This window comes from Lissotriton vulgaris, chromosome 7 (genome assembly GCF_964263255.1).
Source record: "Lissotriton vulgaris chromosome 7, aLisVul1.2, whole genome shotgun sequence".
Lineage (NCBI taxonomy): Eukaryota > Metazoa > Chordata > Amphibia > Caudata > Salamandridae > Lissotriton > Lissotriton vulgaris.
In genome coordinates, this window is record NC_141695.1 from 777,120,541 (window position 1) to 777,264,719 (window position 144,179).

Genomic DNA, 144,179 nt, shown 5'->3' on the forward strand with positions numbered 1-144,179 from the left:
CCAGTTGGATCGATGCAGCCTCTGAGGCAGTAGTGAGAGAGACAGGGCAGGAGCACATGAATGAGGCAGAAGGCCAGTTTGTGGCCCATCGGTACCCAGTGCTGGATCTAGAGGAGCTAATCCGCAGGAGGCGGGAAAGTGTGGAAGCACGGGTTAAAAGGATGACAAGTGACAAGGGCATAGAGATGGAGGGTATACAATAGGATTATGATGAAGATAGCATTGAGGAAGGGGAGATCATTGAGAATGTAGAGGGAGCTCGGGAAGGATGGGGGGCAGGGGCGGTAGTAACAATGTGCCTAGTATGTTACAGGTTTCCAAGAAAGGAGATGGTCTTCCGGCCAGGGACAGCGGGGTTTGACCCCCTGCATGACTGGTTATGTGGCTGGATCCGGTGTGGGTGCCAACGTTGATGCTAGGTAAGGGCGCTAAAGGGTGTGGTCTGCTAATATATCCCATGGTTAGGTTTTCAGAAGGGACTGATGCGCACAGAGGTGAAGCTGAGGGGGAGGTACATCGGCGGAAAGGTTTGTGTGGAAAGGATACAGGGGTGAGCACAGAAGTGCAGAAATTGGAAGGGGACAGAACAAAAGGTGGCTCAGCGGACGGTCGACAGGACAAAGGACTGGAGACAGCAACAGGCAAGGACGAGACACCAGTGGGGGGAAAGGACAGCAAAGGGACTCAAGGAGAAGGGGCAAAAGAGAGCCATGAGATACAAATCAAGACGCTGCCATACATGGGGGTGACAAAGCCACTAGGAGCCCATCTCATGCTGACATCTACAGGAAAGATTTGGAAAGGGGAGTACGTTGAAATGCTGAAGCTGCTACAGAGGGAGCTGAGGGTTAAAGAGGGTTCGAAAGAGGAATAGCTGGAATTGTTTAAGAGGCCTACAATGCTCATGATAATTGAGAATTGGAAAGCAGCTTTTTGGATATTTGAGAGCATTCATTGTGAAAAACAGATGGATGTGATCAGGAGGGCTTAGTTGACATTTGGGGGTTACGCTTGCTCTCACTACGATGAAAAGTTTAGGGCCAGACTGGCATGAGAGACAGAGGCAAAATGGGGGGAGATCGACGCAGACCTGTACCACTAAACGATGGGGGCAGTTAAGTTTGGGAAAACTATGGATATGGCCAGCGGACTTCCAATAGTCTACCGCCCCTTTCCGAGCTGCCCCACCCGAGGGGGGTGGGATGTACAGCAAAGAACTCTGGGGGCTTACAAGGGGCCTGCTTGGATTTCAATAAAGGATCCTGCACAGGAGAATACTGCAAATTAAGACACAAGTGCTCAAAGTGTGCAGGGCTAGAAACAGAAAGGGGGGGTTGTGCCCAAATTACCCTCATGTACATGAGCACATGACAGCCAAATGATGTATATAAATACAAAGAGGCACAGAGGGATCGATTCGGTGTTTATTTATAATCAAGGTTAAATTAAAAGCCTTGATATATCCAAAAATGAATTTTATAGAGTAATAAATACACAAATTATGGTCACATAATTAGCTGTATCAAACAACAGGGTGGAGCACAAAAACCAAGCAACAAATGTTTATATACAACAAAGGTACCTTCACTTGTACTCAATCTTTCCATATAATACAATATACAACATATACATCACATATATATATTTACACTCAAATTGCACAAAGAACACAGCCCTACAAAAGACAAAAAAACAAAAATTACACGAAAAAACACACTTGTATGTCTATGTGCGCATGCCTGAATTCCAATGCTACACTGCCAGGTAGTCCTATGTATCAGCGCCTAGGGCAACTAATTACCCCAACAAAATTATTTCAACTGGCGCTTATGCTACAGTATAGCACAAATTTAACAATTGGAACGGACTCCTCCACAGAATATCTGTCGACGCAGTCGCAGTCGCGTTTCAGCCACACGTATCTATGGGCTTCCTCAGGACAGAAGGGCCAAATTACAGAGATCCGACGAAATTATACGGTCCCTGTGCACCATGGTTGCAAGATCCAGGGTAGGAGTACACCCTTCGGGGGGTCCTCTGGGTAGGTGCTCACTTTAAATGCCCACTCGGTAGAAAAATACACCGCCGGGGAATGAATAGATTCTTCTCTCTCTGGCAGCTCAAGTCCGCACGGCTATATGAATTCGGGAAGCGTCGGGAACAAAGTTTACCGGCACAACGAGTGCAGCACCCATTGATACAGGATACAACCGGCAAGGGCAGCAGTTTATCCTAGGATTCCAGCACAATGGCTTATTTCATGGGCAACACAGACTAAAGATGGCAGGGGGGAGTAGAGTGAGGAGAACACAAGGGTCCATGGGAAAAGGCTTGTACATCAGTTAAACAAGAATGCTTAGACTGGAGGGCATGGCCAAGCGGCGAATCGTGAGGGCCGCTTGAATCGCTGGCTCCGTCCTTGCTGTCTCCCCCACGACAATCTGGTGCACATATCCGTGAAATTCGAACACTGGAGGGGGCGCGGAATCTCATCCGAGTGCTCCAGTGCTCGGCATTGACCCATCCCCGGAGTTCGGGATCCCGATAAATATGGGCCTTTGCATCCGCCTGGACAGGGGCCTGCCGTGATTGTTGAGGCCGAGACTGATGCGGGCGTGGGCGACCACGTCCTAACGCAAGATCAGGGACCCGCTCGGCCTCCTGACGGAGGCAGTTACCTCACCTGCACTTCTCAGCGGGTCCTCGCCTCACCCTGGGTGGTGCGACGCTCATCGCTGTGAGACAGAGTGGCCTAACGACCAGAACACCTGTGGGCCGATGCAGCGCTGATTGCTCCTCCGGCGAAGGATAGAGGAGGTAGGGAGGTACCGGGGGCTGACACCGGAACCAGAGAGTGGCGCTCTCTCCCCCCGCCCTCCCCCCTTCATATTTAGCGTGCCTCCGCCGGGCCCCTCCCCCCACATTCCACAGTGGGTGGGAGTTGAAATGTGGATCTTGCCCTCGAGACACAAGGACACTTCTGGGCTGGAATAACCCTGAAATGGCTGAACTAACCTAGATCCCATGGGCCCGTCTTGTGACGTCCCTAGTGGGTTCACGACTGCATGTCCTTGAAGCTTCTGATGTATTGCTGATAGAAACTGCTTTGGGCGGCATTGAGGAACACCACAGTCTTCTGGACCCAACCTGACAGCCCTGGAGACCCGAGCTTCACTAGTGACAAATTGCTATTGTCGCCGCACCACACATTGAGGAGGGGGATCTACTCCGCCGTGGCCTGCGTCAGCAACATGGCCAGCTCAGAAAAGGCCAAGACTTTGGGCGCAAAGGGCCACAAAGCGATCCAATCGAACAGGCTGGACCGGTAACGGTCCTTAAGGAAGCTCCCTCAGACCCACATCCGAGAACTAAATCCATGGGAGAGCCAGGAGGTGAGGGCCAAGATGTTACCCCAAGGGATGTCATGGAGGCAATCGCAGGAATTAGGACCTTCTTGGAACATAAAATGGACACTCTCTCGATGGACATGAGCCTCATCCGGGCAGGCCTCACCAAAGCCACTGAGAAGGTCAAACAAGTAGAAATCACCATGGCAAGCCTCGTGGAGGACGTTTTGAGCCTTCAAGACACTATGCAGGAACTCCAAACATTCCGTAAAGTCACTGAGCACAAATTGGATGATTCTCATGGGCGCCTTAGGAGAAACTACATTTGTATCCTTGGGGTCCCTGAAAGGGCGGAGGGGCAGTCGCCAGACCACTTTGTAGAAGAACTCATCCTGAAACACCTGCAGTCGAAAGGCCTCAGTAAATTCTTTCTGGTGGAAAGGGTGCACAGAGTCCCCAGGGGCTGTCCGAATCCGGGAGTCCCTCCGCGTCCTATGCTACAAGAGTGCTTAATTTCAGAGATAGAGATGCGATCCTTCAAAATGCCAGAATGAACTACCCCATTCGATACAAGAACGCTGAAATAAACTTTATTCTGGACTTCACGCAGATGGTACGATCATTCCTGATGGTCAAGAAGAAGCTCAGAGATCGAAGATTCAAGTATGCGATGCTTTTCCCTGCAAAATTGGGAGTGGAGGTGGGGGGACGTACCTGGTTCTTTGAACAGCCAGATGCGGCCTCAGAATGGCTGGACAACCAGACAGACCATGATCCTGAAAACAATAGCCGGGGAGACCATCCGGACCTCTGGAAATGGGACTGTGGGGGCTATGATCGTTTGAGGGATATGCCTTCGTCAATACTTGGCCCTCTGTTGTTTTGGGCACTCCTGTGGGATTGATGGCGGCTTGTCTTGAGCCAGGGTCTCCTTCTGCCGGCTGATCAACATGCTAGTAGGATATGACTCGCTTTGGTTTTACATAATTGGCATGGGGTGGGGGTCGGGGAGGGGTGATGAATTCCACTATTTTCTTCCTTGTGTTCTGTAATTGGGTAACAGGCACTCTGCAAGTTTAAATGAACAGTTCTACTCCCAGAGTGCAGGGCAGCAGGGTGGGGGGTAGTTGGGTTGGGAGGCCATTTCGGGCCACGGATCATTATTTGTTTAATGTTGTGGTTTGTTCATCGACAATACATGCTGACTTTGCTGTAGACGATATAGAGACTTATAGCGATATCAATGTGTGCGCAGTGGGACAAAAATGTTAAAATATTACGTTGGAATGTTAACGTGCTAGGGGACAAGATCAAACGAAGCGTAGTCCTCCAATACATTAGATGGCTTACACCTGATATTGACATGCTTCAAGAAACCCATTTGGTTGGAAATACTTGTAAGGCGATGCATAGGTGGGGCTACACAATGATCACGCATGCTGGCTTTTGCTAGTTCACAGGGTGTCGGTATTATGGTGAAGAAATCATTCCCTCTAACAGTAGATTCCTCATTGACTGATGATCTGGGTAGATACATTGGGGTCACGGGAACATGGGAGGGTCATACCATTACATTTATGTCAATCTACATTCCACCGGGTCTGCAGGCCACCACCTTTAAAGATATTTGGTTTGTTAATACATGGTGGGGATTTCAATTCTGTACTCTCAGGCACCCTAGATAGCCACCCCCCCCCCCCTGTGTGCTGGGGCTGTCGTCACGCTGGCTGCCTGACTTTCTGGAGGCCATGGGACTTGTTGATGGGTGGCGGGCTTACAACCCTGATAAAGTACAACACACCTTCCACTCCGGCACAAATACCCGTCCATAGCTCCATATAACGAAGATGACTGCCAAAATCCTGAGGGATATTTGCCTCCCCATGCTTTCGGTTAATGATCGTAACTTTCGTGATAGCGACTTGACCACAGAACAAATAGCGCTCGCAAACCGGTCCTTAGATTCCGGCAAGGCACTGGGTCCTAATGGCATTCCTACCGAACTTAACAAATTAAGACCTGACAAGCTGGCTCCATACTTGAACGCCATGTATGAGGATAGCCGATAGCAGGGTTTCTTACCAATAGACCAGAGGGTGGCGACAAATGATACTATTCACAAAGAAGGAAACCTCAGGACTGACTGTGTGTCGTACCGCCCTATCTCACTCCTTAAAGCATAACCCAAAATCCTTGCCAAACTATTAGCGAATCGACTTGTCAAAGTCATTGGGGGCCTAATTCACCCAGATCAATCTGGCTTTATGCCGCACAGAAAGACAGCACTTAGTATACGTAGGGCCCACAGTGTTTTGGGTAGAGCAGGCGGTAATAATCTCACTGGATGCCACCATGGCGTTCAACACTTTTGAGTGGTCCTACCTTTTCGCAGCGCTAGCAAAGATGGAATTCGGACCGGGTTTATACAATGGGTACGTCTCCTATATCAGAAACACATGGCACAAGTCGTAGTTAATAACAAAAAATCAGACCCCTTTCATCTCAGTCGAGGGACACGTCAAGGGTGCCCTCTCTCTCCTCTATTATTTGCTTTGGCCCAAGAACCCTTTGCAGCATGGATCCGGAAACAGCCTGTTATATGCCGTTTGCTGTGGTCCCCTGACTGGGAAGATCGCATTTCCCTTTACGCGGATGATATCTTGCTGTACCTTGCATGCCCCAAGAGATCCCTGGTCGCTGTCCTTGACATCCTAGCTATATTTGGCAGATACTCTGGATTTTGGGCCAATTGGCAGAAATCCCTCCTTTATGTCCTCAGGGGAGACCTCAACACGCCGTCGCGAGGCTGCCCAATACAAACTGCTGCAGATGGCTTTAAATATTTGGAGATCTATATCTCCCTGGATCGGACACTTCGTTATGACCGTAACCTTGTCCCTCCATTACAACGGCTGAAACGGGACATAATGACCTGGAAATCACTTCTTCTCTTGATGTTGGGCAAAGCAGCTCTTTTTAAAATGATGTCGCTACCCCTGTTTTTATATGCTTTTCAAAACTCATTAGATCCCGTTCCTATTTCGTACTTCAAAAAAATAGAAGAACTCCAGCGAGATCTTCTGTGGGACAGAAAACCGCAATTATTACACAAACTTACACTCAACTTTTGATGGGGGTATCAGCCTACCTGATATCAGAAAGTATTATTAGGCGGTGCACCTGGCATCCATTAATCACGGTATATATGGCCGACCTGATGACCCCGGCTACAACATGGATCGGTGGCTTCTCCCGGGGGAACATATAATCGGGTGCTCTATTCAAAACCAGGTAGATACCCATCTACCAGTCCAACTAAACATTCGGCGGCCGTATGGCATGCAGCCATCCGGTCTCTTGGATGGGGCTGAAACCCACCCTAGTAACTCTGTTGTGGGATTCCCAGATGCTGGGCGACCCCATGGAAATCTATAGGGTTTGCCAAGTGGGAACTTATTGGGATCTCGCATATTGGGGATCTATGGGATAAGGGCGAAGTGAAGTCGTTCAACACCCTTCAACACCAGTATGAAGTAGCGGAATCAGAATGATTCCACTACATACAGGCCCGCCATGCGATTCGATCACTTCTTCTGGATGGGTCTTATCCCCCCACCCCCCTCTCCACTGGGCGCCTCCCCCTGAGAACAGGATGCTAGATGGCCATTTACCCGAGAAAACCATATCCTTAATATAGGTGTCCTCCCCTAGAATAGTCGTGATCCCAGCATGCTTCAGACTGATACAGCTCAAAATCCTCCATAGAGTTTACGTCACTGGGCCTCAACTGTCATATATGGGAATATCCGGAGGGGGGGATTGTAGAGGGGGATGCAATCAACGAGGCACTTTTATCCACATAATTTGGGACTGTACACATATCCAATCCTACTGGAGAGACGTACACAACACACTCAGTGAAGTTCTAACCGTCACTCTCCGTCCGGCGGCTATATAGGTTCCTCCTAAACATCTGGGAGCCCACTGACCTGAATACTCATCAAACGCAATGGGTCACTCTTGGGCTTACTGTAGCCAAAAGAAATATACCACAGCTTTGGGGAGAAACACATGCTAATAGACTGGAAAAAAGACCTTGATTGGTGCATGCACAGGGAAAAGACGGTCTTCGTAGCTCGAGGGTGCCCCCGAATATGGTCCAAAATTTGGAATCCATGAAACTCCTGTTGGGGTAATATATGTAGCCCAACATTGATCACGATGATGCACCTACCCTGTAATGTCCAATGGAAAGTAATGTCTCATCTGTAAATACTGTTTGTCTCCATTGTTTACACACATGCCAAATCATATGTACTGTATATGTATGTCGATGTCTGTTAATAAAAATAATTATATATATAAAAAAGAATGCTTAGACTTAGACTGTTGGCTGGCACACTATCCCTGCCGGGAGGATGCCACATTACTGAGCTGTGGTTTTAAGGAAGAGTTAAGGCTGGGCTATGAGGGGCCGTGGTCCACCAGGTGAGTGGAAAACTTGAGAACTGTGAAATCACACAAGGCAACAGTGAAGGAAAAATTGTTTAAAGAAGTTGAGGAGGAGAGTATAGAGGTCCCATACACAAATTTGCCTGTCGAACACTTGATAATTTCATCAATTTGGGTGGTACCCAAGAAATAACCGGGACAATTTAGATTGATACAGTACCTCTCTTGGCCAGAAGGGTCTTTGGTTACTGATTTTATATCGGAAGACTTGACATCAGTTTCATATTCGTTAGCGGATGTAGCCATGGGATTGGTGGAGAAGGTAGGCAAGAGTGCTGATATGGCAAAAAGTGACAATGTCTGCCTTCCGGTTACTGCCATTACACCCTGATGATTTCCAGCGGGCTATTCCATCTCCTGTGCTTTTTTGAGCGTTCCAGCTCCTTCTTGCAATGGATTTTCTCATGGCAGACAGGCAAATAGACAGTGACACACTACCTTGATGACTTCTTCCTAATTGACCAACCCGGTTCGACGGACTGTCAAAAACAGCTGAAAAGTTTCAAAGAGATCATGGGGTTACTGGGGTGCCACTGGCACCACAGAAGACACAAGGTCCAAGTACTGTGTTGTTGTTTCTGGGCACTGAGTTGGACTCAGTGGCAATGGAGGCACACCTACAGATGGATAAAAGGTTATTTATGTTGATGGACGACATGCTGACCAGACGACAAGTGAAGGTCAGGAAGGTACAAGTGCTGCTAGGATATCTTAATTTTGCATGCAGAGAGGTACGCACAGGAAATACTTTTTGTAAGAGATTGAACAGGTCATTGGCTGGCCTTACACAGCCATATTACCACATGCGCTTCCCCGCAGGGACAAAGGAAGACTTACGCATGTGGCGCACATTGTTAGAGGATGTCAATGACATTCCAATGCTGAAACCCAAGGAGTGGGAATGGAATGTACGCATATACTCAGACGCGGCAGGAGCTAGTGGTTTTGGACTGTACTGGCAGTGCAGATGGTGCGCTGAAGAGTGGCCACGACATTGGAAGAACGGGGGCAGAAGCATTGCCTTTTTAGAGTTATTCCCCCTAGTGGTAGCGGTAAAAGTGTGGCCAAAGGATTTGACACACAAGAAGGTCATTTTCAAGGTGGACTGCATGGCAGTAGTACAAGTGGTTAATAAGCAATCTGCTAGCGATGCAAAGGTACTCAACTGATGAGAGTGTTTGTACTCAATTGTTTGAAACATGATATCTTGTTTCAAGCCAGACATGTGCCAGGGGTGGACAATGACATTGCGGATGCTTTATCTCGTTTACAGTGGTAGTGGTTGCATGGTCTGGCGACAATGTGATGCACAACTGCAAGACACCAGTGCCAGCGTGAATGTGGTCTGTAGGAGACAAAGAATGCTGCAATTGGTGGTAGGGTCGTTGGCTGTTTCCACTAGGAGGGTGTATAGGCATGCTTGGCTTGGGTTCATAGAGGGGCGGACATGTGGCAAGGGAAGACGATGTTGTACAGTTGATTTTGTTAATGATTGACAGAGGCCTGTTGAGAGTCACAATTACAGGCAATCTGGCAGGGATCGCTTTCATGGGGTAGCTGTGGTGAGGTTATGACCCCTCGGCAGGCGAGCTAGGCAGGCGTATTCAAGAATCCTGGGTTAGAGAGTTAGGACCTGAATTAGGAGGCTGGTGTCTAAAGCCTTGTTGTCCTGTTCGTTAAAGGTCATACCGAGGACTTGCAGGAATAGAGAGGAGACAACATTATTCTCTACCTTCATGTCATGGATGTATTTTGGTGCCTTTCGGGTTTCAGAGCTGGTGGGAAGGAAAGGCGTGCCAGATCTGCAATGGGGCGAAGTGGGCATGCAGGAGGGGTGGTTGTGGTGATGGTCAAACAATTGTAGGCAGAACAAACGGGAACAGGGAATTGGGTAGTGATGAGCACCCCATGTGAGATGGCGGCATGTCCTGTGCATTGGGAAGACATTAAGAGGGTTAGCTGTGCCAGGGTCTGGGTTTTTTTCTGCAGGGTTTCAGGCCAAGCAGTCACTGCTGCACAGCTGCTGTGGGTAATGCGGAGAGCGTTGTTGTTTTGGGGGAAGCTCCGGGTGAATATGTGACTCAGATAGGGGTAGCAACCGATGAAACAAAGCAGGATTGGGAGAAGGCAGGATCACGCGCTTGAGGTGTGGGACTTCTGATTGTTTTAAAATGTACATTAAGTTAGGGGAGATAGGGTACTGTGATGCCTAGTTTGCCATGTACTTATGCATTTGTCTTTTCAGGTGCAGTGGCTAGGCCAGCTACCGTGAAGCTGTCCATTTAGATAGTGGGTAATTCCTTTGTCAAATGGGCTGAATGTCATGAAATGCAAAAGGGAAAAGGTTTGAACCTTGGTTTGGACACTTCAATATTAAATGTTTCTTGGCATGGGAAGGGTGGCATGTGATGGCGCAAGCTGATTCCCCGTTTGAACAAGTAGAAGTAACATTTTCCCTGATGTTTTGATTTTGCATCTTGGGGTGGATAACCTTGTGGTTTGTAAAGGGCTAGTGTTACTGAAACAAATGAAAAGGGGCCTTTGAGAGATTAAGTAACAGGGGTCCGGATCTTTTATCATCTGGACAGGGTTCATTCCTAGGAGACATTGGAGGAAGGCTAAAAGACCTGCTGCAATTGACAAGGCCAGGAGGAAAATTAATAGGGATGTGAGAGTATTTTGTGAAAATGAGAATTTCTGAAGAGTTGAGCATCCTGAGCTGAAGTATGTGGCGGTTAATTTTTTCAGGTATGATGATGTACTCTTGTCAGGCTTCAGGATGGAGCTATATCTGATACAGATAAAGGATGTCCTAGATAGGTCCTTGAATAAAAGGAAGTATCTTAAAGCGTCCTAGATTTGGGGTCAGAAAAGTCATAGACAGGGGGGGACTTTTCTGAGTGGCGTTTGTTAGCTGTTTTTTTACATGATTACAAGTTAAGTTTATGGTTGGGAACAAGTTGATCCGGAAGCAGGCAATAAGGGGGAGTAAAATAGGAGATGCTTAGTTAAGTAGATATTTTGAGAAGTAGGTAAGAGGTTATAGGGTTACATTTCAACAGTTTATCACTGAGTAGAGGTTTTTAAATAATTGCAAGAAAAGGTAAATTAAGGAAACCTTAAGGGTGAGGAGAGGAGGCAAGGTAGGTGAATAAGTGTTTAGATAGATTTCGTTTTGTAAGGCAAAGGCCAAGGGTAATGTTGTGAGATGCATCTGTCTTCAATAAAGCAGCCTTTTTCACACATATTGAGCGTGTTTTTTGTGGTCTGTGCTACGCCCCCCTTGGCCCAAAGGGGCTTTGGGGGACAGCCGACCACTAGGGAGAATTGCACCCTGGGGATTTTTGAACCAGTGGTGCGGCCCAGAGCGCAATTGGGCTCGTGGGTGTTTTTTTGGCTGGGGGAGAGGGGATATTTAAGCTCGCATTATGTACACTGTGTCAACATTTTAGTAAGGTGACACAGCAGCCGGTCTGGGTGCAGGGGTTTTTCAGGCAGTTTTTCCCACCTGCCCTCCGTTTAGGAGGGTGGGGGGATCCCAAATATTCTGGCCATCTATTTATGGTGAGATGAGCATCTTTGTTGCGCACAGGTGTGCTGAAGGGGAAAGCATGCCATTGGTTATCGCTCGAAGCACGTTCAAGGTGTTGGGTAGCTAGTTTTTTTTACATGTTTGCAGGTTAAGATTATGGTTGGGAACAAGTTAATCCAGGAGCAGGCAATAAGGGAAGTTAAGATAGGAGATGCTTAGTTAGGTAGATGTTTTGAGAAGTAGGTAAGAGGTTACATGGTTAAAGTTCAACAGTTAATGACTGAGAAGTGGTTTTTAAATAGTTGCAAGGAAAGGGAAAATGAGGAAACCTTAGGGGAGGGAGTAGGAGGCATGGTAGGTGAATATACGTATAGTGAGGTTTAGTTTTGTTAGCAAAGGCCTAGGGAAATGTTTGTGAGGTGCACCTTTCTTCAATAAAGTGGCCTTTTTCACGCATATTTAGCGTGTTTTTTATATTCTGGTAATCTAAAGAGCCCCTCCTTTGTGCGATAACGAGTTCTCACTGTGGTAGTGAATTATGACGTACTGGGAAAGGAAGCACCTAGTAAGTCGCTACTAAGAGACCTATTCGTTCTGGCGGTAAAAGTTAAGGCTAAGCCCAGGACAGTCACACACCCACACTACCTTTCTCCCCAACCGTCATACCAGGTACCTGGTTGCCTTCCTCTGGTGCCTGCTCCAATCAACCCTTTGTGTCAGAAAGTGTGGCGTCTTTGTTTGAAGGACAGAGCACTGAGTGAAACATATGATAGACTGTGTGACGGCAGCATCTGGATATCATCTCGTAGATGACGGGTTCATGCAAACAGTAGATGTGGTCATATTGGAAATCAAGTTCCAGCTAGTGCTGAGTCAGCAGTGACCATAATGCACAATTAACGAGGCAGACCTCTCTTAAGTTTTAGCCTTGTCTTCAACATTTTCAGTGGTGTTGTTACTTTTTGATTCATGGACAGTAGAATGCTAAAATGGGTATTACTAAAACATTCCATAAGGACAACATATGATTAAGGTTCGCGGTTTTTGGTTCATACAGAATTTCTTTAGTTAAATACTGACAGAAAGCAATGTGTTTCCTGTCTGCATTAATTTTTTAAAATATATATTAATATACAGAAAATAAGGCTTCTTTGAAGTCATTTTCCATGCTGTCTTTTATAAGTTCTGGGCCAACAGCTAAGCAGATAGACGGCATGGGGATTTAACAAGCTGGACGAGATGTCTCTAAATTATGACATATGTCAATATATATCTGTAGTATGCTGCTAATATTTACCTGTGTGTGTATTTTCATGTTATTTGGTTACTTTACCTCTTAAACGCTGGGCTTCTATCAAGGAAACTATCTATATCTGAAAGGAAGTGGGTGAATGCAATTTTTAGAGCAGTAGTCTTTTGTACATCTCTGAATTTGTGGGCCCTCATACTGGGGCTCTCACAAGGGCGGTCTTTGACCTTGGTTTGATCCTTTCCTGGCACGGGCAATAAGCCCAGCCATACTAGTGGAGTAGCGTTTTTATAAGCACAAGTGGGGTAACGCTGGGTGGTATGGATTTTGTGGATTCCTGTGGATTCCAGAATTTCCATCACAGAAATGGAAGGAAAATGCATGATTTCAGGAAAGGTTTGAGGTTTGCAGACCATTGTGGGTAAGGAAACCTCATTGGATCCATGCCATGACACCACCGTGGAATCCCCTGATTGTCTAGTTTAAAAAAATGTCTCTGGTTTGTAGATTTGCATGTGTGGCATCACAGCACGGCATCAAATAATGCAGCTACCCCATATCTTTACCAACGTAGCGCTATAGGGTCCTTCATGTTGTGGTCTCTTGGTACATCGGTGGACATGTGGTAACTCAGGGTGGTAAGAAACCTGTACCTCACTGCAGAATCCAGATGTTTTCCTCACAGAAATGTGAAAGAAAACGGATGTTTTTAGTCAAAGTTTGACATTTTGCATGGTATTGTAGGTAAGACAATGTTGTGTGATCCATGCGAAGCATACCACCCTCGTCACCACAGACTGTCTATGCTTTAGAACTGGCTGAATCTGATAGGTTGTCCCAGGTGGAAACCTACTCAAGCCTAAAATGTGCAGCCATTCTCCATTGCAAGTGGGACAATATTGGGAGTTAGCCACACTCTCCTGGCCCATATGCAAAAACAACACCTACAAATATCAAATGTTCTCTTGCTTGCCATTGGGATGGGATTTGTTTACTCCATTATTTTATAGAAAATATATATTCCTGCCAAACAGTGGTGTTTCTGACCTACAGGGGCATACTTCCTTCCTGCCAGTCCCAGGGGGCTGTAGGGAAGAAAGGCTTGACATTTGGGGTGGGGGTTTGGCTAATGCCAGAGTGCAACACCTGCACCACTTTATTTTGGCCCAAAGCAAATTCCTGTTGTTGATAGGTAGACTTTCTAGGGGGAAGGGGGGGGGGGGACGATTTGGCACATTCTCCGCAGTTGGGACAAACCGCCTATCTGCCCTCACGGGGGAAGAAGGGTATTACTGCCCCTTCTGGGGCAGGAGTATGGCTCAATGCTTGGGTAGGCTGCACCCTCCTTTTTTGGTTATGGTGTCATTTTGAATTCAATGGTTTGTAGTGGGCTTTCTGCCCCCCCCCCCCCTCACAGGGGCAAACTGAAGGCAATCCCTCCTGTGTGGCCCTGCTGGGGGTGGGTAGATCAGAAAATCTGGCATTGGTTGCACCCTCATCTCACATGAGGGAAACCAGTTTTCCTGTCCCCCTCCTCCCAGTGGGCAAGACAGGGGGGTTGCCTTCCATTTGCCCCTGAGGGTGGCAAATACTCACTACACACCAGGGAATGCCAGGTAGCACCAAAACGAAGAAAGAGGAGGGTGCAGCATACCCTGGCATCAAGCCATACCCCTCCACAGAATAGTGATAGTGACTTTCTTCCCCCTTGGGGGCAGATAGGAGGTTTGTCCCAATTGGGGAGGTTGCCTCAAATTGACCTCCGGGGGTTGGGGTTGTAGAAAGTCCATCTGACACCAGGGATTTTTACTTTGGGGTAAAAGAAAGTAGAGTGAGTGTTGCAGTCTGGCACCGACCACACCTGGCCCCAACTAGGACAAACCAGAGTGCAACACCTGCACCACTTTCTTCTGGCCACATGCAAAACTCCTGGTCTCAGATAAACTTTCTTTCATCTCCGTGGGACGTATTTGGTGGACCTCCCCAATTGGTACAAACCTCCTACCTGCCCCTATAGGACAGAAATACACGTTTGCTCCTTCTGAGGTGAAATATGGCTTGTCGCTAGGATAGGCCTTCCCCTCTTTTTTTTTCGTTCCTTTTTAAAATTCGTGGTATCTAGTGGTTTTTCTGCCCCCCCAGAATTGGGGCAGATAGAGACTAATCACCTCCATCAGAAAGACTGATGTCACAGTTTTTGTGATGGGTGCATGGCCAAACCATGGTGAGCAGCCCCACCCCTACATTTTCTTTTATTTATGTTTTACCTCATGTCATTCTGCCCCCGCCCCGCCCACTGCCAGGAGGGGCAGAAAGACTGTTGCTGCTGGCCTTTTGGGGTTATTAACATGACAATAGCCATGGTGTGCAGCACCTACCCCTGTACACTGTTTTCCTCTAAACTTTGCCAGGTGTCTAATGGACTTTCTAAACCCCCACACTCCCACCCCGGTGGGGGCAGATTGGAGGTAATCACCCTCATTGGCCGTTGGGGGGCAGAAGGAGTGATGCTAAAGTGTTTGGAGTTGGGGTGTGACCATGCCCTTGGTGAGAAGTCCCCATGCCTAAATGTTCTTTGTTTTTCCCCCTGGTGTTGAGAGGACTTAGTGCCTCACTGAAGGGGCAGAGACACTGAAATAATTGGGGGTGATGGGGAAGCACAAGCCCTTCCCTAGGGGACCGCTCCTCCGTGTTCTTGGGGCCTAGTGGGTGCATTCCTGCTTGGGGATTGCCTTCCTGTGGTGATTCCCCAAGCAAGGAGCCACTGGGCAGAGATATCATTAGAAACAGGAGATTCCCCCATTTGCAACAATACCTCTCTCAAACCAATCAGTGCTGGGGGGGCTGAGATATGCCCCTAAGCACTGATATAGTGAAAGTAAAACAAGCCCATCGGCTTGTTTAACTTCCACTTTAGTATAATGACGTCAGCGTACCCTGAGTGCTGAACATCATTACTGCAAAGAAAACAAGCATTGGAAATGCAATAGGGCTCGCATTAGGAAAGTTTGAGCTATTGGTCTTATAAATGAATTTTTTTTGTATTTATGTGTTATTTTTTAAAATAGCTAAATTATTAGCTTTGTCATTTACAATGCCAATAGATATAACTTTCGCAAACACCTATAGCATTTGTAATGCAACATGTTTTGTATTTACGTGACTTAGATGTATTGATATTACAAATAACAATGGCTTTTAATTTTTAAAAATAATTAATACTTAAATAATTTATTTAATTTGTAATGGCAATAGCTTAAACTTTTGTAAATAATTTTGTGAAGATTATGTTAGTTTTTTATTGTGACGAAAATCCAAGAACAGAATTGAAATATTAACATCTTTTTGTGATTTGTAATAAAGCATGAAAGCTTGAAAACAGCTTGAAACATTGAAAGAACATATTTGAACCAGTGATGCTGTGGTTGCGCTGAGTGATGCTGTAGTTGCGCTGAGTGATGCTGTGGTTGCGCTGAGTGATGCTGTGGTTGCGCTGAGTGATGCTGTGGTTCCGCTGAGTGATGCTGTGGTTCCGCTGAGTGGTGTGTGCATCGGTGGAGCTTAGTCGGTGCATCGGTGGAGCTGTGTGGTGGGTGCATTGGTGGAGCTTAGTTGGAGCATTGGTGGAGCTGTGTGGTGGGTGCATCGGTGGAGCTGTGTGGTTGCTGCATCGGTGGAGCGGTGTGGTGGCTGCATCGGTGGAGCTGTCTGGTGGCTGAATCGGTGGAGCTGTCTGGTGGCTGCATCGGTGGAGCTGTGTGGTGGGTGCATCGGTGGAGCTGTGTGGTGGGTGCATCGGTGGAGCTGTGTGGTGGGTGCATCGGTGGAGCTGTGTGGTGGGTGCATCGGTGGAGCTGTGTGGTGGGTGCATCGGTGGAGCTGTGTGGTGGGTGCCTCGGTGGAGCTGTGTGGTGGGTGCCTCGGTGGAGCTGTGTGGTGGGTGCCTCGGTGGAGCTGTGTGGTGGGTGCCTCGGTGGAGCTGTGTGGTGACTACCTCGGTGGAGCTGTGTGGTGACTGCCTCGGTGGAGCTGTGTGGTGGGTGCCTCGGTGGAGCTGTATGGTGGGTGCCTCGGTGGAGCTGTGTGGTGGGTGCATCGGTGGAGCTGTGTGGTGGGTGCATCGGTGGAGCTGTGTGGTGGGTGCATTGGTGGAGCTTAGTTGGAGCATTGGTGGAGCTGTGTGGTGGGTGCATCGGTGGAGCTGTGTGGTGGCTGCATCGGTGGAGCTGTGTGGTGGCTGCATCGGTGGAGCTGTGTGGTGGCTGCATCGGTGGAGCTGTGTGGTGGCTGCATCGGTGGAGCTGTCTGGTGGCTGCATCGGTGGAGCTGTGTGGTGGGTGCATCGGTGGAGCTGTGTGGTGGGTGCATCGGTGGAGCTGTGTGGTGGGTGCATCGGTGGAGCTGTAGGTGGGTGCATCGGTGGAGCTGTGTGGTGGGTGCATCGGTGGAGCTGTGTGGTGGGTGCCTCGGTGGAGCTGTGTGGTGACTACCTCGGTAGAGCTGTGTGGTGGGTGCCTCGGTGGAGCTGTGTGGTGGGTGCCTCGGTGGAGCTGTGTGGTGGGTGCCTCGGTGGAGCTGTGTGGTGGGTGCCTCGGTGGAGCTGTGTGGTGGGTGCATCGGTGGAGCTGTGTGGTGGGTGCATCGGTGGAGCTGTGTGGTGGGTGCATCGGTGGAGCTGTGTGGTGGGTGCATCGGTGGAGCTGTGTGGTGGGTGCCTCGGTGGAGCTGTGTGGTGGGTGCCTCGTGGAGCTGTGTGGTGACAACCTCGGTGGAGCTGTGTGGTGACTGCCTCGGTGGAGCTGTGTGGTGACTGCCTTGGTGGAGCTGTGTGGTGGGTGCATCGGTGGAGCTGTGTGGTGGGTGCATCGGTGGAGCTGTGTGGTGGGTGCATCGGTGGAACTGTGTGGTGGGTGCATCGGTGGAGCTGTGTGGTGGGTGCATCGGTGGAGCTGTGTGGTGGGTGCCTCGGTGGAGCTGTGTGGTGGGTGCCTCGGTGGAGCTGTGTGGTGGGTGCCTCGGTGTAGCTGTGTGGTGACTACCTCGGTGGAGCTGTGTGGTGGGTGCCACGGTGGAGCTGTGTGGTGGGTGCCTCGGTGGAGCTGTGTGGTGGGTGCCTCGGTGGAGCTGTGTGGTGGGTGCCTCGGTGGAGCTGTGTGGTGGGTGCATCGGTGGAGCTGTGTGGTGGGTGCATCGGTGGAGCTGTGTGGTGGGTGCCTCGGTGGAGCTGTGTGGTGGGTGCCTCGGTGGAGCTGTGTGGTGGGTGCCTCGGTGGAGCTGTGTGGTGGGTGCCTCGGTGGAGCTGTGTGGTGGGTGCCTCGGTGGAGCTGTGTGGTGGGTGCCTCGGTGGAGCTGTATGGTGGGTGCCTCAGTGGAGCTGTGTGGTGGGTGCATCGGTGGAGCTGTGTCGGTGGAGCTGTGTGGTGGTTGCATCAGTGGAGGTGGGTGCATCGGTGGAGCTGTGTCGGTGGAGCTGTGTGGTGGGTGCATCAGTGGAGCTGGGTGGTGGGTGCATCAGTGGAGCTGTATGGTGGGTGCATCGGTGGAGCTGGGTGGTAGGGGAACGGTGAATGATGGGACAGTGTCAATGAGTAGGCCCTGTCAAGCTGTCGAGAGACAGAGAAGCGACGGCGACGATAGAGAGCAGAAGACAGGCAGGCAGACGCCCGCTGAGAGAAGAGAAAGAGGACAGACAATGAGACAGCCAGGCACGAAAAGCAGAGAGCAAACAGAGAGACAGTCCTGGAGAGGAGGGGGCACTTAGATAGACTGTCACTGAGAGAAGAGAAAGAGAACAGACAAAGTGACAGCCAGACATGAATAGCAGAAGGCAAACAGAGACAGTCCTGGAGGAGAGGAGAGGGCATTCAGACAGACGGTCACTGAGGAAGAGGACAGGCAGAGAGACAGCCAGATATGAGGAGCAGATGGCAGACAGAGAGAATGCCCTTGAAAGCAGAGGACACTCAGACAGACGGCCACTGAGAGGACAGAGCAGGGAAAGAGACAGCCAGATATGAACATCAGAGGACAGACAGATATTTGAGAGCAGAGGGCACTGGGACAGGTGGTCACTGAGTGGAGAGAAAGGAGACAAAGAGACAGCCATACATGAAGAGCAGAGGGCAAACAGAGACAGCCCTGGAGAGCAGAAGGCAGTCAGACAGACTGTTATGAGAGGCGAGGAAGGGGACAAACAAAGAGACAGGTAGACACGAGGAGCAGAGCGAAGATAGAGAGACAGTACTGGAGAGTAGAGGGCACTCAGACAGACGGGCAATGAGTGAGAGTACAGGCAGAGAAAGTCAGAGATGAAGAGCAGAAGTCAGAAAGAGAGATAGCCCTGGAGAGCACAGGGCACTCAAACAGACAGCCACGGAGAGGAAGAGGACAGACAGAGAGAGGCAGCCCTGGTGAGCATAGTGCACTCAGACAGACGGGCACAGAGATCAGACAGAGACACAGGCATAACGAGCAGAGGGCCGGCAGAGAGACAGACATGGAAAGCAGAGGAAAGTGGAAGAGTACACCCAGAGAGACACCAGACATGAAGACCAGAGTGCAGACAAAGACTTCTCTGGAGAGCCGAGGGGGGCAGGCAGCCTTGGAGTGCAGACCAAAGGGATGCAGATGGCCTTGACGCCGGCAGAAGAAAGACAGGCAGCCACTGAAGGCAGCGGACGTGCGGTCTGTACGAGCAGCAGACATGGGGGATCTCTGAGGGGAAGACAGCAGACAATCCCTCAAATGAGATGACTGGCTGGTAGCCGGTCAGGGTGAGCGCCGGACAGCTGCAAAGTCCTAGACAGCAGCAGACAGACTGGCAATCACAGACAGACAGTCCTTAGAATAAATACTCTTATCCACTGAAGCAATAATAAACCTACAAGGAAAGACCAAAGGTCAGCTTAACAGCAGACACAGTGAGAGAGCTTAAAACATACAGACAGAACTGGCAGACCAAAAGACAGACTGAAGCACACACACACACATATAAACAGATACTTACAACTACTAATCAGAACACACCATGAAGTACAGCCAGAGGAAGAGATAATTAGACACGTAAAGAAACAGTGACGGGAGAGATTGCTTTAGATAGGCACAACAGATGTTGAAAAAAATAAGTGATAGCAAAGCCTGAGATAAATATTGACACCAAAACGTGCTGAGAGAACTGAGGGACATCGGTATTAAAACGAGAAAGGCATTCAGGCAGGTACGCATTTAAAGCATACACTAACAAACCAAAGTAGATGCATGAAAGGAGACACGGCCGGCGGCCGTGAAACTGAAAGTACGGCCGGCCGGCTGTGAATAATTAGGGGATAAGCGCACGCTGAGAAGCTTGTGGGAGGGGTGCGAAGCTTGTGGGAGGGGGGCTGGGCTGCCTTTGATGTGATAATGCGAGGCAGGCAGGCAGGCGGCTGGTGGCATTGTGCACGCGCTTTTTAGGGCTTGCGCTTGCGCAATGACCTTAAAAAGCACATGCACTCTGTGGAATCGCCAGCGGAACTGTGCTTAGTTAAACGCTGTTTAAGCCTCTATAGAGCTTGCCAGCTGTGCGCATGTACACAGCAGGCGAGCCCTAAAAAACACTCTGTTTGCTTGGGAAGATTCTCGAGAAGCCAGAGTTAAAAATAAAATAAAGGACTTCCTTTGTATACATCCACAGTCTTGACCAGTGGCCGACAGATGAACTGGAAAGGGAACACTTGTGTCAACGCTGAAGAGGATAATTTGCTAAAACACGCAGGCATAAAAGTAGGAATACACATATATCAGTTAAATCAATGTGGAAATATAGTTTTTTACAACTTTATTCACAGAACACAAAATAAATATGGATATATACTGGTAAGATGGGCGAAACATAAATATGTATAAAAAGGGACTGAAATGTAAAAATAAAAAAAACAAGAGCCCTAATTATTACCCATTGAAAGCAATTCTACAGGGCTGGATAATGGTAGAGGTCACCTACACTCAGAATATTTGGATTACCCAAAGATATGTATACTATGGTCTTGTTGTCATTGTTTGCATTTGTCGGTAATAATACCTCCTAAGTGCCTAACTAAGGAATTACCAACAGAAGAAGGGGATGCTATTTGACTAATCGTAATCGACTTGCTCAGAACTTTGATGGGGCCGTACTGTCCCAATGCTAATGTGATACGCCCAGTGTGGTGAATTGTTGTTGATCACACATATTCCCCTCAATTTCATTGTTCAAATCTGGCTGATTTGTGTGTAATTTAAATATATAACGCTGTTCTTTACAATAACGCATCTGTCCTTGGTCTCACTCTCTCAACCATCCTCAATTTTAAACTATTCTTAGTGTGCCTTGCTTTTTGGAAAAAGCTTGGACATGCATTTTACATCACTGAGGAGCCAGAATATGTCCGCTGACCCCCTCCTTTTCGCCATGGTGATGGAGCCCCTGGCCGCCTGTCTTCAGGCCGAGTGGGAGGAGTGGGGAATTCCTATTGCCAATTCCATACATACAGTGTCACTATACGCTGATGATGTTCTCATATACGTTCGAGACATTGCAGCAGACCTTATCTCCATAACAAGTATCTTGCAGGACTTTGAGGAAGTGGCTGGACAACGAGTTAACTGGGCCAAGTCTACAGTTTAGCCCCTGGAACAGGCAATGCCTCAATGCCAGCTGCGGCTGGGTAATGTTAACCTTTCGTGGAGTCCTCAGGCAGTACGGTACCTGGGAATCCGACTGTATCACACGCCACAGTGTAGTGTAGTTCCTATATTCCCAATAGGCTCTGCGCATTGGAATAATATATCCTATAGATTTAACGTAGGACTTATGTCGCCTAGGTCTCTATCAAATATATCAGACTTAATTGTGAGTGCCAGCTAGCTCAGAGGTCACTAGAAACTTCCTCAAATAAACAAGAAGAGATTAGTTTCTGCCAACCGCTTAAACATGACAACTTTGTTTCCCCAAGATAAAACGTATCTTCAGAGTCGTGGAAACAATAGATAGATATTTCACTCAGTCATTCGTGCATGCTACGTTTCACCAGAGATACAGAGAAATAGTGAGACAGGCGTTTTCAATAAAAGTATTTATTGAACAGTCTTCTTTCTCATGCAGAAGAAATGAACAGCTACAATCATAATACTGGCTGTAAAATGTAATGCATACAGCAAGAAGAGTATTATAAAATAATACTGTTAAAGCGTGGTATGGTTTCTAAGCCATAAAATACATACATAAATAAATAAAGACTAAAAGCACTCAACTGGTGCTTCTAAAATACGCCTACCCCGATGTACCTAACCTAAGTCTAGTACGCCAAGGCTGACTGGTGTTAAGTAAAGGTGCTTGAGTGCCGTAAATCCGTTTTTTGTGGCGTCCCGGGAGCCACAAAAAACGGATTTACGGGACTCAAGCACCTTATCATAGGTGCTCCGTGGTTATTGCCACGAACACCGCACTACAATACAGAGTGGTATCGGACATGCCTCTACATTTGGCCCTTCCCGGAGAACAAGGTTTAGAGAAATATAGAAAACTTCCCCACGGGACCCACTAGACCTCCCGTGGAGTGATAATTCAGCTATACTCACCACCTGATCCTTTACTTAACACCAGTCAGCCTTGGCGTACTTGGAATATATCTATAGGATCGCAACTGGACTCATCTCATTCAGTGATGACACCGTCTCTACAGGTCACATGATTTTGACCCACAACTGGTAGCTGTTCTGTTTGACCCTCATATGCTTGTCCAATATTGATGACAGCACTGAATTATATATCATATTTTTTGCCCTGACGAAGTTCCTTAAAGGCAAATGGAACGAAACGCGTTGGCTGTGCCTATGTCTAATGAATACCACTAAATAAAGAAGAAGATATTTAACATATTACTGCCTTTTTTTACTCTAATTGTGTGCACCTTCCGTTTTCTGTTTGCATATTTCTGATTTATACACCTATTGGTAGCAGGTGTAGGAAGTAGTTTGCACCACCCTAAATTGAGAACTATAGGATCTAGAGTGCTAGACCTGGTCTGCTGCCTTGGTCTTTTGGAATTCTGTTGTTGATAATAGTGCATGTATTTCCGCAGAGGAACTTGCAAATCATACGTCTCTCTGGACGAGGTCAGTGGCACAGTTTTTTGTAAAAGAATGGCTTTCATTCTGCTTAAAGTATCAATCCGTATAGAAGAGATGTTCAGTGAAGACCATAGCAGCAACTCCCCTTCTGTCTTAGTTTTAGGAAACAATACTTGCATACAGCAAGTGCCCTGGCTGACACACTAACAAGATATGCTATTCCTGGCATCATTCCACAACAGCTGTGATCATTCAACATTATGTAGCTCCCATTGGATAGCTGCCTAAAAAGTGGATCTATCACTGCTGCCGGAGAACCCTGCAGGTGGCAGGATAAGTTGGTCGAAGATGTAAATTAATACCCTGACATAAAGTGTACCGCTCAGTGTGCTTTTGCAATTTTTACCACTAAGAAATACCTCCTTTTCCCCACTCCACCATTTTTGTGTGTATGGTAAATCCCAGGTCGACTTTATGTATTCTTTACCCAACCTTTCATACAGGCCTGCTGGTATGTGTTTTAAGCAATACTGAAACTGGAAAATCGTCACTGGCATCGTGATGGTGCCATGTATTATCCATTCCATGGCTGGTTTCTCAGAAAAGGTTAATGGTAATCTCTCCAGTTTTTCTATGCTCAGCACCGTATAGTCTGCTCCCCTTTGTGCCAAAGAGATTTGTTTATCTGTAAGGTTAAACCCAGTAAATAATAATAATAATAATAATAAAGGAATCTTGTCGTGCGCAAACTTAGCCCAATGGGCGTCAAGGCGCCTAATTCAAGAACCAGCTCATAACAAAAACCCTGCAGTTCAACCTATGTAGGCTCTTGAAAAGCACCACGTTTTTAAGGCCTTTTTGAACAGATCCAGGGAGGGTAGAGTTTTGATCTCCACAGGCACGATGTTCCAGAGCTGGGGGGCAGCGACAGAGAAGGCCCTGGCTCCCCATCTGGTGAGCTTGAAACGAGGGACAACAAGCTGGAAGAGTCCCGAAGAGCGGAGACACCTTGTGGGATGGTAGCGAGTAAGCAGGGAGCTGATGGCGCCTTTAGGTCCATCCTCGAGGGCTCTATAGGTCAGGCAGAGAATTTTAAAATAAATTCTGTGCTGGATAGGCAGCCAGTGGAGGTCTCTCCTCGCAGTAGTAGCAGAAGATGCCCTAGGAAGATCTAGGACGAAACGTGCAGCAGCATTCTGCACGATTTGCAACCGATGTATGAGGCCCTTGTTGGACTCCATGTAGAGAGAGTTGCAGTAATCTAACCTGGAACCAACAAGGGCGACTGCAATCTGCTTACGTGCTTGAAGGGACAGATAGCTGCGAATTCTATTGAGTGTTCTGATTACTCCCCAACAGGTTGCAACCGTCCGATTCACCTGAAGGGACATCGAGAGTGACGTATCAAACACCACACCCAAATTTCTGGCAGATTGAGAGGGGGTGGAGCAGGCTCCAAGAGAGGGAGGCCACCACTCACTTGACCAGACATCTTGGTCCTTCCCAAAGACCAGCACCTCAGTCTTGTCGCCATTTAGCTTCAGGGAGTTGATGACCATCCAGTCTGCAACATGTTGCATACAGGACCTGAAGCTAGAGGCAGATGTTATGACAGAGGACTGGGTGAATGACACCATAATCTGGGTGTCATCGGCGTGTGATACCACCTCCATCCCCTGCGATCTTACAAGCCTGGCGAGGGGGGCCACGTAGATGTTAAACAGGGTCGGACTTAATGCCGACCCCTGTGGCACCCCACATTGCAGAGACTTAGCTGGGGAGAGGTGGTTTCGGAGCATCACTCTCTGTTCCCTATCAAGGAGAAAGGAGTTGAGGAGGCTCAGGGCCGACCCAGTGACACCTGCCTCCCTAAGCCGAGATGTTGAGATGGCAGGAGACAAGGTGTTGAATGCGGTAAACAATGACGTGGTGTTGATTAGACGCCAAGGCACATAGCCTGAACGAAGATTTTGTAACGTCCAGCCTAGCAGCATTATAGAAAGCAATTGCGACTGTCGATGTTGTAACATGAGCAAGTCATGTTCCGTTATGTCTATGGCAGAGGATACGATGCTGTCCAAAGAATAAATTCTGGATGACAGAGTCGTTAACCCATTGTCAACTACAGAAAGAACTTTCTCTAAATTATTATGATCAATGTCTCATATTCGTTCTGCAGTTTCCATTTGCGTGACTTTCCATGCTTCATTATAAGCAGCATAAATACCGGCGTATATGAAACGTTTATGACGTGGTTTGCAAGGTCCTAGTAAGAAGTCTCTCAAATCAACGCCATCTTTAAGTAAAGTTAAGTGTTGTTTTATATCTGGTAGTGCCGATTTTTGTAGCCATTCAAGGCACAGTTTTCCTACACTGTATGTTGTGATTATCCCTGGATGATGTCTCTGGACATATCTTGGATCTGGCCTTGTTACTGTAAACCCTTGTGTCTTGTTCAGGAATCTATATTGACAGTTATTTGTGTCGGTGGGCCAGATTAACCATTTCTTCCAATCAGGATTAGTTCTGTTTTGTTGTAAAATATAGTTCACATCTACCTCCTCATCTGTAGTTCCATTACTATCAGGTGTGGGCTTAGGTATGGACGGTTTGTTTAAGTCTTTTATTTTAGCCAGGCCAAGTCAAGATGTCTGTTGAACAGTTTCATTTAAGAACATTATTTGTTCTGGGATGATGCAGGCTCTGAATAATGCTTCTAAACCTTGCACCAGCCAGTCTTTTGTGCCCCAGACAGTTTATGTCTCAATGTTGTCTTTCCAAAAGTCAAAACCTAATGTGGACAATTTAGCATAAAAGGCAGCAGTATATATTTGCTTAGTATTAGTCAACATACTTTTCATTCCTGTCTTATTTAAATTTTTAAAGTAAAATGTTTCTGGATTCGTGACATTAAAACCTGAGAAGTATGAAAATTGTTCATAAAATGTTTTGAGCTCCACTTTGGTGGTGTCTAACAATGTTCCCATTGATTATAAGCAAAAATATTTCTAGGGTTTGGAGATTTCTGCAAATAATGATCCCCATAATGATTAAAACAATACATTTGTTCATAATCTAATGAACTTTCTAAGTATTCATGTTTTGTAAATTTTGCTGACATTTCTTAGTCTGCCATCATGTTATACCAGTCTCAAAGTCCCAATCATCAGAAAATGTGCTGGGTGAAACAAAGTCACTCAAGGAAACCTTAAATTGGTGTAGAATCTTCAACAGCTCTACAGGACCATAAGTGTCATAATCAGTTCTGTCCCATGCTATACCTCAAGGTAGAGAAACGGCTGTGATGTTCACTGATGACAGGTCTCTTTGTTCACGATGAGATGATTTGTGTGGCTTCAGGAGCAAGTTGATGTTCTTACTTGCTGTGTCCATTTTACTATACTTTCCATCTATCAGCTTTCCCAAACTTAAAACAAGAATGAGCCATAGTAGGAGAAAAAGTACACCTAACACAATCCAAATTCAACCCATGGTGAAACCAGGTATGTGTTTGTAAGCTGGTGAAATAGCTCTGTTACTTGTTCCTTGAAAGTTTTATTTGCTGCTGTTGTTTCGGTCTCTGGGATCCTCAGAAATTGTATCTAAATTGATGAAATAGCCAGAGGCAGTTCTATCAATTGTTGGTATTGCATCCGGATTATTTGAAATCGCTGGAGCTGCTTGGTCCCTTGACATATTAATATTGTCAGATGCTACATCATTGTAGACGGGAGTTTCTTGACGAACTGTTATTTGGGTTTCAAGAGGCATAAGTTCCACGGCTTTGTTGCATAGCCCTTCTTTTCTTACTGCAGATTTTTCGAAGGTGATGAGTCTCTCAGTTTGAACCTCTTGAATAGTAGCAAGATTTGGTCGTCTGCTACACCTTTGGAGTCCACTGGGCCTACTACTTATTATCGGCCACATGATGTGGTTTTACCAGGCCGATGGACCCCAACCGGTTCTCCTTTCTTCCAGCAAGGGGCGGCAGTAACACTGTTCTTGATCCGTGGATTTCTAGCACAGGTACTGGTTTTCTGTAAGAAGGCCCAAATTCCTTCTTGTCCGCTATTTTTTCTCTGACCAGATCCCCAATCTTTGGAATCCAGACAGGTCTTGCTGGAACAGGTGGTTTTTCTTCAGTGGTCGTTGGCTTCTGTAACGTGTTGCTTAGACTTCTTCTTGTTTCATTTAATTCCTGTAAAACAGCCAAACGGTCTTTGATATCAAAGGGTTTTTGTTCTATCACTGAAGTATGACGATCGAGGTCTTCGATAATCATTCTAATACCAAAAAGGATTTCATATGGAGTGATTTCACCCAGAGAATTTCTTGGCAGATTGTTAAGACTACGTTGGACACTTATTATATGTTTGACCCACCCGTCACCCGAGCCTAAAACCCTTGCTGTTATAGATTGCTTTATGTCAAGTTTTTTTCTTTCTACAACCAAATTTCCCTCAAGATGGAACGGACTTGAGTACCGCAATGCAATGCCCAAGCTGGCCATGGCCTCCTTGTAAGCTCGAGAGCTAAACGCAGGACCCTGGTCAGAATGTAGCGTGCCGATTGCATATGTGCCGATAAAGACTCGCAAATCTTTTATAACAGTTCGGGCGTCAGCCGAGCGCTGAGGCCACATCCAAATGAATCTTGTGCAGGAATCCACTGTGACCATGATATATTTATAGTTACCATCCCTCTGTAAGGGACCACAGTGGTCCAGGTAAACACATGCTAATGGTTTATCAGAAATTAGAAGGGGCGTCTGCGCCAGGCGTTTCACTGTTGAAACTTTCATTTTCTGGCAGATTTCACATTCCAAAACATAGTTTGGGGTCTGTTTACTCATGCGCGGCCACCAGTATCGTTGTTTTAATAATGACACTGTGGCGTAAACACCTGCGTAGGCAGAGGCTAGTCCTTCATGTGCTGCTAAAATTAGTCCTAATCTGTGTTCCATGTTTGTAATTACTCTATCCCCCACTCCAGGGATTCGAGCAAAAGGAACATTATTTGCATCAGTTATATATAGGAGTACTTGAGTGGAAAGCCTTTCGGAAGTGTTTTACCACTTTCTTTTATTGAAGCAGTGACAGCTTGCATTATTTCACTGTCTATTTTTGCTTTTGAACGAGTGATTGCCGGTACGGAAGCCGTTTGTACAGCTGCCTTTGCGGCTTCATCAGCCAATTAATTCCATGCAACGTGAACGCCATCACGCTGATGACTCAGTGTATGGATCACGTGAGTCTTTTGTAGTTCTTCCTGTAATTGAACTACTTGTTCCCAAATCATTTTATGCTTGATTGTGCCACCTTTTGCATCTTTGAAACCGTTTTGAACCCAGTTCTGAAAGTATTCATTGTAAAATTGTACGCAGTAATACGAATCGCACACTATGAGTGTGGGAAATTCGGGATCGGCATTTTCAAGCGTCATCTTGAAAGCTTGTAGTTCAGCTCGCTGAGCTGTACAATCTCCTAGAGATTGAGTTTTTGTGACCATAGGTCGCAATTTACCATCGCGCCAGCGACCTTTAACAATCGCACACGCAGCACTATAAGCTTGTTTTCCCCCAATTGCGGGCTGTGCTGATCCGTCTGTATAAATTATACATCCGTAATGTTCTAGAGGCAGAATCTCAGTGGGCAGAGGACATTCCTGTTCATATTGCAGAAATTCTTGAGTTTTCAAGTAGGGGTCAAAAACGTATTCAATGTCTGTTGCAGCAAGAGAATTAACCCATTGTATCCATCTCAGATGTAAAGCTTTTGTATTAGGAATGTTTGCTTTTGTCACTGCCTCTAAGGCAGGGACAGGTGTAATGACTTTTATGCGTTTTCCCTGTGCAAGTGCTCTCTCTCTTGCTACTGTAGTTTGAACCGCTGTCAGATTTTTTTCTGTTGAAGTGAATTTCATTTCAGCTTGTGTGTACAAGTGTGATTTAAAAGCTATTGGTACCTTTTCACCTTCATTAAAGGTTAGGTATGTGAATCCGCATCTCCCTGGGATGATTCGGATCACAAGGTTGGGTACGTTTACGCATGTCTGTAAATGGGTTGTTGTTAACATGTCTGTTTGCACTGAACGCAAAATTTCTGTGTGTTTTTTAGTCCAATTAGTTGATTTGAAATCAGGTTAGATTAATTCATAGAGAGGTTTAACCCTTTCTGCGTAGTTTAGAATGTAAGTTCTTCAGAAATTCAGGAAACCTAGAATTGACTACGTTTTTCAGCTTTTTTGGAGGTTGGAGAAGTGCACATTTCTCTAAAAAGTTTGCTGCCAGGCTTTTGCCTTCACTTGAAAGTTTGTATCCTAAGAATAGGACGTTGAGGTGGGCAATTCTTGATTTTTTAAAGTTGAATTTGTACCCTTCAGATGCGGAACCAAGTATTATGGTGTTCACTCTGTTCAAGTGCCTGTCCAAGTCATCGTCTGTAAGATAGATGTCATCGACATAAGATAATGCCTCATCATCATACGTTTGTAGTAACTGTGTTACTCTGGCTGAAAATAACCGTGGACTATTCTTGAATCCCCGGGGGAGACGACAGAAGTGACGCTGTGTCCCCATAATTGAGTAAGCGGTCAAGTACCTGCTTTCTGGTGCAATGTTTTGACAGAAGAAATCATTAGAAATATCTAATGTAGTTTTATATTTGTGCGCACGATGTTATTCATCAGTCCTGCACTGTGTGAATTTTGTACTGCAAAGGTTTTACAACAAGAATTTAAATGTCTGTAGTCCAAAACTAGACAATATGTATTGTCTGGTTCGGAGACCGGAAACAAAGGGTTGTTCATGGACGAGGTGCATGTTTCAATTCCCCATGGTATTCAAGTTGATCTAAGATCTCCCTGACCTGTTGTTTAGCGTCTTACTTAACTGGATACTGCCTCTGAGCAGTAGATTGATTTTTTTAACTGGATCTTATGGTAAGGAGAGTCCCCATCCCATCCCACATGATTTTTATATAATGCTGGAGCCTGGGCTACAGCCCATTTTCTGGCATAGGAGTATTTTTTATGAATAGGAATATGATTTGAGAAGTCTGGCGTAATGATCTCTTCACCATGTGGGCATTCCCTGACAAATTCAGGTGGCCAGTCTTTTTCAGCCAGAAGGATGTCATAACCCTTAGATAGTTTTTCCCAAAAGAGTGCTCTTATTTTTCTAGTTATGTCCCCCACTATCCGGAGTGTTACTTCATATAACTTGTGGGGTACACTAACCCTGGTATCGGCAGTTTCAACTTGAATGTATTCATTCAAGTCCACTGTCTCCAGATGATCCTTCAGGATCTTGCGAGCTATGGTAACTTCTGCTGCGCTGTCCAGCAATGTCTGGGCCCACTCCCCGTTCTTGAGTTGTGTCCTCAAGATCCTCGGCATGTCTTTAGACCTGCTACCTTCTTTTTGGTGAATTGAGTTTTCTTATTTTTTGGAACGTGTTGATCGTCTTTGGACTTCACGCGTTCTTCCTTGTGTTCTGATCGTCCTCTTCTTTCCGATTTCTGTGAGGAAGTCTGAAAGGTACGAGAGGAACGTGTATCAGTATCTTGATATCTATCAGGTTTTTTCAAATTATCCCTGTTTCTGAGGTCATATCTATTTTCAGAGGGCTCCTTTTGAAGAGACCTACCTCTGGATTGAGAACGCTTCTATTTAGGAAGTGTCTGTCAAGTATTTTCCCACTTCTTTTTAGGAGTAGTAAGTGTGTTTTTAATAAAAACTTTTTCAGGATTTTTTGTTAGTTTGCTTTACTGGCTTCCCACCTAAACTATCTCTACCTAGTTCTTCCTAGGATTTTTCTATTATTCTGGCCAGTTTGTACGGTTGCTCAGTTACATCAAGTTCTTTTAGTTTTTGGCGAATTGCCACAGATGCTGCTTCACCTTTAACATTAGCTAATATTATAGCTGAGACCTGTTTGAAATCCTTCAGTAACTTCATACCGAGATTTAAAGCTGGCTCTGCCCGTATTCATTTTGAATCTGTTTCAGGACGTCTGGTATTACCGCCATGGACGGAACACCATGTGTTTTTGTGTAAATTGCAGCAAAGACTGTACCCCAAGTGTCACAGTCCTCCAGGTGTGGTGCGATCCCCATTGGTAAACAGATTGTTAGAATCCTGTGTTTCTCATGAGGTGTACTATCGGGAAATACTGCCTCAATTTGGGTAATTTAATTAGCTAACCAGAATGGAATTTGTTCCCTTTTAGTGGGTAATTTACCAATGACCGATTGTATAGTCTGAGGTGTAATTTTGTTTGTGTTCCCCTGATGAGGGGTGTGCTGTGGAATTCTTATAGCTGGTTAGACTGTTAAAGTCCGCACGACATATTGAACCAATTGTCTATGTTTTAGCTGAGCTAATAGTTCTTCACTTGACATTCTTTCAATGTCATGATGTGGTGTATAGCCGGCTAGTACCGGCCATGTTGCTCCTCGTCTCCCTAGTGGACCGAGCCTGGTAATGTGATATTGATGTTGCAGGGCGCCTTTAACCCAGAGCTGATGCTCTTGGTAAGTTAGTGGAATTTCGATATCCTTGAAAGGAGTGTATTCCGCTGGAGGTTCCTCTATCTTGTAGAAGTGGAATACATGTGTTCTTGGATTTGCTTCAGGGAAGATAATCCAGGATTTGTAATAGCTGAACTTCTTAATGTTGCCGTGTATAAACTCCATCTTGCTCTAAAAAACCTTTCTTGACCTTCCACAAAGTTGTCTCCTACGTGACCCCGTGTCGGTGCCCTGGGCCGGTTTCTGCTGCACCCACTCACTTGTTTCAGGAACCTGTATAGATGACAGAACAGGTCTGTCCCTAACCGGTCTGTCTCTGCCAACGGCCTAACACCTGGCCAGGTCACGAAACCCTCCTCACCCTCAAGGCATGAAAGCTGCCTCCAAACAGGAATATGTCCAGCGCACTCCTGAACTTCCACATTCCCCGGACTTTCCGTTGCCCCCAAAACCTGAAATTCTGCTCTACACACCTGAATTCCTGCATACCAGTGGACTTTGTCGTCCTCCTGCACCCGAGGGGAGGGTCTACATCCTATAAAAGATGCTGCATGCCAAGGACAAGTTGAACAGTCTTCTGACACCTACGCCATCAGTGGGTCTTGGAGACTCTTCCATCTCTAGAGATTATCTTTATGTTGTATTAAAATAAATATTTTGTTTCCTTGCTTCCAGAAGTGTGGTCTCCCTTTCTTTGGAATTACAGAATAGAATACCTCTGTATGACGATATTCGTGTGCCTCTATGACAAAAATTACCCTACCTCCTCTTGATGATAGGCCATTTTGTATATGCTTTATAGCGAAGGTTTTCCGTACGTTTTCTGGGATGATTATAGCATCCGCATCGGTTTCTTGGAAACCTATAAGGTTTAAACCCGGTTGGTTTGCATTTACTGCATCTCCACCGTTTTCTTCGTCACTAGTCGACATTTTGTTGACTGAAAGTTTGCAGAGCAAGTTTCAAGGAAACAAAGATAAGGTGCACAATATTTTGGAACACTGTATTCTTCAACGTTGAACAAACTAACAACTAATGCATAGGATTTTCGTAGTACTCAGTAATGGCGGATATTTTATCCTTTTCCCCACTCCAGACGTTTATTGGAGTATTTTACAGGAAAAAAGGGGTCTCTGTGAAAAGCACGACTGAGTTACTCTAGTATCTAGTGTTAAATTAGTGCCTTACCAAACGTTGTGCGCCATGTAATGTAGTTCCTATATTCCCAATAGGCTCTGCGCATTGGAATAATATATCCTATAGATTTGATGTAGGACTTATGTCTACTAGGTCTCTATTGAATATATTAGACTTAATTGTGAGTGCCAGCTAGCTCAGAGGTCACTAGAAACTTTCTCGAATAAAAAAGAAGGGATTAGATTCTGACAACCGCATAAACATGACAACTTTGTTTCACCAAGATAAAACGTATCTTCAGAGTCATGGAAACAATAGATAGATATTTCACTCAGTCATTCATGCATGCTTCGTTTAAACCAGAGCTACAGAGAAATAGTGAGACTGGCGTTTTCAATAAAAGTATTTATTGAACAGTCTTCTTTCTCATGCAGAAGAAATGAACTGCTACAATCGTAATACTGGCTGTAAAATATAATGCATACAGCACGAAGAGTATTATAAAATAATACTGTAAAAGCATGATATGTTTTCTAAGCCATAAAATACATACATAAATAAATAAAGACTAAAAGTACTCAACTGGTGCTTCTAAAATACGCCTACCCTGATGTACCTAATCTAAGTCTGGTACGAGGGAAGGAGTAAGTGGGGTGTAGCATAAGTTTAGTATTCTTTTGCCAAGAATCTATCCAAGATTTCTCTTAGGGTCTAATCAGCTCTGTACCTTGGTTTAGAATGAAGGAGGCCTGGTATCTCTCAGTCTCAGGACTCGATTTCCCAACACCCCGCAAGGGGAGCTTGGAAACACTGGAGCTGGATTTCTCAGCAAGAGAAAAGACAGCGTCTCTCTCAGTGCATCAGCTGGAGCGTCAGCTTCCTTCTGCACTTGCTGTAGCGAGCTGTGTCGGGCAAGTAGATAGTCGAACTGCTCCAAACCACTGTGTCTTTGGTAGGGCAAGTGTGGGCATATTCATACCTTGAAGGGTGCTGAGTTTGACGTAAAGGTGGACATAATAAGGTCATCAAAGAGTCGCAGTTCTTTGAAAACTCCATGAGTTCTTGGACAAATCAATATTCAAGCAAGGGGAAGTCCCTAACTGCTGAAGCCGAGTTTTCCAAGAAATCGTTGTGGCTTATCGGAACTAGTAGAAGTAACCATGCCTGTATTTGGTCTGCATGGGCTATGTCTAAATATGGTTATGATTTCTTTGCATATATAAGGACAAGGTGATTTATACCTATATAAGGGCATGAATCAGGAAAATTACACTAGGGTCCTAAAATGCTATACAACAACAGGACATCTAAGAAGGCAACTATCGAAGGCTGATGGCAGGCATTTAGTCATCCATACACTTCTGGAAGGGTCTTTCACTCGCATTCATGGGTAAGATAGCGATTGCTAAAATTATCCTAGTCCCAAGACTCCTATATCTCTTTTCTAACCTTCCAGTGGTTCCCCCTCCCTCGTTCTTCAGCAAGCTGGATGCCTTGCTGGGGACCCTTATCTGGGGCTCTGGTCGCAGGCGCAACGCCCTGGCAAAGTTGCAGTTGCCTCTCGACCAAGGAGGGCTAGCTGCACTATACTTTGAGGCTTACTTCCTGGCCGCCCAATTACAATGGGTGTCCCCCTGGACTGCGGGTCGGGCGCAACGAGAACTGACCACAGCAGCTGGACAAGTACAGCCTCCCGGCGTCCACCGCATGCTACTACCGGGAGCTGCCCCCCCCCAGACGAGGCCGCTCCAGCTGATGACAGCGTGCGCCTGTCTCGCGCGCATCTACAGAATGAATCATGTGGCGCCCCGGTATTCCCTCTCCTGCCGTTGGTAGGGCTACCCAAAGGTCGCACACACTACACGGACAGAATGCTGCACATATGGACAGAACACGCCCTGACAGAAGTTGGGGCACTCTATTTTGACGGACAACTGCAGATGTTTGAGACTTCGAGCTTCCAGGGGGACAATTCTTGCTGCATAGGCAGCTTCTAAATGACTGTCGTAAACATTGCCACATGTTAGAGGAAGAGCCCCCTACACACCCGGTCCTTCACGCGATCCTACAGATGGGCCCTGGGAGACACCTAGTTACCTGGATATACAAAGCTATAGGTTCCCTTCAGCAACCCTCACTTGCATCCCTCAGGGAAACAATGGGAAGACTACTTTCACAGGCCTTTACATGATAGGGAATGGGTCAAAGCACTAGCATACACCAAGTAGGTGTCCTGCAACTTATTTATTTTATTTCTGATTTTGTATAGCGCCTGGTTACACTGTCAGTGTGTCCCCGCGCTGTCAGAAGAGTCAGTTGCTCCAACAGTCAGAACAGGACGGGCTAATCTTTAGGAAAGAGGAATGTTTTCAGTTTCCTGCGAAAGATGAGCTCCGATGTTTCCACTCTTAAGCTCAGGGGGAGAGAGTTCCATTTGTGTGCCACCAGAGTACGAAAGGATCTGCCTCCCATTCTGGCTTTCTTGTGTCTGGGGACAAGAAGGCCTGCTCCTAATGAGCGGAGTTGACGGGTGGGCGTATAGGGGCATAACAGGTTCTGAAGGAAGGCCGGACCCTTGCCATGTATGATCCTGTGGCCAATACACAGGGCCTTAAAGTCGATCCTTTCGTTAATCGGGAGCCAGTGTAATGTTTGTAGGGATTTTTTAGAGGAGGCTCTTCTAGGCAGCCGGAGGACCAGGCGAGCTGCAGCATTCTGGATTGTCTGCAGTCGCCGCCGACTAGAGACGTTGGCACCTAGATACAGGGCATTTCCGTAGTCCAATCTTGACGTGACAAGAGCATGGACCAGGGTCTTCCTTGAGGATTCTGGGAGCAGAACGATGGTTTTGCGGAGTTTCCGTAGAATCGAAAAGCAAGCACCAGCTACTCGTCTGGTGTGGTAGTCGTAATCAAGCTTTGAGTCCACCCATACTCCAAGATTTTTCACCTGATCACTGGGGGTAGGGAGGGGCCCCAAGGTCTGCGGCCACCAGGCAGATGACCAGACTGAGGGGGGTTTTCCCACAATCAGCACCTCAGTCTTGTCGCCGTTAAGACGGAGGCAGTTCTTCGCCATCCATTCAGCCAACTCCTGGAGGCATGCTGAGAAGTTTGCAGCGGCTAGTTCAGAGGGTTGGGTCAGAGCGACCATCAGCTGGGTGTCGTCTGCGTATGTTACTACTTCCACCCCATAGCGTTCCGCAGTAATGGCCACGGGGGTGACATATAAATTAAAAAGTGTTGGACTGAGGCTTGATCCCTGCGGCACTCCTTGACCGAGGTCAAAGGTGTCGGATCGTGCTCCTCCTTGCTGCACCGAGAAGCTGCGGTTGGTAAGAAAAGATTCCAGCCATAGCCAGGCCATGCCTGTCACTCCTCCTTTCTTCAGACACTGTAGCAACGTATGATGTGCCACAGTGTCGAAGGCTGCGCTGAGGTCCAGGAGCACCAGTGCCGCCACATGCCCTGCGTCCACGTGCTTCCTCAGTGCCTCAGTCGAAAAAAGGAGGGCTGATTCTGTGGAATGGCGGGCTCGGAAGCCCGATTGGTTAGTATGCAGGAGGTCTCTGGACTCTATGTGTGCTGAGAGTTGTTGATTGACTAGTTTTTCTGCTAGTTTAGAAAAGAAGGGCAAAAGCGAAATGGGGCGAAGGTTACTAAGCTGGGACGCACTGATGTGGGGTTTTTTCTTAAGAGGTAGCACGACTGCCTTTTTCCACCCGTGGGGGACCTTGCCAGTGTTAAAAGAAGTAGACAATATATGGCCAACATAAGGTGCTAGAAGACTCATGGCGCTGGCCAGGAATTTGGCAGGGGCAGGATCGTGAGGGGAGCCTGATTTGATTCCTTTAGCCATGGCTATCAGGAGGTCCTCCGTCGGAACCTGGAATACTGTGAGGCAGTCTTCAATCTTTGCCTCCCAAATCGTTTCTTCCTGAGGAGGAAGACGGTTGGAGCCAGTTCTGGCATCATCAGGGAAACTGGTATAAATGTCGCGTACTTTTTTGTAAAAAAATTCCGCGATGGCATTGCAAGATTGTGCTGAGGTGTCAGCCTGCTCTGAAGAGGGGGGAGGTGTAGTGATCTCTTTATAGATCCTAAAGAGTTCCTTGGATGAGCAGTTAGCATTTTCTACTTATTTATTACTTATTTTTCAACTTATGCTTCAAAAACATACAATTACATATCCTGCATCGGGCACATCTTAATCCTGAAAAGCTCCAGACGTACTTCCCTGATGGCACCTTCGTATGCCCAAGATGTCAGGAGCCCGCTGCCTCCTTTTTAGGTCTCGCCTGAGCCAATGCGCTTGCGCATTGCTCTGGCGAGATTATAGTAAGCGGAAAAGAAAAGTCTACCAAAACGACTGCGGAACACATACAGTTCATGTGATCTATGCGCGTGCACACCATCGCCAGCCATATAACACACCACAATTTGTCTGTGCCTCGGCATCAAACTTCAAAGGAAGCCGCTTCCCCGCTCCCCCGACCCCCCCATCAGACTTCAAAGGAAAGCGCTCACGAACTTGCTGGCCTCGCTCTCGTGAGCCTTTATTTACTTGTTTTCATGGTCTGTTCTTCATCCATCTCTCTCCTTACCTCTGTTTCTTCCCCTCTCTCTCACTTTCAACCTTGTTGTTTCATATGGTTTGCCCTGGCTCTTCTCTTCCATACAGGCTCACTTCTGTTGCTCGCTGCTTTTGCTCCTATGAATTTTGGCCTATCTCCAACCTCCTCCCTCGCTTATCTTGGATCTCCGCCCCCTCCTCCTCTTTCCTCTCTCCCTTGCCTCTCCCGCGCTTACTGTTCCTGTCACCTATTCATTCATCTTCCTCATTAAATTTACCACCATCTCTTCATCTCGCAGACATACTTCCATTCTTGGCTAAGAAAATCATTGCAGTATTGATCTGTGCCTACTCGTCTCTCTTCATAACACATCCCATGCTTTGTTAATCAATGTTATATACATAATGAGTGTTTTGTTACAGGTATATTAAGAGGATACTTCACTCCGGGACACCACCACATCACTCGGGGACACGACCACATCACTCAGGGACACGACCACATCACTCAGGGACACTGCCAAATCACTCAGGGACACATCCACATCACTCTGGAACACCACCACATCACTGAGGGACACCACCACATCACTCAGGAACACCACCACATCACTCAGGGACACCACCACCTCAGGGGCAACACCACATCACTCAGGGGCACCACCACAACACTCGGGGACACCACCACATATCACTCAGGAACAGGACCACATCACCACATCACTCCGGGACACCGCCACATCGCTGAGGGGCACCACCACATCACTCAGGGACACCACCACATCACTCAGGGACACCACCACATCACTCAAGAACACCACCACATCACTCGGGGACACCACCATATTACTCGGGGACACCGCCACATCACTCAGGAACAAGACCACATCACCACATCACTCCGGGACACCGCCACATCACTCAGGGGCACCACCACATCACTCAGGGACACCACCACATCACTCAGGAACACCACCACATCACTTAGGAACATCACCACATCACTCAGGGACACCACCACATCACTCAGGGAAACCACCACATCACTCAGGAACTTCACCACATCCCTCAGGGGCACCACCACATCACTCAGGGGCACCACCACATCACCCAGGGACACTACCACATCACTCAGGAACACCACCACATCACTCAGGAACAAGACCACATAACTCAGGGAGACCATCACTCAGGGACACCACCACATCACTCAGAGGCACCACCACATCACTCAGGGGCACCACCACATCACTCAGGAACACCACCACATCACTCAGGAACACCACCACATCACTCAGGAACACCACCGCATCACTCAGGAACACCACCGCATCACTCAGGGACACCACCACATCACTCAGGGACACCACCACATCACTCGAGGACACCGCCAAATCACTCAGGGACACCGTCACATCACTTAGGGTCACCACCACATCACTCAGGGGCACCACCACATCACTCGGGCCACCACATCACTCAGGGGCATCACCACATCACTCAGGGACACTACCACATCACTCAGGAACACCACCACATCACTCAGGAACACCACCACATCACTCAGGGACACCACAACACAACTCTGGGACACCAACACATCACTCAGGGGCAACACCACATCACTTAGGGGCACCACTCAGGGAGACCACCACATCACTCAGGGACACCACCACATCACTCTGGAACACCGCCACATTACTCAGGGACACCACCACATCACTCTGGAACACCACCACACCACTCAGGGACACCACCACATCACTCAGGGACACCACCGCATCACTCAGGAACACCACCGCATCACTCAGGGACACCACCACATCACTCAGGGACACCACCACATCACTCGAGGACACCGCCAAATCACTCAGGGACACCGTCACATCACTCAGGGTCACCACCACATCACTCAGGGGCACCACCACATCACTCGGGCCACCACATCACTCAGGGGCATCACCACATCACTCAGGAACACTACCACATCACTCAGGAACACCACCACATCACTCAGGAACACCACCACATCTCTCAGGGACACCACAACACCACTCTGGGACACCAACACATCACTCAGGGGCACCACCACATCACTTAGGGGCACCACTCAGGGAGACCACCACATCACTCAGGGACACCACCACATCACTCTGGAACACCGCCACATCACTCAGGGACACCACCACATCACTCTGGAACACCACCACATCACTCAGGGACACCACCACATCACTCAGGGACACCACCACATCACTCAGGGACACCACCATATCACTCAGGGGTACCACCACGTCACTCGGGGACACATCCACATCACTCAGGGGCACCACCACATCACTCAGGGGCACCACCACATCACTCTGGGCACCACCACATCACTCAGGAAAACCACCGCATAACTCAGGAACCCCACCACATCACTCAGGAACACCACCACATCACTCAGGGGCACCACCACATCACTCAGGAACACCACCACATCACTCAGGGGCACCACCACATCACTCAGGGACACCACCACATCACTCAGGGACACCACCACCTCAGGGGCACCACCACATCACTCAGGAACAAGACCACATAACTCAGGGAGACCATCACTCAGGGACACCACCACATCACTCAGAGGCACCACCACATCACTCAGGGGCACCACCACATCACTCAGGAACACCACCACATCACTCAGGAACACCACCACATCACTCAGGAACACCACCACATCACTCAGGAACACCACCGCATCACTCAGGAACACCACCGCATCACTCAGGGACACCACCACATCACTCAGGGACACCACCACATCACTCGAGGACACCGCCAAATCACTCAGGGACACCGTCACATCACTCAGGGTCACCACCACATCACTCAGGGGCACCACCACATCACTCGGGCCACCACATCACTCAGGGGCATCACCACATCACTCAGGGACACTACCACATCACTCAGGAACACCACCACATCACTCAGGAACACCACCACATCACTCAGAGACACCACAACACAACTCTGGGACACCAACACATCACTCAGGGGCACCACCACATCACTTAGGGGCACCACTCAGGGAGACCACCACATCACTCAGGGACACCACCACATCACTCTGGAACACCGCCACATTACTCAGGGACACCACCACATCACTCTGGAACACCACCACATCACTCAGGGACACCACCACATCACTCAGGGACACCACCGCATCACTCAGGAACACCACCGCATCACTCAGGGACACCACCACATCACTCAGGGACACCACCACATCACTCGAGGACACCGCCAAATCACTCAGGGACACCGTCACATCACTCAGGGTCACCACCAAATCACTCAGGGGCACCACCACATCACTCGGGCCACCACATCACTCAGGGGCATCACCACATCACTCAGGGACACTACCACATCACTCAGGAACACCACCACATCACTCAGGAACACCACCACATCACTCAGGGACACCACAACACCACTCTGGGACACCAACACATCACTCAGGGGCACCACCACATCACTTAGGGGCACCACTCAGGGAGACCACCACATCACTCAGGGACACCACCACATCACTCTGGAACACCGCCACATCACTCAGGGACACCACCACATCACTCTGGAACACCACCACATCACTCAGGGACACCACCACATCACTCAGGGACACCACCACATCACTCAGGGACACCACCATATCACTCAGGGGTACCACCACGTCACTCGGGGACACATCCACATCACTCAGGGGCACCACCACATCACTCAGGGGCACCACCACATCACTCTGGGCACCACCACATCACTCAGGAAAACCACCGCATAACTCAGGAACCCCACCACATCACTCAGGAACACCACCACATCACTCAGGGGCACCACCACATCACTCAGGAACACCACCACATCACTCAGGGGCACCACCACATCACTCAGGGACACCACCACATCACTCAGGGACACCACCACCTCAGGGGCACCACCACATCACTCAGGAACAAGACCACATAACTCAGGGAGACCATCACTCAGGGACACCACCACATCACTCAGAGGCACCACCACATCACTCAGGGGCACCACCACATCACTCAGGAACACCACCACATCACTCAGGAACACCACCACATCACTCAGGAACACCACCGCATCACTCAGGAACACCACAGCATCACTCAGGGACACCACCACATCACTCAGGGACACCACCACATCACTCGAGGACACCGCCAAATCACTCAGGGACACCGTCACATCACTCAGGGTCACCACCACATCACTCAGGGGCACCACCACATCACTCGGGCCACCACATCACTCAGGGGCATCACCACATCACTCAGGGACACTACCACATCACTCAGGAACACCACCACATCACTCAGGAACACCACCACATCACTCAGGGACACCACAACACAACTCTGGGACACCAACACATCACTCAGGGGCACCACCACATCACTTAGGGGCACCACTCAGGGAGACCACCACATCACTCAGGGACACCACCACATCACTCTGGAACACCGCCACATTACTCAGGGACACCACCACATCACTCTGGAACACCACCACATCACTCAGGGACACCACCACATCACTCAGGGACACCACCGCATCACTCAGGAACACCACCGCATCACTCAGGGACACCACCACATCACTCAGGGACACCACCACATCACTCGAGGACACCGCCAAATCACTCAGGGACACCGTCACATCACTCAGGGTCACCACCACATCACTCAGGGGCACCACCACATCACTCGGGCCACCACATCACTCAGGGGCATCACCACATCACTCAGGGACACTACCACATCACTCAGGAACACCACCACATCACTCAGGAACACCACCACATCTCTCAGGGACACCACAACACCACTCTGGGACACCAACACATCACTCAGGGGCACCACCACATCACTTAGGGGCACCACTCAGGGAGACCACCACATCACTCAGGGACACCACCACATCACTCTGGAACACCACCACATCACTCAGGGACACCGCCACATCACTCAGGGACACCACCACATCACTCAGGGACACCACCATATCACTCAGGGGTACCACCATGTCACTCGGGGACACATCCACATCACTCAGGGGCACCACCACATCACTCAGGGGCACCACCACATCACTCTGGGCACCACCACATCACTCAGGAAAACCACCGCATAACTCAGGAACCCCACCACATCACTCAGGAACACCACCACATCACTCAGGGGCACCACCACATCACTCAGGAACACCACCACATCACTCAGGGGCACCACCACATCACTCAGGGACACCACCACATCACTCAGGGACACCACCACCTCAGGGGCACCACCACATCACTCAGGAACACCACCACATCACTCAGGGACACCACCACATCACTCAGGGACACCACCACATCACTCGGGGACACCACCACATCACTCATGAACAATACCTCATTACCACATCACTCCGGGACACCGCCACATCACTCAGGGGCACCACCACATCACTCAGCGACACCACCACATCACTTAGGAACATCACCACATCACTCAGGGACACCACCACATCACTCAGGGACACCGCCACATCACTCAGGAACACCACCACATCCCTCAGGGGCACCGCCACATCACCCAGGGGCACCACCACATCACTCAGGGACACTACCACATCACTCAGGAACACCACCACATCACTCAGGAACAAGAACACATCACTCAGGGAGACCATCACATTACTCAGGGACACCACCACATCACTCAGGGGCACCACCACATCACTCAGGGGCACCACCACATCACTCAGGGACACCACCACATCACTCGGGAACACCACCACATCACTCAGGAACACCACCACATCACTCAGGGACACCACCACATCACTCAGGGACACCACCACATCACTCAGGGACACCGCCACATCACTCAGGGGCACCACCACATCACTCAGGGGCACCACCACATCACTCAGGGACACCACATCATTCAGGCGCATCAGCACATCACTCAGCGACACTACCACATCACTCAGGAACACCAGCACATCACTCAGGAACGCCACCACATCACTCAGGGACACCACCACATCACTCAGGGACACCAACACATCGTTCATTGGCACCACCACATCACTTAGGGGCACCACTCAGGGAGACCACCACATCACTCAGGGACACTACCACCTCACTCAGGGACACCACAACATCACTCAGGAACACAACCACATCAGTGAAGTAGTGTGGCTCACTGGTTAGAGGCGGCAGACCCGAGAGCAGAGGACGGCCCGGGACCAGGATTCGATTCCCGGCGCGGCAGGTTTCTGGACCAGGGTCAGCGGACTCGATAATTCTCTCGCCTCGGTGCCCACTCTGATCAGCGATCACACTCGGCAACTCTGGGCATTAGCTTGCCTCATCTTCACTAATGGCCCCACCAGACCGCCGGGGATGCCTGGTCTCACCCTGGAGATACTCATTAAGGGACCATCTCTCAGGGAAGCCAGGAAGGGTTTCGCAGCGGTCGAAGCGCCTTGGGACCCTACGGGTAAGTAGTGCGCTATATAAATGCCAATACATTTACATTTACTCAGGGATACCACCACATCACTCAGGGACACCACCACATCACTCAAGGACCCCACCACATCACTCAGGGACACCAACACATCACTCAGGGACACCACCACCTCATTCAGGGACACCACCACATCACTGGGGGACACCACCACATCACTCAGGGGCACCACCACATCACTCAGGGACACCACCACATCACTCAGGGACACCACCACATCACTCTGAGACACCACCACATCACTCAGGGACACCACCACATCACTCTGGGACACCACCACATCACTCAGGGACACCACTGCATCACTCAGGAACACCACCACATCACTCAGGGACACCACCACATCACTCAGGGACACCACCACATCACTCGAGGACACCGCCAAATCACTCAGGGACACCGTCACATCACTCAGGGTCACCACCACATCCCTCAGGGGCACCACCACATCACTCGGGCCACCACATCACTCAGGGGCATCACCACATCACTCAGGGACACTACCACATCACTCAGGAACACCACCACATCACTCAGGAACACCACCACATCACTCAGGGACACCACAACACCACTCTGGGACACCAACACATCACTCAGGGGCACCACCACATCACTTAGGGGCACCACTCAGGGAGACCACCACATCACTCAGGGACACCCCCACATCACTCTGGAACACCGCCACATCACTCAGGGACACCACCACATCACTCTGGAACACCACCACATCACTCAGGGACACCACCACATCACTCAGGGACACCACCACATCACTCAGGGACACCACCATATCACTCAGGGGCACCACCTCGTCACTCGGGGACACATCCACATCACTCAGGGACGCCCCACATCACTCAGGGGCACCACCACATCACTCTGGGCACCACCACATCACTCAGGAAAACCACCACATAACTCAGGAACCCCACCACATCACTCAACGGCACCACCACATCACCCAGGGACACCACCACATCACTCAGGGACACCAACACATCACTCAGGGGCACCACCACATCACTCAGGGGCACCACTCAGGGACATCACCACATCACTCAGGGACACTACCACATCACTCAGGAACACTACCACATCAATCAGGGACACCACCACATCACTAAGGGACACCACCACATCACTCAGGAACACCAACACATAACTCAGGGACACCACCACATCACTCAGGGGCACCACCAAATCACTCAGGGACACCCCCACATCACTCAGGGACACCCCCACATCACTCAGGGACACCACCACATCACTCTGGGACACCACCACATCACTCAGGGACACCACCACATCACTCAGGAACACCACATCACTCAGGGACACCACCACATCACTCAGGAACACCACCACATCACTCAGGGGCACCACCACATCACTCAGGGACACCACCACATCACTCAGGGACACCACCACATCACTCAGGGACACCACCACATCACTCGGGGACACCGTCACATCACTCATGAACAATACCACATCACCACATCACTCCGGGACACCACCACATCACTCAGGGGCACCACCACATCACTCAGCGACACCACCACATCACTTAGGAACATCACCACATCACTCAGGGACACCACCACATCACTCAGGGACACCGCCACATCACTCAGGAACACCACCACATCCCTCAGGGGCACCGCCACATCACTCAGGGGCACCACCACATCACTCAGGGACACTACCACATCACTCAGGAACACCACCACATTACTCAGGAACAAGACCACATCACTCCGGGAGACCATCACATTACTCAGGGACACCACCACATCACTCAGGGGCACCACCACATCACTCAGGGACACCACCACATCACTCGGGAACACCACCACATCACTCAGGAACACCACCACATCACTCAGGGACACCACCACATCACTCAGGGACACCACCACATCACTCAGGGACACCGCCACATCACTCAGGGGCACCACCACATCATTCAGGGGCACCACCACATCACTCAGGGACACCACATCATTCAGGCGCATCAGCACATCACTCAGCGAAACTACCACATCACTCAGGAACACCAGCACATCACTCAGGAAAGCCACCACATCACTCAGGGACACCACCACATCACTCAGGGACACCAACACATCGTTCATTGGCACACCACATCACTTAGGGGCACCACTCAGGGAGACCACCACATCACTCAGGGAGACCATCACATTACTCAGGGACACCACCACATCACTCAGGGGCACCACCACATCACTCAGGGGCACCACCACATCACTCAGGGACACCACCACATCACTCGGGAACACCACCACATCACTCAGGAACACCACCACATCACTCAGGGACACCACCACATCACTCAGGGACACCACCACATCACTCAGGGACACCGCCACATCACTCAGGGGCACCACCACATCACTCAGGGGCACCACCACATCACTCAGGGACACCACATCATTCAGGCGCATCAGCACATCACTCAGCGACACTACCACATCACTCAGGAACACCAGCACATCACTCAGGAAAGCCACCACATCACTCAGGGACACCACCACATCACTCAGGGACACCAACACATCGTTCATTGGCACACCACATCACTTAGGGGCACCACTCAGGGAGACCACCACATCACTCAGGAACACCACCACATCACTCAGGGACACCACCACATCACTCAGGGGCACCACCACATCACTCAGGGGCACCACCACATCACTCAGGGACACCACCACATCACTCAGGGACACCACCACATCACTCAGGGGCACCACCACATCACTCAGGGGCACCACCACATCACTCAGGGACACCACCACATCACTCTGGGACACCACCACATCACTCAGGAACACCAACACATCACTCAGGAACCCCACCACATCACTCAGGGGCACCACCACATCACTCAGGGACACCACCACATCACTCAGGGACACCAACACATCACACAGGAGCACCACCACATCACTCAGGGGCACTGCTCAGGGACACCACCACATCACTCAGGGACACTACCACATCACTCAGGGACACCACAACATCACTCAGGAACACAACCACATCACTCAGGGACACCACCACATCACTCAGGGACACCACCACATCACTCAAGGACCCCACCACATCACTCAGGGACACCCCCACATCACTCAGGGACACCACCACATCACTCTGGGACACCACCACATCACTCAGGGACACCACCACATCACTCAGGAACACCACCACATCACTCAGGGGCACCACCACATCACTCAGGGACACCACCACATCACTCAGGGACACCACCACATCACTCAGGGACACCACCACATCACTCGGGGACACCGTCACATCACTCATGAACAATACCACATCACCACATCACTTCGGGACACCACCACATCACTTAGGGGCACCACCACATCACTCAGCGACACCACCACATCACTTAGGAACATCACCACATCACTCAGGGACACCACCACATCACTCAGGGACACCGCCACATCACTCAGGAACACCACCACATCCCTCAGGGGCACCGCCACATCACTCAGGGGCACCACCACATCACTCAGGGACACTACCACATCACTCAGGAACACCACCACATTACTCAGGAACAAGACCACATCACTCCGGGAGACCATCCCATTACTCAGCGACACTACCACATCACTCAGGAACACCAGCACATCACTCAGGAAAGCCACCACATCACTCAGGGACACCACCACATCACTCAGGGACACCAACACATCGTTCATTGGCACACCACATCACTTAGGGGCACCACTCAGGGAGACCACCACATCACTCAGGAACACCACCACATCACTCAGGGACACCACCACATCACTCAGGGGCACCACCACATCACTCAGGGGCACTGCTCAGGGACACCACCACATCACTCAGGGACACTACCACATCACTCAGGGACACCACAACATCACTCAGGAACCCCACCACATCACTCAGGGGCACCACCACATCACTCAGGGACACCACCACATCACTCAGGGACACCAACACATCACACAGGAGCACCACCACATCACTCAGGGGCACTGCTCAGGGACACCACCACATCACTCAGGGACACTACCACATCACTCAGGGACACCACAACATCACTCAGGAACACAACCACATCACTCAGGGACACCACCACATCACTCAGGGACACCACCACATCACTCAAGGACCCCACCACATCACTCAGGGACACCCCCACATCACTCAGGGACACCACCACATCACTCTGGGACACCACCACATCACTCAGGGACACCACCACATCACTCAGGAACACCACCACATCACTCAGGGGCACCACCACATCACTCAGGGACACCACCACATCACTCAGGGACACCACCACATCACTCAGGGACACCACCACATCACCCGGGGACACCGTCACATCACTCATGAACAATACCACATCACCACATCACTCCGGGACACCACCACATCACTCAGGGGCACCACCACATCACTCAGCGACACCACCACATCACTTAGGAACATCACCACATCACTCAGGGACACCACCACATCACTCAGGGACACGGCCACATCACTCAGGAACACCACCACATCCCTCAGGGGCACCGCCACATCACTCAGGGGCACCACCACATCACTCAGGGACACTACCACATCACTCAGGAACACCACCACATTACTCAGGAACAAGACCACATCACTCCGGGAGACCATCCCATTACTCAGGGACACCACCACATCACTCAGGGGCACCACCACATCACTCAGGGGCACCACCACACCACTCAGGGACACCACCACATCACTCGGGAACACCACCACATCACTCAGGAACACCACCACATCACTCAGGGACACCACCACATCACTCAGGGACACCACCACATCACTCAGGGACACCGCCACATCACTCAGGGGCACCACCACCTCACTCAGGGGCACCACCACATCACTCAGGGACACCACATCATTCAGGCGCATCAGCACATCACTCAGCGACACTACCACATCACTCAGGAACACCAGCACATCACTCAGGAAAGCCACCACATCACTCAGGGACACCACCACATCACTCAGGGAGACCATCACATTACTCAGGGACACCACCACATCACTCAGGGGCACCACCACATCACTCAGGGGCACCACCACATCACTCAGGGACACCACCACATCACTCGGGAACACCACCACATCACTCAGGAACACCACCACATCACCCAGGGACACCACCACATCACTCAGGGACACCACCACATCACTCAGGGACACCGCCACATCACTCAGGGGCACCACCACATAACTCAGGGGCACCACCACATCACTCAGGGACACCACATCATTCAGGCGCATCAGCACATCACTCAGCGACACTACCACATCACTCAGGAACACCAGCACATCACTCAGGAAAGCCACCACATCACTCAGGGACACCACCACATCACTCAGGGACACCAACACATCGTTCATTGGCACACCACATCACTTAGGGGCACCACTCAGGGAGACCACCACATCACTCAGGAACACCACCACATCACTCAGGGACACCACCACATCACTCAGGGGCACCACCACATCACTCAGGGGCACCACCACATCACTCAGGGACACCACCACATCACTCAGGGACACCACCACATCACTCAGGGGCACCACCACATCACTCAGGGGCACCACCACATCACTCAGGGACACCACCACATCACTCTGGGACACCACCACATCACTCAGGAACACCAACACATCACTCAGGAACCCCACCACATCACTCAGGGGCACCACCACATCACTCAGGGACACCACCACATCACTCAGGGACACCAACACATCACACAGGAGCACCACCACATCACTCAGGGGCACTGCTCAGGGACACCACCACATCACTCAGGGACACTACCACATCACTCAGGGACACCACAACATCACTCAGGAACACAACCACATCACTCAGGGACACCACCACATCACTCAGGGACACCACCACATCACTCAAGGACCCCACCACATCACTCAGGGACACCAACACATCACTCAGGGACACCACCACCTCATTCGGGGACACCACCACATCACTCGGGGACACCACCACATCACTCAGGGGCACCACCACATCACTCAGGGACACCACCACATCACTCAGGGACACCACCACATCACTCTGAGACACCACCACATCACTCAGGGACACCACCACATCACTCTGGGACACCACCACATCACTCAGGGGCACCACCACATCACTCATGGACACCTCCACATCACTTAGGAACACCACCACATCACTCAGAAACACCACCACATCACTCAGGGGCACCACCACATCACTCAGGGACACCACCACATCACTCAAGGACCCCACCACATCACTCAGGGACACCAACACATCACTCAGGGACACCACCACCTCATTCGGGGACACCACCACATCACTCGGGGACACCACCACATCACTCAGGGGCACCACCACATCACTCAGGGACACCACCACATCACTCAGGGACACCACCACATCACTCTGAGACACCACCACATCACTCAGGGACACCACCACATCACTCTGGGACACCACCACATCACTCAGGGGCACCACCACATCACTCATGGACACCTCCACATCACTTAGGAACACCACCACATCACTCAGAAACACCACCACATCACTCAGGGGCACCACCACATCACTCATGGACACCTCCACATCACTGAGGGACACCACCACATCACTCAGGGACACCACCACATCACTCAGGGACACCACCGCATCACTCAGGAACACCACCACATCACTCAGAGGCAACACCACATCACTCAGGGGCACCACCACATCACTCAGGGGCACCACCACATCACTCAGGGACACCACCACATCACTCTGAGACACCACCACATCACTCAGGGACACCACCATATCACTTTGGGACACCACCACATCACTTAGGAACACCACCACATCACTCAGGGGCACCACCACATCACTCATGGACACCTCCACATCACTCAGGGACACTACCACATCACTCAGGGACACCACCACATCACTCGGGAACACCACCACATCACTCAGGGACACCACCACATCACTCGGGGACACCACCACATCACTCAGGGACACCACCACATCACTCAGGAATACCACCACATCACTCATGGACTCCACCACATCACTCATGGACAGCACCACATCACTCAGGGGCAACACCACATCACTCAGGGACACCACAACATCACTCAGGGACCCCAGCACATCACTCAGGGACACCACCACATCACTCAGGGACACCACCACATCACTCAGGGACACCACCACATCATTCAGGGACACCACCACATCACTTGGGGACACCACCACATCACTCATGGACAACAACACATCACTCGGGGACACCACCACATCTCTCGGGGACACCACCACATCAGGGGCACCACCACATCATTCAGGGGCACCACCACATCTCTCGGGGACACCACCACATCAGGGGCACCACCACATCATTCAGGGACACCACCACATCACTCAGGGACACCACCACATCACTCGGGGACACCACCACATCACTCAGGGACACCACCACATCACTCAGGGACACCACCACATCACTCAGGGACACCAACACATCGTTCATTGGCACACCACATCACTTAGGGGCACCACTCAGGGAGACCACCACATCACTCAGGAACACCACCACATCACTCAGGGACACCACCACATCACTCAGGGGCACCACCACATCACTCAGGGGCACCACATCATTCAGGCGCATCAGCACATCACTCAGCGACACTACCACATCACTCAGGAACACCAGCACATCACTCAGGAAAGCCACCACATCACTCAGGGACACCACCACATCACTCAGGGACACCAACACATCGTTCATTGGCACACCACATCACTTAGGGGCACCACTCAGGGAGACCACCACATCACTCAGGAACACCACCACATCACTCAGGGACACCACCACATCACTCAGGGGCACCACCACATCACTCAGGGGCACCACCACATCACTCAGGGACACCACCACATCACTCAGGGACACCACCACATCACTCAGGGGCACCACCACATCACTCAGGGGCACCACCACATCACTCAGGGACACCACCACATCACTCTGGGACACCACCACATCACTCAGGAACACCAACACATCACTCAGGAACCCCACCACATCACTCAGGGGCACCACCACATCACTCAGGGACACCACCACATCACTCAGGGACACCAACACATCACACAGGAGCACCACCACATCACTCAGGGGCACTGCTCAGGGACACCACCACATCACTCAGGGACACTACCACATCACTCAGGGACACCACAACATCACTCAGGAACACAACCACATCACTCAGGGACACCACCACATCACTCAGGGACACCACCACATCACTCAAGGACCCCACCACATCACTCAGGGACACCAACACATCACTCAGGGACACCACCACCTCATTCGGGGACACCACCACATCACTCGGGGACACCACCACATCACTCAGGGGCACCACCACATCACTCAGGGACACCACCACATCACTCAGGGACACCACCACATCACTCTGAGACACCACCACATCACTCAGGGACACCACCACATCACTCTGGGACACCACCACATCACTCAGGGGCACCACCACATCACTCATGGACACCTCCACATCACTTAGGAACACCACCACATCACTCAGAAACACCACCACATCACTCAGGGGCACCACCACATCACTCAGGGACACCACCACATCACTCAAGGACCCCACCACATCACTCAGGGACACCAACACATCACTCAGGGACACCACCACCTCATTCGGGGACACCACCACATCACTCGGGGACACCACCACATCACTCAGGGGCACCACCACATCACTCAGGGACACCACCACATCACTCAGGGACACCACCACATCACTCTGAGACACCACCACATCACTCAGGGACACCACCACATCACTCTGGGACACCACCACATCACTCAGGGGCACCACCACATCACTCATGGACACCTCCACATCACTTAGGAACACCACCACATCACTCAGAAACACCACCACATCACTCAGGGGCACCACCACATCACTCATGGACACCTCCACATCACTGAGGGACACCACCACATCACTCAGGGACACCACCACATCACTCAGGGACACCACCGCATCACTCAGGAACACCACCACATCACTCAGAGGCAACACCACATCACTCAGGGGCACCACCACATCACTCAGGGGCACCACCACATCACTCAGGGACACCACCACATCACTCTGAGACACCACCACATCACTCAGGGACACCACCATATCACTTTGGGACACCACCACATCACTTAGGAACACCACCACATCACTCAGGGGCACCACCACATCACTCATGGACACCTCCACATCACTCAGGGACACTACCACATCACTCAGGGACACCACCACATCACTCGGGAACACCACCACATCACTCAGGGACACCACCACATCACTCGGGGACACCACCACATCACTCAGGGACACCACCACATCACTCAGGAATACCACCACATCACTCATGGACTCCACCACATCACTCATGGACAGCACCACATCACTCAGGGGCAACACCACATCACTCAGGGACACCACAACATCACTCAGGGACCCCAGCACATCACTCAGGGACACCACCACATCACTCAGGGACACCACCACATCACTCAGGGACACCACCACATCATTCAGGGACACCACCACATCACTTGGGGACACCACCACATCACTCATGGACAACAACACATCACTCGGGGACACCACCACATCTCTCGGGGACACCACCACATCAGGGGCACCACCACATCATTCAGGGGCACCACCACATCTCTCGGGGACACCACCACATCAGGGGCACCACCACATCATTCAGGGACACCACCACATCACTCATGGACACCACCACATCACTCGGGGACACCACCACATCACTCAGGGACACCACCACATCACTCAGGGACACCACCACATCACTCTGGGACACCACCACATCACTCTGCGATGCCACCACATCACTCTCTGACACCACCACATGACTCTGGGACACCACCACATCACTCTGATACACCACCACATCACTCAGCCCAACCACATCATCACTCAGCACCACAACAGCACTGTCCTTGCTTGCTACCAACAAGCATTGCCATAGCCAATAGGACTCGCATTAGGAAAGTGTAAGCTGTTGGCTTTGTGAATAACAATGCTATTAATTTAGATATTTTCAAAGCCAACACATATTTTAAAAAATCATCATTTACAATATCAATAGCTCACACTTTCCTAATGCAAGACCTATTGCATTGCAAATGCTTGTTCCACATGCTGTGGGACAGTTCGTCCCTTCACAGCTATTGGTGCACCACCCATACTACTCTTGGAACGGTCACTGGCCTCCAGGATCTATACACGTGGGAAGCCAGCGCCCTTGGTATCAGTAAGCGACGCAAGCACATGAAAGTCGAAATGCGCTTTGCCTCCCTAGTACTCCTGCTGGCCAAACGGTGCATAACAATGCACTGGAAGGCACCTTATGGTCCTCCCCTAGCGGCATGGGTGGGTGCAGTCAAGAAATGGGGTGCAGAGGAAGAAGGAATACTGCGCGGGATGAAGCTCAAGGAATTCGCAAACATCCAATCTCCATGCCATGGGCCATGCTACTTCACTCCTTTACACATGAAACAGCGGCAGTGGCGGACACGCCAGGAGGTGGTTCCCGGAGGCCCTCTATAGTTCCGAAGACTGCTCCAGGGGGAATGCAACGGGCCCAAACACCCGATGGGTCAGTCCAAACGGAAGTCATCGACCCACCGCCACACTGCCGTGCAGATAGCTCCTAGCGTTGTCCCTCCCCCTCCCCAGTCCCATTCGGCACCAGTCCATCAAGGTACCCCGCAATAGTGCAGCTTTTAGGCGTCCACACGTGCGTAATCCCAGCATATGACACAGTGCATCCCAGTTTTGTTTTTACCCCAAGTTTATTTACGCTTTACATAAGGCAGAAATTCCAAATCCCCCACGAGCTTGCGTAGGTGGAGACAATACATCACACATCCCTAGCATGACCTCGCAAGCAACATCTGCGTAGGTAACCTGCATATGGACATAGACTCGTGAGGGTCCTTACCAATGACTGAACTGAACGATGAGGCATAATAGTCTTTAACCCATATGCTGAGATGTTTTAGTAATCAGTCCGCATGCGGGATCAATTGAATGTCAAAATCATCGACAATGAAAGATATGATGTATGCTATAATGGAAAAATGCCAATAAAAATGTTTTACAAAAAAAACTGAGGATCCAGAATATGCACTTTAACCTCCCTTATAGTTATTCACACATATTAAAAGTTACTAAGACATGTTGATATTCAAATTATGTTATCACTATCATAGTTTTTGTGTTCTATGTTCTCAGGGGCTCAATGTTATTGCTGGCCTAACAGTGTGCAGCAGTTCAATTTGATGTGTTGAAAGGATGGTGTGATGTATGGCCTACTGTGATGTATTTATTTCTGTGTTGTAAAGGTAGCCTAAAAGTATGTTTACTCCCAACACAACTGGCGAGTTTTTGCAGACACTTACCAAGTTTCTGGTAGCCTCAGTAATGAAGACACACTTGCAGCCAACTTGAAGATACCTGCAAAATCAGCACAGACAATAGTCACGTATTTAAGTAAAGTATTAACAATCATGTACTGTGATTGATATAAATAATATCCACCCAGAATCATATACTCCATCAAAACACACCCAAACTGTCTTATATTCAGTTATTTGCTGGTAAAATACCCTCACATCAACAGACAGTGAATATATGTAGCAAGGATACTGACAGGATTTCCAGTTGTTTTTCCCAACACGATCTCAACATTATCAAAATATCACCAAAGGAGAGAAAATTAATTTTTACAATGGAAAAATCCCCTTTTCTTCTAATAGAAACCTACTGTGTGCACTAACAAGCGTAAGAACTACCGCCTGGTCTCACTGTAGCAAGTAAAAATGTTGAAAAGGCAATGGTTAATCAAGTTTAGACTCACCTCCATTAGCATGGGGTCCTACAAGACAAATAATATGGCTTTTATGATTTGCCTGACCTTTGTCTGGGTGTCACAGATCATTTTTGATGACAGATCATAAACTTGGAAGGATTGGATTTATTGCTGTCAATCATCCAATCCTCCTTCAGAGGCTTAAAATGGAGGTCACTATAAGTCATGCCCTCCTCCTTCATAGACTTAAAATGGAAGCAGCGAAAGTAGAGACATCCATGCCTTGGTACTGTTTATCTCTAATAGACTGGTTCACAGTAGTAAGGCTATATTGTAGAAATGAGATTCTTATCAGTCTCACCGATGCAGGGACACCCTTCTTGTCTATGGTTTCAATAAATTAGGATCAACACTGGAGTGGAAATAAACACAAATGTATTATATCTTATGAGATGGCTCCGTCATACAGACACTACAGGTGCCTGAGAGGGAACGCACTAGAACAGCTTGTGGTATGCCTTTTATACAATCTAGGTATCATAGGAGTTCATCAGAAAAACCCCTTAGGCATGGTTACATCACACTTTGCATAACCCTCTTATGACATTTTTACATAACGCTTACACAACCCCCTTACACAACGCCTACATGCTGCACTGTAGAATCCTGATAAACCCATACCCAAGTGACTTTCATAGATAAGCAAGGGAGGTTACAGGCATTGGTGGGCTAACAGTTTAAAGATCTGTGCACGTAGGCCCTTTGGCAGGGCAGGGCGGCTTGCTCTGACACACGAACATTATCAGTGTGACCAGTTTTCAGTGAACATGCAATTTCTAACTTAGAAAGTCCCCATAGAAACAAAAAATGGTGCTGACAGACAAAATACCTGGAACCAGATGCTAAGTTAACATAATACAATTTTTACCATTTAACAGTCCCTCCTTTTAGACTCTGCTTAATACATTTTGCCCAATTAAGAGTATATTTCATACATACATATAAAACTTTTCAATTACTGAATACATGAAGAGTAAAACCTAAATCAACATTATACTGCAACAGTCAAAGTTGCTCTCTCTACATCGTTCAAACTTTGCCTATCTATTTCCATAAATTCATCTATTTGTTGATGAAGCATAAGCTGATTATTAGCATCACAAATATCTACTTTCTTAGGGATACAGGGCATGCATAAAGAAGTACAGAGGGGGCATATAATAGGCATGCATTAAATACAAAGACAACATCCTAGATAGTGCCTACTACACAGGCTGCTATAAGAAGTAATTTCCATCCCCATGGCATACCAATGCTCCAGAACCAACCAGACCAGGTCCATGTTCAAGTGTCTTGGTGTATCTCAGTCGCTATCTTATGCAATTTAGAAATGGCCTGATAAACAGTAGGCGCGTTGTCTGGTACATAAACACAACAACTGGAGCCGATAATTCGGCATGCACCTCCACAATTTGCAAGAAGGACATCTAGAACCATACGGTTCTGCAAAACTATAAGTCTTGCGGCCTGGTGCTCCTCAGTGATGTTACCTAGACCTGCCGTAGTCTGATTAACTACTGCCTCAACTACTCTAGTGAGTCTTCGTATGTTCCTACTGTTGAGAGGTGGTCCAACAAAGAAGAACATACTCAGGTTTACGTCAACATATTATTGCAATGAGATATCAGTCTGATCCACTGCTTTAATATCTATCATTTTCTTGGTCCGGGATAATAAAAGATTGAGAGATGATAGTCCAGTTATATGATAAGTAGCTGGAGCAAAATAAACTTTGGGAAGGAGGAAAGATATATAACATATCCCTGACCATCCTGGAGGTAGATATAAATAACCCTTATTCCCACAAATAAAATATGTATTATGGGATGCTAGAAAACTGCTAATAGCCGGACCTGTTATAGTCAATACAGTGTCACAATCACTATTACCTACAAAAATGGGACCAAAACGTTTACACATAGGGGAGCTAGTGTGTCTGTTACCGTTTAATGGGGAATCCTTTCTCTAATTTAGTCTGTGTCCTTGCAAAGGCTTATCTCATTATAAGGCTACCGCTAGCATACTCCTCCATTTCCCATTCCGTTCCCTTTGCTTGCGGATCTCCATCATCATTTGGATAACATACTTTATTCCGTTTCATATTAAGACCCCTACATCAGCACTAGAAACGCCCTTAATTTGCGCCAACCACAAAAGTGCAAACCAAGCGCAATAAGAACCATTGTAGGAGAATGGGAGCGGGTTAACAGGTGTTCCCCCTGCACCCTGGTGTGCTGGCAACAATCCACAAACCCAACAATTAGAAATCTTAGTAATGCTATGGGTGTAATGTAACATTTGAATAAATGAATTATTCTTGTAGGAGAGTCTATGTTTTTCATCTAACAGTGACAGTGTAAAATGGTAATGTTCAGACAGTGTGGGTGTTGGAGATAAAAATATGTGCACAGGATATTTTACATGTAAAAACTAAGCTATGAAACAAATTCCTATGACTGAGCCCGGAATTATCCTGAACATCGGAGGCTGAGGGGCACCCCAGACCCCGCATTCGGTTGAGTGAGGCGACGACACCCTGCCGAGGGCCCTGGTGGAGTTTGGACGGAGGTGGCTTTGAAGAAATGCCGAAGTTTGCGGAGTGGCGGAGTGCGACCCAATATGGCGCCCGGACCCCTTTGTCCCCTTGATCGAACCTACGGAGTTGAGGAGGTCTCGCGGGTGTCGCCCGGCACCCGGCTTCACCAGCCTCAGTTGTTTTAGACATTGGACATTGGCTGGTTCGGACCCTCAACAGCGGGACCATACTCGATTAGACGACCGGGCGGGTGCCCACGCGTTAGAGGGCACCGGGCACGGGTGCACTCAGTTCTAGGCGGTGGTCGGCACCGCGACTCCGCAACTAGCTGCGAGTTCCTGGCCACCCCAACTACATGGATGGCGCGGCACTCGGGCGCCACAGGACAACCGGGGGAGTTGGTGGCCCTTGCCCCGGAGCTATAGTGGGTGAACGGGCCTGCCCGACTCGGAGACGGTTGTCTCCGCCCCCTTATAGGTGCCCTCGGACGCCGTGGCGGTGGCGTGAGCCGAAACGGCGGAGTCTCCACAGGCTCTGGAGAAGGAGATCGCCCATTCCGGACTGGAGGGCGAAATCCCGGGAAAGTCGTGCTGGACACTTGCACACGGAGGCGACTACTCCGGGACCTTTGCGGAGAGCCCCTGGCAGCATGGGGAAACCTAAAGGAGCCAAGGGATCCAGCCAGGCCACCTCGGACTCAGGCCCAGGATAAGGAAGAACATGGAGATCCCAAACGACCTGGTGGCGCACCACTCCAGCAACAATTCGACCGTGTACTGGAAGCCATAGAGGCAACTCGGTCGGCCCTACAACAGGACATTGCCCAGGTGGCGACTGGCCTGGGCCTCCTTAGGGCAGACCATGGTAAACTCTCAGACCGGGTCAAGGAGGTGGAGAGCACAGTGAAGACTATCGAACCGGCGCAGAGAACCCTGGCTGCGACGATAAAGGATGCCATGTCCCGAATCGAGACCCTCGAACGGAGGGCGGAGGATGCGGAAGGCCGAAACAGGAGGAATAACATTCGGGTAGTGGGCCTGCCGGAAAAGGTTGAGGAAGGCGATATGGTGCGCTACCTGGAGACCTGGCTCCGAGACACGGTGGTCCCGGAGGGCCTGTCCTCCTTTTACACTCTAGAACGGGCCCACAGAGTTCCGGCGCGGCCCCCACAGCAGGGACGAGCCCCGAGGCCGGTGGTGGCGCGGTTGCTACATTTCCGGGACAGAGACCTGATCCTAAATGCCGCCAGACACAATGGCCCGTTCCAGGTTGCAAACAGTCAGGTGAATATCTTCCCTGACTATACCTACGAGACGCAGCGCAAGCGGTTCTCCTTCCTGGCGGTTAAGCGTGAACTCAGGAGTGAGGGCATCCAATATTCACTCCTATTTCCCGCGAGGCTCCGAGTCATTGTCGACGACAAAACCCAGTTCTTCGACACCCCGGAGGAGGTCTGTGACTGGCTCGAACTGTACCGAACGGGGAAGGATGGTTATAACGCCTCGACCCATCAGGCGGAGGAGCCGGAACAAAGGAGGCGATCTAAGAGGGTCAGGAACCGCCGCAGCCGCACGGGAGGACCCTCGACAGCGGAGACATCATCTGAGCGGAGGGGAGTGTTGGAAGTGCTGTCGGAACTGTCGGGAGCAAGGGGCGAAGACATCGAAGAGGAGGAAGAAAACCCGGGTGCTCGGGGGGCACCATCGGACTCGGAAGACTCAGTGGCAGACAGTACCCACACACCGGTGATCACACCGAAATCGGTGGAGGACCTTTTGGACGGACAAGGGTAATGGGATAGGTTGCCTTGTTTTGGGTGGGGGCCCGGCAGGGGGGAGGCGGCTGCCGTTCTTTATTGCTGACAATGGAAGAGGGAGGGTTGGGAGGCTTCTACTCTTGCCCCGTAAGATTTTGACACAGGGGGGGCTTATTATAGTCCTGGTAGCCTGGGCGACGAGGGCCCACTGCCTCCGCTCAGCCCGCACCTGGCCCATAAGGCCTTCCTACGGTGGCGACCGTAGGACTAGTGGGGTTTTTGGGGTTGTTCTCCATAGGAGTTTGGATGGGATCTAGATGGTGCAGTTTGGGTCCTGTTCTGGGGTGGTTGGGAGGGGGTTTTGTTGGTTTTTGGGGGGTTTGGTTCTGGTTGGGGAAAATGGCCGCCGACAGCGCTGGGAGGATTGATGTTTTTTCTTTGTGGGGACCCGGACGGGGAGACTGTGCAAGAACACTTTGGGACAATGGCTGATGTTGCTAACTTGAAATGTATTACTTGGAACGTGAGGGGGCTTCACACTATGTCTAGGCGTCACAGGGTCCACGCTTATTTAGTGCGTAGGGGAGTGCAAATGGCGCTGCTGCAGGAAACGCATCTGAACAAGGCGGAAGGGGCGGCGCTTCAGCGTAGGTGGCGAGGGCAGGTCTTTTCCACGGCGTACTCTGCTTATGCCAGGGGGGCGCTAATATGGATCAGGGCGGGAGTCCCCTTCCAGGTCACGAGGACAGTGTTGGACCCAGAGGGGCGCTTCGTGGCCATATCAGGCACGCTAGGAGGGAGGGACTTGAATGTTTGCTGTGTGTATGCCCCTAATGTGGACCAGACTGCCTTCCTTTCCGGGTTATCGGGCTCGTTGGCCCACTTTTTCACCGGTCCCCTCCTGCTGGGGGGGGACTTTAACTCCGTGGTGGATGTAGACATAGACCGCTCGCATCCCCCACTCCCCGACTCCCCGGTCCGGCGGACGGCTAAGGGCCGTCAAGATTGGCAGACCCGCTGGGGTTTGACGGACATCTGGAGGGCGCATCACCCCGCGTCTAGAGATTATTCGTACTTTTCGAGCCTTCATGAGCTGCATGTCAGACTGGATGGCTTTCTTGGTTCGTCCGAATTAGTCTCGGCAGCGGTCCGATCGGAGTATTTATCGCGGACCATTTCGGACCATAACCCCCTCCTGCTGGACATTCGCTGGTTCCCTGGGACGTCGGCGGTACCCACCTGGAAGATGCGCCCCGAGATCCTCGAGGACAGTGTCTTCAAGGCAGACCTAGGGGAGAGAATCACGGATTATTTTGCATCCAACGGCGGCTCCGCGAGTACTAGGGCGTTCGAATGGGACGCTTTCAAGGTGGTGGTGAGGGGGTACTGTATCTCCAAGAGGGTGGGCATGCGGCGTGTTATCCTGGCTGATTTGGACGCAGCGGACCGAACGCTCCGCGAGCTCGAAATTAGCCGACCCGGACACCCGGAATTGCAAACACAAACGGTAGAGGCGAGGGAGAAGGTGGCGGTGGAGGTCGAACGGCTCCGCTGTTTCGATTATAAGGCCTATACGGTCCGATCTATAGCGGAGGGCGACAGATCGAGCGCATTACTGGCGTGGTTGGCCAACCCCACGCGCCAGTCCCAAACGACGACTGGGATGCGTAGGGCGGATGGGACCGAGGTGTGCACCCAACCGGAGATTCTTAATTGCTTCCGGCATTATTACGAATGTTTATACCGCAGTCGCTCCGCGCGTGACCCAGACCGGCTTGATAACTATCTTCGCCCGCTGGAACTCCGCACAGTGGAACAGGAAGTGGCGGACACCCTGGGATCTGACATAGGCTTGGGGGAGATCCGCGGGGCCATCAAACGGATGGCGAGGAACAAGACCCCGGGCCTAGATGGCCTGCCGGTGGAGTTCTATGCAGCTTATGCTGACCTCCTGGCCCCTCGTTTACTGGTGGTCTACAGGGAGGCGAAGAGGCTGGGTCGCCTCCCCGGCTCGATGTGTGAGGCGTTGGTTGTTCATTTCCTCAAGCCAGGCCGAGACTCGTCTGACCCGGGGTCCTACCGTCCCCTCTCAATGCTGACGGTGGACTACAAAATATTGAGCAGCATCTTGGCCTCGAGGCTGTTAGGACAAATGGGCTCCCTAGTACACGAGGACCAAGCCGGTTTCATCCCACGGCGAAATACGACAATGAACATCCGAAGGTTGTTTCGCTTGCTTGGGGAACCATTCGTGGATGCCCCGTCCCCAGTAGTTTTGTCGGTGGACCTGGAGAAGGCGTTTGATAGCCTGGAGTGGGACTACTTAAGCGCGGTATTGTGGAAATTCGGCCTCGGGGAGTTCTCTACGCTTCCGCTTCAGCCAGGGTTAGATCGGGCCCTTTGATTTCATCGCGATATCCGGTGGAGCGTGGCACGCGGCAAGGGTGCTCCTTATCCCCGCTTCTTTTTGCACTGGCGGTGGAGCCACTGGCGATGCATCTTCGCTCGGGAGCCCACTATACGGGCTTATGGACAGCGGCGGGCCCGCATTACGTCTCGCTCTATGCGGACGACCTGTTGCTCTTCCTGGAGGATCCGGTCGACGCATTACGGGGAGCGGAATTAGCGCTAACGGAGTTCGGAGACGTCTCAGGCCTACGAGTGAACTGGTCTAAGACCTGCCTCTTCCCGATGCGTAGGGGTGTCCCCACTCCGGCGCTAAGTAGGGAGATCAGATGGGAACCCGCCTGCTTTAAATACCTTGGGGTATTTGTGTACCATGACCAGCCCGACCTCCTAGACGGAAACATTGCCCGTTGCATACGAGCACTCCGAGGCAGCATGGATTTTTGGGCCACGCTGCCGCTCTCCGTGGCAGGACGCATCGCCCTGCTCAAAATGGTGGCGCTCCCCCGACTATTGTATTACTTTCGGACTTTGCCGATCTGGGTCCCACCGGCTACGTTTCGCCGCTTGCGTTCTATGGTGGTCGGGTTCCTTTGGGGCACGGGCCGGCGGCGGGTGGCCCTCAATACCCTGATGAGGCCGAAGGACGAAGGGGGGCTAGCTGTGCCGGACTTTGAGAAGTATTACCTAGCGGCGCAGCTCCAGACATACACCCAGGAGATAGCCAGGGAGTTCAGAGGCCCGGAAGACGGTAGAGGAACGGGTATGGCCAGGCACGTCCTCTCCTTTATCGCGCTGCGACAGCGTTTAGTCCTTCGGGACCTGTCGATGGAGGAGCGGACTATCCGACTCTGTTGGAATCGGGCTCATAACAGAGGTCACCTGCGGACCCCATATGCACCCGAAATACCATTGGGGATGCTGACGGCCCTCCCCCACGGAGGAGACTGGTCGCGACTGGCGGACTGGGAGGATTCGGGTTTACAGCTCGTCGGGGACCTGTATGAGGACGGAGTGCTCCTGTCCTTTCAGGATCTCATTGACCGCTTTGGGATCCCCCGGGGCGACTTTCTGCTGCACTCGGCCATTGTGCGAGTGATCCAGGCGCACTGGCAAAACGGGCTAGAGGAACCTCAATTGTCACAGGTGTGCCAGTATGTAATGATGTCGGCGGGCACAGTGAAGGCGGTCACTTGCCTTTACGGCAGGCTGATTACCGAGGGGTTGGTCCCTCTCACCACACTGAAGTCCCGCTGGGAAGAGGACATCGGTAGGGAGATCCCGGAGACGACCTGGTCCCAGCTGGTAAGGCGAGCATGGAAGGGTACACGTAGCGCCCGTTTCCAACTGGTCCACTACTACGTTCTCCATAGGGCGTACCTGACCCCGGTTAAGATCAGGCGTTATTTTGCCACGGCCTCGGCGGAATGCCCTAGGTGCCCGGCTCAGGAGGCGGACCTCCTACACATGCTATGGGCCTGTCCTGGATTGACGTCCTACTGGCAGGAGGTGGCGGCGACTTTGGAAGAGGTGACGGGGAGGCACTTATCGTTCGATGCGGCGGTAGGGCTACTGCACTGGTTCCCCCATACCCCCCGGAATAAAATCACCAGTAAATTTATAGACCTGGGGCTCCTACTGGCTAAGCGAGAGGTGACCAGGAACTGGAAGGCACGTGCTGGTCCTACGGGCAGCAGATGGCACGGTGAACTTTTGAAATGGGCGGCGGGTGAGAGCGCGCTGCGATATCAGTTGGCTTGGAGGCAAAGCAATGAGAAGGCGCAGGAGGCCGCGTTAGAATGGGAAACGCTGGTGCAGGCCCTCAGGGATTATTGTACCCCCAGCGACTCCGAAAGCGAAGAAGCAACTAGACCCGAGTCCCGTTAGACACTAGCATTAACAGCACTATTACCTTCCCCGTGGGTCAAGCAGTGGATCCTACAGTGATAAGCTCCCTGGCGCTGATGGTGGGGGGGGGGGGGGAGGGGGGAGTTTCACAATGACTGGAAGTTTGAGGGGGGGGTATCTTTTTGGGGGTTGGGGTTTGTTTAGAAAAGCAGATGACGGACAGTGTGTTATCCGGACCAGCTCCGGCATCCTACCGACCCCAGCTACATTCGCCGCCCAACCCCAGGAATATGGGCCGCTTGGCTGTATAGCAATGCTATGGAAGGGGGTCGGTGGGCTATATCTTGCAAGAGTTGGCTATAATATGATGCTGGTCGTTACTGTATTGTTGTACTGATTCCTGCAATAAAAATATATTTAAAAAAAAAAAAAAAATGAAACAAATTCCTATAGCACTAATTAAACTTGCTTCTAAATAAATAAGCATCCGTTTTCGTTTCTTCTTTCTTGATGTGAGGTGTTGAATATCCTGGTGTTCTTCTTCCATATTTAATGCCCAAAAACCAGCAATGTTCGTAATTGTATTGTCTCTTAAAAAGCGCTGCACAAAATGTTCTTCAAATGAGTCTATAATTTGTGTCCAATGCATATATTAGTCAATGGGGAGTTTTCAAAGAAAAAACAAATATTTAAATCAAACAACACTTGTTCACCTCAACAAAGGCCAAACTAAAAAGGGGAAAATCGTTGAAGGCTTGTAGTTCAATGATGACAATGAAATCAATATAACAAATACTCAAGAAAAAACATCCACTAATTCGTCCCCTATAGGTTCAAGGATCGTTAGATATACTGCCGCTTTCAAAGGATGCAATTCGGGTCCCCTATAAAATCCTGTCAGGAAACTGAAGCTCTAGGCCAAGACAAACAATTGCAAACTTGCTTCTAGCTGGGTTCCTGGGCCAAAAAGTGGAAAATTCTGACTCTACTGCCAGTCCTGGGCAAAGTAAATTAATAAGCACTCGGATAGTGTCAGGGGTTCTCTGCACAAAAACCCCTTGAATTTTCCCCATTCAAAAACTGTATGATGGATGTTTTTACCACAAATCAATTTGTTGTTCAAAAATTCGGGTTCTTCCATGGATTCAGGATATCCACGCCACAAACGGCACCATACCTAGTTCGGCCGCCTCTGTAGAACAGAGTCTCCTGCAAAGTAGGCCCTCTAAACAGACCAGGTTCGCTGCACCCTCTTTCAAAGTATTCGCTCCGTGGATGACACGAGGTCTCAGATTGTACCTCTCTCTTCCAGCTGTTGTTTGATCAGTAAAAAGCAATTCGTAAGGTGTGGTAAAATAATGATCTTTCTCTTCTTTGTTGCTGAGAATATTGTTTGCAATTCCTGCGTTCTCAGATTCTGTAATTTGAGTCAAATCGGCTGGCACTTTCTTGCAGTGCGAGCCATGGACCCAATTCCTTCTGTTCGTAACTCTGACTGCTCTTCGTGTCACCAAAAGGAGCAGTTCCGGCCCCTTCCAGTGAACTTCCAAGTTCTTTTAGCGCTGAAAATTCTTCATTAGGACTCAGTCCCCGGGTTGTTATGAATGCCCAGGACCTTCAGAATTGTCAGGAAGTGAGTCTTGCACCTGTTGATGAGTCAAAGAGAGATTGTCTGTAAGTTCCTTCATTTAATGTAACAAAATGGGGTCCATATACCAAAGGACGGTGCACCAGAAAAAGTGCTCAGAAGCTTCAAGTTGTGTCCAAAATTCTTTATTTCTATTCAGATTAAAACCTCAGCCAACGCGTTTAGTTCGAATGAACTTCGTCAGGGCTGAAATAATGCAAAGTACAAAACATACACTAAGTATAAACACAAACATGAAAAGCACCTTAAAATTGTACAAACTAACAATAAAATCCAATTTAAAAACAAGACTTCTCCATCCATAAATATCTTGTGTAATGTACAAATACAGATCCTAACACGGAAAGGGCAGGATGAACATAAACCAATATACAAAGGGAATCATATTCAATTCCACCATACAAAAAAATATAAAGAGAAAACATTGCAGATAGGACTACCTATAATCAACTAACCTCACATTCGTGATTCGTTCTTATAAAGACGGCAAAGTTTATATACAACTATTAACCATCTCAAATAGTGTAATTTATACAGAAGCGGCAGACAGACAAACACATTTCATTGGGTGGCAGAACATGCTTGATCACATTATATTCCTACAAAAAATAATAATGATTCTTATGACCTCCATAGAAGTCAGTGATCAAAGAGGGGAAAGAAAGGGGGAAAGACTGAAAAATGCGGAAGGAGAGAAAAAATCAGGGAGGAAGGACAAAGCAGAAAAAAGAGAGAAGGACAAAAGGAAGATAGAAGAAAAAGAGTGAAACAAGCTATTTCTTCATCATGAATTTAAATTCCCTCTATTTTCAGATATTATCTTATCATTGAGTGTAGAATTCGCAATGATTAATCCCCATATCAAGGGATGAATTTAATATAACTTCCGATCCCCCATCCCCAGGTTAACAATAGCCATAGTGTAAGACCTCACCTCATATATAAAGTGTCCAAGAGTCGGACCTGATCAGTAGTCACTAAGGTAATTTCAAGGGATCCAACGTATTTGTTGACCATGGGAGAAATAACGACCAGTGTAGCGGTCGCCCGTTCTGTTATAGGTAATAAAAAGAAGGAATAACATAAGTTTCACAGAGGGGTTGTATATGGTGATGTAAAGTGCAGCATATCAATATTAATCTAATGTACAGACATATCAATATTTACGCTACGGGGGGGAGGAGCCAGGCCGGCGACCGCGATGGCCGCTTGGGCGCCCGGCTCCGCGGACCTCTCCGCCCCGCGATGATATCCAGATGGAGATCCTGTGATTGCACCGCAGATTCGGCAAGATGAATGCTTGTGCTCACCGGCCGTGTGCCTCCGGACTCTCTACCTGCCACACTGCTGGAGATACGCTCCGTTTTTGATCGCGGCCTGAGATGGCGCCGGAGCCGGGGCTTTGTGTGAGGCGCTGAGCCGATCGCTGACGCAAGATGGCGGCCACCAGTTGTGAGACCACACCGATAGCCCAGAGCGGGAGATTGACTTGCCTAGCTCCTTCGACAGTAATTCGTCCTCGCTAGTGGTGCCACTGAAGAGGACCCAGAACATCGTCTTTTTGACTGTTGTTTGTGACTTGCTCCCGATCCTGCACAGGGCTGAATACGCATCGAGCTGCAGCTCTGGTCAGCAGTGCCCTGTCTCAGATCTCCCAGGGGGACCGTGGTCTCGGGTCAGGGAGATACGCTGGAATCGGGGGGTATTGCGGTGAGATGGAGCTTGGTGACTTGGTTTTGGCCCTTGGCCCCCTTCGGGGGGTGCCCTGGAACATGATGCACGGACTCTGGGGGACAAGCAGGACGCCATCACTGCCGCCCTCAAGAAGGAGTCGCCAGTCGTGCCCTGGGTGAATGCAACCCTGCCCGATTTTGCATCAGAGGGATGTGTTCCTGACACCTTGTTACTACGCGGAGCTCAGAGTGCCACGATCGCTATAACTCATGGCCTGCCGACGAAGGATTTGCTCGAAACGTGGAACAGTGGATTTGTACTGCTGGAGGGGCCGGAAGATCACGCATTGCCCCTGGAGGAGCTGGCACGGCCCCGACAATGGAATCAGACAGTGCTTCTTCTCCACTTGCTAAGGAGCCCGTGCTCAGGTCTGTCACGGTCTTCGGCGCACGTATTGGGGCGGACTGATCCCCGCAATGACTCCCTTTTAAATGGCCGGCTGTCCTTGCTGCTTGGGGTGCCTGAGCCCTCTGTCATGATCTTCTCTGCGGCTGATCGGCTGATGAGCGTGAGTGAGCTTGATAGGGTGCGCCAAGGTTAGGGATGGTGCCGTTGTAATGGGACTGCTACCTGGCTGACGGCGGAAAGGAGACTTGGAAACGTCCTGTGACTATGTAGCTTTGCGGGTGCAACAATGTATCTTATTTCCCTTTGTGTACTGACTGCATTCGATTCCGTATTGTTTATTGTATCGAGGGTTTAGCGCGGGGCGGAGTAGGGCCGGGGGCTGGTCTGGATGTCCCCCTCCACTATATTGGTATTTATTTATTTTCCTTATTTGTAGGTTAGTTCTTTAGTGGGTTTTCAAGGGCGACAGGCACACTGTTAGGGGGGGTAGGCCGTAGCCATCTACAGGAGTGCAGGGTGGGGGATTGGGGGGATGGGCTTTTGTTAATTTTGTCCTTTATTATTTCTATGGCCCTTTTTTATTTTCTTTCTCTCTTCTTTTCTGGGACCTGGGTAGAGTAGGGGATTTACATACCTCCCGTTAGCTTGCTCAACTGGGGAGGATAACTACATAATGTTTGTAGGCGAGCCGGAGAAAAGTATTAACGGTGCTATGAGTATTGTTTTTATTGACTATCCTGTTTCAGGTGCGCTGGCACCGAAGACTTACATCAAAGTGATCCTAATTGTGAATATCCTGTGATGAAGCTATTCCTTATTTTTTTACTGATTGACTCTACTGACCCGGATCCTGTTTTGTCTTTCTGCGTTATAAAAAAAAAAAAAAACCTTCCTTGATCCTGATGTATGTATGATATGCCTAGTGCTACTGTAATCAGCTTTGACGCGGGGCCTGAGGGTGGTGGGCTAATGCTTTTCGCCTGATGCTTTACTGTGTTGACCTAACCTTGCTAGCGGCCGGCCATGCAGGTTGTAGGCCCATACCTGTATCTGATTAATGCAACAATAAAGGTTTACCAAAAATTAAAAATAATATATATATATATATTTACGCTACAGACCTCGTGACGGTAATTACCAGGAATCCCAGTCCTATAGAGGCTTGCATGTACTCCGCAATGTGTAATGCAGTATTATACTATAAGAACCGAGACAATGCAACAGCTTTGTACCAAGATTCCTCTACTCACTAAGTTATGTCTCACAATTCCCTCACTCCATCAATTAATTGTATACTATGGGAGCAAAACGACATAAACAGATAGCTAGCTCCCCCGATACACTTAAGTTAAACCCGCCCATTTTTTTGGAACAACTAGGTCATAAATATTTTAATAGGTCATAAGCGATACTTAGTTGAATACACGGCCCATCACTCCTCCCCTAACTTACCTTAACACTCAAGTTGTGACGAGTGCACAAACCAAGAAGCCGCACCATGGTTTCTGCCCGGTTTAAATATCCCGGCAAAACACATCGCAGCGTCGATCCCGGCAACTCCCCTTGCGACGTATTACAAAATTATATATATATATATATATTTTTGTGTACTCTTCTCCTGTTTTCCACTGTGCTCCCTCTCTCTCCCATATAATCTGCGCCTCTACATCACACTTAGGTTTACTGAAATGACTTTTAATATATTTTAGGGTTATAATGGTTTTGATATACTTTGGAATAATGGCCACTTACGTGTTTCTTAAAACTAGGTCACCTATCCAGTTTTAAGATGGCGACCGATTTGCAATATCGTGGAGTTAGCGCTGCGCATTGTATCCTAACATGTTGTGTTACGAACAATGAGGTTTTAGTCAATTTTGGGTTATTACTAGCCTCTTATACAGTTCAGTTATGAACGGGGGGAATATTTAGCAAAGAGGCAGCCTTATTACAGTAGCCTCTATCATACACGTCAAGATGGCGGCACTGAATACAATGCCGAGACACGTGATTATCCTTACGTCGCAGGGGGAGTTGCCGGGATCGACGCTGCGATGTGTTTTGCCCAGATATTTAAATCGGGCAAAAACCAAGGTGCGGCTTCTTGGTTTGCGCACTCGTCACAACTTGAGTGTTAAGGTAAGTTAGGGGAGGAGTGATGGGCCGTGTATTCAACTAAGTATCGCTTATGACCTATTAAAATATATATGACCTAGTTGTTCCAAAAAAATGGGCGGGTTTAACTTAAGTGTATCGGGGGAGCTAGCTATCTGTTTTTGTCGTTTTGCTCCCATAGCATATAATTAATTGATGGAATGAGGGAATCGTGAGACATAACTTAGTGAGTAGAGGAATCTTGGTACAAAGCTGTTGCATGGTCTCGGTTCTTATAATATAATACTGCATTACACATTGCGGAGTACATGCAAGGCTCTATAGGACTGGGATTCCTAGTAATTACCGTCACGAGGTCCATAGCGTTAATATCGATATGTCTGTACATTGGATTAATATTGATATGCTGCACTTTACATCACCATATACAACCCCTCTGTGAAACTTATGGTATTCCTTCTTTTTATTACCTATAACAGAACGGGCGGCCAGTACACAGGTCGGACCCATACATCCTTATTTTCACTGCGGAGATCTCATACCGCTAGCTCACTGAGGTAAGACTTTTCCCCATTGAGTATAGGATTACGTTACTGGTTTCTGGTTATGTCCATTATGTCATGATGTGTTCCTATACATGGACACATATTAGTTGTTTACCGACAAACTTTTGATATGGTTTGTACATTAGATATCGGTTTACTCATAGTTTTTGTTTTCTTTTAGAACGGGCGACCGCTAGACTGGTCGTTCTTTCTCCCCATGGTCAACAAATACGTTGGCCCCCTTGAAATTACCTTAGTGACTACTGATCGGGACCGACTCTTGGACACTTTATATATGAGGTGAGGTCTTACACTATGGCTATTGTTAACCTGGGGATGGGGGATTGGAAGTTATATTAAATTCATCCCTTGATATGGGGATTAATCATTGCGAATTCTACACTCAATGATAAGATAATATCTGAAAATAGAGGGAATTTAAACTCATGATGAAGAAATAGCTTGTTTCACTCTTTTTCTTCTATCTTCCTTTTGTCCTTCTCTCTTTTTTCTGCTTTGTCCTTCCTCCCTGCTTTTTCTCTCCTTCCCCCTTTCTTTCCCCTCTTTGATCCCTGACTTCTATGGAGGTCATAATAATCATTATTATTTTTTGTAGGAATATCATGTGATCAAGTATGTTCTGCCACCCAATGAAATGTGTTTGTCTGTCTGCCGCTTCTGTATAAATTACACTATTTGAGATGGTTAATAGTTGTATATAAACTTTGCAGTCTTTATAAGAACGAATCATGAATGTGAGGTTAGTTGATTATAGGTTGTCCTATCTGCAATGTTTTCTCTATATATTTTTTTGTATGTTGGAATTGAATATGATTCCCTTTGTATATTGGTTTATTTTCATCCTGCCCTTTCCGTGTTAGGATCTGTATTTGTACATTACACAAGATATTTATGAATGGGGAATCTTGCTTTGCCGAGTCCTTTTTGCCGCTCCTGTTACTGACTGCTCCTGTTAAGCGTGGAACTGTGCCCGGGGCTCTGCCTGCCCGCCTCCTGCCGCCTTACTCCTTACACTATCTCGGAGTCGGGCCGCCGAGCGGAGCGTGGGCGGGAACACCAACTACAATCCCCAGCAGCCCTAGCAGCATCCACTGTTAGCTCCTCGCGCCAGGAGGCGCTTATAATCAACGTCACCCCGGTCGAGAGGGGGAATCTTGCTTTGCGAGTCCTTTTTGCCGCTCACTTTACTGACTGCTCCTGTTAAGGGTGGAACTGTGCCCGGGGCTCTGCCTGCCCGCCTCCCGCCGCCTTACTCCTTACACTATCTCGAAGTCGGGCCGCCGAGCGGAGCGTGGGCGGGGAACACCAACTACAATCCCCAGCAGCCCTAGCGGCATCCACTGTCAGCTTCTCGCGCCAGGAGGCGCTTATAATCAACGTCACCCCGGTCGAGAGGGGGAATCTTGCTTTGCAGAGTCCTTTTTGCCGCTCCTGTTACTGACTGCTCCTGTTAAGCGTGGAACTGTGCCCGGGGCTCTGCCTGCCCGCCTCCCGCCGCCTTACTCCTTACACTATCTCGGAGTCGGGCCGCCGAGCGGAGCGTGGGCAGGGAACACCAACTACAATCCCCAGCAGCCCTAGCGGCATCCACTGTCAGCTTCTCGCGCCAGGTGGAGCTTATAATCAACGTCACCCCGGTTGAGAGGGGGAATCTTGCTTTGCCGAGTCCTTTTTGCCACTCCTGTTACTGGCTGCTCCTGTTAAGCGTGGAACTGTGCCCGGGGCTCTGCCTGCCCGCCTCCCGCCGCCTTACTCCTTACACTATCTCGGAGTCGGGCCGCCGAGCGGAGCGTGGGCGGGGAACACCAACTACAATCCCCAGCAGCCCTAGCGGCACCCACTGTCAGCTTCTCGCACCAGGAGGCTCTTATAATCAACGTCACCCCCGTCTCGCGGGACGCCGGGCGAAGCCCAGGCCAAGGGCGGGCCCGTTTAAGCCTGTTAAAGACCGGGTAAGACTGGACTGGGCCACCCTATTGACATTTGCATCATTGTATGTTTTTGACTGTCTCATTATCGTTGTACACCTGCTGTCATTCTGTAATCTCCATACTTTGGTTCTAATATCCTGAGTATGTCACCTAGAGGTACCAGAAGTAACAAAGCACTACGTGCTGCTCAGACAACCGGCCCAATCGACCACTTTATCTCTAGGGCAAACAACGCTATTAATCAAGGCGTACTCCTGTTGGAACGGAGGGTTTCGCAGGAATTGGCTATGGCCAAACGCTCCTCGTTGGGTTTATTAGCTGCAGTCAAAACTCCCCTGCGTCCCTCAGAACCCGGTGCATTACTGGAAGAAAACGCTGACTCTCACACAGTCCCATGTACTGTGGACCTGTCAGTATCCCTAGAGCTATCAGCCTCACAGCCATCACAGTCATCCTTGTCATTGGAGAGAACTCCGGCCCTTTTCATAAGTCCGAGTAGGGACGACTCCACCATAGCTTTAAACAGGGGTTTAAGGGAGGGAGCGATACCTAAGAAAAAAAGAAACCTCAACAAAAAAGCAATCTCGCAAACAGACCCAATCCACGATACAACCTAACCACCTAGCTCTACCTACTTCCCAGTCCCCAAGTCAAGCTCCTCCGCCACAGCAAGAGCTAAATCCCTTACCCGCAAAAATAATAAACCTTTCCACTAACACGGCCAACCTTAGTGTTAACAGTAATGTGGGAAGAGGGTGTGAAACCTGCGGCATAAATGGTACACAGACAAAATATCGATTTTTAAATATCGATATACAAAAATATCGAAGTTTAAATATCGATGGGACAAAATATCGAAGGTAAGTAATATCGACAGTCTTAATATCGATATTGGTATGATATCAGTAATATCGAAGTTGTAAATATCGATGTCAATAATATCGAAATTAATAACTTTGATGTTACTAATATCAATTTTTAAATAAATTTAGTGTATATTATATTGTATTTATTATGTTTTATTATTTATTTTTAATGTAATTTAATTAAATATTGTCTTTTACTACTGTAGCGGGTTGTGGGTTTATAGGGGAATAGGGTGGGAAGTAATTTAATTATGTTAAATTGATTATTAATTAGTAGGAATTATTAATTAATTAATTGAGAAATAATTTTTAAATATTTTTAATTAATTGATTAATTGATAAATATGTTCTGTAGCGGGTTATGGGTTTATAGGGGAATAGGGTGGGAAGTAATTTAATAATAATTAATTCATTGATATATGTTTGTACATATTTTAATTAATAATTAATTGGTAATTAATTTCTATTAATTAGTTAATTAATTAATATAATTTTTGACATATTTATAATTATTAATTAGTTGGTAATTAATTAATATTAATTATTTAATTACATTAATTATAGTAATGTTTTTATACATAATTTATTGTTATTCTTAATTAATTAATTGGGAAAAATAATATTAATTATTAAATTAAATTAATTACAGCAAATGTGCTAATATATTTACTTTATTGTTATTGTTAATTAATAATTAATTGGTAATTAAATAATATTAATTAATTTTGGGTAAAGGAGTATTTTTAGGGTTCAGGGTCAGTTTTCAGTTTTTGGGTAAAGGGGTATTTTTAGGGTTCTGGGTCAGTTTTCAGTTTTTGGGTAAAGGGGTATTTTTAGGGTTCAGGGTCAGTTTTCAGTTCATGGGTAAAGGGGTATTTTTAGGGTTCAGGGTCAGTTTTCAGTTTTTGGGTAAAGGGGTATTTTTAAGGTTCAGGGTCAGTTTTCAGTTTTTGGGTAAAGGGGTATTTTTAGGGTTCTGGGTCAGTTTTCAGTTTTTGGGTAAAGGGGTATTTTTAGGGTTCTGGGTCAGTTTTCAGTTCATGGGTAAAGGGGTATTTTTAGGGTTCAGGGTCAGTTTTCAGTTTTTGGGTAAAGGGGTATTTTTAGGGTTTAGGGTCAGTTTTCAGTTTGTGGGTAAAGGGGTATTTTAAGGGATAAGGGTCAGTTTTCAGTTTTTGGGTAAAGGGGTGTTTTTAGGTTTCAGGGTCAGTTTTGGGTTTTTGGGGTACAGGGATATTTCTAGGGTTCAGGGTCAGTTTTGGGTTTTTGGGGTACAGGCGTACAGGGTAAAAACAAAAAAAATTACATTAAATCAAATAAATTACATGAAAAAAAATTAAATTACTTTAAATTATTAAGTGTTTTATTTATTTTAAATGTATATGTATTAGTTTTAATTTTGTTTTAATATTTTTATTTAATAGTTGTAAAATTATATGTATTTTAAATTTATTTTTACATTATTATTAATACATTTAAAAAAACAATATTTTTAATTCCGATATTTTTGTACTTCGATATTATTTTTTCGATATTTTTGTACTTACCTTAATGAAGATAGGATTCCGATATTTTTGCTGTCGATATTTTTGCTCCGATATTTTTGCATATCGATATTCTGTCTGTCGATATTATGTCAGACATTCGGCATAAATAACCAACTATTGACCAGATTAGGGGTATTAATTAAATCCTATGTGCAACCTATTGAACAGACCCTGTTAAAAATTGAAAAGCAGATAGAAGTGCTGACTTCAGCCCTAAAAACCCACAAGGGAACTGTTTCCGATCAAACCACGGCCCAAAAATCCAACCCCAAAACCACCAAAGAAGGGGTGGTAGCATCAAAACCGGCTACCACAGTAACAGCTGTACAAAAACCTTCACCTACAGTGGTGAAGAAGGGCCCTGCTGTTACAAAAGCTCCAGTTCCTCCATCCACCCAGGCCCCTATCCAAACAAAGACACTAGGGATTCAAAATACCATCCATAAGACCAGGAGGAGGGGTGGCCATCCTATCCACCTACCTCCAGAAGCTAGTCCGTATGTGGTCATTATGACCGGGGTCCCCGAGTTGAATACAAATTCGGATGAACCGGGCTGGTCCCTAAGAAACAAAGTACTATAATGGTTATCTACCAATAGGCCCCTTCCTCCATATTCCGACAACAGAGTCACAATGGTTCGCAGGGTCCCCTGGATAGGTAAAGAGCTAAAAACTATCCAGGGTGACTGTGTCATTGTCAATTTCGAGGATCCCCACACTGTCGACCATATCTGCTCCTGGGGTTCACAACCCACATCTGACGGGATAGATACCAAAAGACTCTCGTACTTCTATCCTCCATCACATCGCTACAATACTGGTCCAGAATGGAACTGGACCCAAGTCGGAAACTGGGACAGAAGACGGGACTGGGATGATTGGCCGGGTCATGGGGGTAGAGACGTTGCTCCAGCCTTTGGATGGAGAGGAGTCCTAGTAATCAGGAAAGCATAGACCCCCCCACCCCTGGGCTCAAAGGATCGAAATGATCCTATTGCTCTCCGACCCTTTTCCCTTTGGACGGTACACTAGCTATAGCGGAAGTACCCACCCCAATATCCTTATTAGCACAAGTTACTCCTTCTAAGAGTGATGATCACTTTGTAACTCATCCTATTGCCCCATTAGCACATACCTTTCCTCGTCTAGGAATTCCATCTACTGACGTCTTGCAGAATACTAGAAACTCAATCTCCTCTATCCAGACACTTTCTGTACTAATTTGGAATGTAGCGGGTCTCCGCTCCAAGTTAAATCTTAAATCATGGTTGGACATAGTGAACACACACCAAATAGTTTGTTTACAGGAAACCTGGGCTATAGAGCCCATACATATTCAGGGCTACAAAACATTCCATACCCCAGCTACTATCACCACACATGGCAGATCTAAGGGAGGCTTAGTAGTGTATTTTTCAAATAATTTACCATCAAAGAAAATAACTGTTCTTCATACCAGTACGAACTTTCAAATTATAATGGTTGCATTTAACAATTGTATATTACACCTTTTTATTAACTTATATAACAACCTCCTCCCCGCTGACTGTGTTAAGACTGTAAACGAAATCTCCTCTCTTATAAATGAACAACGAAATAAGCATTCATCACTTGTTTGCTATGTGATTTGGGGGGGGGGATTTCAATGTTCCTCTGTGCACCAACCATAAGAAAGGCGTTTGTGGTCTACAAGACGAAAATGACTGCCCTTTGACTCATTTCACGCATACGCATTTAGGTAATACCCTGAATGATAGTCTTTGGAATTGGAGTACGCAAATGACCTTGTGGCTCCACCAGTTGAATTTAAGCCCACATTCCATGGCAGTGGTTTGTCAAGCACTATTGATTACATTCTATGCTCCCAAATATTAAAGGGCAAACTTCAACTATTTAACACAGGCTCCGATATTTCAAGTGACCACTTTCCAAAGAGTATCACTTTGTCAATTGACACCGACGTATTCCATCCTACCAGGACCAGCTTACTAACCCAGCAATCCTTGGCCATGGACAAAGTCAACGGCTTCTCCGTGAAATGGTCCAAAGTCGATCCCGTAGTAATCAATGGCAAAGTCATATCCAAAGCCCTTCCCTGGCTGAATAACTGCCTGGCAGAGGATTCTCCACCTCAGTTGATTTTATCTAGTTTCCAGGAGATCCTAAAAGTTATGCGGGCTGAATTACTTCGCCATCATAAACCTGGAAATCAGGAATTTCCTCGATGGTTTAATTCAACCTGTCATAAAGCGTTATCCGCCCTAAAAAGGGCGTTACATAAACCAATTAGAGACACAGTCGAGATAGCCAAACTCAGAAAGGAGTACAAAATGGCACAACATAACTGCAAAAAGGAATTAAAGAAAAAATTATGGGCCCAACTACATGAGAGCTGTCATAGCAAAGACAGCTCCCAGTTTTGGCTCACAGTTAAATCACCCTTTTTGGTTGATGCCACTACTCCCCAACACTTAGATGTCGCCGTGACGGCTGACGAGTGGGTGACCACTTTTCAAAGATTTTTGGTGGCTTCCCTGTTGACCCCACAACAATGGTCAAGCCGGTAAATGATCATACCAAGGCACAAGTATATCCCATCGAACTTCATTTCAGCTTAAGTGAGGTCATTCACGCCCTAACGTCCTCAAAAACCGGTAAGGCTCCCGGTCCCGACGGAGTCCCACTCGATATCTTTGTAAGTAATATAGAACTATGGTCCCCTATCGTTGCCCAGGTGATGGCTGCAGTCTCTAAAATTGGCTTAATAGACTCCTGGTCTTCTATTCTGCTCCCTATTTTTAAAAAGGGGGAACGCAACAACCCAGCCTGTTACAGGCCCATCTCTCTCCTGGACTCCCTGGGGAAAGTCGCAGGACGACTGATCCTGGAACGCCTCCATTATTGGGCGTCGGGGAACAACATTTTGACTGATCTCCAGTACGGTTTCCAGGAGGGACTTGGCACTGTTGAACAGGCACTGAACTTAACCCTTTTAATAGGCAAGTATGTTGGGGCAAAAGGAGGCAATTTGTATCTAGTGTATGTCGATCTCAGCGCAGCTTTCGACTGCGTGATACACTCAAGGCTGTGGTCCATTCTTAGTGAATTGGGGGTAGACCCCCCTCTCATTAAATTCCTCTGCGAGCTTTACTCCGACGCTACAGCGTGCGTGAGATATGAGATCGGCGGTGAACTTTCCCCTTCATTTTCCTGGCCCCTTTTTTGTTTAATCTTTATACTAACGGGCTGGAATCAGCCATGTTAGCTAGGAGCCAGGACCTTCCTTCCATCAACCATCGCCCCATTCCCGCTCTACTTTATGCGGACGACTCCGTCATTCTAGCAAGGACGCTAATCCAGTTGCAAAGACAATTAGACAAATATTGTCAGTTCATGCTCTCTTTGGGGTTAAAAGTAAACAAAAGCAAAACCTATGTCATGCACATTGGTCCTAAGGCAAGGAACCCCAAACCCGTTTTTATAGAACAAGTTAGACTGGAACGCGCCAGGGAATATCCTTATTTAGGTATTCTAATGGACGATCAGTTATCGTGGAAACAAGCAGTGGCAAGTAAAAAGTTGCTCTATCAGAGAGCAACTTCAGCTCTTGTTTCCTTTTCAAGAAAACTGGGCAAACCATCCCCTACTGAGTTGCTTAAAATATACCACGCGAAATGTCACAGCGTAGCAACTTATGGTGCAGGCGTCTGGGGCTACGCTCCCGTAGACGATTTACAAAAGGTCCAAAACGGGTTCTTAAAATACATATTGGCACTTCCTCAAAGCGCTCCAATATACGGTTGCCATATCGAGCTGGGCATCGACTACTTAACTGATAATATCAGATGTCAGCCGATTCTTTTATGGCATCGTATCTGGAACAAACCCCAATGCCACTTAACCCGTTCTCTGATATCTGATTGTTTATCCTTGAGGAGTTGGAAACAAATTCCTTGGTTATTGTATGTCTCCAACTTTCTAAAGGACTTGAATTGCACATCTTACTTCACTGAGCCTTCTTCAATATCCGATATTAGTAGAAGTGCTCTGAAAAATCTCTGCTTAAACCATCTCAGAGATTTACGCCTCTCTCATGAAGTAACTAAGCCAACAAATGTGCAGATCTTAATGGTCCAAACCTCCCCTGGTATTCAGCCCTATTTAACTTTCTTTCTATCTAACCATGAAAAATTTGTTCTAACTAGGTTTCGTTTTAATTCTTTTTTCCGCCTTGTTACCTTCCCCATTGAGTTAAACTGGTCCCAGGATCTGACCAATTGTCTGTGTGATGGTGTATCATCTCCATCGGCCATTCACGTAACCTTGTTCTGCCGCTTTTACGAGCAACCCCGTAAGCGCTGGATTATCCCACTTCTTCGACTAATGGGTTTGAGAACCTGTCGGCCAGCCTATCTGGCACTTCAGTTACTTGACTCACAACATGTTGCAAAATGCGTAGCTCTTTTTTTAAAATCATGTTTGAAAATACGCTGTAAAATTGGGTTATCGTCTCCATGATTCCATGTTTATTTGTATCAATCTGTAAAAATGGTTTTATCAAATGTTTTTAAATGTCATTCAGTTTTACTTGTACTATAACACTGTGTTTTAAATTATACACTGAAATGTTAAGATGTACTTTTTATGATTTGCTAAATGCCAATCGAATAAAAGTTTTTTTTATTGAATTGAATTGAATTGAATGGAGAAGTCTTGTTTTTAAATTGGATTTTATTGTTAGTTTGTACAATTTTAAGGTGTTTTTCATGTTTGTGTTTATACTTAGTGTATGTTTTGTACTTTGCATTATTTCAGCCCTGACGAAGTTCATTCGAACGAAACGCGTTGGCTGAGGTTTTAATCTGAATAGAAATAAAGAATTTTGGACACTACTTGGAGCTTCTGAGCACTCTTTCTGGTGCACCGTCCTTTGGTATATGAACTTTTGGATCTGCTTGGCAGGGGAGTATTGGTGCAGGATACTCCGGACGTGTTGTGCACAATCTATGGACTTAAACCTTATACTTGGAAATTCAAGTGCATAACCATGGTCAGCCGCCTGGTTCTTTTTCAATTAACAAAATAGGGTACTCAAGTTCTCTCATTTTCTTAGGACGTGGGGGACGTGGAGGACCCCATACATTCATTGGCCTTCCAAATACCACTTCAGACGGCATAAGGCCAGACTTGCTATGTGCCACTGCTCGCGTGGACATAAGGGCTAATGGCAAAGCATCAGGCCATTAAAGCCCTGTTGAGGCCTGCACCTTAGCTAGTTTAAGTTTCAAAGTCTCATTATAGCGTGCCACCAAACCAGCAGATTGTGTGTGATCAGCAGCATGACATTTCTGACGTATACCCAAACTTTCAGAAATTAATTTTATAAAATGTGCAATAAAATGAGGTCCATTCTCACTCCATAAAATTTTACAAATTCTGGACCGGGAGAAATACTCCTTCAAAAGGATCTTAGCTGTAGTACGTGCAGTATTATCTTTCGTTGGATATGCCTCCACCCACTTACTAAAGGCACATACTATGACCAAGTCATACCTAAGGTTATTGCACCTTTCCAGTTCTATAAAATCCATCCGCAGGACTTCGAATGGGACCCTCCTTTTGGGGTAGCCACTCCCTTCCCTGGATTGTGTTGCAAACATATAGTACAGTGTTTAACAAGATGTATAGCTGTTTTCCTTATATTTGGATGCTCCCATACTTGCTCTAAGTGTGTGGTTATACTCTTTGCACTAACATGTGCTAGGCCATGTGCCATAGTGACAAACAGTAGTACATAAGAACTGGGCAATTCCCACCTGCCCCCATCTGGGCCTCTTCTCCAACAATTTTCACTATCCAATATTCCTGTCTTCTCCCATTGTTCTTTTTCCTCTTTTGTTGCCATCTGTTGAATATTTCTGATTTCGTTATTGACATGATACATTTTTTCTGCAGTATATTACATACATTTTCTCTTGTTGGCGACGTGCTGTTTCTTTTGCGGTACTGTCTGCAAAAGTATTGCCTGTTCCCACATCATCTACCACTTTCCGGTGTGCACTACACTTAACAATAGCCACCTGCTTTGGTAGTGTTACAGCAGTTAATAAATTCTGAATTAATTCTCCAAGCTGGATCCTTGTTCCGTTCGACGTCGGGAACCACCTTTCCTGCCACAAAGGTCCGAAGTTAAGTGCAACTCCAAAGGCGTACTGGCTATCTGTATAAATATTTACAGACAGTCCTTGACTACGCTCACAAGCTCTCAAGAGTTCCATAAGTTTGGCGGCCTGTGCGGACTTATAGGGGATTCGAGCCTTCTCCAAAATTGTGTCCAGCATAGTGATAGTCTAAGCTACAGTCGTAGTGTCATCAGGCAGCTTGAAGCAGGACCCATCTACATGTAATTCACCCTGGGCATCAGACAAGGGAGTATCGGTAAGGTCCACTCGACCTTTTGTCTGTTCTTCAGTGATCAAAATACAATTGTGTATGTCACTAGACTGTTCAGAAGGCAAGGGAAACAAGGTGGCTGGATTTAAAGTCAGGCATTGTTTAAGAGTTATGTGTGGTGCTAACAAAGTGAGTTCATACCCCTTTAGACAAGCGCACTCGTCAAATGTTGTGTCTTAGTTTGGTTCAATAATACATCATATGAATGGGGGACAAAAACCGTCAGTTTGTGGTCCAGTACAAGTCCTGCTGATTGTCTGATCGAAATGACAGTTGCTGCCACAGTTTTCAGGCAACCAGGGAGTGCCCTGGCCACAAGGTCCAGTACTGCAGAGAAGTATGCACCTGGGCGTTGTTTGTCCTCATGTGGCTGTGTTAGGACCGACAATGCACAACCTTTTGGTTCTGGTAAATAAAGATAAAATGGTTTTGTGTAATCAGGTGTTCCTAATACAGGTGCAGAGCATAACACTGCTAGGAGTTGCTGATATGCATCTTGACACTCAAAGGATAACAGCCAAGGAAATATGGTATCTTTTGTTGTAAGGGCAAGAAGCGGTTTAATAATAAGTGAAAAATTCGGGATCTAATGACGACAATAGGATGCCATGCCAATCAATGCCCTAAAGTTCTTTTGAGTCTGAGGAATAGGTGTGTGTATGATAGCCTGAATTCTGTCTTTGGTCAGCGTTCTTTCCTCCTTCGACAAGAGCTGACCTAAATAGGTAACCTCTGGTCGACAAAACTGCAATTTGTTTCTCGATACTTTGTGTCCCAATGTTGCAAGGTGAGTCAATAAGAGCAAGGTAGCCTCAACACAAAGTTCAGTGCTGTCGACTGCTATCAGCAGATCATCAACATATTGTAACAATGAAGTCCCGGGGGGTAACTGCAAGGTATCAAGTTGACGTTTAAGAGCCTGACTATAAATGCTCGGACTCTCTGTATACCCCTAAGGAGCACGAAAAATTGGAATGATCGCCCTTTAATCGAGAAACCAAATAAATACCTACCAGAGGGTACAATGGGAATGGAAAAGAACGCATTTTTAAGATCTATTACTGAAAAGACAGAAGCCGTGATTGGAATTATTGTCAACAAAGCAGTACTATCTGGAACTACAGGAAACTGTGGCACAACTATTTTATTGACTTTATTCAAATCAATTACGAAGCTATAAACTTTGTTTTTCTTCAGAAATAGAACTCTTCAAAACAGGTAAGATAGGGCTGATACAAACATTGCTATCAGTCTCTTCCACTACTCCTTTTACAATAAGATCCTCTATAATCTGAACTAAGGCACTTTCGCCTTCCTGAGATATTTTATACTGAGGTATGTGGGGCAAGACAGCATTCTATTTAACCCGAATATGCTCCAGTTCAATAGACAATAAGGCTACATCAGTATCACCATCTATCCACACAGAAGGCGGGACAGTGGATAATGCATGTGAGACGTCATCAATATTATAATGCCTATTACGTATTGGCTTACCAAACGTAACATATACACCATCCTGTGAACAATAGATGTGTGCTTGGAAATGTTTGAGTAAGTAGAGACCTAGCAGATTATCAGGACAATTTGGTGCAAGAAGGAATGGTGACTGGACAGTAAACGGTCCAATAGTAAGATCCAGGTGTTTTGACACAGGACTAAGAATAGGCTTCCCAGCAAAGCCTATTGACAGGTTATTATGGCCAGACAAGGGAGTCCCAGGGATCAGTTTTTTAGAAAGTGAACTTCGTGTAGCCCCAGTATCCATCAGAAACTTCTGTGAGGTCCCCAATATTTCAGCAGTAACGTATGGGCCTGTCTGATCTATCGGTATGGAAACCGATTCCTCCCCTCGTCCTACGCTGTCCTAGTTACAGTACATACCCTTAACATTGGATGCACTGAAATCATCTGCATAATAGGCTTTCGTTGGGACAGGATTGTCAAAATAATTCTGACTATTACTAGGATCGGGGCGCTCTTGAGGACCCCTTTGCACTCCCCGACCTGTACTGCTGCCTGGTCCGTGAATCAATGGGTACTCCGATCGCCAATGTCCGTCCTGTTTACAGTATGCACATTGATTCCGTCCCAACAGACCAAATGCCCGATAGTCTGGAATATTCCTTTTTGGGCGGTCAGCTCTAAATACTCCATGACCTTTACCTCTCTGTGGCCCATAAATCTGATTCAATAACATTTTAATTTTCAATTCCTTATTTTTACCCTCTTTTTTTCTCCTCCTCTTGATTTTTCTTGATTCTCATAATACTGGGCCATATCCAAAAATCTTTGGCGGGGCAGAGGAAGCCCACGTACTTTCAGCTACTTTACATTTCTGTGAAATTTCAGGTAACAAGTTAACTACAAATTTGTCTACAAATAAATGTTGACCTGTATCAGAAGTAGTGTCTAGACTAATATAATCATGAAATGTTGTTTCAAACCTTGTAAAAAAGTAAGGGACCGACTGATCTTTCTTTTGTTTGCAGGCTACCAATTTCGCCCATGATATTTTCTTTGGTGGGACTATCTCTTTCAAATAAGTAATGATGTGACCCAGTAAATCTAATATAAGCTGTGGTGGTTTCTGCCCGTTTCCTATCAATATGTTATGTTATGTTATAGAAGCTTATATAGCGCTCAGCTTCCCCAGCAAAGGGGCATCCCGGCGCTTCCAACAACAGAGAAATAGAACTGACTGCCATGGCGGGAAGCTCAACATAACAATGGCCAGAATAAACTATTTTAGGGGAAAAAGGTGTGTTTTAATAGCCTTCCTGAAATCCAACAGACTGTATATGAACCGGCACAGAGTACCACAATTTGGCTACCAGTAGCAGAAGGAGCGTCCTCCCGCTCGACAACGCTTCACACTGGGGGCAGTGACCAAGTGCTGCCCCAGCGAACGCAGTGCATGAGGTGGAACATACGGGGTCAGCAAATTGCAGAGCAGATTAGGTGTGGCAAGTTTCAAATCTTAAAAGAACGACATAGAGTCTTAAATTGGATCCGCTCCACCATAGGGAGCCAATGAAGTCTCCGGATGGTATTGGCGATAGGACGGAACTGTGGAAGTCCTACTAAGGCCCTGGCCGCCACGTTTTGGATACGCTGCATCCGGATGATCTCAGCTTGGTTAGCCCCCAATAACAAGGAACTAGCACAGTCCAGGCGAGAAAGAATAGTCGACTGTACTATCAGCTGGTGAGTTGATGATTCAAAGAATTTCAGGATGGGTTTAAGACCTTGTAAAAGGCCGAAACATGTACCTGCCACTTGTTTAGTGTGAATGCAAAAACTAAGAGAGGAGTCCATCCACACCCCCAAGTTCTTGACTTTCTTCTTAGGTTCCGGGGCCTTACCCAAAGCATTCGGCAACCAGTGCTCACCCCACAGGCTAGCATTCTTGCCGACTGGCAAAACTACGGGGTTATTTGCATTTAATTGCAAATAATTAGAAGTCATCCAATCCACCACGGCCGTCAGGCCGCTTCTGAACCTTCTCCGCGTGCAACAACTAGCTGCGTGTCGTCATCGACCTACCACCACACTACCGTGCAGATAGCTCCTAGCGTTGTCCCTCCCCCTCCCCAGTCCCATTCGGCACCAGTCCATCAAGGTACCCCGCAATAGTGCAGCTTTTAGGCATCCACACGTGCGTAAACCCTGCATACGACATAGTGCATCCCAGTTTTGTTTTTACCCAAGTTTATTTACGGATTACATAAGGCAGAAATTCCGAATCCCCCACGAGCTTGCGTAGGTGGAGACAATACATCGCACATCCCTAGCATGATCTCGCAAGCAACATCTGCGTAGGTAACCTGCATATGGGCATAGACTCGTGAGGGTCCTTACCAAGTACTGAACTGAACGATCAGGTATAATAGTCTTTAACCCATATGCTGAGATGATTTAGTAATCAGTCCGCATACGGGATCAATTGAATGTCAAAATCATCGACAATGAAAGATATGATGTATGCTATAATGAAAAAATGACAATAAAAATGTTTTACAAAAAAAACTGAGGATCCAGAATATGCACTTTAACCTCCCTTATAGTTATTCACACATATTAAAAGTTACTAGGACATGTTGATATTCAAATTATGTTATCACTATCATAGTTTTTGTGTCCTTTGTTCTCAGGGGCTCAATGTTATTGCTGGCCTAACAGTGTGCAGCAGTGCAATTTGCTGTGTTGAAAGGATGGTGTGATGTATGGCCTACTGTGATGTATTTAGTTCTGTGTTGTAAAGGTAGCCTAAAAGTATGTTTACTCCCAACACATCTGGCGAGTTTTTGCAGACACTTACCAAGTTTCTGGTAACCTCAGTAATGAAGACACACTTGCAGCCAACTCGAAGATACCTGCAAAATCAGCACAGACAATAGTCACGTATCAAAGTAAAGTATTAACAATCATGTACTGTGATTGATATAAATAATATCCACCCAGAATCATATACTCCATAAAAACACACCCAAACTGTCTTATATTCAGTTATTTGCAGGTAAAATACCCTCACATTAACAGACAGTGAATATATGTAGCAAGGATACTGACAGGATTTCCAGTTGTTTTTCCCAACATGATCTCAACATTATCAAAATGTCACCAAATGAGAGAAAATTAATTTTTACAATGGAAAAATCCCCTTTTCTTCTAATAGAAACCTACTGTGTGCACTAACAAGCTTAAGAACTACCGCCTGGGCTCACTGTAGCAAGTAAAAATGTTGAAAAGGCAATGGTTAATCAAGTTTAGACTCACCTCCATTTACATGGGGTCCTACATGACAAATAATATGGCTTTTATGATTTGCCTGACCTTTGTCTGGGTGTCACTGATCATTTTTGATGACAGATCATAAACTTGGAAGGATTGGAGTTATTGCTGTCAATCATCCAATCCTCCTTCAGAGGCTTAAAATGGAGGTCACTATAAGTCATGCCCTCCTCCTTCATAGACTAAAAATGGCAGCAGCGAAAGTAGAGACATCCATGCCTTGGTACTGTTTATCTCTAATAGACTGGTTAACAGTAGTAAGGCTATATTGTTGAAATGAGATTCTTATCAGTCTCACCGGTGCAGGGACACCCTTCTTGTCTATGGGTTCAATAAATGAGGATCAACACTGGAGTGGAAATAAACACAAAAGTATTATATCTCATGAGATGGCTCCGTCATACAGACACTACAGGTGCCTGAGAGGGAACGCACTAGAACAGCTTGTGGTCTGCCTTTTATACAATCTAGGTATCATAGGAGTTCATCAGAAAACCCCTTAGGCATGGTTACATCACACTTTGAATAACCCTCTTATGATATTTTTACATAACGCTTACACAACCCCCTTACACAACGCCTACATGCTGCACTGTAGAATCCTGATAAACCCATACCCACGTCACTTTCATAGATAAGCAAGGGAGGTTACAGGCATTGGTGGGCTAACAGTTTAAACATCTGTGCACGTAGGCCCTTTGGCAGGGCAGGGCCGCTTGCTCTGACACACGAACATTATCAGTATGACCAGTTTTCAGTGAACATGCAATTTCTAACTTAGAAAGTCCCCGTAGAAACACAAAATGGGGCTGACAGACACAATACCTGGAACCAGAGGCTAAGTTAACATAATACAATTTTTACCATTTAACAATCCCTCCTTTTAGACTCTGCTTAATACATTTTGCCCAATTAAGAGTATATTTCATACATACATATAAAACTTTTCAATTACTGAATACATGAAGAGTAAAACCTAAATCAACATTACACTGCAACAGTCAAAGTTGCTCTCTCTACATCGTTCAAACTTTGCCTATCTATTTCCATAAATTCATCTATTTGTTGCTGAAGCATAAGCTGATTATTAGCATCACAAATATCCACTTTCTTAGGGATCCAGGGCATGCATAAAGAAGTACAGAGGGGGCATATAATAGGCATACATTAAATACAAAGACAACATCCTAGATAGTGCCTACTACACAGGCTGCTATAAGAAGTAATTTCCATCCCCATGACATACCAATGCTCCAGAACCAACCAGACCAGGTCCATGTTCAAGTGTCTTGTTGTATCTCAGTCGCTATCTTATGCAATTTAGAAATGGCACGTTGTCTGGTACATAAACACAACAACTGGAGCCGATAATTTGGCATGCAACTCCACAATTTGCAAGAAGGACATCTAGAACCATACGGTTCTGCAAAACTATAAGTCTTGCGGCCTGGTGCTCCTCAGTGATGTTACCTAGACCTGCCGTAGTCTGATTAACTACTGCCTCAACTACTCTAGTGAGTCTTCGTATGTTCCTACTCTTGAGAGGTGGTCCAACAAAGAAGAACATACTCAGGTTTACGTCAACATATTATTGCAATGAGGTATCAGTCTGATCCACTGCTTTAATATCTATCATTTTCTTGGTCCGGGATAATAAAAGATTGAGAGATGATAGTCCAGTTTTATGATAAGTAGCTGGAGCAAAATAAACTTTGGGAAGGAGGAAAGATATATAACATATCCCTGACCATCCTGGAGGTAGATATAAATAACCCTTATTCCCACAAAAAAAATATGTATTATGGGATGCTAGAAAACTGCTAATAGCCGGACCTGTTATAGTCAATACACTGTCACAATCACTATTACTTACAAAAATGGGACCAAAACTTTTACACATAGGGGAGCTAGTGTGTCTGTTACCGTTATAATGGGGAATCCTTTCTCTAATTTAGTCTGTGTCCTTGCAAAGGCTTATCTCATGATAGGGGTACCGCTAGCATACTCCTCCATTTCCCATTCCGTTCCCTTTGCTTGCGGATTTCCATCATCATTTGGATAACATACTTTATTCAGTTTCATATTAAGACCCCTACATCAGCACTAGAAACGCCCTTAATTTGTGCCAACCACAAAAGTGGAAACCAAGCGCAATAAGAACCATTGTAGGAGAATGGGAGCGGGTTAACAGGTGTTCCCCCTGCACCCTGGTGTGCTGCTGGCAACAATCCACAAACCCAACAATTAGAAATCTTAGCAATGCTATGGGTGTAATGTAACATTTGAATAAATGAATTATTCTTGCAGGAGAGTCTATGTTTTTCATCTAACGGTGACAGTGTAAAATGGTAATGTTCAGACAGTTTGGGTGTAGGAGATAAAAACATGTGCACAGGATATTTTACATGTAAAAACCAAGCTATGAAACAAAATCCTATAGCACTATTTAAACTTGCTGCTAAATAAATAAGCATCCGTTTTCGTTTCTTCTTTCTTGATGTGAGGTGTTGAATATCCTGGTGTTCTTCTTCCATATTTAATGACTAAAAACCAGCAATGTTCTTAATTGAATTGTCTCTTAAAAAGCGCTGCACAAAATGTTCTTCAAAAAGTCTATCATTTGTGTCCAATGCATATATTAGTCAATGGGGAGTTTTCAAAGAAAAAACAAATATTTAAATCAAACAACACTTGTTCACCTCAACAAAGGCCAAATTAAAAAGGGGAAAATCGTTGAAGGCTTGTAGTTCAATGATGACAATGAAATCAATATAACAAACACTCAAGAAAAAACGTCCACTAATTCGTCCCCTATAACTTCAAGGATCGTTAGATATACTGCCTCTTTCAAAGGATGCAATTCGGGTCCCCTATAAAATCCTGTCAGGAAACTGAAGCTCTAGGCCAAGACAAACAATTGCAAACTTGCTTCTAGCTGGGTTCCTGGGCCAAAAAGTGGAAAATTCTGAATCTACTTCCAGTCCTGGGCAAAGTAAATTAATAAGCACTCGGATAGTGTCAGGGGTTCTCTGCACAAAAACCTCTTGAATTTTCCCCATTCAAAAACTGTATGACGGATGTTTTTACCACAAATCAATTCGTAGTTCAAAAATTCGGGTTCTTCCATAGATTCAGGCTATCCACGCCACAAACGGCACCATACCTAGATCGGCCGCCTCTGCAGAACAGAGTCTCCTGCCAAGTAGGCCCTCTAACCAGACCAGGTTCGCTGCACCCTCTTTCAAAGTATTCGCTCCGTGGATGACACGAGGTCTCAGATTGTACCTCTCTCTTCCAGCTGTTGTTTGATCAGTAAAAAGCAATTCTTAAGGTGTGGTAAAATAATGATCTTTCTTTTCTTTGTTGCTGAGAATATTGTGTGCAATTCCTGCGTTCTCAGATTCTGTAATTTGAGTCAAATCGGCTGGCACTTTCTTGCAGTGCGAGCCATGGACCCAATTCCTTCTGTTCGTAACTCTGACTGCTCTTCGTGTCACCAAAAGGAGCAGTTCCGGCCCTTTCCAGCGAACTTCCAAGTTCTTTTAGCGCGGAAAATTCCTCATTAGGACTCAGTCACCGGGTTGTTATGAATGCCCAGGACCTTCAGAACTGGCAGGAAGTGAGTCTTGCACCTGTTGATGAGTCAAAGAGAGATTATCTGTAAGTTCCTTCATTTAATGTAACAAAATGGGGTCCATATACCAAAGGACGGTGCACCAGAAAAAGTGCTCAGAAGCTTCAAGTTGTGTCCAAAATTCTTTATTTCTATTCAGATTAAAACCTCAGCCAACGCGTTTAGTTCGAATGAACTTCGTCAGGGCTGAAATAATGCAAAGTACAAAACATACACTATCCTTGCAAAGTTTATATACAACTATTAACCATCTCAAATAGTGTAATTTATACAGAAGCGGCAGACAGACAAACACATTTCATTGGGTGGCAGAACATGCTTGATCACATGATATTCCTACAAAAAATAATAATGGTTCTTATGACCTCCATAGAAGTCAGGGATCAAAGAGGGGAAAGAAAGGGGGAAAGACGGAAAAATGGGGAAGGAGAGAAAAAATCAGGGAGGAAGGACAAAGCAGAAAAAAGAGAGAAGGACAAAAGGAAGATAGAAGAAAAAGAGTGAAACAAGGTATTTCTTCATCATGAGTTTAAATTCCCTCTATTTTCCGATATTATCTTATCATTGAGTGTAGAATTCGCAATGATTAATCCCCATATCAAGGGATGAATTTAATATAACTTCCGATTCCCCATCCCCAGGTTAACAATAGCCATAGTGAAAGACCTCACCTCATATATAAAGTGTCCAAGAGTTGGTCCCGATCAGTAGTCACTAAAGTAATTTCAAGGGGTCCGACGTATTTGTTGACCATGGGAGAAAGAATGACCAGTGTAGCGGTCGCCCGTTCTAAAAGAAAACAAAAGCTATGAGTAATCCGATATCTAATGTACAAACCATATCAAAAGTTTGTCGGTAAACAACTAATATGTGTCCATGTACAGGAACACATCATGACATAATGGACATAACCAAATACCAGTAACGTAATCCTATACTCAATGGGGAAAAGTCTTACCTCAGTGAGCTAGCGGTATGAGATCTCCGCAGTGAAAATAATGATGTATGGGTCCGACCTGTGTACTGGCCGCCCGTTCTGTTATAGGTAATAAAAAGAAGGAATAACATAAGTTTCACAGAGGGGTTGTATATGGTGATGTAAAGTGCAGCATATCAATATTAATCCAATGTACAGACATATCGATATTTACACCACGGACCTCGTGACGGTAATTACCAGGAATCCCAGTCCTATAGAGCCTTGCATGTACTCCGCAATGTGTAATGCAGTATTATACTATAAGAACCGAGACAATGCAACAGCTTTGTACCAAGATTCCTCTACTCACTAAGTTATGTCTCACAATTCCCTCACTCCATCAATTAATTGTATACTATGGGAGCAAAACGACATAAACAGATAGCTAGCTCCCCCGATACACTTAAGTTAAACCCGCCCATTTTTTTGGAACAACTAGGTCATATATATTTTAATAGGTCATAAGCGATACTTAGTTGAATACACGGCCCATCACTCCTCCCCTAACTTACCTTAACACTCAAGTTGTGACGAGTGCGCAAACCAAGAAGCCGCACCATGGTTTCTGCCCGGTTTAAATATCCCGGCAAAACACATTGCAGTGTTTATACTTAGTGTATGTTTTGTACTTTGCATTATTTCAGCCCTGACGAAGTTCATTCGAACGAAACGCGTTGGCTGAGGTTTTAATCTGAATAGAAATAAAGAATTTTGGACACTACTTGGAGCTTCTGAGCACTCTTTCTGGTGCACCGTCCTTTGGTATATGACCTTTTGGATCTGCTTGGCAGGGGAGTATTGGTGCGGGATACTCCGGACGTGTTGTGCACAATCTATGGACTTAAACCTTATACTTGGAAATTCAAGTGCATAACCATGGTTAAATGTTGAAATGGCTTAGATCATTCGAGACCAATACAACTTTCAAGGTCTTTGAGGGAAACACCATCTCTACCAGCAGACCGCTGGGCTGTGGAGTCCCTCAGGGCTCCTCGCTCAGCCCGACGTTGTTTAACGTCTATATGAGACCGCTGGCGGGTATCGTCCGCCCATATGGTATTAAGATCGTTACCTACGCGGACGATACCCAGTTGGTGGTTTCTCTGACGCGGGCTGAGGGCCCTACAGCCATGGTAGATCTGGCTGGCTGCCTGAGCGAAGTGAACAGCTGGATGACCCTGTCTTGTCTCAAACTCAATGGGGACAAGACAGAGGTTATGATGCTGAGACGCTCGGCCCCGTCTTCGCTGGGCTCCATCTGGCCGGCCTGCCTAGGTCCCCCCCAGTCCCAAAGGATGCCATTAAGAGCTTGGGAATTTGGCTGATTCAGAAAAGGGGGTGGTGATGAACAGAGTGTCTGAATTAAGCAGACCACTCTTACCCAGTCCAAAGATCAGGGCTTGATCCATCACCGTTATTTATCTCACTGCACCATCCCAGCTCAGAACCTGGCTATATGCAAATCAGTCTGTCCCTGGCCCAGTGCATCATGGGAACAGGGCAGACTAAACTACCAAGCCAATTCTTCACCAGAAAGGAGACAAGCTACCGGGGACCGGTTTCTGGCATTTCAGCCGTCTTCGGCCCGGCTTGCTTGAATCCTGATGGTGCAGTGAGAAAGGGACTCATGTCTGAGTATACCCTGCCACACCTATAGTGGCCAAAAACGATTCAGAAAAGGGGGTGGTGATGAACAGAGTGTCTGAATTAAGCAGACCACTCTTACCCAGTCCAAAGATCAGGGCTTGATCCATCACCGTTATTTATCTCACTGCACCATCCCAGCTCAGAACCTGGCTATATGCAAATCAGTCTGTCCCTGGCCCAGTGCATCATGGGAACAGGGCAGACTAAACTACCAAGCCAATTCTTCACCAGAAAGGAGACAAGCTACCGGGGACCGGTTTCTGGCATTTCAGCCGTCTTCGGCCCGGCTTGCTTGAATCCTGATGGTGCAGTGAGAAAGGGACTCATGTCTGAGTATACCCTGCCACACCTATAGTGGCCAAAAACGATTCAGAAAAGGGGGTGGTGATGAACAGAGTGTCTGAATTAAGCAGACCACTCTTACCCTGTCCAAAAATCAGGGCTTGATCCATCACCGTTATTTATCTCACTGCACCATCCCAGCTCAGAACCTGGCTATATGCAAATCAGTCTGTCCCTGGCCCAGTGCATCATGGGAACAGGGCAGACTAAACTACCAAGCCAATTCTTCACCAGAAAGGAGACAAGCTACCGGGGACCTTGGCTGGACAGGTCCCTAACGCTAGACCACCAGGCTGTTAAATTGTCTGCCACCTGTTTTGGCCTTATCAGAATGCTGAGGAAGATTCTTCTCCTGCTACCATTCCAAGCTAAACAAATTGTTGTACAGGGATTGATCCTCTCTAGGCTGGACTTCGCAAACGCACTCTATCTTGAAGCCCCTAATTTCACACTGCGGAAACTGCAAGTGATTCAAAATTGTGCAGTCCAGACCCTACTTCAAATTCCCCGTAGGTCTTCTGCCAAACCTGGATTAATAAGATTGCACTGGCTCCCTGTTAGGGACAGGATTACTTTTAAATCCCTTTGTATTTCCCATCAGTCATTCTGGGCAACTGGCCCACTGATCAATTGCCCCTTAATCACCCCTTACCTCCCTAGCAGACAGCTGCGTTCCGCCAGCGCGTTCCTTGCTACGGTGCCCAAAGTTTACCGGGCCAGATCAGGAGGCCGTTCTTTTACCCTCAATGCCGCTAGGTTGTGGAACAGCCTACCCCTTCAATTAAGGTCCAATCCAGATCTGACCTCCTTTAGGAAGCATCTGAAAACTTTTTTGTTCAATAAATAAGTTCTCCTCCCCTTTTAAGTCACTTGCCCTGCTGCTTAGAACACCTCGCAATCTCAGCACTTGGACGCCTCCGGGCAACTATTTTGCGCTATACAAAACGCATTTTCATTTAATTTCATTTCATTTCATGGTCAGCCGCCTGGTTCTTTTCAATTAACAAAATAGGGTACTCAAGTTCTCTCATTTTCTTAGGACGTGGGGGACGGGGAGGACCCCATACATTCATTGGCCTTCCAAATACCACTTCAGACGGCGTAAGGCCAGACTTGCTATGTGCCACTGCTCGCGTGGACATAAGGGCTAATGGCAAAGCATCAGGCCATTTAAGCCCTGTCGAGGCCTGCACCTTAGCTAGTTTAAGTTTCAAAGTCTCATTATAGCGTTCCACCAAACCAGCAGATTGTGTGTGATCAGCAGCATGACATTTCTGACGTATACCCAAACTTTCAGAATTTAATTTTATAAAATGTGCAATAAAATGAGGTCCATTATCACTCCTTAAATTTTTACAAATTCCAGACCGGTAGAAATACTCCTTCAAAAGGATCTTAGCTGTAGTAAGTGCAGTATTATCTTTCATTGTATATGCCTCCACCCACTTACTAAAGGCACATACTATGACCAAGGCATACCTAAGGTTATTGCACCTTTCCAGTTCTATAAAATCCATCTGCAGGACTTCGAATGGACCCTCCTTTTGGGGTAGCCACTCCCTTCCCTGGATTGTGTTGCAAACATATAATACAGTGTTTAACAAGATGTATGGCTGTTTTTCTTATATTTGGATGCTCCCATACTTGCTCTAAGTGTGTGGTTATACTCTTTGCACTAACATGTGCTAGGCCATGTGCCATAGTGACAAACAGTAGTACATAAGAACTGGGCAATTCCCACCTGCCCCCATCTGGCCCTCTTCTCCAACAATTTTCACTATCCAATATTCCTGTCTTCTCCCATTGTTCTTTTTCCTCTTTTGTTGCCATCTGTTGAATATTTCTGATTTCGTTATTGACATGATACATTTTTTCTGCAGTATATTACATACATTTTCTCTTGTTGGCGACGTGCTGTTTCTTTTGCGGTACTGTCTGCAAAAGCATTGCCTCTTCCCACATCATCTACCACTTTCCGGTGTGCACTACACTTAACAATAGCCACCTGCTTTGGTAGTGTTAAAGCAGTTAATAAATTCTGAATTAATTCTCCAAGCTGGATCCTTGTTCCATGTGACGTCAGGAACCACCTTTCCTGCCACAAACGTCCGAAGTTATGTGCGTCTCCAAAGACGAACTGGCTATCTGTATAAATATTTACAGACAGTCCTTGACTACGCTCACAAGCTCTCAAGAGTGCAATAAGTTTGGCGGCCTGTGCGGACTTATAGGGGATTCTAGCCTTCTCCAAAATTGTGTCCAGCATAGTGATAGTGTAAGCTGCAGTCGTAGTGTCATCAGGCAGCTTGAAGCAGGACCCATCTACATGTAATTCACCCTGGGCATCAGACAAGGGAGTATCGGTAAGGTCCACTCGACCTTTTGTCTGTTCTTCAGTGATCAAAATACAATTGTGTATGTCACTAGACTGTTCAGAAGGCAATGGAAACAAGGTGGCTGGATTTAAAGTCAGGCATTGTTTAAGAGTTATGTGTGGTGCTAACAAAGTGAGTTCATACCCCTTTAGACGAGCGCACTCGTCAAATGTTGTGTCTTAGTTTGGTTCAATAATACATCATAAGAATGGGGGACAAAAACCGTCAGTTTGTGGTCCAGTACAAGTCCTGCTGATTGTCTGATCGAAATGGCAGTTGCTGCCACTGCTTTCAGGCAACCAGGGAGTGCCCTGGCCACAAGGTCCAGTACTGCAGAGAAGTATGCACCTGGGCGTTGTTTGTCCTCATGTGGCTGTGTTAGGACCAACAATGCACAACCTTTTCGTTCTGGTAAATAAAGAGAAAATGGTTTTGTGTAATCAGGTGTTTCTAATACAGGTGCAGGGCATAACACTGCTCGGAGTTGCTGATATGCATCTTGACACTCAAAGGATAACGAATTGACAAAAAACAACCTAGGCAACCTATATGGTGTGATCACAGACAAATGGCTACAAGAGGTTAAGAAAATATATGTTATTTTATTCTCAGGTTATATTTAAAAAGTGCATAACATATAATACAATAGACAATAGACATGAATCATCATATAAGTAAAAATTCAACAAGTTTATACATTAGTAACAAAATACATGGAAATTGCATTAAAAGAAAAAACATAAAAAGTGGCCGATAGGGTCTCTACGCGCGTTTCGGCGAGCCAGCGCCTTCTTCTGGAGTAGCCACACAAAGCTCTAAAACATTTTAGAAAAACATTGCATTAGTAATACATCCTAGCATATTTACGGCTTGGCATCATTCCGATGGGATTAAGAGTTAGAAATATTCCTGGCCTCTTCATCCATTCTAAAGCCTTCTTGGACAAATGGAGCAGAATCGCGAGCCGTTGTTCAAGAGACTTAATGATGCTAATAGTGGAAACAGCAAAAGAACTAGCCGCAGAAGTCAGAACAGAGGTAGAAAATCTAGAAGATAAAATTAAAAAGATGGGGAATTTAGATGATGCCATCAAAAAAATCGAAGAGTGCAATAAGGAACTTGAGTCCTTCAAAAATTATTTAGATAAGAGGAAGAATGACAAATTACTCAAAGATAAACGTTTTGCAACAATTGAAAATACATACCCATACCTCAAACCTGACTTTTATCAGCAGAATCATTACAATACGGAAATAAGAGATCAACAACCACAACAACAACGGGTCAACACATTCTCAGAAACATCTGACTCTGAGAATGAAAGTGTTGATGGATATTATGACCAAGATCCCAATTACAACCAACCACAAAATAGAGGTAACCGAAGACAGCCCCCTTTTTTAGGGACGCGAGGGGGCAACCGGGGACGCCCCAGAGTTCACTTCCAGGGCCAACCGAGGGGCAACTACCAGCCCCAACATCATCAACACCAGGTAGAACCACAATTCATCCGCGAAACACGGAACAGACAATATTGGAAACCCGGAATGTGATTCCAATTTTTAATCTTTCTAAACATGATCTAGACATTCACAGCATTAAACTACTTTCCAAAGGGTTATCATATGTCCCCCACTCCTATGCAAATCTGTTTGAATTGTACTGTGATATAATTTCCTTCTTTCGTAAAATCCGTCTCAAAAGATTCTTCTCTAATATAATTTCAGAGGAAGAACAGTCCTTGGTCAAAACACTTAGTCTACCATCTACCTTTAGCCCGTCCCTAGACCAGGTAGGACCTGAAGTAGCTACTTTCGAATTTGTTGTCCTGAAGAAATTGCATCAAGCCCTCAAATTTGTCCCCAAACCAATATACAATCTTGAAAAAGAGGAACATAAAGCACTATTATCTCTTTCATCCAACAAAGACCTTACTTTCAAGGGATGTGACAAAGGAGGGGGGATAGTTATCATGGACACAAATGAATACCAGAAGAATATGCTAAATATGCTAGATGATACAACCTTTTATAAACAAATCAACTCTTACTCAACTACTAACTTGTCCAAAAAAATGTCATCTCTCACTACTGTTGCCCTAGAAGACGGCTTCATTAACAATAAAGAATATGATTTTCTAAACCACAATGATGCAAAAACTGCTTGTATATATGGACTCCCTAAGATACACAAGAACCCAAATAACCCTCCATACCGGCCCATTGTTTCGACAATCGGCACGGCAACGGAACCACTATCTAAGTACGTGGACAATTATCTACGCCCCTATGTACCTAAAATTCCATCTTACATACGCGACACAGGAGATATGATTAGCAAAACAGAAGGACTAGCCTTTAATTGTAACACAGATCTGTTAGTTACAATGGACGTAGAGTCCCTATATAGTAACATCCCTCTAACAGATGCAATACGAACAACAGAATGGTTCATTGACCTACATAATATCCCCTGTCCAAAAACATTTTTGTTACAATGCTTGGAGATTGTATTGACAGAAAACATCTTCGAATTTGGTGACCATCTATACCGTCAAATTAAAGGCGTGAGTATGGGTGCTTCTGTGGCGCCTTCTATAGCCAATATCTTCATGGCCGCCTTTGAAGATGAGTTTATCCATAATGAGATCGCCCCTTTTTTTGAATCTGTCTCCCATTGGTCCAGATATATTGATGACATCTTTTTTATCTGGACCGATGGGAGGGAATCTCTAGATGAATTTATCAAGTGGATCAATGAAGCCAATACAAATCTACGCTTCACTTCTAACATTAGCGGTGAGCACGTGGAATTCCTTGATATAGAAATAAGAAATGATACAGGTGTCTTGAAGGTAGACCTTCATGTAAAACCGACCACAAGGAATACCCTTTTACATTATCACAGCTTCCATCCAACAACACAAAAAGATAGTATTCCTTTCTCACAATTTTTGCGAGTAAGAAGAAACTGCACGGATTTAGCTGACTTTGATAAACAGGCCCTAATAATGAGAAGTAAATTCTTAGAAAGAGGTTACCCTCATAGACTAATCAGAAGCTCTTATAAACGAGCAAGATATTATGACCGAGACAGCCTACTCAGGACAAAACCCCCCAATCCAAACAATCAGTTAGTATGCATTACAAAACATTCAACACTAAATAATAAAGTCAGACAAATTATCAACTCCAATTGGCACATCCTAAACAGTAATTGTACCTCTGAACAAAAACTAATCAAACCCCTGTTCGCCCATAAACGAAATAAAAACATTAAGGAGTATATAGTTCATTCCAGATTTAACAACCCTAATTCAGAACATTTAACACAGAGGTCTATATTGACAAACAAGCCCCTTAAGGGCACCTTTCCCTGTTCTTCTTGCTCCTCTTGCAACAATATTATAGGAGGAGAAGAATTTTCCCATAATGATCACAAAACTAGAGCCCAAGAGATGTGTAATTGCAGATCATCTAATGTGATCTACTACATACAGTGCCCATGTCCGTTAGGGTATGTGGGAGAAACATCTCGCATGATACAGACCCGTCTCAGCGAGCATCGCTCGGCAATCAGGACAAGGAAGTTAGCTTCCCCAATGGTGAAGCACTTCGTAGAGAAAAATCATAGCGAAAATGACTTCACTTGGAGAATCCTTGAAAAAATCCATACCCCGGACTCTAAAGGAGGAACAGCCATTCGTAAAAAAAGGGAAGTCTTTTGGATTTTTGTTTTCAATACGTTTAACCAAGGGCTCAACAGTGAAATCCCTTGGGAACATGCTATTGTATAAATTTTCTGTTTAACTGGATATAATGATTTCAATTTAAAAACTTGATGTACCACTGTTTAGTTAACCTATGCGTTAAATAGCTCTACCTTCAGCATAAACGGAGCTTCTTATAATTTTAAGTGTAATGACATTCAATAAACTAATCCACCTTTTAAAACTCGGAATATAATTCTGAAGTATATTACAATTGTTTTCAGGCAAAACGTAACCCTCGCATACATAAGTTTTGAGAGATAACCCAAAACGGAATGCCCCATGTTGATTAGGTCTTCTATTTCCATTCAAGGAATAGGTCTTCTATTTCCATTCAGGGAATAGTCCTATGCCTATTTCTCACAACAAGCCGGCCCCCACAGGTGAGCCGAATTCTATCCAATCAGAATTGCCCTCATATATCAAGCGGGAACCAACTAACTTCACTGATCTATTCCCGACACTAAGACGCTATCCGTCAGGGCTGAATACTTGACAATCCCGCCGCCAGACCCGCTGCCGCCCTGCTGTTATTCACAGGTAAAGAATGCTCACATTGAGAACGCTTTTTAAGGATTCATTTCTTCACTTAGACTTTAGTTTAAAACATCCTCCAGATTTGATCATGACTAATTCGCACCTATGTGTTTCCTTACTTTATAGAAAGGGCGTTCCTTTTCTCTATCTCAAAAGAGCCTTGCCGATTTACTCGGGTAAGACTTTCGACTTATATGCCTAAAAATGATGTATTCAAAAGTCGAAACGGCAAAAAATTGATATTTCCTCTTTGAATTACCTTCCGGTTTAGGCAGGGAGATCTTTTAACTAAAAATCACCTCAGATCTTAGGTGTTTTTACTAACCCACGCAAGCAAGAATAATTCCTGTTTTACCATAAGGAGCCTTGCCGAATCATTCGGGTAAGACTTAGCAACCACTGTTCATATTAAATGTTGTAAAATATCAACAGGATAGGAAAGTGATATATCTTTTTTTTGAATTATTCCCGTTTTAGGCAGGGAGATCTTTTAATCAAAAAACAACCATTATCCAAGGTGTTTTTCAAATTTTTGAACATACGGGAAGACTTCTTATTATATTATAAGGTAAGCCGCTTTTAGGATTCAAATAAAAGAATGCGCTATTCATAATCTGATAAACCACTAAAATATTTATAGTAGACAATGATCTATCTTAACAGGGAGATCCTCCACTCAATATAAATAAATTCACAGCTCCAAAGAGCCCTGCCGTATCATTTCGGGTAAGATGGGAAACCTTAGTTTTTATACTTAACTCAATGAGATTGTGATTCAGAAATGTGGTTGGATTTATTATTCTAATTTCTCCCGTCTTGTGTCACATTCAACAGGCAGGGAGATCTTTTAACTAATTCGAGAATTGAAATATACCAGATTTTAGAAACACGCCCCTAACATCCTTCTGGCAGGCGGGAATACAAAATTCTTGTTATCTGATATAAGGTAATCTTACGAATAATTTCCTAAACAGACCTTACTTATTAAAATTGGCAAAATAAACTAAAAAAGAATGCGATCTTTGTCTTTCTTTTTTTAAATAAAAGCATCAAGAACAGACCTACTAGTTAGAAAATATCTATAACCATCAGCTATACGTCTCAATAACTATTGATGTGAAAACCTGAAAATTACCTGTGAGTACCAATTTTCTATGGTCATCCTATTGAATATTTAATACATAACATAAAAATCGAGCTACAAGATTGAAGTATGCTAGCGGTGTTAAAATCTGAATAGGAACAACATGAAGTGTCAAAATTAGATATCCACTGATAATAAAATGGGTATGTTGAAATACTATTAGTATCCAGGTGACCCTTTAGTTTGAAATCCTTTTCATTAGTTATTAGTATGGAAGCACTATATCCTATAAATATCCATACGCCCATACACTATTCCATTCTAATTGATGCTTTTAATAAATATCTGTGTCTGATTGGACTCATGACCTCCACTAGGAAATGAAAAGATATAAATTAGATTATTTACATACAAGACTTATTGGCTACAATGTTAAGATATAAATTGCTATGTGTTTTTATATATATTGCTTTAAGGATGTATTACTAATGCAATGTTTTTCTAAAATGTTTTAGAGCTTTGTGTGGCTACTCCAGAAGAAGGCGCTGGCTCGCCGAAACGCGCGTAGAGACCCTATCGGCCACTTTTTATGTTTTTTCTTTTAATGCAATTTCCATGTATTTTGTTACTAATGTATAAACTTGTTGAATTTTTACTTATATGATGATTCATGTCTATTGTCTATTGTATTATATGTTATGCACTTTTTAAATATAACCTGAGAATAAAATAACATATATTTTCTTAACCTCTTGTAGCCATTTGTCTGTGATCACACCATATAGGTTGCCTAGGTTGTTTTTTGTCAATTGGTTCTTTTTCCCTGGCCTAGGAACTTCTCTGTATCCGAATCCGCAGGGGGTCCTTGTTAAATACTCAAGACTCAAAGGATAACGGCCAAGGAAATAGGGTATCTTTTGTTTTAAGGGCAAGAAGCGGTTTAATAATAAGTGAAAAATTCGGGATCTGATGACGACAATAGGATGCCATGCCAATCAATGCCCTAACGTTCTTTTGAGTCTGAGGAATAGATGTGTGTATGATAGCCTGAATTCTGTCTTTGGTCAGCGTTCTTTCCTCCTTCGACAAGAGCTGACCTAAATAGGTAACCTCTGGTCGACAAAACTGCAATTTGTTTCTCGATACTTTGTGTCCCAATGTTGTAAGGTGAGTCAATAAGAGCAAGGTAGCCTCAACACAAAGTTCAGTGTTGTCGACTGCTATCAGCAGATCATCCACATATTGTAACAATGAAGTCCCCGGGGGTAACTGCAAGGTATCAAGTTGACGTTTAAGGGCCTGACTATAAATGCTCGGACTCTCTGTATACCCCTAAGGAGCACGAAAAATTTGAATGATCGCCCTTTAATCGAGAAACCAAATAAATACCTACCAGAGGGTACAATGGGAATGGAAAAGAGCACATTTTTAAGATCTATTACTGAAAAGACAGAACCCGTGATTGGAATCATTGTCAACAAAGCAGTACTATCTGGAACTACAGGAAACTTTGGCACAACTATTTTATTGACCTCATGCAAATCAATTACGAAGCTATAAACTTTGTTTTTCTTCAGAAATAGAACGCTTCAAAACAGGTAAGATAGGGCTGATACAAACATTGCTATCAGTCTCTTCCACTACTCCTTTTACAATAAGATCCTCTATAATCTGAACTAAGGCACTTTCGCCTTCCTGAGATATTTTATACTGAGGTATGCGGGGCAAGACAGCATTCTATTTAACCTGAATATGCTCCAGTTCAATAGACAATAAGGCTACATCAGTATCACCATCTATCCACACAGAAGGCGGGACAGTGGATAATGCATGTGAGACCTCATCAATACCATAATGCCTATTACGTATTGGCTTACCAAACATAACATATACACCATCCTGTGAACAATAGATGTGTGCTCGGAAATGTTTGAGTAAGTAGAAACCTAGCAGATTATCAGGACAATTTGGTGCAAGAAGGAATGGTGACTAGACAGTAAATGGTCCAATAGTAAGATCCAGGTGTTTTGACACAGGACTAAGAATAGGCTTCCCAGCAAAGCCTATTGACAGGTTATTATGGCCAGACAAGGGAGTCCCAGGGAACAGTTTTTTAGAAAGTGAACTTCGGGTAGCCCCATTATCCATCAGAACCTTCTGTGAGGTCCCCAATATTTCAGCAATAACGTATGGGCCCGTCTGATCTATCGGTATGGAAACCGATTCCTCCCCTCGTCCTACGCTGTCCTAGTTAAAGTACATACCCTTAACATTGGATGCACTGAAATCATCTGCATAATAGGCTTTCGTTGGGACAGGATTGTCAAAATAATTCTGACTATTACTAGGATCGGGGCGCTGTTGAGGACCCCTTTGCACTCCCCGTCCTGTACCGCTGCCTGGTCCGTGAATCAATGGGTACTCCGATCGCCAATGTCCGTCCTGTTTACAGTATGCACATTGATTCCGTCCCAACAGACCAAATGCCCGATAGTCTGGAATATTCCTTTTTGGGCGGTCAGCTCTAAATACTCCTTAACCTTTACCTCTCTGTGGCCCATAAATCTGATTCAATAACATTTTAGTTTTCAATTCCTTATTTTTACCCTCTTTTTTTTCTCCTCCTCTTGATTTTTCTTGATTCTCATAATACTGGGCCATATCCAAAAATCTTTGGCGGGGCAGAGGAAGCCCACGTACTTTCAGCTACTTTACATTTCTGTGAAATTTCAGGTAACAAGTTAACTACAAATGTGTCTACAAATAAATGTTGACCTGTATCAGAAGTCGTGTCTAGACTACTATAATCATGAAATGTTGTTTCAAACCTTGTAAAAAAGTCAGGGACCGACTGATCTTTCTTTTGTTTGCAGGCTACCAATTTCGCCCATGATATTTTCTTTGGTGGGACTATCTCTTTCAAATAAGTAATGATGTGCCCCAGTAAATCTAATATAAGCTGTGGTGGTTACTGCCCGTTTCCTATCAATATGTTATGTTATGTTATAGAAGCCTATATAGCGCTCAGCTGCCCCAGCAAAGGGGCATTCCGGCGCTTCCAACAGCTGAGAAATTAACTGACTGCTATGGCGGGAAGCTCAACATAACAACGGCCAGAATAAACTATTTTAGGGGAAAGAGGTGTGTTTTAATAGCCTTCCTGAAATCCAACATACTGTACATGAACCGGCACAGAGTTCCACAATTTGGCTGCCAGCTAGCGGAAAGAGCGTCCTCCCGCTCGACAACGGTTCACCCGGGAAGCAGTGACCAAGTGCTGCCCCAGCGAACGCAGTGCACGAGGTGGAACATACGGGGTCAGCAAATTGCAGAGCAGATTAGGTGTGGCAAGTTTCAAATCTTAAAAGAAGGACATAGAGTCTTAAATTGGATCCGCTCCGCCATAGGGAGCCAATGAAGTCTCCGGATGGTATCGGCGATAGGACGGAACCGTGGAAGTCCTACTAAGGCTCTGGCCGCCACGTTTTGGATACGCTGCATCCGGATGATCTCAGCTTGGTTAGCCCCCAATAAGAAGGAACTAGCAGAGTCCAGGCGAGAAAGAATAGTCGACTGTACTATCAGCTGTCGAGTTGACGAGTCAAAGAATTTCCGGATGGGTTTAAGACCTTGTAAAAGGCCAAAACATGTACCTGCCGCTTGTTTAGTGTGAATGCAAAAACTAAGAGAGGAGTTCATCCACACCCCAAGTTCTTGACTTTCTTATTAGGTTCCGGGGCCTTACCCAAAGCATTCGGCCACCAGTGCTCACCCCACAGGCTAGCATTCTTGCAGACTGGCAAAACTACGGGGTTATTTGCATTTAATTGCAAATAATTAGAAGTTATCCAATCCACCACGGCTGTCAGGCCGCTTCTGAACCTTCCGCCAGTGCAACCACTAGCTGTGTGTCGTCCGCATATGACACCATTGAAAGGTCCCACTGCCTGGCGACCGCCACCAGTGGCTGAACATAAAGGTTAAAAAATGTGGGGCTCAAAGCCGAACCCTGAGAGACCCCCTGCATAATGGAACGTACCTGGGATAGAAATGGGGGAGTGGAGACATGGAAGGATCTTCCATTCAAAAAGGATCTAAACCATTCCAGAGCCAGGCCCGAAATTCCTGTCTCCTCCAAACGTTAGAGCAGAATACCATGCGAGACCATGTCAAGATCCAGCAGGATCAGTCCCACCTTTTGACCAGAATTGAGACTGGTCCGCAGGTGTTCAGTCATGGCCAGGAGCACTGTCTCTGTACTATGGCCGAAGCAGAAGCAGTGTTGCGTTGCATCCAGAATGTTATTGGAGAGCAAAAAGTTGGTGAGTGTGATATTAACATGTGCCTCCCAACCTTCGCCACCCAGGGAAGAACAGAAATAGGCCTATAATTTCAGGTTTAGTTGAATCTAAGGTTGCTTTTTTAAGAATGGGGGACACCCAAGCCTGTTTCTACTGCGCCGGCACCATGGTGAACAAGAAGGAGGAGTTAATTAAATGAGGCAGAGGCGTCAGAAAGAGCAAGGGGGATTCCCTGAACTGAACAGGCTTAAGAGGGTCGGCAGGAGAACCAGATTTAGTTTTCTCACTCAGCCTACTATACCTGCTGCTTGTAATTGCACCCAAGTACCACCAAAGGCCGCATGGTCCTGTTATCAATGAAAGTCATAACACAAGAAGTTACGGCAGATTTCAATTCATCATAAAATACACACAGGTTTTTCCTAGGGTCAGGCAAAGAAGTTTGCCTGACCCTAGGAACACATTGGATCGTTTCCGAGGGGAATAAATCCATTGAAACCGGAACTGCTCCGCATTAACACCCTGACCGTCACCTACGGCTGCTCGAAACCTGGGGGTCGCTTCTCACATAGGAAAAGCTTTAGTTGAGACAGACATGAGCCTCCTAAGTTTTCTTTTCTGAGTAAATATATATTCTACCACTACTTTCAAGGGAACAGCGGTCAATGCTCCTTCATTTGTCCTTTTACATATCCTAATTAATTCTCGAGGATCTTCCTCATTCATATTAGTCCTCCAGCCCTCTATTAGTGCATTAGCCATTTCTCCTACAACATACTGCGGAGTCATTTGTGGGTATTGTGTAAAAGTCGTAAAGACCTCGTCCAATCGTATATCTTCATCCAAGGCCCATTCACAGCCCCTAACCAGTAATACCACTTTGTCCTATTCCATAAGGATAGATCTATGTTGTTGTTTAGGAGTGGGATGTGTACGAACGTCAGTCTTTCTATCAAGAACAGGGGTAGCAGCAGAGGCAGTAGGTAATGGAGGATACATTTAAACTACTGGAGGCACCGTCGGGACGGGATTTGGCGCATAAGGAGGCGGGCTGGTCTACAAAGCTTTTTCTTCTAATTCTGAATCCTCCTCTTCTAAACCCTTAAATCCTGCTTCTTCCTTAATCACATATGCTTTGCGCAATTGAAGTTTAAATAGTCTCTCATCACTCTCTACACTTTCTTCTTGCATTTTTAATTGGAGCTCTTTAATCTTCTGCACAATAGTCTGCTCTTCAGCTTGCTTCCTATCTTTTTCTTCTTTAATTTGTTTTTGTTTAATATATTTTTCCCATAATCCTAAAGCATCAAACATACTCTGCCTACTTTTCTTTTTAAAAAGTTGTTCCTCTATATATTGCAATTTATTTGAATCAAAGGTACCATGAAGTGGCCACTGGAAACTAGCATCGGCCTCTGTATCTTTGTTCCACAATGCACTAAACAGTATGGAAGAAAAACCATATTTAATGTACGTTTCATAATTCAGAGTGCCTTATAAAGGCGCTGGCTATCTTTCTTCTAAAACATATTTCCTGCTGCAGCAACAACATAATGCACGAAGTGTGCACAAAACAGGCATGTTTACCAAATGCTTAACAATAGCGTTAAGAGATTCTTACGCAAAAACCAAAAAATGAGAAAAAATTCTTACTTTACCTGTCAAAGGTATTTGTAAATAACTTTTCCAAACAAAACCCCAAAAAGACAACCAATTCGATCCTACCTGATCACAGTACTCCGACTCCCACCGGCCGATCCTCAGATCAATAGATCACCTCCAAAATGCCAACCGAGGAGCCCCAGTTGAGAAACACAGCCGCCTCAAAGGTCAGGTCAATAAAAAATAAAAAAAATTAAAAAATGATATATCATAAAGCCAGAAATGAATACCACTCTGCATGCATTAAAGCTCGAGCCCTTTATGTAGCGAATGCCATCAATACAGCACCCAATAGGGCAAGAATACTCTTTAACACGGTAAAAGAACTTGCAGGTGCGCAAACGACTGCAACGGCCTGCCCACTAAACAAAAAACAATGCCAGGTCCTCGCCTCCTTTTTCACTGAAAAAATTGACAAAATCATCTTCGATATTAATGCAAACACCTCCGCAAACGGCCCAAAAGAGGTTATGCCCCCTTGTTCGGCCGAAATAAAGACCTTAGAACACTGGCCTCCTATAACCTTGGAATCACTTAAGTCCACCCTCAAGACCATCAAATCATGCTCCCCCCGTGATCCATTACCCATTAGTGTCTTGAAACAAATTGATGTCCCATCGCTGACCATTATCGCCGATACTCTAAACTCTTCTCTTCAACTTTCCACAGTCCCTTCACTCTGGAAACACGCTATGGTCAGTTCACTTCTGAAAAAACCCACAGCCAACCCTAAAATACTAGCTAATTACCGACCCATATCTCTTCTCCCAGCCTTTTCCAAACTTCTGGAAAGACACATTCACTCCGCCCTCACACTTTTTACTGAAGAAAATTCCCTCCTTCACCCGTTACAGTCCGGTTTTAGAGCAGGCTTCTCCACCGAAACCGCCCTGCTGGGAGTAGCCGAAACCATCAGGAAACTCCTAGATGAGGGTCAAACAGTCGCACTCATTCTGTTAGACTTGAGTGCGGCTTTTGACATCATCTCACATAACAAACTCCTGGCCACACTTGGGAGAAATGGTATCCGGGGTGCCGCACTACAATGGATCAAGTCTTTTCTGACACACAGGACATTTCAGATCTCCTCCTCCCTTGCCTGTTCTGATACGTTCAATGCCCCACATGGAGTACCACAGGGCTCCATCCTGAGCCCATTGTTCTTTAACCTCTACCTCAGACCCCTGGCTGATTTAGCAGATAGGTCAGGACTCACCCTCATGACCTATGCCGATGACACTCAGGTCATCTTTTCACTGTCAGAGTCCAACCCTTCAGCCCCATCCCTTCTCAGACAAGGGCTCCAAAATATCTTCAGCTGGATGTCCACTAACCAGCTGAAGTTAAACGGAGACCAAACAGAGATCCTCCTTCTGGGGAAAAATAAAGACCTGTGGAACTCCTCCCACTGGCCTTCCGAGTTAGGTAACCTCCCTACTCCTGCCACCCACGTAAGAAACCTGGGGGTTACCATTGACAACGCCCTATCCATGAAACAACAGGCCAAATGAGTGGTAGGCCTCTGTTTCACCATTATGAAGTGGCTGAAAAAAATCCTATGGATGCTGCCCCCTGCAACCCAAAAGACCGTAGTCAATGCACTCATAACATTTCGTCTTGACTACAGCAACATTCTCTATCGGGGCTCAAATCAGGCTGTCATCAAACGGCTACAACTTGTCCAAAATTCAGCTGCAAGACTCTTATGAAAAATCTCGAAAACTGCCAGTGTGTCGAAGCACCTGAATGATCTGCATTGGCTCAGGGTGGAAAACCGCATCAGGTTCAAAGCCCTGAGCTATATGTTCAGGATTAAAACCGGTACGGCACCAAAATCACTAGCTACTCCCTACATCCCGGGAAGGATGTAGGGAGTAGACTATCCATTCCACAAGGAAAGGATAGTCAAGAATTATAGGAGGCAAAAAAGTTTTCAAACCATCGGGCGGATTTCAAACAGTTCACGTGAACACAAGCATGCGCATTTCCCCACATCAAAGCCATCAGCCTCCCTCCCACAGGCTTCCCCAGCGTGCGCAGTGCGCGCTGGCCTCAATTCTTCTCCCCCCTAATTGCTTTCACTTTCACAGCCACTTCAAAGGGATCCTTTCCCGGCCGCTTCTTTTTCTTTCGGCGATGTTCTTGTTTAGATGTGTGCTGTGTTGAGGGCGCCTTCCACTCCTTAGCTCTGCATTACTGTTTTCACTTTCACGGCCGCCAGGCCGTGTCTCGCATTTCTCCTCTCACCAGTGACATTGTTTTCAAATATGTTACACATGCCGTGCAGCGCTTTGTTTACTACTTTGTTTACTACGGTGTTTATTGCGTGTGAGGTAAGCTCTAAATCTTTGATACAAAAGCAGCATGTTTTTGTCCGTTACAGCTTTGTCTGCAATCTGCTTGCTTTTATATTTATTTGGCTTCTTTGAACACATCGCAAAGTGAATTTTTTATAGGAGTACCTTTCCCGAACTTTCTGATGCTTTTGCTTGCCCACATCGCATAGTTTGATTTTGAGTTTACTGAATACTTTTAGCTATTATCTGTGCGTCTTCTATACTATGCAAAGCTTAGCCAATGCTCACTACACCCTGACTGGCAGCACCAGGACATGCAGCATAGTGAAAGAGAGAGATAGGCTAAGGTGCAGAGCGGCCAACTTCAGAGCTGCAGGACTTGTTAAAACGAACTGTGAGCTGTGTGTTGTTTTATCCAGAATGCCTCCTCTCCCCCGCACCCCTCTGCGCAAATGTCTTCCTCTTTCATTCTTTCCTTGCTCTCCCCCGCCTCCTCTCCCTCACCCCCCCTTTGCGCTATCCCTGCTTAATTTGTGACTGGAAAGTGCCTGGACTTGTAATTTAACATAATTTGTATTGCGCGAACTCGACTCCAAGGTATCAGAGTGCTTTGCATGAGCACAAGTTGCATTACAGAAGGACACAGTATATATATTTTTTAAGGCACGGGCAGATTAGCAGAGAATCACAGGCTCAAACCTGGTTCCCCAGCTTCAAACTCGGCTGCTCTGATTGTTAAGCCACTTCTTAGCTCTGCATTACTGTTTTCACTTTCACGGCCGCCAGGCCATGTCTCACATTTCTCCTCTCACCAGTGACATTGTTTTCAAATATGTTACACATGCCGTGCAGCGCTTTGTTTACTACTTTGTTTATTGCGTGTGAGGTAAGCTCTAAATCTTTGATACAAAAGCAGCATGTTTTTGTCCGTTACAGCTTTGTCTGCAATCTGCTTGCTTTTATATTTCTTTGGCTTCTTTGAACACATCGCAAAGTTAATTTTTTATAGGAATGCCTTTCCCAAACTTTTTGTTGCTTTTGCTTGCCCACATCGCATAGTTTGATTTTGAGTTTACTGAATACTTTTAGCTATTATCTGTGCGTCTTCTATACTATGCAAAGCTTAGCCAGTGCTCACTACACCCTGACTGGCAGCACCAGGACATGCAGCATAGTGAAAGAGAGAGATAGGATAATGTGCGGAGCGGCCGACTTCAGAACTGCAGGACTTTTTAAAACGAACTGTGAGCTGTGTGTTGTTTCATCCAGAATGCCTCCTCTCCCCCACCCCCCCTGCGCAAATGTCTTCCTCTTTCTTCTTTCCTTGCTCTCCCCCGCCTCCTCTCCCCCGCCCCCCTTTGCGCTATCCCTGCTTTATTTGTGACTGGAAAGTGCCGGGACGTGTAATTTAACATAATTTGTATTGCGCAAACTCGACTCCAAGATATCAGAGTGCTTTGAATGAGCACAAGTTGCAATTCAGAAGGACACAGTATATATATTTTTTAAGGCACGGGCAGATTTGCAGAGAATCACAGGCTTGAACCTGGTTCCCCAGCTTCAAACTCGGCTGCTCTGATTGTTAAGCCACATCCTCTTGGGCATGAAACCCCTGAACAAGCAGCGGCGCGCACCCTGTTATCCTGGACACACTTCACACAGATACCACATGAAAGTGGCCGCAAAAGTGAACGCATTTAGTTTTTCGCATCGTTGAGGAGTACATGTTTGGGACCCGGACTATCTATATGGTGCATTGAAGCCTATCAAACTATTATATTAGGAGTGGTAACCAGTGCGACTCCTCTCCAATCTGGCAGCCATGATGATATAATGTTGCAGTGAAAAGGTCGCAGCCCTTGCATTTTTAATCACGAGTGACAACTGACCAATGACTCCTTTTTAAAACGAACTGTGAGCTGTGTGTTGTTTTATCCAAAATGCCTCCTCTTCCCCGCCCCCTCTGCGCAAATGTCTTCCTCTTTCATTCTTTCCTCAAACAACCTCACAACCTCACACCCTCACACCCCTCACCCTCACAACCCTCTCACCCTCACTCACCCTCCCCCCCTCACACTCCCACACACCCTCACTCTCACACACTACATCACTCAGGAACACCACCACATCACTCAGGGGCACCACCACATCACTCAGGGGGACCACCATATCACTCAGGGACACCACCACATCACTCAGGAACACCACCACATCACTCGGGGACACCACAAAAATCACTTGGGGACACCGCCACATCACTCGGGGGCACCACCACATCACTCCGGGGCACCACCACATCACTCGGGGGCACCACCACATCACTCGGGGGCACCACCACATCACACAGGGGCACAACCACATCACTTGGGGACACCACCACATCACTCGGGGACACCACCACATCACTCGGGGACACCACCACATCACTCGGGGACACCACCACATCACTCAGGAACACCACCACATCACTCAGGAACACCACCACATCACTCAGGGGCACCACCACATCACTCAGGGACACCATCACATCACTCGGGGACAACACCACATCACTCGGGGACACCACTATATCACTCAGGAACACCACCACATCACTCAGGGACACCACAACATCACTCAGGGACACCACCACATCACTCGGGGACACCACCACATCACTCGGGGACACTACCACATCACTCGGGGACACCACCAGATCACTCGGGGGCACCAACACTTCACTCGGGGCACCACCACATCACTCGGGAACACCACATCATTCGGGGACACCAGCACATCACTCAGGTACACCACCACATCACTCGGGGATACCACCACATCACTCAGGGGCACCACCACATCACTCAGGAACACCACCACATCACTCAGGAACACCACCACATCACTCAGGGACACCACCACATCACTCAGGGACACCACCACATCAATCGGGGACACCACCACATCAATCGGGGACACCACCACTTCACTCAGGGACACCACCACATCACTCGGGGACACCGCCACATCACTCTGGGACACCACCACATCACTCTGGGACACCACCACATCACTCTAATACACCACCACATCAGTCTGGGACACCACCACATCACTCTAATACACCACCACATCACTCTAATACACCACCACACCACTATTAATTTATATAGTTTCAAAGCCAACACATATTAAAACAAGCATTTACAAAGCAACGGTTTCGCCTTTGCAAAAGTTAGAGCTATTGGCATTGTAAATGACAAAATTGTCATTTATGTGTTGGTTTTGAAAACGGATAAATAAATGGCATTGTCATTTACAATGCCCATAGCTTAATCTCTCACAAATGCCACACACAGACCCACACCTACACACACACAGACCGACACCTACACACACACAGAGCCCCCCCCCCCCACACACACACAGAGCCCGCCCCCACACACACAGTCGGCAGCATTTTTACAATGACATCCTTTTGTTCTATTTCAGGGGAACGTGTCAAAACTTCAGGTCTAGAGCATGGATGCCTTCTGCCGTGAATAGAGCCCTCAATCAGTCTCGACAACAGATGTTGCATTCTGTAGCTTCGATTTAAATGTGTACGTGCGGCCTAAACAATTCCCACTATGCAACGTGCTATTGGCTTCCCAGCCCTGACTGAGGATGTCATATACGACATGGGGGCCACTTGGCAGCCGTGGAGACCGCCAGGCAACCAGGAAGACCCCCTCCCCAAGGCGGGGCCCTTCTGGTCTCGTAATGTACGCTGAACACATTGCAAGGTCTCCAGCGTTAGTGTTCGCTGCACAGCACCACTGCAGCCATGTCACTTCACCCAGGGTATGTAGAATATCAGGCGTCACAAATGTCACTCAAAAAGCGTGAGTCGGTGATCGTGGTACCCTGTCTCGCTCCTTTCCCTAAAGGATGGCGCACCCCCCCCTCTCCAACCACCACCACCTCCATTACTTTTTGAAGCCCATCATCAAAGGGGTGGCACGCCGGTTCTCTTTCCACCCACACACGTCCGCTCCAATGCCAGATAGATGGGTCTGAGTGCCTCGCCTGTGAGAACTCTTATATCGCGCCTGTGTGTGAGCTCTTAGTCTGTACACTTCTCTAGCTGCTGTAAGTACGCAGGCTAGGTCTGCAGCTCTCTCGTCTCTCCCACGCCAGGGAACCACCAGTTCCACTCTGTGGCTGCCTTAAAGTTGCCACGGGATGTGGAATTCATGCCCCGTCCTGCCTGCATCTCTATCACCAGAATGTTGCCGGCTTTGATTACATCTTTTCTGGTTCGAAGATGAATTGTGACATTATTCGCCGGGCTGCCCCCTTTAAATCCTATTTTCCCATAGCGCTTTCAGACCTAATCGTAGCGATCCACGTTACTACCACCCAAGTCAAGGGAAAACGTTTTACCGACACCAGAGGTAAAACTGAGCTGACAGAGCGTTTCTGCAGGTGATGAATTACGTTTCTGCCTCGGCTATATCACCAGCTGCAGGACATGTAAGTATTAAGAAAGATGACACCTTCACATGAGTACATGTCCAGAGGGAGAAAAACGGGAGATGGGGGGGTGTGGGGGGATGGGGGGGAGGGGCAATGGGGGGAGCAGTCTGCCGGCCGCCTTTATCTCAATCTGATAACATGGTTTTCTGAACAAGCGCCTTGAAAGACCCCACGGGCTTGTCTGCATGATACCATGTATTGCAGTATTATACATCTACTTGTACTTTGTACGCTTTTGTAACCCACACATTTGTCACTTTTTCCTCCTGTAATGCACCGTTTGCTACCTCTTGTATTTTGTTTGCTCACGATTGTCACTCTTGCCTCATGTAATGTAACGTTTGCTTTTGTAATTTGTTCACTTGTTATGTTCTCATGTATCAGTTCTGTTCCTATTGTGAAGCGCTCTGACACCTTCGGGTAAAGTCCGCACTATATAAAAACGCATAAATAAATTCCAGTCCGGGACTTGCATTTAACAGATAAGTATATTCTCTGATGGATCCAATTATATTGATTGCCTTATCAAGCACCTGAGAACAATGACTACATGACATGGAAGCCTGTCTGAGCATCTTATAGAGCTTTGCATTCTGGTACTTGTAGTTTTGCTGCCCCCCCTCCCCTTTCGTAAACGTAGGAACTGTAACAGTGCCCTTGCAAAGCCCATCCCCCTCCTCACCTGCCCAGCTCCCGGCCCACCAGGGTGTAGTTGTTGGAGAAAGGGACCGTCCGTATCCTGGTCCAAGTACTGGACACCATGGTGCTCCTGTTCATCATGGCAGCCAACAGCGGTGGAGACTTCTCCGGTTGGTAAGTAAATAAACAAAAACACAAAAGTTCAAAAACTCTTCAAGAAAGAGAAAAAGAAAGTGAGGTCCGGATCAGGTCTCTTTAACCCAGACCCAACAAGGTACTCCCAGGCACTTCATGGAAAAACTGCCAGCAGCGCCCCCCTGACTGCCCAGCAGGACACGCTCTGTCTAGGGCAAAAGTGAAGTGGCCAGTGTGCAAAGCTCTGCTCCGGCTGTGGTCCGCCGTGCACGGGGCTTGCTTCTGCAGCCCGGGGAAGACTGCGCAACTCGTGCTGCAGAAAAATGCACAGCAGTGGAATGTTTTGGTTGCTTCAGACGGGAGCGAGGGCTGGGACGGGATTCTGCTGGGGGACGAAGCAGGTTCTGTCCCCTCGTCCAGGTCCAAGAAAGTCTCTTTTCGTTTGTTGGCTACTCGCTCTCTGCCTCTCCCTCCAGTATCTGGCAATAAGGGGGCTGCGCCGTCTGCCTGCCCTGCTGAGCGTGTGACATCAGCTGCCGGCGGAGACTCGCTGGGCGACCAGAGACACCATAATATGCATAATTTTAGTCAGAACTTGTTCTTAGTTTGCAATATTTTTACATTCATCTCAGGGACTTTACACCAGCAAAAAAAAAAAACAAGTCAGGTCCCGGGCCGGCAGCCAATCACAGTGCGGCCCGGGGAATGACGTCACGGGGGTGTCCCGGCCGGCAGATTCGGGGGCGTGTTTTTCGCGCTCTCCCTTTCCCATTGGCTGGAAGGTAAAATTCCAGCCAATGGGAAGAGGAGAGGGCGGGACTTAAAAAAAGACACGGAAACGCCCTCGAATCGCGTTTTCACAGGGAAAGCGTGATTGACAGCCAATCTCTTCTAATGGCTAGCCTCCATTTATGGAGCTAGCCAATGGTAGACAGAGGCGGAACTAAGCCCCATAGTGTAGGATCATAAGATTTCGCCCTGAGCGGAGCACCTGCTTTGCAGGTGCTACGGCCAGGTCGAAACCTAAAAAGGTGTCATTTACAATACCAATAGCTCACACTTTCCTAATGCAAGACCTAAGGCATTGCAAATGCTTGTTTTAATCTTGTAGTAGGGGGGCGCCTGTAAACAGCAATTTGGCTCACCAACATACAATATTAATATAAGTCTAACAGAGGGAACAACATAAATGTCGACATAAGTGACATAACCGCACCCCAATAGGGAGCTTATAGCTAGGAAACTGAACAATGAACAGTAGTACTTATGAATGCTTCCAGTGCAAAATATGGAACCCTGTGATGAAGTGTACTGCACTAGTTAGGTGAGTGTTCATCATCCTATATGAGTTCATGAATGTATGTTAAATCCATGAGAGGTTTGACAGGCTCTTCCAGATGTTTTGTACTTCTTGCATGTTTATGGAAATTATGCATCAGTCCTTTAATGCCTCTCATTCACTGTTTAGTGCATTAGCTACTTGTGTACATGTCCTGGATGAGAGAAGTGTGTTATGTTCTTTCTGCCACTACCACATGTCCTTATCTTAGTATTTATGCTGTACATTTATTGTGAAGATACACAAAAGTAAAAATATACATCTTGCCAATGCTTGTTTAAATGCATGATGTGAAGTGAAAGAGTAAACCCTGACAAAACATGTGAGCAGAGTTTACTTTTGAGTTTATGTGTAAAACAAGCATATTTTTAAATGGTATGCTTGACTTTGTACACTTTTTAAAACTCAGCGGACATGTGGCCAATTCTGAGATTTTAGCCAACAGCATTTTGTATGCTGAGGTTTTGAGCTCATGATGAAACTATTAAAAGCAAAACTTAGCGAGAAAAAAAATAGATGGTATTCTCTGTCTTACTGCTATTGCGGGGATTTTTAAAATGAAAAATAAAAGTTTGTTTCTAGTATTATTGCTTTTTTCTTGTAGGCAATGAACGGTTAAACAGCACAGTCAGTGGGAGAGAGGACAGAATTTGCCTTTCCGATGCAATTGAGCCTCTTACTGCTAAGCAGCTAACATTAGCAGTCTGTAGAAAACTTGCAATGGGCTTCAATTACCAGAACAATGCAAGCGGTAACAGTTAGATGTGTTTATAGACACTCAGCCAGGAATTATGATGTCCTGTCACAGCTCTTCCCAAACACGTCCTCGGCGGTGGTATTAAGGTGGCATGTTTACAGCACTACAGTGAAGCACCCTGCGCTGAAGAAGTGCATCACGGGCTGAAGGTGCTGCCCCTCAATTGCCCAACAGATGGCAAACCACTCTTCAAAACCAATTGAATCTCTCCACTTGACCATTCAAAGGAGGACAATATTGGGCAATTTTCTTGTGTGCAATACCACACCCAGATAGGCAATCCTTAAATTCTTTACATGGAAACTGAGGACCAACGTAAGAAACTACGACTTCAGGTAAACCTTCGCCATAAAATAAGACCAACTCTTTGCATCATCAGTACTTATGGACATTTTGATGCATAATCTACCCAAACAATTGCAAAACCCTCCATCCTTGGAAGTATACTAAATGGTACCAAATGATCAAAACCACTTTTCCTCCATAGGCCTTTGTGGGTACGCTGCAGGAGAACATTGTCACACAAGGTTTGGCAGACTCATCACTTCTAGGACACTCTGAACACCGTCTCACCCATTCATCTACCATCCTGTCAATACCACCCCACCAGTAATATTCTCTGACGTGTTTCTTGGTAGAAGACATACCCCAATGTTCTTCATGTCCCAGCTCAAAAATAATTCTACTGAGACCCACCACTGGAATACATTTGTCACCTTGCATCAATATGTCTTCCTCTTCCATTAATTCATCTTTCATTTGAAAAATGCATTAGGGTCACCGTGACATTTAGGGTCTTCTGACCAATTTTTGATCATATTAGCATCTTCACACCTTCTCTTATTTGACATTTATTATGAAATAGCTTGATCAACATCCTCATTTAGCAGCCCAGCATTCACATCCTAAACTGTAAAAGCTGTCTCACATTCCTCGTCGTCATCGTGGAACCCAGCCCCTGGATCCATTAGAAGTCAGGACATGCAGTCAGGGGCATACTCCACCTGAACTGATGCACCTGGAACTTCGCTGCCAATCTTGAGAAACCAGCTCAGTGTTCTTCCGTCACCTGGTGATAACATATTCACTAAAGGTTTATGGCCAATTATGAGCACAAAACACTTGCCCCACAAAATGTCTAAAGTGTACAGCCTCGCACAAGCACACCAGCAGTTCTCTTTCAATCATGGAATAATTCTGCTTAGGCTGCTTGAGTGTTCTGGGAGCATAAGGCACTACCCACTTGTTCCTTCAATCTCTCTGCAACAATAATGCTCATAATCCACATTTGCTGGCATCAGCTGTTATTATACATTCTTTCCCTAGTCCAAACGATATAAAAAATGGAGCTGTCACATTTCATGCTTAAATGTATCAAATGCCTATTTCTGACCCAACCCATAAACAAATTGAACTTTTTTCTTCAACAGGCTACATAAGGGCTCCTTATTAGTAGCATATTTGTTCACAACTTTAGCATAAAATTCAGTCATACCAAAAAAGTAAAAAAGTTGGGCTTTAGTTTGAGGAACCAGTGCTTCATTACTGGTCTGCACACAACTCAGCTTGGGCTTGATACCATCTTTAGTAATATTGTATTGCAGGTATTCATCCTCCCTGTAGCTTCACTTACATTGAACCCTTTTCCCCCCAGTTCATCTAACACAGATAACAAATGATGGTCATGTTCAATTACATTATTTCCTTAAATCAGGAAATCACCCTCTGAGTCAACTGCACATTACGCCATTGAGTGTTTCTTTCCTAAACCGCTGGAAAACTGTCTCAGGGCTTGCTAAACCAAATGGCATTCTGCAGAATTCAAACATCCCTTCTGGGTGACATAGTCCAATTCCACTTGATGGTAAGTACTGCCCATATCTAATGTATAAAATTCTATATGAATGAAATAGGTATTTGTAAAGCACACGGTCACTCAAGCTGAGTACGCTTGAGCTAACTCAGACACCAATCCTCATTCACCAGTCACAAACAAAAAGATCAAAAGCACCTGAAATTAACCAAGAGCTGAGCAAGAACACATTAAACTAAGCAATGACACAGTTCATTTGCGGCCAAGGGCAACCAACTTTTCAGACTCCTCTTAACACCATAGAAGCGGCGCAATTCCCTCCCCAGTGCTGCGCTGTCCATTCAAACTAGTGCTGAATGGACGTCCAATGGTCGTGCGCAGCACTGGGGAGGTAGTGCTGCCGTCGGCCAACGCCCCGACTCAGCACTTAAGGGGTTATAAATGGCTTCATTATCCTTAAGGCGAAGACAACTAGGAAGCTGATTCCAGGCCTTAGATCCCAGAGCAGAAACAATTTTGCCTCCTAAAGATTTCATCATAAAAGTGGGAGTTTTTAAGTAGATTGGTATTACAAGATCTGAGGTCCTTGGCGTCCTACAATGCAAAACGCGACCAGACAGATATTTGGGGGTAGTAGTATGGAAAGACCTAAAAACCATAGACTTAAAAAGGACCCTCTTGTGAATAGGCTTCCAATAAAGTTCTCTGAACCCTGAGAGGCAGAGCTTTTCCAAGGAAATTTGAGCACAAGTCTTGTGGTCGCATTTTGAACCCCTTGGCGCCTGTTTAAAAGTTGCTTACACCTGCCTAATTAGAGGCTGTTACAGTAATCCAACCTAGAGGTTATGAGCACCAATGCTACAGTTTTCCTTGCGGCCAAAGAGATAAAGTAAAAAAAGATTCTTTGCTTTAATCATGGAAAAGCAAGTACCCCCACCTGCAGGGCTTGTGGCGGAAAGGACAAAACATTATCAAATTGTGCTTCTACATTTCTGATAACCTCTACCGGAGATGGAGGGGGAGACACAAACTCGGACCACCAGCCATTAAGGAGAATACATTGTTCTTCCTATACAGTAGGATTTCTGTTTTGTCCGTATTGCATTTCATATGATTACTTCAATCCAGCAGATAATAGTGGTGACATAATTCTTGAAATTTTGTTCTGACCCAAAAGAACTTTTGTCCAAAGACAGAATCATTTGCGTATCATTTGCATAGGAAGTGGTCGAAATACCAAAGGAACCAATCAGAGATACTAATGGGACCATTTAAACGCTAAGTAGGGAGGGACTAAGTGATAAACCCTGCGGAACACCAAATATTAGTGTTTTCTCTTCTGAGGATAACTGCGCAATTGACACCAATTGTCTCCTAACTGCAAGGAAAGACTTGAACCAAGACCAAGCCATGCCAATTTCAGAGAGACACCAAAGGAGTATAGAATGTGAGATGGTATCAACCGCTCGCGATAAATCCAAAGGGATTAGGGCAGTTTTTAAGTCATAGTCCAGTGTCATCTTTATTGTTTAAAACAGCTCAAGCAGGGCAGATTCTGTATCTGTAGAGTTTCTGGACCTAAAACCGTATTGGAAAGGGTGTAAAGCCTTAGAATTTTCTAAGAATGCCATTAATTGTTCAGTTACCAACTTTTCCAACATTTTGGTAACAGCGGGGTGTAAAGAGATGGGCCTGAGGTGGTCAGAAGCGAGTGATAGGCCAAAGGTTTTTTCAAAAGAGGTTTTACCAGTGGTACTTTCCAAGGCACTGGAACTCCTGCTAAAGAAAGTGAAATATTTAGTATATGATTAATACCCAGACATTTCTGACAACCCTTCGAAGTATAGCAGGTGGATAAGGGTCAAGAGGAGAGCCATATTTACAAGAGAGGATGGCACGTTCTGATTGCTGCAAGGAGATAGGCTGAAAATCGGCCAAAATTGAGTTTAGAGACAAGACTGCTAGTGAACCGCCTTGAAGTTGGTCCACCTCTAGACTATTGTTCTCAAAGCCCTTTTGAATCCCAGGCAAGCTGGGGTCCTAAAGGCCATCAGGGGTACCATAGTAACTTGAGAGGCAGATCAAAGAGCTTGAACGTCAATTCTGCCTTCATCCTAGTCCCGAAGTAGCGGCGGAGTTGAAAGGGAAACTACTGAAATTTGCAGAAGAGGCCCAGAGAGAACTCAAGTTTTTAAGCAAATATGCTGAGGCCAGGCAGTATGGGGAGGGGGACAGACCGGGTCGCACACTGGCGGGAATGATTCGCAAATCCAAATCCACCAATTTCATACACACGATCACAATCCCTGAAGGACACACCGTCACGGGGCAAGTTGAGGTCTTACATGAGTTTAAAGTCTTCTACTCTGACTTTAAACACTGCCACTCAGTCGACACTCCCAGAGCACTTCCAAGAATTCCTAGATTCCATTGCATTGGTATGGTTCAATGACACACATCGCCGTTACATGGATCTCCCTATAACGATTTCTGATATTGCACAAGTGATAAGCAGTCTGCCTTTGAACAAGGCCCCAGGGTCTGATGGCCTGACGACAGCGTTTTATAAGGCCTACACGGAGAAGTGTGGCTCAATGATTAGAGCGGCAGACCCTGATGCAGAGGTCTAGCCCGGGACCAGGGTTCAATTCCCCGCCTCGGCGGGTCTTGGGCTCAAAATTCCACGGACCTGATAATTCTCGCCTCGGTGCCTATTCCAATCATGGAGTCCCACTCTGCAACTCTGGGCAATAGCTTGCTTAATCTCCACAACGGCCCCCACAATGCTAAGGATGCCTGGTCTCCACCTTGGGGGTGCCCAGGAGTGGACGCCTCACAGGGAAAGCCAGGATGGGTTCCACAGCGGTATTCGTACAAGCGCCTTGAGACCCTTGCGGGTGAGTAGTGCGCTATACAAGTATCAATTTACATTTTTACATTCACGCGGAAGAACTAGCTCCGAGACTCCATACGGTATATGCGGAGTCACTAGAGGCAGGGATTCTTCCAACCTCCATGCGAAAGGCATTGATAATGACGTTATTAAAACCAGACAAAGTGGACACGGCATTGGATTCGTATAGACCATTATCCCTAATAAATGTAGATGTCAAAATATATGCTAAGCTACTAGCGAACCGCCTCCAACCTCTTCTCCCGATGGTAGCCCTCCCAGATCAATCGGGGTTTATACCCGGTCGCTCTACGTCACATAACCTTCTAACGATATTCTCGGTGCTACACTATCTCCACCCCACAGTACATGCTGCTGCCATTTTCTTAGACGCCACAAAGGCGTTCGATTCCCTTGAATGGCCTTACTTATTTCAGATACTAGCGCGCATGGGTTTTAGCCTTTTGTTTATAGCTCAAATAAGGTTGCTTTACACTAAGCCACTGGCCAGGGTAAGAGTGAATGGCATGATTTCGGAGGCGTTTAGTGTGACTCGTGGCACCAGGCAAGGTTGTCCACTATCACCTTTACTCTTTGCCATTGCCATGGAGCCCCTTGCAGCCAGAATATGACAGGACAATACTGTCAGAGGGATTGGCTTCAGTACTCATAGCTTATTAATATCTCTTTATGCAGATGACGTGACTCTATATGTCCTTAACCCCTCAGATAATTTGGACCCCCTCCTCCGAAAATTCATCAAATTTGGTGGCCTATCAGGTATATCTATAAATTGGGCGAAGTCTGTGATTTTCCCACTGACAAACAGCACCCCCGAGGTGAGGTCTGAATTCCCATTACGCTGGGAAGCAGAAGAGGTTAAATATTTAGGGATCTGGCCTAGCCGCAATATGCAGGGCATTTGGAACTTGAACTTCGAGCGGGCAGTTGACTGGCTGGAAAGTAAGGTGGCAATCTGGTCCAAACTACCCCTATCCATCGCAGGAAAGGTGGCATTATCCAAGATGGTGGTATTGCCCAAATTTCTATATTTATTTACAAATGTGCCAATCGTGCTCACAAAGCATTTCTTCAGCTGTCTCCGCTCCCAACTGCAGTCTCTTGTGTGGACAGGGGGCCAAGCCAGAGTCTTGTGGGCCCTCCTGACTTTACCACTGAGGCAAGGGGGTCTGGGCGCCCCGGATATGCACCTCTATGCGCAAGCCCAATTTCTGCATTTTTTAATTTACCAAACACCATACCAACCCCATGTGGATGTGGAACTAGACTCAGTGGCGCCGACGTCACTAGCGGTGGCAGTCTATAAGAAAACTCTTCACCATACACTAGATGTAGACACGGCAGGCACTTTGAGATGGGCATGGCGTGAACTGCAAAGACAGGCTCACCTTCCGCTGCTCTATGCGCCCGCTGTCCCCTTGCGAAACAACCCGTTGTTGGCTTATCTGGAGGAGAGTGGCGGTGAGGTGATGATGGGGGGTACCCAGTTGCGTACGTTCGCAGATCTATACCCTGATGGCATATTCAGACCTCCGCCGGTGGGGGAGGTGGGCCGGGAGGTTTCGTTTCGAGAGAAATTTGCTTATCATAAATTCAAGGCTGCATGTCGCTCCCTTTAGGAAGGGTTTCCAGAGGCACCTCCAACATTCCACACTTTACAAAATATTCTTGCACAGGCCTCCCCGCGTCCGTTAGTGACTCGTCTATACACTGCTATGCAAGATCAAGCCCCGGTCATAATGCCCAAATCCATGCAGATCTGGAATAGAGAGCTAGATCCCCAATTGACGGATGAACAATGCTCCTTCTGTTGTAGGCAGCTGTTGGAACTGTTCCCAAATTATAGGCTGCGCCTCATACATTTTAAATTTCTACACAGGTTCTAAAGAACTCCTATCAGCCTCTACCGCATGCACTTGAGGGAAGATGAAAAATGCTGGAGATGTGGGTTCGAACCTGCTTAATTTTTACACATAGCCTGGAACTGTCCTAAGCTGGCTGATTTCTGGCGGGAAATATTTGACACTATAAATCAGATAGTTGGAAGAACTGATGCCCCGTCCCCACACTTGGGTCTACTGGGTCTTGTATGTGACACTGTGCCCCAGAGACGGAAACTCCATGCCCTTCTACTGTACTATGCACGGAGAAAAATTGCTGTCCAATGGGGCAGACCAAAATTCCCTAAATTCGATGCATGGCTATCAGATGTCACTTATGGGCACACACAGTTGGGTATTTACTGGGAGTTGATGCCCCTGACTTCCAGGCCCCGAAACATCTGGGAACCATTTCTACAATGGGCAAGAGCCAGAGCGGATTCCCCCACACCGTTTAGCACTGTTGGAAATCCTGTACATAAGTAGGCAGTGGTTTGCTGAACGTGGGCAAGGGGTTGCTCCGCTTTACATGTTTCTTAGATGTTTGTGTAACTTTATGACATCTCACATATAGTATTTGTCGGAAACTGTTTGTACCCTGATTCTTAGGTTTCGTACCTACTATTTTATACCACGAAATATCTTGTTGTAAATTGTAAAGCCCACTCACACCCAGGATCCAGTGATTTGTGTATTGTTCGGATGCACCCAAGACTCGAATTAAGGTCAGTTAGCCCCTGCTAGACAGCAGAAAGCCACTCAGACCGGTATTTGTTCTTTATTTCGTTGGATTTTTATTTTCGTTTATTTCTGTATTATTTTTACTGAAGCTCCGGAAATGGAAACATATATCTTAAAGAGGCTTTAGGTTGTAAAAAGGACTTGACGATTTGAAAGATCTTCTTGGAATCGTAATTGCCTAGCTCCACTTGTAAAGTATAAAAAGAAAAACATTCTATCCCTTATTAGTTTATGATAGCTTTCAAGACAACTTTAAAACTTTTTAGTTCTTCCGTTTTGAAGGCAGGTTGCTATTTTTGTTCTAACTATTTACAGGCAAGCTTTTCCTTACCTAAAGAAGTCGTGAACCAGGGTGCAGACAGGACGGTTTCTGCCAAGGCAAACTAAAGAAGCTAAGGACCAGATGTATCAAGCCTTTTACTGGTCGTAAACTGGCTGATTCGCAGAATCGGCCCGTTTGCACACGGTAAAAAGCCTTTTTTGATATATCACCCCAAAAGGCATCGCAATTTTTAGGATTACCTATTTTGCGAATGCATTTAGGGAAATCACAATATGCAATTCCCTACATGCAATGCAGGAAGCAGTTAAAAATTGCAACCTTGCTTTAAGAAATCGCAAATCACCACCAACTTCAAGTTGGTGGTAATTTACAAATTCTTGGAAAAATGCACATTTTACATTTTTCGAAGTACCATGTGGTGCACACACATACCCTTAGGGCATGTATGAGTGCCACATGTGCACACTTACCTTTTTTGGGGTGCATCAGGGTGGCCTTTTGGCCCCCTATCACCCTTGTAATTGCATTCGCAGTTTGTGATTACCGATTTGGTAATCGCAAATTGAGAATTTCTTCCATTCATTCCTATGGGATGAACGGGAAGGCATTCCTTAATAGTGAAACGCAATTTACGATTCGCTATTAAGGAATATGATGTAATCACAATTTTGTTTGCGAAACCTACATACATTGCATTTTGCAATTTCATAATAGCGAATCAGTAAAATTTTCTATTATGGACTCGCAAAATTCAATGTTACAGCTGGCCCTAAATCATCTAAGGCATCTATTATCCACTGATTATAAATACTTCTACGTCATTAAGAAACTCTCCTTTAAGAGAGGGAGAGGTAGCAGCTAACCGGCCAGCCAATTTAGAAAATGTTACCTTCCCCGACTTGCGAGTATGCAAATGGGCTGGATCTATTTGTCGGATGTCATGTCTCAAATATGTAACCAGCGGATTAAACGGAAATCACTGCAGTAGATGCATTAGCAAAGTTAGTTATTTCCCCAGTATTCTTTCTTGCTGCATACAGACAGATCCATATTGAAGAGTCCTTTGAATGGGCTGGGATAGTAGGTTGGAGTGCATCGGCAGGAGTGGGCAGGGTGTTATACAGTGGAGCCTGACAGAAGAAGGGCTTAAAAGAAGAGAACCCAGATGTGGGGTTAGAAAGAAGGTATGGGGAACAGGAGATATATTGGGTTGGGGGAAGGGCATGAATAAGGAGGGGGACTATAGGGAGTAATGGTGGATGGAATTTGTTAGGGGTAGTGATAGTGAAAAGGGAGAATGTGGGGCTGAAAAGGACAAGGAGAGGGTCCAAAGAAGAGTAGAAGGGGGATGAAGGGAATGGGACTAGATTGGGTAGGAAGGGAGGAGGGGATTGGGTTATTGAGTGAGTAAGATAAGAAGAGGCTGAGAACTAGGGATCAAATGCTTGGGGGAGCAGAGAGAGGGGACGAGGGTAAACAGGCAGGGATTGAAAAGGGATGGGTATGAGATGTAAACTGGGTTAAGAGGGTGAAAACAGGATGAAATGGTGCTTGGGAGGGGGAATGGTTACAGAGAGGGCTGGAAATTATTAGGGGCTCTGGATAGGGGTTAATGAATTGGAGTGGACTTGAGAACAGGCTGAATGGGTGGGCCAGACAGAAGGTGCGAGAGAGTGGAAAGGCATGGCTGGGATCCTCCAGTGGGTTCAATTAAGAAGAAATGGGAGGATGGACGTCCACAGGAGTGTGGGAATTAGGACGCTGTTAGTATTAACTTGTATAGTTCGCAGAATGTGGAACGTTGAGGAGAAGATTCCAAGGAGGACAGCTGGGAAGAGGAGGACTGGGTTGTGGGGGGCTATGTGATGTACTGGTGGCAGTTTTGCATAGCAACTGAGTTAATAAATATCTTACTTGCACCGGACATCATCTTTTTATTGGGGACGAGCGGGAGCCACTGGAAAGTAAATGCAGACATTTTAACAGTTGAGCAAGAGTTGGGGAGAGGGGCTGAGCTTTTCATTTAAGACGAGACGGAAATGAACAGAACAAGAGAGCAGTTCGGGGGATTGGTGAAGGAAAGTGACTGCTGAGGAAGAAAGAGCGGGTGAGGCTTTGGTAGAAGACTGAGGTGCAGTGCTGATGAACTGAGGGAAACAGGAAGGGGGGACATTGGCAGTGACAGACGTGGGGTGTGCAAAGGGGAGGAGAGCTCTGTAGAGTAGATCGGAAAAAGAAATATGCTTGCAAGTTTATTTAGATTTGAAGTTGCCACCATTCTGTATGACGCAGGAAGGTAATTGGCCTTTTACGTCAGTTAAAAATATCCAGGCAAATAATTTAGTGAAGTAGAGTAAACCAAGATGGAGCTAGTACCAAACAATGCAGTATCAACCAAATAAGCAGTAAAGTTAGCAAAGAATGTACCTCTACATGAAAATATCCAAGCAGTCTAGTCAAGTTTAATCACAGCACATGTATGGTATTGCTGAGTTAATGGAGCAGTCCAAATGAACACACAAAGTTACCATCAAGTTGCTTCTGAGGTCAAGAATGAACAAGCATTGTCCGCGCGACGCGGAAAGCTTGTAGTAATGTAAACAAAAAAAACCATGCTAGTGATGCGCGCACAGCAGCACCAAAAAGTGAAAGTGATCGCGGAGGCAGATGGCGGCTGCACGCGTGAACGCAAGCGCTAGGCCACGAAAAGTCTTGGCAGTACTTTTAAAACCCCGATACTAAATGTCTCGCAGAGCAGCGCATGCGCGCTGGCTCAGTGAGAACTAAAAATGAAATGTTGAAGTATGTAGGGAAAGAGAGCATCTCCTAAAGAGCCCAGGAAACTAGAGCATGGACCCCGCAGGCAGTAAACTAACATTGGAAGCACAAGGAGATGATGGATGGAGTGCTGAAACTCCTCAGACACTGATCCCCAGTCACAGATCTGGCTTGAATCCATCATCGTTCTTTAGCTCACTTCGTCACCCCAGTTCAGACACAGCTATGTGAAAATCAGTTTTGACCCTGTGCCTCATGGGAACAGTCCAGTCCGAACTGCCAAGCCATGTCTTCCCTGGATCGGAAACAAGCATCCTAGGACCTGTTTCGGGCTAACAGCCCTCATCAGCCAGGCTAGCTTGAATCATCTCCTTGTGTTTGCTTTGTTTGCCCTAAGTTGGCAGGGTATGCCCAGAAGAGGGTCTCTTGCTTTCTTTACCACTGGATTCAAGATAATCTTGCTGATAAAGGATTTTACCCTGAAACCGGTTCCAGGATGCTTGTTTCCGGTTCAGGGAAGAGCTGGCTTGGCAGTTCGGGCTGGACTGTTCCCATGTGATCAGTAGCGGCTGCTACCGGACAAGGAAGGAGGGATGAGGGTGTGGGGTTATTAAGAAAACAAGCATTGGCATAGCCAATAGGTCTCGCTTTTGGGACCTTATAAGTGTTTCGTTATCCAGCACAATATCCTTGGTGCAAGGTATGAGTTAGAGATGCTGCGAGTGCTTTTACAGGAGCCCCTGTGACATTGCGCTGCTTCAAAATGTATCTTGGGTCTGGTGTAATACTTCTAGCCCCTATTCCCGTCTTCTTGCACCCAATGCATCCTTAAATGTCCCATGTACAGGGTTGACACTCCTATTACCCCTATCCTCAAGTGACACTTTATCCATCACAGACATCCCATTCACCAAATAAAAAAACTCTTCATCCCTCGCAATATGGCAGACACTAGTACTTCCTGTATCTAGCTATATTAGAAGGGTAGAAAGCAAAATACTTACTGTCATAGCAAAGACAGATTAATAACAAAACCAAAAGCAATGTTATCCCCCATCACCAACCCGGGAGGGTCGACAAGAGTAATGATTGTGAGGAAGAAGACAATGACTCTGAGTAATTAAGCCTACCGGTAAGTAATCGAGGCATAACCTCCTCAACAGTCTTCCTCCTCACAGTCAAAACATGGTGAAGTATACAAAAGTTGGATAAAATAGCATCATGTAACAAGAAAGAAAATACACAGGACCAGGCTTGAACTGCTGCACCCAGTGTATTTATTTGCTAAATCAAAAAATTAAGACAGCACCGCCCCACCAAAAGTAGAAGAAAACCCCTCCATCATTCGTAGTCTATTGAGAGAAATAAAGGTTTTGGGATCAGACCACATAGAGGCTGCACAAATTTCTTTTAACGATGCTCCCTTAAGGGCAGCCAATGTTGAACATATACTTCTAGTGGCCCTCCCAAGCACCACAGAAGAAAAAGGGACTCCAGCTTTAGAAAGATTAAGGATAGGGAAATAGCTGCTTTCACTCATCTACCAAAGGACAATGTTGGACAACCCAAACGTAACAAAAAGAGCCTTTGTCCTCTAAAAGAAGATGTTCTATCAGGGTAGACAGGCAAAGCCCTTTGCAAATCCAGCTTATGCCACAAGTTCTCCTGGTCTGATAAAGGATTCCGGAAAAATATGGGGTGCACTAAATCCTGAGAGCAGTGAAAGGTTGAAGAATTGTTTGATAAATCGGTAGGATCCGGCCTAAGAACTACCCTATGGTCAAGGATTTTTATGACCGGGTCATGAGAATGATGATCTGGGGAAAAGCATATGAGGCCCTTCGGCCAAGGAAGACTCATGGCATCCACTTGCCAAACCCCCTGGGACGGAAGGAAAGAGCAAAAAACCTGAAGGCAAGCATTATACCAGAAGGCAAATAGGTCTAACCAAAGGGAACCCAGTGTCACCCGCAGAGACTGAGCAGCTTGGGGACATAGGGAAATTACAGGTGAGAATGAAAAGATCTGAGTCAGACTGTCAGCAAACCCATTCTCCAGCCCAGAAAGGTAGACTGCAGAGAGACTGAAGAATCAATCAATCAATCAATCAAAGACATTTATAGAGCGCACTACTTACCCGGAGGGTCTCAAGGCGCTTGGGGGGGGGGGGGGGGGGGGGAAGTGCTGCTACTGCTCGAACAGCCAGGTCTTGAGCTTCTTCCTGAAGGAGAGGTGGTCTTGGGTCAGGCGCAGGTCGGTCGGGAGGGAGTTCCAGGTCTTGGCGGCCAGGTAGGAGAAGGACCTTCCTCCTGTTGTCGTTCTTCGGATGCGGGGGACGGCGGCGAGGGCGTGACTGGCTGATCGGAGGTGGCGTTTGGGAGCGTAGAAGTTGATGCGGTTGTTGAGGTAGCTCAGGCCTTGATCGTGTAGGGCTTTGTGTGCGTGGGTGAGGAGACGGAAGGTGATTCTTTTGTTGACGGGGAGCCTATGCAGGTCTCTCAGATGTCCGGAGATGTGGTTGTTTCGTGGGATGTCGAGGATGAGTCTGGCTGAGGTGTTCTGGATCCGCTGGAGTCTCTTCTGGAGCTTGGCGGTGGTTCCGGCGTAGAGGGCGTTGCCGTAGTCCAGACGGCTGGTGACGAGGGCCTGGGTGACCGTCTTCCTGGTCTCGGTGGGGATCCACCGGAAGATCTTTCGTAGCATGCGCAGGATGTTGAAGCACGACGAGGAGACGGCGTTGACTTGTCTGGTCATGAGAGGGAGGAGTCCAGGATGAAGCCCAGGTTGCGTGCGTGGTCTGTCGGTTTGGGTGCGGTGCCCAGGGCGGGGGGCCACCAGGAGTCGTCCCAGGCAGAGGGCGAGGAGCCCAGGATGAGGACTTCCGTCTTGTCTGAGTTCAGTTTCAGGCGGCTGGTCGTCATCCACTCGGCTACATCTTTCATCCCTTCGTGAAGGTTGGCTATGGCGGCGGCGGGGTCGTTGGTCAGGGAGAGGATCAGCTGGGTGTCGTCAGCGTAGGAGATGATGTTGAGGTTGTGTTGGCGTGCGATGGCCGCGAGGGGGCTCATGTAGATGTTGAAGAGGGTGGGGCTCAGCGAGGATCCTTGAGGGACGCCGCAGATGACTTCGGTGGCCTCTGACTTGTACGGTGGTAGACGGACTCTCTGTGTTCTTCCCTCGAGGAAGGAGATGATCCATTCCAGTGCCTTCTCCTGGATTCCGACGTTGCTGAGGCGCTGCACTAGGGTGCGGTGGCAGACAGTGTCGAATGCCGCGGAGAGGTCTAGGAGGATGAGGGCCGCTGTTTCTCCGTTGTCCATCAGGGCTCGGATGTCATCGGTGGCAGCGATTAGGGCGGTCTCGGTGCTGTGGTTGGCTCGGAAGCCAGACTGTGAGGGGTCGAGGGATCCATTTGTCTCGAGGAAGGGGGCCAGCTGTTTGTTGACGGTCTTCTCGATGACTTTGGCTGGAAACGGGAGGAGCGAGATGGGGCGGTAATTCTTGAGTTCGGTGGGGTCCGCTGTTGGTTTCTTTAGTAGAGCGCTGAGTTCGGCGTGCTTCCAGCTCTCCGGGAAGGTGGCGGTGTCGAAGGAGGTGTTGATGATGTCCCGCAGGTGGGGTGCGATGACAGCGTCGGCCTTGTTGAAGACGTGGTGAGGGCAGGGGTCGGTCGGAGATCCGGAGTGGATGGAGTTCATCATGCGGACGATGTCTTCGGTGCTGATCGGAGTCCAGGCGCGGAGGGTGGTGGTGGGGGGCGTTGCTGCGGTCATGGCGTGCGTCGGTTGAATGCTGAAGCTGTTGTGTATGTCCGCGATCTTGTTGTGGAAGTAGGCGGCGAGGGAGTTGCAGAGGTCTTGCGATGGGGTGATGTTGTTGTTTCCGGCGTTGGGGTTGGAGAGCTCTTTCACGATGTTGAAGAGTTCCTTGCAGTTGTGTACGTTGTTGTCCAGCCGGTCCTTGTATGCAGTTTTCTTGGTGGCGCGGATCAGTTTGTGGTGCTTCCGGGTGGCAAACTTGAGGGTGGTCATGTTGTCCGGTGTTGGTTCCCTTCTCCAAATTTTCTCGAGGGCTCGGCAGTTCTTCTTGGAGCTCTTGAGTTCGTCGGTGAACCATGGGGCTTTCTTGCTGCCGGGTCTGCTGGGCGGGGTCATCAGTGGGGCGAGTTCGTCCGCGCAGTTGCTGATCCACTTCGTGAGGTTGTCGGCGGCCTGGCTGGGGTTCGCTGAGCTGGCGGGAGGGTGCTGGCTCAGGGAAGCGGCGAGCTGGTCGGCTGTGATCTTGTTCCAGCTTCTTCGGGCAACCTGTTGCTGGTGGTGGTGGATCGTCGTTCTTCTGAAGGTGAAGTGGACGCAGCTGTGGTCCGTCCAGTGGAGTCCTGTAGCGTGGCTGAAGGCGATGTCTTCGCTGGATGAGAAGACGGCGTCGAGTGTGTGTCCGGCGAGGTGGGTGGGGGTGGACACCAGCTGCTTGAGTCCGAGGTTGGCGAGGTTGTCGAGCAGGGTGATGGTGTTGCGGTCGCTGATGTTCTCCAGGTGGAAGTTGAGGTCCCCCAGGAGGATGTAGTCAGCGGAGGGGAGGGCATGCGGGCTGACAAAGTCGGCGATGTCCTCGCTGAATTGTGTGCGTGGTCCCGGGGGTCGGTAGATCAGGGTGCCTCTGAGGGTGGTCTTCGGGTTGGTGTGGATCTGGAAGTGTAGGTGTTCGGCGGTGGTCAGGGTGTCGTCGGTGTTGGTCGTGATGCGGATGGTGTCCCTGTGGATGATGGCGATGCCTCCTCCCATCTGGTTGGCGGTGCGGTCCCTCTGGGTGATCTTGTAGCCCTCTGGGATGGCGATGGCGATGTCGGGCGCTGAGGAGTCGTTCATCCAGGTTTCCGTGAGGAAGGCAACGTCAGGAGCTGTGGTGTCGAGGAGGTTCCAGAGTTCGATGGCGTGTCTGTGGACGGAGCGGGTGTTGAGCAGGATGCACTTGAGGTGGTTGCTGCTGGTGTTCGGCTTGGCGGGTGCTGGTGCGAGGCAGGTCCGGATGCAGGTGAACTTGCAGGCGTGGCAGCTCAAGGGTCCGTGGGTGCGTCTCGGGGTGGCTCGGTAGCATCCCGGGATTCGGCCGGTGTTGAGCGCGTTGAGGGTGGCGGCGGTGTACGTCCGGCGGGTGGGCTGGGGTCCTCGGGGGCCAGGGTTCCTGGCACTGGGCGCGGTCCAGGCGCGGACGGGCGCAGACGGGCTTACCTTTGGCGCGCCATCGGCGCTCAATCGGCGCTCCCACTGCGCGCGTCCGCTGCGCGGTCGCTCCGGGGGCGTCATAAGAAGGGAGCCGGTAGGGAGGGTCTGCGGGGAGGCGGGAGCGGGCCGACCAATCGGCTGGCGGGGGGCGGGGCCGCGGGCTGGCAGCGGCGGGAAAAAGAAGTCGGGCTTGGTGGGCGGCCCTGCGGCGGCTGGGGCAGCGGCGGGAAAACCGAAGCGGAGGCTTGGAGAGCGGCCCTGCGGCGGCTGGGGCAGCGGCGGGAAAGCAGAAGGCAGAGGCTTGGAGAGCAGCCCTGCGGCGGCACAGAGAACAGGTATGCAGCGGGCAGCAGGGAGGCAGAGGGGGCGACCAGGCCAGAGGCGCAGTGGTCGCTCCCTTGGAAGGGTCTGGGTCCCCTTAAGAAGGGAGCCGGTAGGGAGGGTCTGCGGGGAGGCGGGAGCGGGCCGACCAATCGGCTGGTGGGGCGGCGGGGCCGCGGGCTGGCAGCGGCGGGAAAAAGAAGTCGGGCTTGGTGGGCGGCCCTGCGGCGGCTGGGGCAGCGGCGGGAAAACCGAAGCGGAGGCTTGGAGAGCGGCCCTGCGGCGGCTGGGGCAGCGGCGGGAAAGCAATCTTGATGCATAGCAATGTGCAGATAGGCATCTAATAAGTTCAAGGAGGCTGGCTACATCCATAGAAGAATGATACGAATGATTGTCTGGATGGAAACCCTCTTGAACCTTAAATATGGTACATGGTGATTCATTATTTTAAGGTCTAAGACCAGGCAAAAGTCTCCGTAGTGTTTCTGGCCAAGAAACATCAGGGAATAGCAAAACTGTCATCTCTCTCATCTGGAACCCGTTTTATTGCCCTCTTTGCAGAAGAGTGATCTCTGCCCATGTCCCTAACTGTTCTGCAAGAAGATTTAGGAATGGAGTCTTGGAGCTCCCCAAGTGGTTGATATAGGCCCTTGTTTCCTGAAAAATGTGTGAATCTGAACCCACTGGTCCTGAACATAAGGGATGAGAGCTTCAAGAGCTTTGAAAACTGCTGACAATTCCTTCCAGTTGGAGGAGGGCAGCAGTTCTGTTTCCGACAAACATCTCTGGACTGAAAGATTGGCCAAGGTTGCTCCCCAAACCAGGTTGCTGGGATCTGAGCTGATAACCAACTGAGTAGGAGAGAGAGGAATTCTTTTGTTCAAATTGTCCAGCAGCAACCACCACTAAAGTTGTTAGAAAATACCCTGAGCCACTAAATTTGAGCCTCCTGGCTCCCTTAGGCTGAGTTCCGATGGGCTAGAAGGTGGGTGGCCAGTGGACGTAGGTGGAGATGAGCCCGGGTGACAAGGTGAAGAGCTGCTGCCAGTATTATCCTCCTGCACAGTCAACCAGGTCCTTGCTATCACCAAATGTCTCTGCAACAGGGACTGGATATCAGTTTTTGTTGCCTAACGGGATGTTGAAACACTAACCTCGAGATCCGTGGAAAATAGGGCCCTGGTGAACTGTAGGGTTTGAAATGGGTGAAGGTGGGATTTTTCCAAATTCAGTAGAAATACATGGCCTTCCCCAACATTCCTTGTACATGAGCGACTGCTTCTGAAGCCTTGGGGGGAAAAACACAGAGTAACTAATCCTCCAGGTATGGGAAAACCAAAATGCCCAAGGCATAAAGATTATCCACCAGAGGAGCCAGCGTTTTTGTGAAGATTGGTGGTGCTGAAGCAAGGCCAAAGTAATCCTCTGTAATTGCAGATCTTAATTAACTTTGGCAATCTTGATGCATAGCAATGTGCAGATAGGCATCTAATAAGTTCAAGGAGGCTGGCTACATCCATAGAAGAATGATACGAATGATTGTCTGGATAGAAACCCTCTTGAACCTTAAATATGGTACATGGTGATTCATTATTTTCAGGTCTAAGACCAGGCAAAAGTCTCCTTAGTGTTTCTGGCCAAGGAACATCAGGGAATAGCAAAACTGTCATCTCTCTCATCTGGAACCCGTTTTATTGCCCTCTTTGCCAAAAGATCCGATGTTCCCTGACATAGCCCTTGGCATCGACAGGGACATCTCGGAACTAGTGTTGAACAAAAGAAACCTTCCTGAGTGAAAGAATGGTCTGTTTTGTATACCTCTGATACAATTTGAGGAACTAATAGTCCTTTATTGATACCTTTCAAACATGGGAGAATTGAAGGAGCCTTCCTCCCACCTTCTTGGCATAGTTATACCTTCTGGGAGGAGGTTGTAACAGGGTTGATGGAAGACTGGGACCAAGATTTGTTGGATAAGGAGCCACCCTGACTATGATCTCTACTCCGAAAGTGCTTGCTTCGTACTCTTGAGTTACTGAAGGCCAGACTGAAACCAAAACCTCTACCCTTGTAAGAAGACTGTAAGGAAGCCATCAACTTACTTCCTCTGCAAAATTGTTAATTATTCCAACTGCGGACAAAACACTTTGCTCTCTAAAAATGGAAACCAGATCTTTTTTGGGGCTTGGTCTACCTTCAAATTACTGAGTCATAGGGGGAAGCCTTACCAGCGTGCAGCTATCACCGGGGGCCGGGCTTTGCTCCGCCGAACTCAGCCGCAGCACCAGCAGCAGAGTGCCGGGCTTTGCTCCGCCTGCTCCCTCCGCCGCGTCCCTCCCACCCCGTGAGCAGCATCAGTGATGCCTCTGACCAGCGCCAGGAGGCGCATAAAGGCACCGTCGGCCCCTCGTCCCGCGGGACGCACGCGGGTGCGCGCCGGGACAAGGGCGAGGCCGTCTGTGGCCGTCCGTGGCAGACCGAGGCTGGGCTGGACCACGGACTTTGCTTCTTTTTGCCCCTGGATACTCTAAAAACCGTGAGACTTATCACTTTATGACTCGTGGTCCCTGTCTGATGTACTTGAAGTTGTAGCAACCTTTGGTAATCCTTGCCTGTCGCAATAGTATCTATGTCTCTAAAATCAAAGTGCTTGGAACTGTAATCTAGGTACACTATAATGTCTAAACTTAGATTGGCTAAAACACCCTTGTGACTAGCACAATGGACAATTATTTGGTAAAGGTAGTTAGTAAAATTAATAAAGAAAGGCATCTTTCATTAAACCGGGTAAGCCCTCCGGTCTCACCAACAAGCTTGCATGCCCCATTAGTTACCCCTGTCCTGGATCGTATCTGTAATGAAGACTCGATTGTAATTAGAGTCAACGATGTACCTCCAGAACAGAGGCAGAATAATCCCCGGTTATTACACAACATTCTTCCCCGACACCTTCCCCGAGGCCTTCACCGGCATCCTCGCCTGTACGAAGAGTAGTGAGGGCCTGTAGGAAGGCACCAGTTAAGCGGGGGGATTAGGAAATCAAAAAAGGCTGGGACTCAACCAAATAGCTCAGGGAGTGTAACTGAGACCGCAAATAATGCTGAGATGATTAACCTGCTTCCCGCCCATATTGACCTCTTGGCAAGTATTATTGAATCCAAATTCGAACTTATGATTAAACCTCTTGTGGCAAAATTAGATCAGGTAACACAAGAGGTATCTAGACTGGGTGGTCTTTTGAACTCTCACCTAACCTTGATTAATACACATAAGAGCTCCAAGGTTGGCAATAATGTTAATAAGGATGTAGGTGTTTCCAGCAATGGGGGAAATAGGGCCGCACATACTGTACAAACTGTACTAGCCACTCAACCACCATTGGTACCATCCTCTCAACCACCCCCAGTACCAGAAATCCAACCTCTCCCAACGACTTCTAGTAACCAGACTACTATAGTTGGGGGAATATTGAAGGGAGGAGTGTGGCTCAGAGAAGAGCTACAGTTAATCTCCCCCCTGAGTGTGTCCCATATACAGTTGTAATAACTAATGTTCCTGAGGTGGACTCTTATCTTACTGACTCTAGGCTAGAAACACACGAGGCCTTGAAAAATAAATCACTATTGTGGTTGAGCAGGAACTGCGGTTTTCCACTCGCCTTCTCTAATGATATAATCTCTACCCGAAGAGTCAGTTGGATAGGAAATTCTAGGAAGAACACTAGGGGGTACTGTATTATTGTTAATTTTAAGCATCCGCAGCATGTTGCCACAGTTCTGCTTAGAGCAGCTTCCTTACCTGTTGCGGACAACATTGTATGTGCACGGCCCCTTGGTTTCTTTTATAATCATCTCATTAACTCTCCGCCTTCACATTCTGATCAGTCCAAGTTTCCCGTAGCCTTACCTAGGCGGGGTTTCGTTTGTTCTCCGCAAAATGCATATCAACCACCAAATAGACTTGACCCTTATTGTTACCGATTGGCTAGGCCGTATAATCAATTTGACCAAGTCCTTCCACTGGCCAATCGCTATACCCCCCTATCTTCATTGGAGGAAAATGATTGACAGTCAAATGAACCTAGGACTAAAGTACAGCCCCCACTTCCTATTTTTAGAATTGCGACCTGGAACATTGCTGGCACAAAGGCTAAAGCAGGGAATGATTTGTGGATTAACTCATTAAAAACCTTTGACATTATAGCACTTCAAGAGACATGGGACCAGGTAAACAGTTTCTCTTTGGATGGCTAGAGACATTTTTGCATCCCAGCAATTAGTAGTGCTGCAGGTAGAGCCAAGGGAGGCTTACTAAGTTTATTCAAACTTGACATAAAGGGCACACTAACTCAGTGTAATTCTGGATGCGAGAACTGTTTAATTGTGGAACTATCCATCCCTGATAAGACTAAGATTTTATTTATTAACTTTTATAATTCAAGTGCAAATGAGTGCACCAGCTATAATTTGGATGTATTGGAAAAAATGTTAACAGTCTATAGCGTAAATGTGAATACTTTTGAAATAATATTCCTTGGGGATTTTAATATTCACCCCTGCAACCTACCGTGTGCAGTTTAGAAGAAGAAGGACCCCCATACTCTCTACCCATGCACCTTGAACATTCTAAACGGGGGGAGTGTTACATTATCTCTGGTCGTGTTTCTTTAAATCTTTGGAATGTTAATACATTCATGATCTAGGCCAGAATGTTGTTGGGACACTTTTGATATAGCTGTTCTTATGTGAACATCATAGGGGTCGTTTTCCTGCAAATAAACTTTAATACTCAACATTTACTCTGCTGTGATTTCTACTTTCAAAAGTGGCGACGAGGGAAGAAACAACCCACCAGTTATTGACCCTGTGATGTTCTAATTTTTTTTTTGCCTTATTATAAAAAAAAGAAAGAAGAAAGAAGATTTTTAATCGAGAAAAAAATATCAACTCTAACGCTAACGCTGTGAGTAGACTGATGCCATGTGAGTAACGCCCTGTGTGTGGACTTCTTCTGGTGCGCTTCATCGTCTACCTTTGAGTCAATTGTGTTTTGAAGAAGGCATTACACATTTTGTTCGATGCAAGCGTTGTGAAAGGAGCGGCGTGTGATTAAATACCCAGCGTTAAGAAAGCTGCGTGTTGTTCTTAAACGAGCGCGCTGTGATTTCTTCATTTCTGACATTATTGCCGGTTTAACAACATCGGAAAACCAATTTGCATTTTACAAAGTCGGGCACGAGATTCACTCGGTGCATCTTTTAAGTAATCTACCTTATGCTCGCGGATGCGCTGTGCTTCATTCCAACGGCAGGATCTAAGAAGCTTCAGAAAATACGCCCGATGACGCGCAATGCATTCTGGGATGCGCAATGCATTCTGGGGCGCGTTGCTTAGCAACCACTTCGATCTTCATATTTAATTAACTATTAATATACCTACAGACCTTTTACAACATTAAAACTGTGTTTTAACTTTATTCTATCTACAATCAACTTTCAACAGGAAGAAAGAGACTACGGTGACTACTTTTATTTTGTCAGTTTATTTTTTTTTCTTCCTTTCCTTTATTATTACATACAGTTAACATTATTATTATTATTCTGCATTGTATATTTTTGTCATTATGGAAACCAACACTATTTTAGCTCCACCAAAATTTTTACAGGACCCTGGCATTCCTCCTATGAACTGGGAAGATTGGCGTGAGTCTTTTGAAACGTATTTAGAAGCCATTGGTGGAGAAGTATTTTTAGCTTCACGCAAATTAGCTCTGCTTAAACACAGTCTCGGTGTGGAGGGTAGGAAGGTGTTAAAAACTTTACCTATACAGTCCAATAATGTTATTTCTAAGGTATGTGATGTAGGTGATGAAGATCTTAGCGATGAAGAAGTTGTATTTGACTGTTCAAAGGTTGAAGCATTTTCTTCTGATGAATACCTTGATTCTCTGAAGGCTTTAGAGGAAAACTTTGGAGAAAAAAACAAGCATAGTAGTAGAAAGACATAAATTCTTTTCAAGGGCACAGTTGCCTGGTGAAACTGTGGAACAATATGTTACTGTTTTAAGAAGACTAGCAGTTACCTGTAAGTTTAAGGATTTACATGAAGAAATTATAAGTGATCAATTCATTAATAGAACTAACAATACTAAAATCCAAGAGAAATTATTAGATTTAAAAGACCCGTCTCTTCATAAAACCATTTCAATTGCTAGAAGAGTTGAGAATAATTCTAGATATGTTAAAGAATTAAGCAGTGCACATAACAAGGATTCTAAGTTTGCTGATAGCAAAGAATCTAACGATGTGTGTGCTGTAGTCAATAACAAATCCAAATCTTTTGATAATAGACACAACATGAAACGTGATATCAGAGTTAAACCTCGAACATTTTCCAATGGTAATACAAATACTATGTCATACAATAAACCATCTTCTAGCAAGACACAAAATTTTAACAAGCAATTTTGTTTCAGATGTGGGAATACAAGACATACTTCGGAAAATTCTTGGTGTCCTGCATCAAACGTTACATGTTTCAAGTGTAACAAGACTGGTCATTTTGCGAAAATGTGTAGATCTGACAATCCTAATGCATGGAAAAATTCTGTTAACTTTATTGATCAATCTACTTATTCTGGTAGTGACACTGACATTGAAGTCATGGCAATTTGGAATGAAGTTAACCAGATTGATGATGAAATTCAACCTCCCAAGTGTGAAGTTATGATCAATAGTCATATGTTATTTCTTTGGGCAGATTCTTGTTCATTGTATACCATTATTGACAAAAACATGTGGGAGGCTTGTGGCAAACCAAGTCTTACATGTTCTCAAAGAACTCCTGTAGGTTATTTAGGTATCAAATTACCTGTGATTGGATGTTTTACATCTGAAATTATTTTTAAAGACAGGAATACTTTAGGTACGGTTTATGCTGTAGAAAAAGGAAGAGCCTTATTAGGGTGGAAAGAATTGTGGAATTTAGGGATGACTCTTGACCCTAATCATCCTGATAAAGTTTTATTATCTCCTAATTGGCACAAAAAACATTCTGATGAAGTTTTAGTAACTCAAGATGATGCAAGTTCAGAATGGCATAAAAAATGTCCTAATTTATTTAGTGCAAAATTAGGATGTCTTAAAAAATTTGAGCATCGTATTATTCTTAAACCAGACTGTACACCTATTGTCCACAAAGTACGTAATGTTCCCTTAGTGTTAAGATCTCAACTTAAGGTAGAACTTGATCGTTTATGTCAACAAAACATTATTGAACCCATCAAAGCATCTGATTGGCTTAGTCCAGTCGTTTTGGCACGAAAACCCAACGGCAAATTGCGCATGTGTGTTGATTTAAGAGATTTAAACAAGAACATTTGGGTAGATCGCTATCCCTTACCCAAAATCAATGAGATGGTGGCTTCTGTTAGAGATGCTAAATATTTTTCGTCAATTGATCTGTCAAATGCTTATCGTCAGATAAAATTACATCCTGAGTCTCACCATTTAACGTCTTTTATTACTCCTGAGGGAGCCTTTCAGTTTCTAAGAATGCCTTTTGGGTTGTCCTCTGCATCAGCTGTCTTTCAGAGAGTTATGAGTAGGGTTCTTGAGGGAATACCTAACATGTTAGTTTTTCAAGATGATGTATTAGTGTGGGGGGAGGACAAAAATATGCACGACAAAATCTTAAATGATGTGTTACACAAACTTCAGAGTGCTGGTTTAACTGTTGCTGCTGAGAAATGCAAATTTGCTACTAGTGAAATTGAATACTTGGGGCACACTTTATCAGCACAAGGAGTTAAGCCAAAGAAAAATTTATTAGATGCTATAAAAAATGCGCCATCTCCGTCTGATAAAGATCAACTTCGTTCTTTTTTAGGACTTGCGGAGTATTACTCGAAATTTGTGCCGAATTTTTCTTCCAAAGTTTTTTGTTTAAGATCATTAATGAAAAAAGGCACTAAGTTTGTGTGGAGTTCTGAATGCCAGTCAGTTTTTCATGATGTAAAAAAAGAGATAATAGATGCTGTTGCACTTAAACCTTTTGATCCCAACAAAAAGTCAATCATTGTTGTTGATGCAAGTGCATATGGTTTAGGAGCGGTTTTGATGCAGGGTAAGGACAAAGCGGAATGGGTTGTAGCTTTTGCTTCCCGTACATTAAAGGGTGCTGAACCTTCGTATTCAGTCATTGAGAAAGAAGCCTTGGCTTGTTTTTGGGGGGTAAATTACTTTAGGGCACAAATTTCGAATTAAGAACTGACCACAAACCCCTGGTAGATATATTTTCAACCAAAGGTGCTGGAAAGGCTACTTCTAGAATTGCAAAGTGGATTTATAAACTACAGGAGTATGATTTTTTAATGATGTATGTACCAGGCATTAAAAGTGTTAATGCTGATTGCTTATCTCGTCTTCCTATCCGTGATAAGGATTCTGTATTGGATCAAGATGAGGAATGGTCAATAGCCACTGTACAAGAAGTTTTTAATGGTGCTATCGATGAGGTAGAGTGGAAAAAAGCAGTTCAAGATGATCTTGTTTTGAAGGAGGTAATTGAACGGTTAACCTCACCGTGCAATAATTTCTCATTGAGTAACTGTGAATTGTCTGAATATAAAACTGTGTGGCCAGAACTATCTTATAACGTGGGAACGGGTATTGTTAGAAGGGCAGATAAACTTGTGGTACCGTCTAGTTTACGGGAAAGATTGTTAGACCTTGTTCATGTGGGGCATTCAGGAATGTCTGGTATGAAGAGAAGATGTAGGTGTGATTTCTGGTGGCCAGGTATGGATAAAGATGTGGAAAGGCGTGTTAGGAATTGTTCAGCATGCACTTGCAGTGATAAATCTCATGTTTCCCAAGAATCTAACATTAGTTCAGTTGTGTTTCCAGACAAACCATGGCAAAGATTAGCTATGGACATTTGTGGTCCGTTCAGTATTGGTAACATTGCCAGGAAATTCGCCATTGTTTTAATGGATTACTACAGCAAATGGCCAGAAGTAGCGTTTGTGAGGGAGATCAAAGCTTCCAATATTGTCAATTTGTGTGATGAGTTGTTCCATAGAGAGGGTTTTCCTGAAACTATCACTACAGACAATGGTCCACAATTTGTAGCTAGTGAGTTTCAAGGATATTTACGCCTGTGTGGTGTGAAACACATTACTACTGCAGTTTATTGTCCTAGAGAGAACGGTATGGTTGAGAGATTCAACCGTGTATTGAAGGAATGCATACAATTGGCTATGGTTGAAGGTGCAGATTGTAAGGTTGTGGAGTGAAGTAGTGTGGCTCACTGGTTAGAGGCGGCAGACCCGAGAGCAGAGGACGGCCCGGGACCAGGGTTCGATTCTCGGCGCGGCAGGTTTCTGGACCAGGGTCAGCGGACTCGATAATTCTCTCGCCTCGGTGCCCACTCTGATCAGCGATCACACTCGGCAACTCTGGGCATTAGCTTGCCTCATCTTCACTAACGGCCCCACCAGACCGCCGGGGATGCCTGGTCTCACCCTGGAGATACCCATTAAGGGACCATCTCTCAGGGAAGCCAGGAAGGGTTTCGCAGCGGTCGAAGCGCCTTGGGACCCTACGGGTAAGTAGTGCGCTATATAAATGCCAATACATACATAAGGTTGCGGTTAGGGATATGATTTGGAGTTATCGTAACACTCCACATTCTGCAACTTTGGTATCACCTTTCCATCTTCTTAAAGGACGTTCTACAGGCAATAGAGTAACCCCTGCTTGGATGCTCAGAACTTCTAAAAGTCTTATTCAAAAAGAGAGTCTCAGTGATAGGATGCATGTTTATCAACAGAAATATGTGGATAGACACAACAATAGAATCAAGAAATTGGAAAGATCTTTTCATGTAGGTGATCTTGTGAGATCGTCTCGTTTTGGTTTGTCAAAGGATGGTTCTTCCAAGTGGTCTCATCCAAAGAAGGTGTTGGAGGTTATGGGAAATTGTGTGCTATTAGATGATGGTCGCAAATGGAATTTGTGTAACATTGTTTTATGCAATGAGTTGGAACGAAAGTTATGGTTAAACAGAAATAACAATACTTCTGCAGTCAAACCCAATCAAAATGTTGTGTCACCTAATTCCTGCACTGTTCCTCCGGTGTCAACAGAAACATCTCCTGTTAAAGTTCAACAAATGTCTTCCAATTTTATTAAGAGAGATGTTCCTAGTTCAAGGAGATTATCTGGAAGGATTGTTGTAAAGCCTGTCAACCTCAATGATTATATGTTGTATTCGTGATTATATGTTATGTTCATGATTATTTTTTGTTGTTTTTTTTTATTAATTTTTGGAAGGGAAGATGTGTTACATTATCTCTGGTCGTGTTTCTTTAAATCTTTGGAATGTTAATACATTCATGATCTAGGCCAGAATGTTGTTGGGACACTTTTGATATAGCTGTTCTTATGTGAACATCATAGGGGTCGTTTTCCTGCAAATAAACTTCAATACTCAACATTTACTCTGCTGTGATTTCTACTTTCAAAAGGGAGGCCCTAGAAAACTTCCTGGCTAGATGGAACCTTTATGAGTCGGGTTGCGGGGAAGGTGGATGTAGGTCCCCTACATTCAAGGGAATAGATGATGGTACTATCATTGATTATATTTTTATGTCCTCTTTTTTGTTGTGTAAAGTTTTAATATATAAAACTGAGGTCTCGGTCTTCAGTGACCATAATCTGGTGTTCATAGAAATAATGTCTACGTACTTATTTTCCATGAAAACGGTGACACATAAGGGTGGCCTAAATGTGATCGTTAAAGATCAAGGACATAGGCTAAAATGGACAAATATAGTCCCTGAAACTTTCTTGTTAGAGGTACTGGATAAAGTTGAGGACGAGGTGGCCGTATGCCTAGCGAATCAGGCGCAAAATAAAGACGTGGTTATTGCTTTTGATAACATCTGTAGAGAAATTAACCAAAGTTTACTTGTTGGTTCAAGACAGAAGACGCACTATGGCAAGAGATGGTTTAATAAAATATGTTCTAGGGCACATGGTGATCTACTTAGGGCCTTGAAAGCCACTCCAAAAGACCGAGCTCAAATAGCTAGCTTAAGATCTGCGTACAAGAAAGCTATCCTAGATAGGAAAAAAGAGCTGAAAGATGACGCCTGGGCTCAATTACTTGCCCCGGATACACTAAAAAAAGCGGACTGTTTTGGAAAATTGTAAACCAACCGTTATTCTCGGGTGAGGTGAACTCCCCACTTGAGGCTAACATCCCAGATGAGGGCTGGGTAAAACACTTTGGCAAAATATATTCTGACCCTAGCAATGAAACACAAATGGGTGTCATCCCTTTTATGACTGAGGGTTCTATTGTAACCTTCGAGGTCTCAGAAGTGGAAAGAGCGATAGATTTGACCCTAAAAAACAAGGCTCCTGGCCCTGACGGGGTCCCTGCAGATGTCTTCAAATGCGCGCCAAAATTCTGGTCAAAGATCTTGTGTAATGTTTTTAATGTTTTAAATCATGATAACATACCGGCCTCGTGGAAAAAATTGATCATCATTCCTGTCTTCAAGAAGGGCAACAGGTAGGACCCCTCTTGTTACAGACCCATTTCATTAATTGACTCCTCGTCAAAATTTTGGGACGGGTGATCTTGTTTAAATTGAATGAATGGGTGAATGATAGAGGGGTTCTGTCCAATGTCCAATATGGGTTTAGACCAAAGAGGAGTACACTAGACCAATATCTAAATTTGCATCTGCTACTGGAGAAATACACCAAGGCCAAGGAGGGGTCCATGTTCCTGGGGTTCATGGACCTCTCGTCAGCTTTTGACCTTGTAAACCGATCAAAGCTGTGGAAAATTTTACTCAATATGGGTCTTGATAGGGCCTTAGTTAACCTTCTGGCGGACTTACATTCTGGTTTATTAGCTTCCGTCAGGGTCACTTCGGAGGGCCGCTGTTCTAGCCACTTTAACTCAGAAAGGGGGGTCAGGCAAGGGTGCATC